The 144,179-nt window shown below is 35.2% G+C and overlaps 3 protein-coding genes across 4 annotated transcripts; 2 read left to right on the plus strand and 1 right to left on the minus strand.

Moving 5' to 3' along the window:
* The first annotated feature begins 1,241 nt into the window (after positions 1 to 1,241).
* Positions 1,242 to 7,338, plus strand: LOC116168999 (putative protein kinase C delta type homolog). Its single transcript, XM_031485031.1, has 5 exons — positions 1,242 to 1,337; positions 2,779 to 2,943; positions 2,990 to 3,178; positions 6,782 to 6,922; positions 6,977 to 7,338. Exons 1-5 carry the CDS (start codon positions 1,242 to 1,244, stop codon positions 7,124 to 7,126), a joined length of 741 nt encoding a protein of 246 aa, XP_031340891.1. The 3' UTR covers positions 7,127 to 7,338.
* LOC116169437 (sodium channel protein Nach-like) lies at positions 7,314 to 92,869 on the minus strand. The gene is made up of 10 exons (XM_031485521.1): positions 92,816 to 92,869; positions 63,927 to 64,106; positions 25,786 to 25,986; positions 18,037 to 18,187; positions 17,848 to 17,993; positions 17,690 to 17,798; positions 17,192 to 17,607; positions 17,020 to 17,129; positions 7,656 to 7,927; positions 7,314 to 7,611 (listed from the first exon to the last, which is right to left on the minus strand). Exons 2-10 carry the CDS (start codon positions 63,932 to 63,934, stop codon positions 7,528 to 7,530), a joined length of 1,497 nt encoding a protein of 498 aa, XP_031341381.1. The 5' UTR covers positions 63,935 to 64,106; positions 92,816 to 92,869; the 3' UTR covers positions 7,314 to 7,527.
* Positions 76,025 to 77,018, plus strand: LOC116169438 (alpha-soluble NSF attachment protein-like). 2 transcript variants are annotated; one of them, XM_031485524.1, is made up of 3 exons: positions 76,025 to 76,138; positions 76,184 to 76,380; positions 76,426 to 77,018. In XM_031485524.1, the coding sequence occupies exons 1-3, from the start codon at positions 76,038 to 76,040 to the stop codon at positions 77,016 to 77,018; spliced, it is 891 nt and encodes a 296-aa protein (XP_031341384.1). In that variant the 5' UTR covers positions 76,025 to 76,037. The 2 variants fall into 2 exon arrangements, with proteins under 2 accessions (XP_031341384.1, XP_031341383.1); XM_031485523.1 differs by having other exon boundaries at positions 76,038 to 76,380.
* Positions 92,870 to 144,179: the final 51,310 nt, after the last annotated feature.

Raw genomic sequence — 144,179 nt, forward strand, 5'->3', positions numbered from 1 at the left:
TTTACGAGATCCCCATACCCCAATATTACATAATGATCGTCCAAACATCAACATTTAGAAAAATGCGCAAAAAATTACCGCCCACAGAGAGAAGGAAGGGTATTCTAAAATGTGTCATTTTTCCTATAACGTAATTTAAAGTTTTAGGCGCTAGCACGATATTAGAGAGGAATTTTTCCGAAAACGGCGTCTAAAATTTAATTTTAATTATTTATGTGAAATTTGTTTTGTTTCGCTGTTGTATTTCTTTAATATGCTTAAATCATTGGAGGAACTTTGCACCCCTCCCTCTTATTGTTATATCTGATAAGCAAAAGTTGTGAAGTGGATTATTCATTTCAAGTATTAATTTGATGGCGGTTTAAAATGTTCAACAATAAAACAAAAATGACTCATCATAAAGCCAACGTTTTGAAGTTTTGATGATGACAAATTGAGAACGCAGTTGAATGTTTTTAATTTATTGGATAAGGGCGCAGTCAATTGTTTCAACTAATCAACAAGCGATCATGATGGGTATCTAGAGTGCCATGTCGAAATAAACCTGGCAATGTTTTTCATAAGATCTTATGCAAAGTATTGCATTGCTGAAATGAAATTCATGGCGCGCAAAATAATCCTGTACAACTCTTGGGACCCTGTATATCAAAATTCTAAGATTTGTAATTTGAGTCACCGCGAATTGAAAGGTTAATTATTCGTCCCGTTAATTAGACCAAATCAAATAGTTGTCGGTTTACAAGTAAACAAGCAAAGTAGTACTAAGTTTAATGAAAAAACTCACCCTTGGTGTTTTTTTAGTACGCATACCAAAATCTATGATCAAAACGCACCACCCGATTTGAACGCGAAACACAAACTACCTTTAAGAAACAGGTAAAATGTAATCTTTTGCGAGTGACGACACCGTTTCTCCGATAACACTGATGACCCCGGCCAATGGAAACTTGTTTTATTCGATTTTGTATTACATTTTTGGAAACCTACGTTCGCGATAACATATTTCAAGCAAAGTGAATCATTTTAATCTACTAAATGAAGCACTCGTCAAGTTGTTAAAATTACAACATTTTTGAAAATATCCCAATCCTTACCATAATACTGAATCAGCTAAAAAATATTTTATTTTATTTCTACATTTTTAAGTTCTCCTATTCCTGAACCCAAATTTGAACCAGCAATTCACTGATGTACGAAATTTAGTTGATTTTTGATATTTGTATTTTGTAAGTTTCTAGATTATGCCATTAGAAAGATGTTCGGCGAAAGTATTTGATCCCAACAGCAAATATGACGTTCAAAAAATTGAGAGTAAAATATCAAAAGATCTCAGTATAGTCAGTACAACACTATACAGGGTCAGGGACAATATTAGCATTGTAGGAAAGTAGAAAAGATACGTTTAAAAAATGTACACACAAAGGTTCTCGACCACAAACTACTCTTTTTTTTAAAATAATGACAGTTTTCTAATACTTCCAACCGGAAGTAGGTATCCAGTTCCTTATATTAATTGGAAACCCTCAGCATTCCCTCAGTTTTTATTTCACATTTAGATTCTTGTTTGAAAATTAATGTCAGTTTACCAGACAATATCTATGACCATCTCTGTTTTAGAGATATTTATTTGTATTTGAAGAAAAAAATTGACAGTTAAAGCGGGGGCTTTGAAGCTTTGTATATCTTAGTGACTATTAGACGTAAAACAATAACATTTTGGGTAAATAAAAATGCTGGTTATTCGAATGATTTTTCACGGATATTCACAATGTTTTTAGTTTTTTTTAAAAGATCAACTGGTTTTTTTCAATTGGAATGTCCCTTTTTTTAATTTCAGGTAGTAATTCTAGAGAAAATTTCGATTCGATTGATATGACATTGTCCTATCCCTAAAATTGGTGGTTTTCAAGTTATTTACATTGTTCTTCATAAAGTAATTTTTAAAACAAATCATGGTCTGTAACTACAAATCACTGGCAGATAGAATTTTTACGTTTGTGTGGACTTAAGTGTCCCTGGTGGTATGGTGAGTAAAAAAACAGAATCATAAATTGGAAGATCATTTGATATTAGAAAGGTTAATAATATGATGAGCATCAACAGTGAAGTTTAGCAGCTCAACTTGAGCATTAAGACGAAAAGTGCGCATAAAAATTCGTTTCCATCATAATAAGGCTCGACCATACGTTGACAATTATACACATAGGTAATCATCAGTCATCTACCTACTGATCAGTGTCAAAAAGTGGATGCTTTCTAAAAGCAGCGATTCCTTTGCTTAAGGAATCGATCGAGGGTGATTTAAAACATGCCTCTTGTTCTTTTTACTTCATAAAAAATTGGTTCGAAAATTGCGAATAATTATGAGTCGTAGGTACCTCTACACTTGTAAAGAAATCTGTCAGACCTATAATTACGCATCTAGACGTTACTTTCGTATGCAAAAAATCCTAATTAGGTACAATTCAATAAATGCATTGAACTGAAACCGCCAATCTTTATTAATTATTAGCAAAGCTAGAAATCAATGACATAAAGCTTGTGAAAATCGTACAAACTCTTATAATTAGGTTTTCATCGCAGTTTCGTTTGGGGAAAACATTTCTTTATGTTTAAGCTATAATTCCTCAGAACTGAGAAATTCATGTTGTTTTGCATGTAAAAGCGCTTTGAAAATTAAAATAGTGGGAGTGTTTTACCCTTTTTCACCCAAGTCAAGTGCGCGCATTTCAAATTTACCCCACAATCGCAGAATAGTAAATTCGGTCGCTTTTTAAGAGTCCTCAAATACGAATTTGTTACAGAGACCTAAAGCTCGACAACATTCTACTCGATTTTGACGGGCATGTTCGAATAGCCGATTTTGGAATGTGCAAATTGCAAATATTCTTGGACAGGATGGCAGACACTTTCTGTGGCACACCGGATTACATGGCCCCCGAAGTAAGTTTTCTATATTCTTTAATCGATAATAATTAATTATTCGTAGATTATTAAAGGGCAGCATTACAATCAGTGCGTGGACTGGTGGTCGTACGGCGTACTTTTATACGAGATGCTAATTGGACAGTCGCCCTTCAGCGGATGTGATGAGGATGAACTATTTTGGTCGATTTGCAACGAGAAACCGCTAATTCCTAGATACTTGAGTACTGAAGCAAATTCTATAATTTTATTGGTAAGTATAATTTGGAAAGTTCAGGAATAGCGTTTAACTTATCTGTTTATCTGTCTATATGCCGGACACTTCATCCGAATTGGATTTAAATTTACTTCTCAGCTTCGGCATAGTTGGGTGGCCATAATTAATAAATCGCAAGTCTAACGGCATTTAATGAGCCATTTTGGAAACGTGCGTTTATAAGGGTAAAAATGTCTGCTGAACCCGAATTCGGATGTTGCCAAGCTGATTTTTGGCTGATTTCAAAATGGCGGCCAATATGGCGGCCAAATATATAAATTTTTATGCCAGACGCATTTTACATAGTTTTTCGGATTGAGGTGTTAAAAAAACATACCTACAGGAGGCACAGAAAATTGCAAAACTTATATATTGGGTACATTGTACAGACAACACGGTAACAATATAGAGATAATTCTGACGGTAAATGTATTACCTATATTTCGTTCAAAAATTTTAACGGAACTTAAATTTCTTCATGATTCTGCTCATTTTTTTTACGATTGAAGCAGTCGCCAAGACACTTGTAGATATTTGTGCACTTTTAGTTCATAGCATATTTTATTTAAAGCCAAGTTTTTAGGAGGACTAGTCTGATCATTCGATTCTTCAGTGTCCCTTATCGCATTTGCGAAACAATATGTATGGTACAAAATGTCCCCGGCTACAGCATCATGAGAAGATGCAACTCTACGCCCTTCGGTACCTACTGCACCCACTGGAAATGTAAATTTCCATAAGAGCGCCCGCCTAAAAAACTCAAGTTGTTTTTGAAAAATAAAATTTTATATTAATAATATATAAATGTTATATTTTATAAATTTAGACCTTTATCTACAAAATGTTCGGAATATTTTTTTAAAAAAGTTTATAGCAACTGAATACCGGCTGTTTAAAGATTAGATATTTTGCACCGATTATTGCGCTAACCTGTTTTATTGTTTTGCTCTCAATCAAGACGATTTATGGAAAAAGTAAACCGACAGTTTTCTAAATAAGTTACTTCTGAACATTACTCCCAAAAATGTAATCATATTTTTTGTATATAAAGTCTGTATCTTGGCGGGCGGTAAATAAACAATTCGAGTGTAGCAAGTGGCGCCGCTGCACTGTGTCGGTGGGAACCGAGGGGTAAACCACCTAGTTAATTCGGTGTACAAATAGTACTTAATGAATCAAAATTAACTTTTAATGTAGTTAATATATTCTGTAAATGCAGTTAATTTCAAGTTAATTCAGTTAATGTAATTTAATGTGGTTAATGCTATCTTAATGTAATTAATTTACATTTAATGCCATTTAATACCACAGACAACATATACTAGTCTGTGTTAATACTACTTGAAATACTACTATAGGTAGTGGCTACAGCATGTGAAAAACCAAATTTTGAACCTGGTGTTAGATTTGCTTTTATTCCAAGTGCCTATGTATCAAGTTTTATTTAAATACTTTCATAAATAAAAAAGTTTGCAATTCAAAAAGGGCACTGTGAATGTAAAATTGATTAGGTCCAACTTTTGGCGTTGCGTATTATATGGCTAAAACTATGCCCTCGACTATGCCCATATTGAATTTCATGCAATTCGGTTTATAACTAACGGAGATGTCAAAAGGGCCATCTTTATTTTTTTACGTACATTGCCAATTCACGAACTCCGATCTATAACTCTAATAAAGAATCCAAATGCAAAATTTCATCATAATCGGCGGTCTATTCGTTTTCGAGGAATCGTGCTAATGAACAGATCTCGGGACAGATGGATAGGCACCGCAAAATTATAAACTCTCTAGGTCCTAGGAGATCGTCAATAATTTGAAAACGTTGGGTATTTAAAATATTTTTGCTATATGGTTTTATAAAGAATTTAATAACCTGTCATATTATGTAATAATACACAGGGTGTTCCATATCAAAGTCACATTTTTGTTATCATCTGAAAAATGCGATATGGTTTTGTTTTTTTAATTGCAGATTTGAATTCATTGGAAAAAATACGCAATTTTTATTTATATATATAGTTGGAAAAAACTTAAATATTTACCAACGGTTATTAAAAAGCACTAAATTTAATAACAAACAAAATTTGCCGAGGAAAATGTAAAACCCTAATTTAAATTAATTCACAGCTTTTTTGGGACACTCTGTATATCACCACAGGATATATTTTCCTACATTTTCCGAACTAGCTATGAAGTTAATTAACCAACTCTTACGTATATATAAGTAATAAATTATGGAAAACAATTTAATACTAAATAGTACACAATACAATAGTACAAATATATATAGTTGGAAAAAACTTAAATAGGTTATTAAAAAGCACTAAATTTAATAACAAACAAAATTTGCCGAGGAAAATGTAAAACCCTAATTTAAATTAATTCACAGCTTTTTTGGGACACTCTGTATATCACCACAGGATATATTTTCCTACATTTTCCGAACTAGCTATGAAGTTAATTAACCAACTCTTACGTATATATAAGTAATAAATTATGGAAAACAATTTAATACTAAATAGTACACAATACAATAGATAGTGGCGCCATCGTGCTGTATTTGTGAACTAGTGCAAAATTCGGCCTGGCAACATCCAGAATCGGATTCAGCACATTTTTTTACATCTAAAAAACCATGTGGCCAAAATGGCTCATAAAATGCCGTTAGAACTAAGAAACAGAGTCGTTTTTCGATTTGGCCACTTAACTAGCACCTTTATTCTGATCAGTCAAATCATGCTTTCATTTCTGTCTATAATTCAAAAAAGTATTTCTACTTCTTCTTGTCTAAATGATATCAGAAATCAAAAAGTTGAGTACTTTCATTGTGATTAAAAAGACAGAATAGCAATTTTCCATGCGTTTTGGGACGCTACATTATAGTTTGAATTTGTCACAAAAAATGGCAGTTATGGATCCTACCCAAACAAAATTATGATATTGCCCGCCGGACAGACAGACAAACAAAGCGCCTATAATAGTGGCTTACATATAGGATATAGGATGCGTTAAAATACTTTCGAATATCAAGTGTCAATTGTCAACAGTATCGCGGAACCATTGTTTTTAACATTGGAAATGTTTATGATTTCATAATATGGGTACAAAGTTACAAGTTTCGTTCAGTAGGAAAAGATAACTGTGATTGTATCGTACCCAGCCGTGATCGGTTGTTAAGGAAAAGTCGCGGATACGAGACTTAATAAATCTCTGCAAACGCCCTTCCTTCACGTTCCCTTCACTAGTCGAACGAATGAGGTATTTGAAAACATCAAACACTCCACCCTTCAATCACTCGGGAATGAATCCGAGATGCATTTGTTTAGTCGCCTCTTACGACACGCAGTGCCCTCTGCGGTAGGGTTATTCTTTCCCGCCCCTACACGGGTAACGGGGGTAGGGAGATAGGGAAAGCTTGAGTGGTAAATGTAGGTAGATACCTAACCTACTGTCTGTAGTTGACGATAGTAACTATAAGTATTAGGATTGCGATTTGCCATTAACGAAGTTTCAACTACTTAGTTTATTGAAACCAATGTGTAACATTTACATGTGACAGTTTAGTATGTACTAATAAACCACCTATTTTTCTTGCAGCTGTTAGAAAAAGATGCGAACAAGAGACTAGGTAACAAAATGTGTCCATCCGGCGACATCCAAGACCAACCATTCTTCAAACCAATCAGTTGGGAACGACTTGAAGCGCGATTGCTCGATCCGCCCTTCAAACCGAAACTGGTAAGTGTATCCCATCGCTCAACTCGAACACGTCCCCTCATCCTTCTGTTCCAGCTTCATCCACTCGACACGCAGTACTTCGACAAAAACTTCACCGTCGAAAAGGCCAAACTAACGCCGATCGATAAGAACATCCTGCAGTCCATGGATCAAAGCCAATTTCAAGGTTTCAGCTACACTAATCCTAACGCTACCGATAAGTAAAATGAGGAATCTCTGACAGCGGTGCCAAGTATTTTCCTGAAGTTGGTATACTTACCGATGATAGGTTGAAACCCTGTTTCGTGGAATCTCAAGATGTGCGTGGTTTGCGAAAAATCTAATAATTACCCGTGCAATTTCTATTTAAACAAACGACGCTAGACTTCCTAATAATATTAATTTTGCCTAGTTTTATATTACTTATACTGAATGAAGTACTGTCCAAGTACAATGAACTGATTATGCCGTACCTACAAGAAGTGAGAGGGATCTATGTTCTTTAGACAGCTTGATAGTTAATTAGCTCCTTCTGTTTCTAGATTGTAAATAGCGAAGAAGTATGAATTACACACACAATTTAACAACTTGTACTTAAACTTTTGTCAATAAATTCATTTAGAAGTTTACGGTAGAAATTCAATGCCGAAAGGCGCCTGGATACCTTTTCCCGGTTTCTTAATGCTTTCCCTCTTGATAGGCTGAACCTTCTGGAAAAGATTTAATTTCTTTGCCAATATTAAGATTATCCTACCTGCTTTGTGTACAGCTTCAAATTATTGCCATAGTGGTTTCCGGCCACAATGCCGATTCCGCTACTAGGCGATGGCGGTTTTACAAAGTAAGGGATTAAGCTTAAATCATAATTAGGCTTGGGTTTAACTATCTCTTGTCTCTGAAGTCTTTCTAATTCTCTCGGCTCACGGTAAATCATGCAGCAAGCTCGCATGGTGAAGTAGTAAATAAGTTCAACGCCGGATAATAAACTGAAGCCCAAGAAGAGCCCCGCGATGCCGCCGAAAGACACTGAAACGTTTATTAATTATATTATAATTAAATCACACTCGACTAGGTAAAACAGCTTGTGCGAACTTTCTACTATTAATAACAATTATTTATGTTTTTGTACGGCACGTGCGTAAAATTGCGTTTCTAGTTAACACAGAATGTGGTTTAATAAAGAAGAAAATTTGTGCTCGCATAAGGCGCCGAAAACATCAACTTTCTTTGGATCCATAAATACTATTCTTTAACGGAAATAACAAACGTTTCCTAAACTGTTTCTCGTGACTCTTTGTGATTTAAACTAATTACTTCTGCCATTTCACATCCGAGTGTAACCTGAATATACCTAGAAAGACTTGTAACGCGAGGCTAATAAGTCAAATACAGCTTTCATTAATTTAATGAAACGTGGAACAAGGAATGAGCTAATAAGTGATAATTTGGTTAATTATCGGTCTCTTGGTGAAAATCCCTTTTCTGCGAATTTCTGGCTGCGATTTTTCTTACGCAACATGTTTTAGGATTGTATGCATATAAACCAATATGCGGTGAAGCATCAATCTACTTCACAGTATACTAAACCCCACTGTATAGGTAAGTATTAGCGGCTCAACAAGTTTGAAAATGTGGAAAATACATTTTTCGGGAGAGGCTTGTTCCAGTTCGTTATTGAAACATGGTTATTTACATAAAAGTCACGAAAGTGACACATTACTAGCGAGGAAATATTGAAGTACGAGGCTGCTCTGGGGCCGAGTACTTTAATTTACGAGTATTCACGTTGCAAATTGCAACAAAGAGGATGTTAGTTTATCAAAGAATGTGAAATGTTCAAATAAATTTCTCTTTATGTTATTAAATTTAATTGGAATTTATTCTCACGTGGGAATTAATTTAAAAGTTCATGCTCCAAATATAAAAAAATAAAAAGGTTAAAAGACTCTCCGGACATGAAGTTTTGTCATTAATATATTTGAGATTAGTATAATGACAGATAACTGGGGAATATAAGTAATGAGATTAAGAAAAAGGACTTTTAAAGTTAAGTATAGTAAAAAATGGCAGTGGCGAAGGTATTAATGGTTTGTTACAATATTGTTATGTAGAGGTCAGTGCATATATTTATTTTGAGAACGGAAAACGTATTATATTAAATAGATTTTTGCTTTTTAAGGAAAGAAATACTCCTTGTACACCCTTCTATCTCGATAATAAGTATATATCTTATTAGGTAGTGGCGAATTATTATTGGTGCATCCTTAAGAGTGTTGAAGTAATTTTGAAGTCAGCACCTTATGGGAGACCTACAGCACAAACAGCGTCGATGGGTCATTTATGTTAATTTTTCTTTGAATCCCCGTAATGAATCAATTTGTGTTCTTCGAGATTACACCAATGTTAATTTTCTTTGAGTTTTGAAGGCCATTAATGAGTACTGAATTGATTTCGGATTGCAACACGTTAATTAACGCAGTCGATCGTGGATCGGAAGACAAATATGTTTTGGCTCCTCAAGCCATCGTCATTTCAAACCGAGTGTTTTTTTCTTTGTTTTATAGTGAATTGCTGGAAGCTCTATTCCTATGCTGGCAATTTCTTCATTAAAGGTAAGATGGAAATTGGTTTCTAGTCTATAACTTTTTATTGAGAAGTCTGATCGAAAAAGTACGAATTGTTTTGGATTCTAGGCACCAAAATTAATAAGAAAAAGTGTTTTCCCGAGAAATTTTGGTGCAGTCGATTTTTGGTAAAAAAGGAAGGTTATACACTGCCTTTTTTTGAGCCCCGAAAAAAAATTGTCTCAGATCGACCCGGAAAAAAATTTTCTTATAGAATGTGGCCTGTAGAATTCATAATTTCAAACAGTTCCAAGATTGGGCTACTAGTTCAAAAGTTACAGCCCTTTGAATTTTCTTTCGAAATTGGTTTCTAGTCTATAACTTTTGATCGAGAAGTCTGATCGAAAAAGTACGAATTGTTTTGGATTCTACGCACCAAAATTAATAAGAAAAAGTGTTTTTCCGAGAAATTTTGGTGCAGTCGATTTTTGGTAAAAAAGGAAGGTTATACACTGCCTTTTTTTGAGGCCCTCAAAAAAATTGTCTCAGATCGACCCGGAAAAAATTTTTCTTATAGAATGTGGCCTGTAGAATCCATAATTTCAAACAGTTCCAAGATTGGGCTACTAGTTCAAAAGTTACAGCCCTTTGAATTTTCTTTCGAAATTGGTTTCTAGTCTATAACTTTTGATCGAGAAGTCTGATCGAAAAAGTAGGAATTGTTTTGGATTCTACGCACCAAAATTAATAAGAAAAAGTGTTTTCCCGAGAAATTTTGGTGCAGTCGATTTTTGGTAAAAAAGGAAGGTTACACTGCCTTCTTTTGAGGCCCTCAAAAAAAATTGTCTCAGTTCGACACGGAAAAAAACTTTTCTTATAGAATGTGGCCTGTAGAATTCATAATTTCAAACTGTTCCAAGATTGGGCTACTAGTTCAAAAGTTACAGCCCTTTGAATTTTCTTTCGAAATTGGTTTCTAGTAGGGAATGCAATCCCGCAGCAAAATCTCAATCCCGGTATTTGCGGGATTGTTAGATGTTAATCCCGCGGGATCCCGGAATTTGTGGGATCTCGCAAAACTTTAAATAAATTGGCAAATAAGCAATTCTGTGCGGTTAACTTCTGTATTAAAATAAATCGCTAATTATCACAATATTTAACAAAAAAGTACCTTCAGCCTAACTTAGAACTCAAAAAAACCTTATCTGTAAAGCACAAAAAGTCTTCTAAAGTGCCTCAAAAATCATCGCCGTTATCAGTTTCATTAACAAAGTAAACAGAGTCGTCCCCTTGGTCGACAAATTCCTCATTCCCGCAAATCCCGCGGGATCCCGCTCCATTTATGTGAGGGATTAATCCCGCAAAAATGCTGTGGGATCCCGCAATCCCGGTTTTGCATTCCCTAGTGCGGACAGTAAAATCGTGACGGAGACCTCTTTTGGCCGCTCTATTGAATATTATACTATGCTCTAAAGTATTTATTGAGACATTACAATGCTGAAAGGAAAGTTAACAATATCTACGGCACTAAAATTATTGAGCCCTATCTTGAGAACACTCGCCTCTGCAGTAGCACATATCGGTGCAGGTCACATCGGACTTGACAACGCTGCACCTTTGTGTGCAACCTTTCTTACATCCACATTTTACTAAGATTACAAAAGCTTCTGGAACTGGAGGTTTTAAAGTCCAGACAGGCTCCCATTCTTGATCTTCACTCAGTTTCTCCAACCCTAATCACATGGATCCGGAAGTTGCTGTTGCGCCAGGAGGCAATGTCCCCATACATGTCCTGCGAATGTATGTAGATTAAGTTTGTTTGTTGAATATGGATTCAATTGTAAATTCATCTATTCGCCTACTTACCGCCTTTCTTAAGAAAGGTTGCACACAAATATGCAGCTGTGCCAAGTCCGACATGCCCTGCACCGAATTGTGCGCCTGCGGAGGCGAGTGTTCTCAAGATAGGGTTCAATAATTTTAGTGTCATAGTTATCGTTAACTTTCCTTTCAGCATTTTAATGTCTCAATAAATACTTTAGAGCATAGTTAACTATATAATATTCAATAGAGCAACCAAAAGAGGTCTCCGTCACGATTTTACTGCCCGCACTGTTAAAAGCGCCTTAAAAATAGGTAAACCACGTAAAATACCCTACATAAATTCTCCCTGGGTATTTGACAATTCCCTTCAACCTTCCTAGATGTAAGAAAGTACAGTGTGAGCAACAATGATTGAAGCGTGCGTCATCACCGCTTGTTCCGATTAATATCAAAACTACCTTCTTTGTATGGAGTTGTATACGAAAATGACGTTCTGCGCTGTCACAGTGACGTGCGTCTATTCGTATTTCGTATCTTGTATCAAATCAGCATATGCTATGAGCGGCACATTGCCAATTTAGCTGAAGCGGCACGCTTCAATCTTTGTTGCTCACTCTGTACAAAACAAACCCTGGATATACATTTTTGACCCATTTAATAATAATAATAATATTTATTCGTCATGCTATACCATCTGGTTTACGACACGTCCAGTTCTACATACAAACATAATATAAAATACACAATAAAATTACCGATGGACCAAACAATATAATATGTGACTAACTAAACGTAAAACATCTAACATCTAGGAACAAACAGTCATCTTAGTGTTTAAATATTCGCGCACGGAGGAGAAACAATGTTCAAGCATGTGCTTCTTAACATTCTTTTTAAAATTAATGTAGTTAAGCGCTTTTGTAGATTCGGGAAGAATATTGTAAAACTCTACACGTAGACTATTTTTTTTTGATATCTCTAATCTGCAATATGGTGTCCTAATATTTTTTGCTCCACGGGTATTGTAAGAGTGAGCAAGGTCGTTTGTAACAAATTTAGCTTTATTTTTATGAATTTCCAATAGTGTCACGAAAATGAATATGGATGGTAATGGCATAATGCGCAATTGCTTAAAGTTTTTATGGGCGGGTATTGAAATGCTACCTTGCACTTAAGAAACCCGCTATAGCAAGTGCCGTCCGGGGTTGCGGGGGTGGCGGCATAGCTGAAATTGAACCTTAGGGTGTCTAGAATATCCTCTGAAAGTTTTATAAAGTTATCACAAAATGCAAGGTTGAAACCTATAACCCCCGCACTATATAGAAGATTTGATATGAAATCTAAAAACATGTAAAAGAGGTCTGAAGCGATTCTAGATTACACAGATAGTCAAAGATTATATGAGAATTTTAAAATCCTACGATGATACTAAGGATCTGAGAAGAATTCAATACGACTCCAAAAAGATTGTAAGATTGTATGGCCATTATAAGGATTTTATAATAATAATAGTTATTAAGTCATGGTGTGGGCATACTTATTCTAGTCAAGCTTATAGGCGAGTCTAATATTTCTGAAGATTATAAAAGTTCCAAAGATTCTGAGAAATGTTTGTGGAAATTCAATCAAGATTCCGTCGAGATCCTAATGACATTCTAAAAATTCCAAATATCTGAAAGTTCTAAAGATTGTAAGGAAAGTTCTAAAAATATTTTACCATGTTAAGATGTTATGAGGATTTTTCGAGGGATTTTTATACGTTTCTACTAATATTTTAAGGATTATAATGGTTCAAAAGGATGTAGAGGTTTTGAGGATTCTAAAAACGTAACAAAGGATTCTGAAAAGACATATAGTGAGAAGATTTTAGCTGTTTATTCATTTAATTCAAGTAGTATGTCTCTATTGTATAAATTGGCTAGTCGAGGCGAGGCGGCTGCCGAAGCCGAAGTTGCGTCCCCTATTGTACGAGTATTAAAAGAAATACAATAAGGGACATGGCTGTTTTAAAATTATGGGAAGATTCTACCAAGACTCTGAAGATTACAAAGTGATTCCAAGAAGCGATCTTCACCTATATCGGCCATTCTTTTAGATTTTGACCTGTAGAATCCAAATCGGCCAGAAAATTGAAAATCGTACTTGTGCGTATAGCGATTTTTGCGTTTTTTTTTCATTGCAATACGGTTTGTTACTTATACTTCAACAAGACGATAAGAAAGTTCTATAACGATTTTTAGGATTTTGTAGTATATGCAAGAAGAGTGTGATTGAAAAAAAATGTATGATGTTCTGAAACCTTGAAGATTGCCAAAATTTTTAACGAACTTTTCAATTAATAGTAAATACTAAATTCATGTGAGAAATTGCAGGATCTCAGCAGTTTTTTGTAAGTGCGAAGGAGATTATTCCTGCGATTTTCACTTATAATTGCACAAGAGGTTTGTATGTTACAGAGTAAATTTGGGTTGTTAAGGTAATGAAAATCTGTTGCCTAGCAATTAGACGAGAAAAACTGTCAACGAATAGAAATGCGACACTTTCTTCTCAAGTTTTACACATAATTTTTTTCTGAAACTACAATCAAAATTGAAAAATTATCGTATACAATAAGGAAGTTTGACACATACCAAGCTAGATACGGGTATGTTGCAATTTTAAATGTCATATTAACATTAACGCAGCAATTGTTTTTCACTTTCCTCACTAGAGAGGAAAATCATATTTTCTTCGACCTTTTTAGAGACGAAAGTAGTTTATACAGTGTGTCCCAGATCGCGTGGGATTGCATGGGTAACTTTGTTATTATTAAAGATAGAGAATTGGTTAAATGGGCAATGTTTTGCAGTTTTGGATGCTTATTTAAAATTTCCTTATGGAAATTCAAAATGTCGCATAGGTTCGACGTAAATTAAAAAAAACTAAAATTGGTCATTTCCTTGAATGTCTTATATCATCGAAAGTATGAGAGATATAAAAAAAATTTTATATAAAAGTGACTGTCTTTGATACGCTTAATTTAGAATTGATGTCAACAAAAAAATTCAAGATGGCCACTTTTGAGGAACATTTACCAACTTCCTAAAGTTGAATGGGCGCCATATTGGATTTTTAGATTACTTGATAGATTATTTAATTCTCTTTTCAACGAGCTATTATAACATAAGATTGAAAATAAGATACCAGTTATATTAACGGTTTTTGTATTTTAATTAAGTAATCTGTGACGAATAAAAAAAACAAAACAAAATCTATTCGAGGCAACAAAACAATGAAAATAATTACACCAGATGTTTAAAATACTGGCCATTATTAGTGAAACACACTTCAAGACAGTTTAGTTTAGGCATAACGTGTTGCCATTGATGATTATTATTATTATTGTAGTGGTAGCTAGTTCCACTTTACTTTTATTTTTTAATTAAGTACTTACTTTTATAATTTAATGTACTGTACATAATTCGTGAATTGTGACCTGAGCAGCCAGCTTGTTGGTAGGTAGCATAAACCAACCCTATCTTCGAAACATACGTTGTCGAGAAAAATCCTTTAAGGAAGTTTATTGGAGAATTGCCATAAAATACATTAATTTAAACAAATATTATTTGATTTCGGCGTGAAACTACAACATGTAGGTTTTCCTGTGACGAGTACTTGTTCATTATGTCGATTTGAACACTCCGCAGTTAGAAAAATAAGATTCATCTGTCCATATACTCGGACTGGTAAAACTGTTAGTTTCGATATTCTTGCGGATAAACCGCCCTACTCACCTACAAAATGTGACCTGGGACAATGCATCAATGGTAATACATTGTGTAAAATAAAGCAAAGTGTCTTGAAATGTGTTAAACTGGATAATGGCATGACACTTTTTCGAGGGGATAGTTTGTAGTTATACCACCATTTTTAGGTATGTAAGTATGGATAATAAGATAGTCAATAAGTGATGTTATTAAAATCAAAATTTTTCTAGGACTACTAGATATAAAATTTTGGAGGGAGTTTTAATGCCCAAACCCCCTTCTCATGAGTGCGCCCCTGTTTTTTTAAACATCTGATGTAATAATTATTTACATTGTTTTGTTGGCTCGAATAGATTTTGTTTTGTTTTTTTTAATTCATCACAGCCTACTTGATTAAAATATAAAAACCGTTGATATATCTGGTATCTTATTTTCAATCTTATGTTATGATGGCTTGTTGAAAAGAGAATCAAAAAATCTATCATGTAATCTAAAAATCCGATATAGCGCCTATTTAACTTTAGGAAGTTGGTAAATGTTCCTCAAAGGTAGCCATCTTGAATTTTTTTTTGACATCAATTCTAAATGAAGCGTATCAAAGACAGTCACTTTTATATAAGCTTTTTTTATATCTCTTATACTTTCAATGATATAAGACATTAAAGGAAATGACCAATTTTAGTTTGTTTGAATTTACGTCGAACCTATGCGACATTTTGAATTTCCAAAAGGAAATTTTAAATAAGTATCTAAAACTGCAAAACATTGCCCATTTAACCAATTCTGTATCTTTAATAATAACAAAGTTACCCATGCAATCCCACGCGATCTGGGACACACTGTATAACTAGAGCGCAGTGTAATTTCGTGCATTGAGACTGAAGCTATTTTGATAAGGCGATGCCGAGTTAAAACATCAGTGAAATGCGCGAAATATATCTTCGCGCTAGTGTTTTATATACATTTTTTCTACAACTGAACTAATTATGCATCAAATTTGCTGTTTAGATACAACTTTGTCCGTGCGCGAAATACTTTTTTTCACTGTTTTCACGTTTTCGGTCACGTTTCTAGGATCAACAATACTTATTAATTAATCGTTTAGTTTAGACATTTAGTACTTCGTGCTATAAAATTCGTCAGAAAATGACAGGTTTTTTTGACAGTTGCAGAAAAACCTTATTTTCAAGTCTGCAGAATCTAAACAAAAAAGGAAACAGTATCAAATGGGTGAATTAACGGCGTTTTCAACTTGACGTTTCTTACCTTTAAATTATCAAAATCAAAATGTTTGTCAGCTAAAAAGTTGTCATAAAGTTATTTATCAAATGAAAATGTTGTAAAATTATTGGACATTACCTACCATTGAATAAGCATTTGTTCAATGGTAATACTATAATATATTAGAAAACTATATATTTTCTATGTAATTAGAAACCGAAAAAAACGAATGATTCGATTTAAAGAAAACTCAGAGCTACTTGGTGCGCCTTGCTATTTGAAATTTTAATAGTTTTTTAAAGACACTTAACCTAAGGGTTTTTGTGCATTGCTTTAGCGAATTCTTTCAATGTAAAATTATTGCTTGACAAAGACACTGACCCTAGGGTAGTAGTTATCACGAATTAACACATGAAAGATTTAAATCCTCAATGCAGAATACATATAAATTGTCTATACCTAATTTAAAGTTTGAGAAAAGTAAAGTGATGCGATTTTCTGATAATCAAAATCTTGACGGAGACATATAACCGATACAAACAGTTATATCTTATTGGCATATTATAGTATTCGTATGTGAGGCACAATACCACCAACTCTGTGCAAAAAGGCACATTTTGAAATAATGTCATTTTAGTGTTCAATGTGCCTATGAAACAAACAACGTGCGGTGCAAAGCGGGTTTCTAACAAAAGAATGAAAAATCTCAACTAAAAAGCGAAATAAGCAAAGGATTAGCCATAAAAAGTGATTCGGTCATTACCAAGTAAATCGACCCATCCGAAAAGAACTTCCCGTTTGTAACGAACCATTGGCCAAGAGACAAATTCAACTTCCAACTCTCTCCTCCTATTGTCTTCGCCGTCCTCGGTGCTGTAAACCGAACGTTATCCTAAGTGCCTATAGGTATTGATAAACAATAGTAAATCCCTTACTTATGCACAATAAACTTTTCTACGTCATATACCGTGTTGTAGCACCCCAACTTGCACGGGCATCTCTCGGTGGATTTTATATCGTTAATATTATCGGCGATACAAGCAAGTTCATTGATTTTACAATGCCTGAACTGGCCCATTTCTGCATAAAAGTGCGGCACGCACCCGCAAAACTTTTTTGCATTCTCCATTCGGCACTGTCGCGTGCAGGCAGTGTAAGTGTACATGTGATCGATCTTTAATTTAACCTCATCCGAAAATATACAGTGTCGTTGTCTGATTGACAATTGTCGCGTGTCGTCGGTGGTGTAAGTCTGTTTCATCGAGAACGCGACTTTGTCAACCTTGAAATTCCAAATGATCTGTGGTTGCATGTCTAAGCCAGGAATTTCGTTAGAGTCGTGTATATATACCTAAAAATGATTATTTGCACCCTGCACAACACATGCGTTACTCGTGTCTAATTTTATAAACACAAAAATAAAGGCGACTTACGGGGAACTTTATGTCCTCCTCGGTCTGCAAGACTTCGAATTTGAGCGACCACTTCATGTCGGTTTCTAGAATTTTTCGCAAATTCAATGGTGGCAATTCCTCATTGCTCCTAAAACACACTCACTTTTCTTCTTTTGTTAGTTTCCGCAGACTTTTACCATGGAACCTTCCGCTCGTAGTGTCTCGAGTTGAAAGTGTAGCACACTCCGTTTTCGGTGAAAATGGGAAAGAAACCCTCACAACAATCGTAGTATGCCGTCTTAAACTGGCATCGTTCGAATATTTTTTGACATGGAGTGATTAGCTACAACACTAATTAGATATGTCGGCGCATTACTTTAATTCACCTGAAATATTAGCTGCTTAATACTGGTAGTATTTGAAATGTAACCTTTGTTGGCAATTGATTTGAAGTTTACCATGGAGTCGGCCGACAATAAGGTTAATTGTCTTAAACTATTCGTCAATTCTTCCGCATTGCTCGCATTTGCAAAGTGTCTACAAAATGTCTCAAATAATTAGAAAGCAAGGACGCACAAATGGAGTATAATTTCTATAAAAATTATAGGCAGACTCCCTTGATGAATTTTTCTATTTAAAATCGAGAACGTGTGTGCGTAATTGAGTATTTCATCCCTTGGGGCATCACAAATTATTAAAATTGAAAAGTAACATATCACCGGAATGATAAAATCAATTAATAAACTGAAAGAAAGAGAAGCGCAAAAGACTTATAAACAGGTACCACGCACAAGAGATCGATTGAACAATTTTATCAACAGTTTATTGTCCACCACCCAACCAGGCACGATTCACGTCTTCCTCTGCTTACTTAAAACAACCGCCCCTCTCTCAGTTTCCACCTCTCCTCTACTTCGAAATTAAACACCTGTGTTATCTTATCGGTAAAATCAAGTTATCTTCAAAGTAATCAGCTTACGCAGCGATAACAAATTTCTTATCGCAACGACCGAATTTAAATGAGATAACTTTAACAAAACATTATTTCCAAATGTACCTTATCTTTCTAAATAAACAATAAAACCACTACGTGATTGTTTAAACAAAATTAAGCAATAAAAATGGTTCTTAAATTAAAGCACATTTGTTTCAAATTCAAATACCATGATCGAAACTGTGATCAATCTCACATTTACGCTCTAGCAATCGCGCCTATGAGAATTCACGTTCGGGATGTTTGCCAAAACAAAAATTACGCCAGGTAAATTCCGTTCGCCTCCTGGTGAGAATGTAGGGCAGTATTTTTTACATCTACATTAAGTTTAGTTCTGAGTCGCAATGGATAAGACTTCTCATACAGGGTCAAACTGTTCAAAAGTTACATTATTCTTGTCTGGCGAGTGAATAATCCGGCGAATCGTGGGGAATGTGTCGTAGAAATAGAAGGGAACTTATTTCGAGAGCAAGTTTCTTCTGAATCTACATTTTCCTTTTGTTGGAAGTTCTTGGCGAGCGCATGTACTAGCAGGGACGAATTTTCATTAAGAGGCAATCTGCCGACAGTTCCAGGTCGAGTATTTCGGGGGTAAATTTACCAAGTGCTTACGCGGGACGAATGTTCCGAAAGTGACTATTTCGGGGTGAATTTTTCGGAGATGATCCTTTTAAAGAATGTTTTACACTATCTTTGAGATATTTTTTCCTCCTACAGTGGCAGCGGCCCCATAGAAATTCCGGAGCCCGTGAGAGTCCGAGTCTTAAACCGTTACGACAAACTGACTCATTAATTAGGCCAGTAGGATTAAAATCCGAAATGGGATGTAATTCCTATTGTGACGAAGAAAATTTAGAAGGAAGGGAAGAATCTAGCATTACGGCTCCAGCTGCTCTCGGTGGTATGGGGGGGTTCGACGAAACTGAAAAAAACTGCTCGGAGAATGTAGGCACCACTAATTTTTGTTTAATTTGGCCGTACAGGAAAAACTAGAACCCTGCTCCTGGTGATCTGGAAATGCAAGACAAATAAGGAGGAGAAAATAGAGAAAAGTAGTGAAATAGGAATATTTTTATTGTAGGGCGAATGGTGGTGAATGAGAAATGGCAGTGGAACGATAACAGGGAATTAAAGCAAAAAAAATCACGGAACGAGATCTCGTCTCACAGTAAGACACAAAAGAGACTAAAATAATTAATTAAACGGATGGTAAGATGACTGAATTAATGAATTAATGGTTTTTTTAAAAATTAAACTTAACGGGCAATCATATGTGAATAACGGTGAATTGGAAGGTGCTTAGCTGTTTTCCTGGCTCCTGAAGTTGTCCAGCGGTTGTTCGGCAGACTCGGTGAGTAGACTAGTGGCTAAGTGTGGGGAAAATAAGGATACGGGAGAGGGTAGAAGGGATCAAATGGAAAAAAATTTGAGGGTATCGAGAGAAGACTGAAGACGGACGACGAACGACGGAAGACGAAGAGTTTGAAGCAGTACGGTACAGGTAGAATAAATAAGAAGGGGAAAAATACAAGGCCCTAAAACAAGACCTAAAATTACAAAGCAAAACTATCACGAAAAGGCTACTTACTAGATGGTGTGGGCCTTAAATGTAGAAACAATATAATATTTTGGGTGCTATAATTGGGTGGTAGTAAATTAAAGCTCGGATCCTAAAAAGGCAACAAAAAAATAGAAACGACACTGAACAACACGGATACTTACAAAAGGGGTTGAAATCCGGCGAGCAAGAGTTAAAATATTTATATTGATTGTACTCGGAAACACAAGTGCGCCTCTCCACTACTCTTGATCCCCAATATAGGGTTTAAAAGGACGGATACTAAATCCTTTTTGTTGAGTAGGGTGACTTTTAAGAGGGTAATATCCCAAAAATTTTTGGATAAAAGCGGCTATAAAAATTTCGCACCTCACAAGCACACTACAGAAAAATTACAATTATCGAAAACGGAAAACGAAACGTAGAAGATTTTGAAAAAAACGAACAGTAATACCAATAATTAAGGAACATAAAAAGTTAGCGGGAAAAGAAGAATAGATTTTTGAAAAGAGCGGGAAAGAATAGCGTAGTTTAGACGAAATACCAACAGATAGCCCTGAAACGAATCAGAGGCGTAACATTGAATAAAAGAGTACACATAAGCTTCGAAAATTAGAAAAGTGAAACCAGTAAGGAAAGAAGAAGCGTTTAAAGCGTGAAAAGGTAAATACAATAAAATTGTAAGAAGAGGGCAAGAATCGAAAGAAGCGAAGAAATCAAAAGAAGAAATTTAAGAAAATTGGTACGCCTATGAGATGAAATTCAAAACAAAATAAACAAATTCCTAACCTAAAAACCAAAATAAATAACGCAAAACTAAATTAAAAATGGACCTGTAACACTATAAAAGGTTTTGTTGTTTTAATAGCTTCATTTGTTGCCCAATATGACTACCCTAGTACCCTTCTTCCCGGTGGAGCTGTGTTTAAGAGGTGGGGGGCGAGAAAGGGCTAAAAATGTGCCTACACAAAGGGCTTAGATCTTGTAAAAGACTCATAATACGCAAAACATAGTCCCATTAAAAGTTTTAGAGTATTAAATTCTGCAATGAATGAGACCAGACGCATATTTTGGGACCACTCGTTCCCATATATCGAAGTTGTACAAATAGTTTGCTTTTAACCCCGTTCCTACGTCCAAGGTACCAGCTCCACAGTCCCTTCTTTCCACAATTTTCTGCAAATGCAACAAAAGGGGTGTGCAGGTGGTTGGTCGGAAAGCTGGGATTAAGTGCCCAATTGTTTATGTTTACTGCAAGGAAAACTCCTGCACTAACTTCCTGTAACCAGCCGCAATTGACAAACCAGCTGTCGAACAAGATCTGGACTGCATATATGGAGCTTTGAGGTGCCGAGCGCTCCAAAGAGAATTAAACGCCTGTAAATTTTTCTTCCCTTTTCTCTATACTTTTACGTATAAATGTTGTTATTTGGAAATATAATTAATAGACCGGGAGGCAGCGTACATAGTAACTAAACCATAAGCGACAAAAAATTCGACAATACAGGCTGAAAGTACGTTGAAAACTAATAATAAAATCACTCGTCTGCCAGTCGTAAGTGGCAGCATTAACTTGGGGCGGCGCTGAATAGGTGACTTCTTTAGGTGATCAACTAAATTACCAAACTATAAGGGTCACGGAAAAGATTTGTATCAAGAAATCCCATTTTTTCCATAGTTTTCAAATATGCTATGGCAGACGATTTCAAGTGCAGCGTTGGTAGCGAAAGACGCCCTCCAATGTAGGGAAAAACACCCCTGAACTAAACCATGAGGACCGTATAAAAATTATACATAAAAAATTCCTCTTTTTGTCACTACTTTAAAATATATCCTGGCAGACGATATTAAGTGTAGCTTTAATAGTGGCAGACGTCTTAGAAGTTAAAAAATTTAGGTATAGTAAATCCCAGCGAGTGCGAGCGTGTGAGAGATAAGCGCGCGAGAGCACAACGAACAGAGATAGCTATAGATTTACGCACCGCTTGGAGTTACCAAACGAATTAAATTAGGGAAAATAATAAATTGTTTATTTCGCGATAAGATTGTCGGTATTTCTTGAATTCTTCTCAGACTGAGAAACAGAAAACTTGAAGAGAAAAGAAGATAGATCTTCAGCTCGTTCTAAACTATCCTCTGACTCCAGTTCCGTTGTCTCTACGCAACATTGATGGGTCGATGATTAAAATCGACAAGTTTGTTTTGCTGAAACTTTTTCGGAAGTATGATTTCTTCAAGTGCTCCTAGTCCATCGCCAGTTGTAAATGTTGTTTTAATCGACGGATTATTTTTTTTGCATCTTTTAAAAGATCTCCGGTAAACCTTTGAGCGATTTTCTGAACACATCCTCGGCAAGATTTGTGCTGTGTCAGCGAGAGAAGTACATCTTACTTTTGACAGACAGTTACTCCTTTCATGAAGGACGCAGAACATGATCGTTGGGATCAAAATAAGGAAAGATTACAATCCTACTCAATTTCTCTTTCCACTCAGAAGCAGCCTGCAAATTTCATAAAACTACTTCGCAATGATAGCTCAAAGCGTCTCTTATAGATTTTTATACCGTTCATAGGCAAAAAAGACCTGTTGCGCTTTACTTGAAAGGAAAGTTGTGTTTGCCACATATGAAGATAAGTGCTATAAATTTGTGACAAGGGAAGATGATGTGGTAAAAATTGAATTGTGCTGCAGCCACTAAGAGGTAGATTCTCGAATAATTTACCATCTTGGTAAACTACCAACAAGTAGCGAATTCATTATTAGCGCTTGCGATATGGATATTGCTGTTATTGCTTTGGGAAATGTAAAATTGACGCTACCATCAAGGTATAGATGGAAGTAGGTCTCTTTTCCAATAACACACAGAAATTCATAAATCTTCGAGAGATGTTCGTGAATTTGGGTGTTGATGTGTGTAACGTGCAGGGTAATGCGTTACCGGGTTCCCACGCATTTACCGGATGTATGACTTGTGTAAGGTCCTCATGGTTTAGTTGATCGCAATTTGGGCGAATGCCACCGAATAATGTCTGAGTTTCTACAATCCGTTTGATTGAAGTGGATGGAACTATGTGAATCAGAAGTTTAGAATCAAATGGTTTGAAAGATCTCAGTAGTCAGTATCCTATCGCTATCTCTCGCGCGCTTATCTCTCACACGCTCGCACTCGCTGGGATTTACTATACCTAAATTTCTTAACTTCTAAGACGTCTGCCACTATTAAAGCTACACTTAATATCGCCAGGATATATTTTAAAGTAGTGACAAAAAGAGGAATTTTTTATGTATAATTTTTATACGGTCCTCATGGTTTACTTCAGGGGTGCTTTTCCCTACATTGGAGGGCGTCTTTCGCTACCAACGCTGCACTTGAAATCGTCTGCCATAGCATATTTGAAAACTATGGAAAAAATGGGATTTCTTGATACAAATCTTTTCCGTGACCCTTATAGTTTGGTAATTTAGTTGATCACCTAAAGAAGTCACCTATTCAGCGCCGCCCCAAGTTAATGCTGCCACTTACGACTGGCAGACGAGTGATTTTATTATTAGTTTTCAACGTACTTTCAGCCTGTATTGTCGAATTTTTTGTCGCTTATGGTTTAGTTACTATGTACGCTGCCTCCCGGTCTATAATCATCCCTTATTGTTGAAGAATGGTGTTTCAATATTAGTACAAATGAGCGGTATGGTACCATGTTTAAAATAGTGTAAACACGTCCTTCACATATATGCAAAATTTATTCAACTTCTGGCGGTCCATGCAGAATTTAATGCCCTAAAACTTTTAATGGGACAATGTATTCGATATTGTGAGTATTTTACAAGATATAACCGTAAAACCGCAAAAATATCCTTTTCGTATGTACATCCGCCCATAAGCACAACTCCGCCGGGAGGGGGATTCGAAAAAAATTAAAGTACAAAGCGAGCTTTAAAGTTGGATATCAGTCAGAAGTTCATTAATGTCAAACATTTAATTACACACTACTAAATTACAATTTCAACCAAACCTTAGCAAAAAAAACCCACAATAAAATTATTCTTTGTCTGAAACCCATCTCATCTCTGCACTAAAGCAAAAAATTAGTTAAATAAAAAGTTAATTAACCCCAATTTGATTAATTTGCTTTAGTTGCAACTAAACGACGAGACATCTGGGTTTTAATATTTCCGAAAAAATTCAACCTTGCAAATGTGATTACGCTTCTTCGTCCTTTCAGTAAATTACTGTGTGAATATTTTCTTTTGTTTATAACATTTACAGAAATTCTACGTCATTAATAGAGAAACAGAATTTATTTATTTTATTTATTTATTTTGCCTTTATTTTTGAGTGGGCGGGGTTTCAGCCAAGGCTGCTCTACCAACCCAACCCACTATACATTTACAAAATATCCATGCCCGAACCCGGATTCGAACCAGGGACCCTAGCACCACAGTCCAGCTTCAACTGAACTGCGCCACACGTTTAACCAAATATAAGCCCACTGAAATCCCTTTACTTTAAAAAGATATCAGCAGCTGGATAACTGCGTAATAGACAAGTAGGTACCTATATTCAAAATTATTAAAAATGGTTGGTTCCCAAAGTAATCAGAAAACGACATAATTAGTTGTGGAAAATGTATTATACCCTAAATCTCTACAAGAGCTTGAAATAAATCGCATTTAATGATGATAAATAATAAAGTTAGATAGGCCTATTTTCAGTAATTACAACGTTTTTCCACCCCTTTGATTCAGAATGACGTTGAAACCCCTAAACAAATTGTGATATTAAGGTACTAAAGTGTAATTCCATTTTCGCAACGACAATAATTATTTAATCTTTTTAAGTCTTAATAAATACCTAAGTTAATTACCAATGGGCCCGTACTGAAAATCCTAAGTGGATCGTAAACTGGGTTCTATCGTTTTAAAAGGCCATTAAAGTCGATTTAATATCAAACACCGTGCCAAACAAGCTGTCGAATAAAAAGTTGATTTTCACGCTTAAACTTTCATATTATCCTTTTCGATTAATTTAAAAATAAACCTCTCTCTCGCTTCCATTTTTCACGTAATCTGGAAAAAATTGAAAAGGAATTTAGGAACGATCGATGGATTCCCAACCTTTCACTCGAATTTTATTTGTGAATGAACACGTTTTGTTTTCGGAAAGGTAACAAAATCTGAACGTGCGTATAAAGTAATAAAACGCTTTTATCGGGGGTGTAAATATGCCGTATACATCATTGAACTATAAAAATAAAACAAACCTCTTTGATGTTCCCATAATACGTATACGCGCGTCAATATTTGCAAATATTGTGAAAAGCGCAAAAATGGAAAGAAAACGTAAACGGAAATCTCGAGATAAAGTACCTTTAGATGATGTTTAACGACATTTTCGAATACAATTTTATTACGTTGTGTCGCATGTTTACACATGAATCGTTTTGTGAAAACGGACACATTTGTAATGAAAGCTTGCAGCTTTACAAAAGCTTATCTATTGCATTTGGCCTGCAGCGAAATTACCTACCGAAAATATGCATTTTAAAATTGTGTTTCCAGTTACAAAATTTTATTGGTGCTTACCTTTTTATGTAATTTTGGATGTTTTCCTTACTACTGGGCACACTTTGACATAACGTAACTGCTGGGAACGCCAAATCCCAGTTGTGAAAATCGGTATCCAAACCCGTTATTGTTGGGTTCGTTTGGAATTTCTCCCACAAGCTTACTATTATAACCATAGTTGTAACAGCCCCAATCGACACGCAGCAGAACCACATAACTCTGCAAAAAACGTTTTTATTTATGATTGTTTTTATTTTTTTGAATTTGTTGTCAGAATTATAGCATAATTCAGAATAGGGCAAAGATATAAGTGTTTCATTTGATTTCGGTACCATCCTAACCGAAGAGAGCGCCCTGCAGAGCATTTTTAGTGTAGGATTTCATTGACGAACCAAAAAGCAACGTGTGGTAACAAAACCTGTGAAATTTTAGAAAGATCCTAAATTAAAGGAAATTTCCTGCTTTCGTTATGAAGGCAACGAAACAAGTCGAAATTATTACGCTGTATGTACCTCTGACACATAATATCTATTTCTCAAGCACTTTCTTTGCTTTATGATCCACTTCAAAATGTCAGCAGGCTATGCAATAAAATTATCGTTAGTGAACGTTAAAGGGAAATTTATATAAATTCCTTGCAATTCTAAAAATACCCCCGGAATAGTCTCATAGCGATTTTAATAGAAGGTACGAATTTAGTTAATTCTCAGAATATATTAGGTTTCGTGGTGATATTTCAGGAATAACATAAGAAGAAGCTATCTGTTCAAGGCAATCTGTGTATAAGTTGGTACTGTATATTGCCCAAAAAACGACCATATGATTTCCTTTGAAAGAAAAAGAAACTGCACTGTCGTTTATTAGTGTTTCATAAACCACAAAAAAATATAGTCTAGTGGTTTCTAACACTAACTTCTTCCTAGATTTACTAGTGATACGTTAGTGTTCAATAAAAGAGCTTTATTAATCTACCATTTTACTACTAACGATAAATATGCTACACGTTTGCAGTATACGGTCTCTTCTACAAAAAGGACCCAAGGCTATATCGACTTTTATTATAATTTAATCATTAACAAACCCCATACATTATTAAATAGGGCACCTTGGCAAAAGACAAATTTTTTTATTTACATGTTCTGAAGCCACTGACATTTTTTTAAATTGCTTTTACGAAATTTTTGTAAAAATGTAAAAAATAAGACGGTGCTCCTGCCCATAACGCCAATATATTAGTACAAGTTGTTTGAACGAAATGTTTGAGCAGAACTAGATAGGTACTCATTCAATTGTACCCTCGTTCTTCGGATTGAACGCCGCTCGATTTCCTCCTGTGAGTCAATTAAAAGACAAGGTTTAACAGCATTGCTTCAAACCGCAGATGAGGTAAAAGACCGAATTGGAGAAGCTATTCCAGACATTCGCGATGGTTTATGCAATGAGATTATAGATCTTCAGAGATTTGTTGCCATTTGGAGTCTCCATCGAAAGATTATGTTGATTTTTGAGATTATATAATGAATTTTGGTCGATAGAATTGATCGGCGGATTTATTCACGTAATTTGATTTGTAGATTATTTAAATGAATCTAATTATTTCTTTGAGATTTTGATTAATTTCGTCCAACTAATAAAATTGGTTAACTTATTTGCGATTTTTAATTCGATTTGCGTTTTTGAAAGTTCCAAAAAAAATGGTTGACTTCTAAAAAAGCCCTGTCAATAGTTGAAGTTACCCTTAACGAAATAGTCGCCACCACCAACGATATGTGACAGAGTTAGGTCCTACGCAACTCACGAAGAAGAGTGTAGATCTAATAAATAACGAAATCACCACGAGGACTGGTGTGCCATTAGCCGTTTTATCGGTTTTTGAGAAGGACGAGCCAGGTCTTCTGTCCATCCGGATTCCTGAACTGCAATTGGTGTCATGCGATTTTTTTATAAAGTTAGAATTTTGGAAATTTTTTTAGGGGCGTGCATTGTTGTAGGTTGGCTGTAAAGAGTACACAGGGTGAGTATTTAAATTCTACAGCTTAATGACTTCATAATCTGTTCCGGAAGCCTCGGCGTCATGATGTCGAAGTAAGCTAAATTAGTATTATCTGTTCCAAACCGCAAAGTAAGGATTAGATCGTCGTATACATTGTTAGTAAAGAAGTAATTCAGTCGAATTCCAGTGGGTGGATTTCTTAAGGAACAGTTTTTCCGTACGCAGGGTACAGCGATTTCATTAATATAGATCTTGAGCAAAACACAGTTCACTTGCTCGCTGGATGCCATCTTGAAAAAAGCGTTAGTTAACTCACAAAGAATAGGTAGGGATTAGTCTGGAATAGTTTTAGAAATATTCTGCGCGACCAGGTAGTGGTGCAAAAGAAAATTCTCTGAGCCTTCGACCTTGCGTTACGGGAGCACTAGTTGTATTGCTCAAAATTTGTTTTCTGGTTCTGAACAAAGAAGAGTATCAATTTCGGTTGTCGAGATTACCAGACCGAAGGTTGCCATTTTTTCTGGCATTGGTTTGAAACATTAATTTAACGCGAATTTTTCAAAATGTTTACAATAAAAAAAAGGTAAACAACCGGAAGCAGAAGAAATTTCTCCGGCCAAGTTTCCCGTACTTAAAGGTGTCATTTGAGCTTACGCCTACAGAAATTATTTGTGCCAGTAAAAAAAGAAAAAAAGTTTAAGCCAAACTTGTGTGTTTAGTCGTGGAAATAAGCATAGACAACTGGCGGTGTAGTGTTTTACGCTATAAAGAACTATAATTATAACATCCCATACCCATTTCTTATGTATTACCTATAATCGGAAAACAGAGATTGTATACAATAAAATTTGAAGGGAGCACAGTCTCTTACATAAATGGCGAGATGCAATTATAGTGTCCATCAGTAAACCCGCGGAAAAAAACAAGCTAACAACAAGTTATAGCCCATCGAAACACACATACACACAAGAATAAGCCACTAACATCTATAAAAAAAGAGGCTTTTTGCCAACTTTTAGCTAATTTTGTGAAGTATAGAGCGGGTATAATGGATAAGGGTGGTGAGAGTTACTGAAGAGAGCATAGGAACTAGGGTAGTGCAATATGAAATTAGATAATTAGAGAATAATCAGAAATTAAACGAAATGGGGATCGAAAATAAAGAAAAATTTCAAAAATTCAACTGTAAACTGACACCAACTTAAAACTTAAAATAAATTTACAACTTTACATCATTGCTTGTTTTCTCGTTCTCTATAAAATTATCCCAAAAAGGGATGCATTGTAATTTCGGTTTATGATGTACAGAACAAATCCGAATAAATTTTATTTAAGACATTTTTCGATAGAGGCAATATTTATAGAAAGTAAAATAATTAATTTTTACGATGTGTCACTAAATTAATCCTAGACGCCACAAAAATGATTTTTGTATTATTTTCTTTTAATGATGCTGTATGGCTAACAATAAAACAAAAAGGCTACATTTTTCCGTTTGTAGGTACTCAATAATTGGTGTTCAAAAATCTTTTGAAAACATTTTTGTTTCGCACCAACCCATTCCAATTCAGCGAACAGTCCATCAACTGTGCTCTAATTATTCAATCTCTGGTGGTTGAAAGGGTTCAATTTTGTAATAGGTAAAATAGGCATAAAATAGAATCTAATGTATCTTTTACAGTGACATGGTTCCAGCGCCCAAGGCACTCTTCATACCTTCGTACCTCTTCAACGAACTTGATGGTAAAATGACGATTACAAATTACAGGCACCAGATTATAAATTAGGTGTTCCAACGCTCTATAGTATTAATTATCGTTTAATCAATCAAAGTGAGAAAACCACTGAGTATTATAGCGAATGTATTTGAAAAAGTTTTAAACTTTTATTACCTCCCAATGCTTTAAATCAAAGCCAAAGTTCCGCAACGTTATTAAGGATCTCAAAAAAAAAACTAGGTGGGAAGTTGCTTTCATAAAGCATATTTTAAATCAAAAATCTGTTTGATGTTGGAAAAAGGAATCCGAATATAAAATTAAAATAATAACACAACAAAAGTTATATCTACTTCAAAAAATTTCAACGAAATCGATTTTACATGTAGATTTTATTATGCCCTTTATGCGATTCGAAATATACGTTTGGATGCCTATAAATTACCTTATTTAATGCAGTAAACAAGCTTATTTTATATATTATTTCGTTTTTTTTCAAGATTTCTAACGTGAATAAGAAATTATAATGCGAAATTTACATACTTTTCAACGAGAGGCCGTCCTTCTTCCGCGATGTATCGGACGCCATGTAAAGTGGAATGCTCGAAGAATAATTTTGCTTGTACACTCCAGCTTGTGCGTAACAACTGATATTTTGGTTTAGCATTTTTGCTTCTTTGGCGAATCCTATGATTTATAAACATAGCCTGTCGCCGGCAACTTATTGAACCGCCAGCTTTCAGTATAATAATGTACTGTACGTTATACCGTAAATAATAAATGTTGTATTATGGAACTAACAATGGAACACAATGGGTGTTTGCTATTGATATCCAGTATCGTGTTAGATTGAAAATGTGATACAATTGTATTACGCGATGCGACAAAGGAAAGTACTGCCCCAATCGACTTTTCCATTTTGCGTTGTTACACCTTAAAACGTGTGCGGCTTCAATTCGGAAAGTGTAATAAACATACGTGATTGATAACTTACAAAAGTCTCGAAAGTTTACAGCGTTTGAAATAACCCATTCATCAAACAAATCAAAGAATGGTAAGCCTAAAAATAATTCTCCGATGAAAATCTACATTTCGAAATGTAGGTACCGACGCTGGAATTCCGCGACAAAACAATATATCCAAGTGGAGCGCGGAAACCGTAATAATATAATAGCAGAAATTTGGAGGTACCAAATTACTTTAATGGAAAGCGTGGTAATTAAACAAATGTTAAATGGGGGTAATAAATATTTTTACGAGATTTGTTAAAGTTTTTCTAGATTATATTAGCTATATATATATACGGAGTTAAAGTGATGTTAACTATTAATATTGTAGACGCCTTTCGCTGTCGCCCTTAAAGGGGAAACATTTATTGGGGGATTTTTCTTTACAACACATAACTCAACTTGATGAATTAACAGACGGGAACCTTTTAAACCATATTAAAGGTAAACCGCAATAAATCAATTGAGAAATAGTTGGAACAGGAGCGGGACACGCAGTTTGCATTTCCTGGTTTTACTATATTGAAAGTGATGATTTGTGAAGGATTATATAACATTTTTATGGCCACTTTGGAGGCCATTTTGTGTAAAATTATTGCCAATGAACAAAATCTGTTTAGGGACCATAGTGATGTTAAGTTCTTTTAAAGCCCACTTTGTAGGTCTACTATAGTACTTCTTATTCATTATCATAAAAATTTGTTGTACATTATAACGTGCCCTTTAAAAAAAAGGTTTATAATTGATCCTTAACTTTTCAAATTTCTCAGCCGCAAGATTCAACTTTCCAGAATCACGTTTGAAGATTCAACGACCGGACTTAAACCATAAGCTTCAAGGTAAGGTCTTAAGTATTGAGCTTCTGAATTTAAGCATCCATACCTTTAATATTCAAGATAAAAGCTTCAAGTTGTATTCAAGCGAGTTGTCAAATTCAAACTGCAAAAGAAGCCCAAAAATCAAGAAACGTGGTACAAGATTTAAGACTTTCAAATTCCAGTTTCAAGTTTTAAAGGTTAAACTTCAAGCTCCCGTTTTAAGACGTGAATTGCAAGGATCAAGTTTCAAGAATCACGTTTCAATATCAACGCTTCGCTCTCAAACGCTTCAAAATATAAAAACTCTAAATACTAAATAACAAGTTGAAAATTCCAATTATATGGTTTATCCCGGCTTTGTGGTTCAATGGTAGAGCGTTGGGCTATAAATCCAGAGGTCGGGTGTTCGAACCTGGGTTGAGGTGAATTCTTCATCAATGACAGAGATGGGAATTACCTTAGGCCAGTTTTGAACATTCTGCCGACTACTCCGAATTAGGTTTTCCTAATTCGTAAAGTAAATACCGGAGTATTATAAAACAACTTAAGACCTTCTGCAGAGGCCCCTCTAAAAAGCATCGTGCCGGCCACTCTGTAATTGGGCGCAAGCCTGTTGAGGGCCCAGGACAAGAGAAGGATAATAAATAAATAAATAAATAAATCCCGAAGTTCAAACTTTTCAAGTTTCCCGATTCAAGCTTAAAGATTCCAGGTTCATGATCAAAGCTCCAAGAAAAAGGGTTCCAGCTTCAAAACACAAATTTCAGTCTCAAGACAACTTCAAAATTCAGGATTTTCGAAGGTTCACGGTTTAAGGATAAAAGCTACTAACTGTTTAAGCTTCTTCAGTCAGCATTCAAAATGCAAGGTTCAAGGTACTTGAGAACGAACATTTAAAGGACAAAGGGACAATTTTACATTTTGCCAAAGAAAGAAAGATGATAATGAGAATCAGATGCTTTTAAATGAAAGAAATAAGTAAAGAACATAGAAAGCTACTAATAGCGAGCTGGAAAAAAATGTATAAAAAATATAAGAACATACAGACGACCAGATGCGTTCTTGAATCATTTTATGGTAGGAATCAAAGTGGTGCAACTAATTTCGAAAAACAAAAGAACAAGAAACAGAAGGGCGAATGGAATAATAAGACTAAGAAGAATAAAAAAGATAAACAAACCCGTGAAAGAGAAACGAAAAAAGGACAAATAGACTGAGAAAAAATTAAACAACTGTTAAACAAAGCAACAAAGGAATGTAATAAAATAGTAAAAAAAGGAAGATAGGAATCGTTTGATAGCGAAAGCCAAAGGGAGAAAGAAGTAAACTAAGATAAGACATGCTTACAAAAGAAATAACAGAAGCAAGACACATATGCATGATTAAAGCGCATTTTTGGTAATACAGGTCAGTATTTTATTAGCGAAGTTTAAAATTATCGATCTCACGAATAATTTTGGCTGCGTTAAATGATTAATTTTATTTAATTTCAATTCAGGGTTTCATTTTGTAAAACAAACCACAAAGTAAATAATTAAGTTTTTATACTGGTAGCGCTATCTAACGGTAAAATTATAGCACCTCCGAAAACCATATCGAAATTATTTTCTTAAATTATCGATCTCACAAATAATGTAACACAAAATAGACTATCTACACTATAGGAGAAAACGTTTAGTGAAATTTTGAAGTCTCTAGTTATTGTAGTTGTTGAGATCTCACCCGGGCAGCCGGCCGGCCAGCCATAACGAATATAATAGCGTATTTTTTTCAAAAGATATACAGAAGAACTACCGAAACAAAGAAACCTTTATCAAGGAGTACGATACGAAAGAAGACAATACCAGCAAAAGACTATTTTTATGTTTTTACGACTAAGATGGCAGGTATTCGTGGAAAGAATGTCGCACACAAACCCTACAAAAAGAATACTTAACACTAAAATTAAAGCAAAGAGAAGAAGGGGGTGACCAAGAAGTAGATGAAAGCAAGAGCTTGAACAAGATCTCAAGAAACTAGGGATAAGTAGATGGAAAGAAGAAATGACCAACAAGATCTAATTGAGGACGATAACCCATAAAGCAATGGGCCTTTTAGGCATGGAGTGCTAATATATACACGGTGTTCATTTTTCGAGTGCCACTATGGGGATTTCGGTTATCTTAAGAGATAGAAATTTCGTTAAATGAGGGCAAACTTGCTAATTTTCGTGTTGAATAATAATCTGAAAAGACATTTAAAATATTATATTAAAATATCGCAAAAAAGACAAACATTTCTGATTTTCTTTTATAATTTTTTCATGGTAAACTAATCGTACTAGACATTTATAATTATCGCATTATAGACATTTTTTATTGAAGATTTCGAATATGGCATCCCGTTTTTAATATCTTTTAATATGACGGAGAAACATGTGGCAACTTTAATTTTTCTTATGCGCGCCATTTTGGATTTTGATATTTTGCGATTACAACGATATATCACACAATGGTGGTTCAGTATCACATTTTTCCTAAAATTACAATTTTCATTTTCTGCGAAGAGTGGTTTGCAAAAACAAAACGTTCTTTTGTTGTGAACAAAAGGTTGACTTATTTCAAGTAGTGTCATTTACGTTTGTGCTAGTTTTATTGCGAAAATATTATTTATTCTTATGTATTTTGTTCTAATTTGAATTATAATTTCCTTGCAAAACGAAGGTTCAATTCTGTTCAGATGACAATTCAACTCATGTATAAAAAATCACATAAGCCGCAGTGTAATTGTCACTTTGACAGCGGCAAAAGTTACCTGCAACTTTTCCAGCGACAAATGCACTAGTGGTTTTTTCACTTATTCATTTTCGAACCAATAATCGCATTATCCTTACCCATATGACTAGTTTGACGTCTGTCAATAATTGATAAGTTTGGTGAATTTCTTGTTCGTTAAATTGTCCTGCCGAATTACACTCGAGGTTTGTATTTAAACCGAATAAATTTGGGTTGTGGCAATTCAAATCTGTTTCCTTTTAGCAATTGGACTCGAAAAACTGTCAACCTAAAAATGCTCCACCTGCGGTTAAAAATGCTCCACCTGCGGTGTCGCATTTTTATTAGTTGACAGTTTTTCTCGTCTAATTGCTAGGCAACAGATTTTCATTACCTATACAACCCAAATTTACTCGGTAAAATACAAACCTCTTGTGCAATTATAAGTGAAAATCAATTTTTCTCAACACTAGTTCCCTATCAACGCTGCAACCAGACAGATGTTTTGTTTTTCCAAGGCACTCTTCCGAAAAAGGTAAAAATTGTATTTTTAGGAAAAATGTGATAATGAACCACTACCTATGTGTGATACATCGTTGTAAAGAGAAAAAAAGACGTAATCCCAAAATGTCGAAATTTCAAACGGCCCCATAAGAAAAACTAAAGTTGCTACGTGTTTCTCCGTCATCTTAAAAGTTTTTAAAATGGGATGCCATATTCGAAATCTCCATTAAAGTGTCTGAATAATGTGTTAATTAGAAATGTCTAGTACGATTACTTTACCATGAAAAAATTAAGAAGTTTTTTTGCGATATTTTTAAAACTACTGAAGATATTTTTAATTTCTTTTCAGATTAATATTCAGCATGACAATTCGCAACTTTGCCCCCTTAACCAACTCTCTATCTCTTAAGGTAAGCGAGATCCTCATAGTGGCACTCGAAAAATGGACACCGAGTATAGTTAAAATCTCTTAATTCACTAAGTTCACGAAGTTCTTCAATACACTTATAATTACACAAACTGTCATTAGCCATCCGAAAACCGAGAAGCCACACACAGCTCTAACACATGACATGAAAACTATCTAGGTCGCACTCAATACGATTACTTAACTTCTTCTGCACCACTCCACCATAAAATACTCTCCTTTAAGAATTTTCCAATAAACCGCTAATCGTAATTAGACTAGAGTAACGGCAGCGTGTCCCGCGTCCCCACTTGCGCACATATTTTTAAAACATCTGCAACTTCACGTTTCGACTAACAATAAAACTTCTTATCACAACGACCAGATATAACCTTTCGTAAATTTCGCAAATTCGATCAGATGTGTCTTACTTCTAGCACCTTGTCTAAATTGAGTAAATGTACAAAACGATCGAATTAAAACGAAAAATTACGCATCTAACAAATTTCTAAAAGGAAAATAACTATATAAAATACTGAAATACAAATTCAAACGGAACAATCACACTTTGGGTATATTCGTGGAAACCGACCAGATTTTCACATGAAAATTGAAATTATTTTACATACAGGGTGGCCCAACCTTATTGAAGGTGCTGGCACCAAAATAACATCTACGTGACATAGTTTAAGCACGACAGTATGAAATTATTTTCGATAATTGTAATGGGGAGAAGCCCAGTTCTCTAGTAAGACTCCCCACATCTACTATACTACTTAATCCTTGTGGTGTATGGCTATTAGTAATCTTCGTTTTCAAATCAATTCAAATTTATTATAGACAAGGGATGTACCATACATGAAACACAGAGACCGCGCCTTAAACTAATTCATAAAACACTGTCTGGGGTGCAAATGTTATATACAGGGTGTTACACGACCGTTCGAAAAAAAAAATCGGGTTGTAGAGGGCATCAAAACAAGCAATTTTTCCAAATAAACCGAGGGTCCAACGTGTTTCGTTTGGGAGCCACCCCCCAAAGAGTGTTGAAATCTGCATTTCTTCTTTAATTTTTTTCTCAGCAACCATAAGAGTTACAAAGTCGGGTGGCATGTCTTTGAATAGGTTTTTGGGTATGCTCTTTCCGATTTTGCAATTTTTTTTTTCAAAATTCCTACCCCTAAAGGGCGCACCCCTAAACTAGGGTGCAAAAAAAAATTCTGATTTCGACGAAATTTGGTATCTGGGGTTTTTTTAACATGAAAATCACGAATCAGAAATTAGTTTTTGAAAATTCGAAAAAAAAAGTTCCACTGCAATTCTTGGCGGGACAACGAAAATAGAGATAATTCCACGAAATTTGTTGTGTACATACTAAACGAGTTAAGGAACAAAACTGTCGAACAGTTTTTTTAAAATAACTTTTCAAACAAAAGTTATACTCATTTGAATGTTGGTCCTTCGGGTCGCGAAGTGTCCCAAGCCTACTAGTAAGCCATAATTTCGCATGTGTTGGTTGACAATGTCGCAAAAACAAAAGATTAACGGTTTGAGTCGATATTTTGTTATTTGGAATTAATTCGGTCATTAAATGATTAAAAAATTCGATGTATCGATTAAAACACCTACCAAGGTATCTTAAAGCGCTGATCGATTATTTATTATCTAAATAAGGTAGGGGAAAAAGTCAAATCACTTTCCGTATGATACTTTTTCACTATGATCAAAAATTTTCATAATCTTAGGTTGAAAAATAACTTCCAAAAGAACACGCTCCTTTTAAGGACAAATTTCCCAATTTTACAACGTATCGTAGGTGGTCGTACATAACCACGATGTCGTACTTGTCAGCCAAAATGTGAAAGCTAGTACCGTTACTCAGTTGCAGTCGCCGCGGCTGAATATTATACTCGCTGTAGAGTAATTCCAAAACTTCCCTTTTTGGGATCATTCCATAATACGGTGTAGCAGAAGAGAGGCTTTCGCCCTTACTGGCCAAAGGGTCAGGGTCTATAACATACAAAAGGCATTTTTGAAAGTTTCTTAAATCGTTCAAAAGTTGTACTTCAGTTTCATTTCCGCATTTGGTTACACGTATAACATTTGCGTTCTTTCCGCATTGATTTCCATTGTCCTGAGGATTACAGGTGTGGTAACTAACAGAATTATTACCGAATGTAACCACAATAACAATAACATCATAAATCCAAAGGTCCAAAAAAATGCCAGAAACGTCCCTTGTAGGTGTTACCAGCACGAATTTGCCTCGGGATGAGCTGCTTCTATTCCAAGCGTTGCTGGAATTTAACTTGTGCATAACATTTCTTAGGTGTTCGCGAGATTTGGCCTGAATCAACCAGTTGGTGGCGCCGAAACTTAGTTCTGTTTGAGTCACGTTTCCAAGCAAATTCAGCATAACATAGGGGTTACGCAGTGAACATCCAAGGAAGCTGCTACCCTCAGTGTCATCTAATACCATGTAAATCGCTTCTCCTTCAGGAAAGATACGTTCAATTATTCGAGAGATGCAATTTGCTATGAAGACATCACTATTTTCAATTAAAAACGAATGCGCATGAAGAAAATTGAAAATTAATGCTGTCAAGCAGAACGGATACGTCTTAACCATTTCGAAAACTATAACGGAAAGTGGATAATTGGAAAAATTTCCCAATGTATCTCCAGTACATATGCATAAATCGCATTAAAATTGCTTAGTAAAGTGTGGAAATTGCTTTTTAATGGTGATACGTTTTTAATTGCGTTTGTCTCTACTGTAGTGTTAAGGGTGAAGATATGTTATTATCCCTAGATGTAATTATTGCTCTCTGTGACAAAAATATACCCAATTTTCCTTCATTCCAAAACAGCTACGTATATTATTGCTTTTATTTATTACATTTATTGCACTTTTTTAGATTCAGCACCAAAAAATTTTTTCTGGTTTGTCTATTATCCTATTTGTAATTCTTTACTTGAAATGTTCTACAGGTAATAAAAGAAATTGTGAGGATCTGTTTTATCTCCTTTTTCATGTATAATGGAAGAATGTCCAATCTTCAAGGATATTTGCATTTTGCCAAATTTCAGAAAATAGATTTTCCGATTGCCCAATTAGTTTTGCTTTTGGGGAATTGCGTTTCAGTATTTCCGCAGTTATATTATTGTTTTTTAGAGATTGAATTATCAAAAGCTTCTTGTGTATTCCCAATACTTTTAGAGTCTTTCTTAGTTTGAAGTAGTTTTAGGAGAATTGTCCTAAGAGCCCTGGGATTTTTTGTCTTAAGGGGGGCACCGCATCAATTGTTTCCCGATATTCTGTTTCTGAAAGTATAAAACATGCGACGTCTAATTTGTCTCAGATTTATGGAGGGGGAGGGGGTGATCCTTCATGGTATTCTTTTTTTGTTTCTACAAACTATACCTGTTTTCTGCGATTCATGTTCAGGATCTTTGATTGTTTTAAGGGGGGATGTTAGAAGTTGATTTTATCTTTCACAGTATTCTAATTACTACCGCTTCTTACCCTTAACAAAACTGGGAGGTTAGCGAGGCAGGGGGAAAGTCCTTTATGGTACTCGGAGGAGGATACATACAAAAGATGATCGGCACGTCTGGAACCATTGGTAATGTCAAAACTTAAAGAGCGAAAATCTCGAAAACGTCATGTCGGAGGAGGGTACTCACAAACGCAAAATGTGTTGAAGATGTTGGTACTCGTATGTCGTTTTTGAATAGATACCGAGATTTGAAATATAAAAGTTGTTAACAATTCGGTCACAAGTGCAAGTTTGTTGTTAAAAGTGTTTAATTGGTGGTCACTTTGGTACAACCATCGACTCCTAAATAGGTAAATAAATAAGAAATACAAAATTATTTCTGAGTCATCTAAACGAGGCATATCTATATTGGTGAGGTCGAAAACTCAAAAACAAAGCATCGGAAGAGGTACTCACAACGGGTAAGTGGAACTTCTGGACGAGAAACATCTTTTAGTGGTCAGTGCAAATACGCTCAAAGGGCGGTTGGAACGTTTGGACGAGACATATATCTATTGCCGATGGGAACACTTAAGTGTAAATAAGATGAAAGTTGAGGGAAGTACCTACCTAGCAAAGGGAAATGCAATATTGCGGAGAAAGGGCTTCATTCTTTTTGAAGTATCAAGCGTAGATTTTGAATGAATGTGTGTTTCGAGTAAAGGTGTGTTTTTCATTATAGTTGCTGGATTTCCATTCAAAATGCTAAACTGTTCATAATGTAACGGGTTTCCATCGGTAAAGTACAAGTTTCTATATTAAATTTAGTGAAATGTTTATGAAGAGCTTGCAAATGTTCATAATTTAAGCGTGGCGTTTACATGAATGGTCCCTAGAGAATATTTCCTTTTAAAACTGCACCGATTCAGTTTTAGAAATACATCCAGTCCCCCAAAATCCGTGACTGGGTGCAGGGAGATTTAGGTTTCTCTGAAGGATTTGCATTGTGCTAACCTCCTGGGGTAGTTTCCGTCATTCCAACAACAGATTCTTTAGAGGGTTTTCTGTTAGCATTATCTCACTTAGCCAACGTGGCAGTTATTAGGGCGCCTTTCACCTTCCACAATCAACGTTACTCGGGACACGTGACCGGGCGCTTGTGCTAGGATTTGCTGGTAGAGCTTTCTTGAGACGGCCAGGCACTTCTCAAAATTTTCAGAGGCATTGGTGTTGACACTATCTGCCCCTCTAATGATTAACGTGTGCTTGAAAATTATTTGGAATTGCTGTTAGGTAAGTCATTCTGGATTACCTTTAGCATCTTTGAGAAATCATTCAAAATTTATAAGATAAATAAACCTGTTTTTGAAATCTTTGGAGGTCTTCGAGATTATTGCTAGTGTGTCCTTCTTGAACTCTAAATCTTAAAAAACATTGTACTTTCTTAATCTGTGCTACTGCTTTGATGTCCATTATCGAGCGATTCAAAAAATTCAGCATCATAGTTGGCAATGGAAGTTTAATTGTGAACCGACCAAGTAATTGACAATTCACTTAATAGACATTTGAATTTAATCGGAAATACGATTCTACCAAGAAAATCTTCTGTTCTTGAGACAAAACCATTTCATCGATTACACTAAGCTAGAATTCACAAATTGACAGATTCGTCTGACAAGTGTCTTGGGGTTCGTTCACGATAAACACCTTATCACCGACAACTATCTATGACGCTGAATTTTTTGAATTGCTATTTATACACTGTGTCCTAGATAAGGATGTCTATCACGGGGATTTCCGAAACTATAGAAGACACGACGATGGTCAACTTAAAGAAAAAGATGTGAAAGGCAATACTTTAAACAAAACCAGAAAAGTTCCATTACTTTCAAAGATATGCCAGAAAAACCGAAATTTATTTATGTTATTTGAACAGACTATCGGATTCCATTTTCCAGGAAATGTATGCGATTCTCGTACGATTAGGGCCTTGTGCGCGGGTGCACCGTCCTGTTGAAACCAACAGTTTCCAACTTTTGTTTGTTTGTGTCTTTGGGTTTAAATTAAATAATAAAATTATTTCAACAAATTCAAAATTATAAGATCGAACAAATTTTAATCCAAAACAAACATCCACATTACATTTAGCTTTACACAAAATAATCGACGCATCGACCACACTTAATCTAAACTAAAATTGGAATTCACATACAGGGTGATCCATCATGCTATAGCTGCTAAAACCAAATAAAAACGTTCGCATAACGTTATGAGTGATTTAGCATTAAATTTGTTCGACAAAAATGTACCCAATTTTAAAAGGATCTAAATTTCAAATTTTTCACTTTTATTAGCTTTCTTTAAGCATCTAAAAAACGCTTATTCATTGACGTTCAGTATGCAACAATAAAAAGCTCGATTTGTGCCAACATATTAGTAAGGTATAGCGGCATAAGGATCAGTATGCTAATAGCTATAGTTACTAGTCTGTGTTCTGAAATCGATTAAAATTTATTTGAGTAAAATAAACAGGATACATAAAACTAAGCACCAAACCTTAAAGATAATCTATAAGAGTAGTGTTGAAAATGATTACTATAAGTAGCATAGGATAAACATCTTGTACACACAATAAGTAGGTACCATGAGCAAGCTATTGAATAATAGTTTTTTGTACCTAAACAGAACCCTACAATACCTACTTATCTTAAATAATTAAGAAAAGCGAAGCATTGCTTATGGGTTGAATGAACGTTTTACCTATTCCAAGGGTTCATTCCTTTTTCAATATATTCTTTGTGGAAGGTTTCATTGAAAGCTGTTAATGTGGTACAAAATATCGAAGTATATTAAAACTCCAAGGAACAAAAATGTGCGGCGTCAAATTAGCCCCCCACTTTTTGAATTTTCAAAATATTTTTATTGCAATCGTTTGTTGGTCGTTTGTTGGTGTTGGTTAATTATATTTTCACGTTTGTTGGTCGATCGTTATTTAATTTTTTAAAATTCAAAAATATGGGCGTATAGTTAATCCCCCACTTTATAAATTTTCAAAATATTTTTATTGCAATCTTTTGTTGGTGCTTGTTAGTTACATTTTCACGTTTGTTGGTCGATCGTTATTTAATTTTTTAGAATTCAAAAATTTGGGCGTATAGTTAGCCTCGCCACAAACGTGAAAATGTAACTAACAATCACCAACAAATAGGGTTTCTAGTCTATAACTTTTGATTAAATTAATACGAAAAAGTGTTTTCCCGAGAAATTTTGGTGTGGTCGAGTTTTGGTAAAAAAGGAAGGTTATAATACACTACCTTTTTTTGAACCCCGAAAAAAAATTGTCTCAGATCGACCCGGAAAAAACATTTTCTTATAGAATGTGGCCTGCAGAATCCATAATTTCAAACAGTTCCAAGATTGCGCTACTAGTTAAAAAATTACAGCCCTTTGAATTTTCTTTAGAAATTGGTTTCTAGCCTGCCAACAAACGATTGCAATAAAAATATTTTGAAAATTAAAAAAGTGGGAGACTAACCATACGCCCAAATTTTTGAATTCTGAAAAATTAAATAACGATCAACCAACAAACGTGAAAATATAATTAACCAACACCAACAAACGATTGCAATAAAAATATTTTGAAAATTCGAAAAGTGGGGGGAGTACTTGACGCCGATACAAAAATGTTCTCATACTCTCTTGGTGCTGAATGTTAAAGTGGGCCTAGATTCATTCGAAAGATTTTGGTAGTTCCCGTGTAAATCACTCTGTTAAAATACAGAATATGTATGTAAAGCATGGTTCTGGGAACCAAAGCTACGTAACGTGCAAACGAGGATTGTGTGCGGTACTAAATAATCACCCCTTCACTAACGAAACACGTTGTGCGTAACTAACTCAAGACAGAACACGGCAAAAGCACAGAAACAACCCATACTGTAAATAAGAAAACAAAAATAGGTGTGCTCCAAACTCAGACTATAAACTATGTGCTCGTTGTTATTACTATTACGAGCGATCTTCCGTTCAAACATACTATACCACGTCTTCAAATTCCATTCATACATCCCGGATTCCAAAAAAATTGTAGCCAATTTGTTTAACGTGCGCATCAAATAATGCCCTTTTCGGAGCTGCAGTACATACACATGTTGCTTGATTATTGAGTCATCGCGTACCTGGTGTATTTTCACCTTATGCGTAAGTTGCCAATACTTTAAGACCCATTTAGGAATCAAAGTTGCGCATTCGCGGCCGAAAATTGTGTCGGCCAAGGACATTCTGAACTCTTCATCCTTGTAAATTATCTTCCTCTTCATTTTTGAGTAGATAGTATCCTCGCGTTCCTGATAACGGAAGTAGTGCTTGTTCTCATCGGTAACACAAATCGAAACGTTGGATCCTGCCAAATCTTCAACGCTCGCAATTACTTGGTCGTATTTCGGAATTGTAAGTACATTAAAGAAGTTACACGTAAATGCAGTTTGAAGGTGAATGAAGTAAAATAGGTAAACGACAAGAAGCCATTTCATTGTTTCTGATGTTGGGTTTCTTTTATTTCCGATTCCAAATAGAAGAGCGACGACATTAATGAACGCCTTAGAAAGCTTCGCTAATTTGTCCTTTTCACTGGCACGAAGAAGGAAAATCCAGCAAGCGCCAATTTTTAATACGAAACAAATGGCGATCAGAATCCACGTTTCCAATTTAAAAATAAGACCAAGCAGTTCAATTGGTGGAATTCTTCTAGGTGCCGGTACCATCCAGTAAACGTCGTCGCTGAAGACCGGCAGAGTGGTATCGAGATAGTGCTCATAATCAACGTATCGTAGGTGATCGTACATCACCACGATGTCGTATTTGTCAGCCAAGGTGTGAAAGTTGGTACCATTACTGAAATTCAGTGGCCGTATCGTAAAGTTATACTTCCTGTAGAGTAAATCCAAAACGTCCCTTTTTGGGATCGTTCCATAATACGGTTTGGCAGAAGTGAGATTCCAACCCATCTGGCTCATACAATCAGGGTCTACTACATACAGAAAGCATCCTCCGAAGTTTCTTAAATCATTTAAAAGTTGTACCTGAGATTCGTTCCCGCTTTTGATTACACGTACCACATTTGCGTTCTTTCCGCAATTATTTCCATTCTCGTGAGGATTGCAAGTGTGGTAACTAACAGAATTATTCCCGAACGAAAGCACAACGCTATTAAGAACATCATAACCCCAAAGGTCCAAAAAAATGTCCGAAATATCACTTGTAGGTGTCACAAGCACAAATTTGCCTCGTGGCGAGGTGCTTCTGTTCCAAGCGGTGCTAGAATTTAATTTGTGCATAACATTTCGTAGGTGTTCGCGAGATTTGGCCTGAATCAACCAGTTGGTGGCGCCGAAACTTAGCTCTGTTTGAGTCACGTTTCCAAGCAAATTCAGCATAACGTAGGGGTTGCGCAGTGAACATCCAAGGAAGCTGCTGCCCCCAATGTCATCCAGTACCGTGTAAATCGTTTCCCCCTCAGGAAAGACACGTCCAATTATTCGAGAGATGCAATTTGCTATTAAAACATCACTATTTCCAATTAAAAAGGAATGCGCGTGAAGAAAATTGAAAATGAATGCTGTCAAGCAGAACGGAAACGTCTTAACCATCTGCATAACTAGAACGGAAGTGAATAATTGGAAAAATTTTCCAATGTACTTCCAGTAAATATGCATAAATCGCTTTAAAATTGGTTAGTAAAGTGTGAAAATTGCTATTTAATGGTGATACGTTTTTAATTGTCCTTTTCTTTACTGAAGTGTTAAGGGTAAAAATATTTTATCATGTGTAGAAATAAGCTGTTTATGAGACAAATGCAATTTTTTCAGTAATTAACTTGTAATGTTTAATTTTACAATCGGATTTTATTGGTTGAAAATGAATTAGTAGAGGAAGTAGCTAACAAAAGCAAATCTGGATATTTTAGGCATTACCGAAACGGACAAAAAGTGCGGGGGTTGCATTATTTTGAATAATGATCATGTATACTAATATAGCGGTGTAATTGTAAATAATAAAGCGAATTTTTACTCGGGGCAACCAACAAACACACCTACCTATGTGGCGTAATTAATCTAAATAAAAATTTAATACAAACATACGTTAATAGTATATTAAGAAAATGTATAATTAAGTTTTTAAAGCACGCGCAGCGAGTTGCAAGTGCTTTATGGTCCAATTATACACGCGTTTCTTTTAGTATTTTTTATTATATTTGAAATATAATTTAAAAATCATGGAAATGAATTAAAAATCATATAGTTATACCGAATACAATGTGTCTTATTCATAATTTCACGATTGCCATAAAATGTCACTTGTTTAAAAAGATAATAAACGGTCCATTCAGGGGTTTGTTGCAGGACCAGAAGAAAAATCGGTTCTTACAAAACTTTTGTGCAAGGCCAAAATGAAACTGATTATTAAAAAACAGCAGACGTGCAGAAAAACCCATTGGAAATTCGAGCGCAACATAGGAATACGTGAAAAAGCAAGGATAACAGGATGTGTAAGAAACGTGAACATTGCGGGACCCAGGCATAAAATCTCGTTTTAAGATCAAGTAGTCGATTTAATCAATCATTCTTGATTGGAGATTTGTTAAACTGTAAAATTTCCAATTGTAAAGTCAAGTGGTACTTGATGAATATACACCCCCCCCCTCCCTGTATCTTCTCAATTTCATACGGGGGGAGTTCAGTTAGAAATTGAGTGGCGCTCAATCCTTGATAAGTGCAACGAAGAGAACGCGAGATGAGAAATCCTTACACACATGCCCCATTCTGGTGCGAAGATAATATCATAAGCTAATTCCTTCTTCCCGGCATATTATAATTAAGCAACTTCTAAAATGAAAATAAACAACCCCGTAACATCTGAAAACAATATCACAAACATATGGCAAAGAGAATTAATCGAGTATCGAACATTTTTCCCACATCATAAATGACGAAACAAAACTTCTAAGGCCAACGCATTCAAGACGGAATAAAAGATTGAAAACGCTACTTCTCTAGAGATCAAAAAACTTTAATTTGGTGTTGGTGGAATTAGTGCAACGACATTAATTACCTCAGCGAACTGGCGACAAAAACAGTTCTCTTGAGTTATATTTGGAACCATATAATAATCTCGCGTCTTTATTTTTCATCATTACGCCTCCCACAATAGAAAATAGTTAAACTAATTTCCAACGAGACGCAACGTTTTTTTTTTTAAAAAAAGCAAATCATTATCTAACGTTGAAGGAGGATCTCTACTAAAATTATCCAGGTCGATCACTTTTGCAACCTACACACGCCATATAATCTTATGTTCATCAAGAACTCATGCGAAAAATTGCACTTGAGTTTCCCGGAGCTGAGAAAAAGTGTAATCAATAATCAATGAGGTATATAATGATATCTTAATTTGTTTTCTTAGGTCATTCTTTTTCATTTCTCCGTTGGCTGAACATGTACTAACTGCGCTGGCAGAAGTGAATTACGCGCAAACCGCTGTTGGCATGTTGCGATCTTTGATGTAATTTAAATAAGAACAAAATTTATTTTAGAAGTTTAAATCTTAACAATCTCCGACATTGACTGCATTTGTACCGAAGTTTTTTTTAATAATCCTAAAATTAGGTGTCCTTTGTTGAAAGGATTAGCACGCTGAAACAATAATGATGTCAGGAATAGACGTAATTAGTCTGCTAGTTTTAGTGGGCGCAGATTACATGTTAACTAATTTTTTTATTATACCTGAATCACAATCTCCGTTTTAAACACTCAAATGCGTGCGAAAAAGGGCCTTTAAAACACACGTGCTTTAAAGTTGCTAAGTAACGATACTTCAAGTATGACTTTTGGAACTGTCATCTGGATGAAATAAAAAATCCTCTTAGGTCGCTTTCTGTAAATGCAGAACATTTCTTTGGCTTTTGTACCTATCCTTTGGTTGAAGCTTTCACAAACGCGCGTCATTTAGGGTATGCTTCCAAATCTGTTCCACTTTTTAATCGCAGCATTGTTTTAAAGTTTTGAATGAATGCACCAAAATATAGAAGATTTAAATACCTTTGACATTTCCTTCATATATGCCAGCATTATGGATGCATTTAAGACTGTATTCGTAAGTAACTTCCTATTCCATCCATGGAAACAACTTTTCCTATTCTTTATAATAGGCTTTACTGGATTTGGATTTTACACCTACCAACGTTTGTATAGATTTTACAACAATCGATTTAATGGACGGTGTATTATCTTTTTCAACGGAAATCGTTTAATTCACAAAGACGATGATTTTTATAAGCAAACGTCAAGTGACATTTCCATGGCAATCGTAAAATTACGAACACCCAGCCCACTTAATTAGACATGTATGATGTATTCGAGTATAACGTCAATATGACTTCATTGTATTTCCTATTTTTAAATTATACTGCAGGTATAATAAAAAATACTATAAGATACACGTGTATAATTGGTCTTTAAAGCACTTGCAGCGTTAAAGGCACTCCGCTTTGCGTCGTGCCCTTAAACTCGTTGCGCGTGCTTTAATGACTTGATTATTCACTTGTATCTTAATATACTATTATTACTACCATATAATATAATTCGTAAGAGCGTAAATCTTGTAAGGTACACGCGTCGCAAACTGTATGAAACAATAGTGTACTTCGCAATGATAAAAAAAGTGGAATACCGTAATTTGGAATACTTTATAAGGGCGCACTATTGCCTGTGAACGTTCGGTAAACGTTTCCCTTCAAAATGATTTCCTTGCGAGGTTCAAATACTGTTTACACCATTTCCACAAGAAGTTTTCAAATTCTCTACAGGGCTATGTGAGTATAGAAGCCTATGGAATGGGGTTAGAAAGCTTCTAAAAGAACCCATAAACCTATGGAACACTTAAAAGACTTTGCCTACCGGATTTAGGCCTTTTTCACAGGTTTCCATGTCTTTTTCACAACATTTAGCACCTTCAGAAGAGTGTGGGGAGGTTATAAAAAAATTCCGGGAAGCTTCTGTAATTCAGAAGACCTTTTACGCACGTTCTAGATTTTTGAGAACCTTATAGAACAAGAAGAGCCTATAAAGACCTAAGAAATGTATAAAAATCATTTTCATTTAGGGTAAAAAAAGCGAAGGAACCAATGCAGTATCCCTTTTCAGTATCCGATATGTGTTTCCCCGGGAGTTTTAGGCACTTTTCAAAGTTTGCTTGAACATCTCCAGAGGTGGATGAGCCTAGAAAGACCTGGAATGTTCTTGAGAGTGCCCACGAGAAACGGAAACGCTTTTCAAACAGGCAATATAAGAAAAAAATACGTAAAAATCTACTTACTAGTAAAAATGTTGGCTTCCATTTCGGATTTGAATCATTTTAAGTTAAAATTGGGTTTGGTAACGTTCAGACTCGTATTCCAAAAAGCTTTTTACGAAAATGTCTTAAGAAATGCAAAGAGTTCAAGTTAAGAAAGTACTAAATCGTCCAAACGGATTACTAATGAAGAGTTAGTTCGTTGGGCCAAGCCAACTTTTCTAATGATAAACTTGCCCGTGTCTCACAGATCATAGAAAAATTTAATGACAGCAATACTTGGACATGAACTTCCTCGCAAAATTTCTGTAAAGTTTCGGGTAGATCAAAGAATGAGTTACAATTTACAAAGTTTTTCTATTTATGGTTATCATTGTATTTCAGCACTTTCATACTACGACAAAAAATGGTAAATTCATTGTAAAACACTTCAATTAAAACAGAATTTTTTAATTGTTTAACAACCTAACATCAACCCCAATTAGAGAAACGTGTTAATAATTTATTAATAGTGTAAGAAACTAAATACAGCACATACTTATAAATTTCCAACGGGCCATTATGACGTACAGGCCAGGTGGCAATCGCCACCCGCCCCCACCCCGGGCCACTCCGCCCCTGCTGAAAACAGTCAATGCTAATTTTGCCCAGTTAACCACAGTTTTGCCAGAAACGCTCGAACACGTCAATTTTGAGGGGGACACCTAAATTAAGTAATACTACTTACATAAGTTTAACCCTGAGAAGGGGGTGAATTGCACCCCAAAAATTTTAAATGGGGTCGAAAGGAATGTTCATTATGTTTTCATAACTGTTTTTCAAATTCGATCAGCAGTTCCAGAGAAAACTTGATTTAAATGTATTTGCAGAGAAGTTTTAAAATGTTTATTAAGTAGGCGTTGAAGTTGAAATAATTGAGAGCTTGTGTCAGAAAATAACATCTGACATAAGAGCAATAAGTGCACAAGCAATGAAGCGAATTTGTGATTAACTTGTTTAATTTTGTGGTTAATTCAAAAACAATGACGGTTTACACTATAGCGCAAAGGATGGAAATTGTTTCGATTTTTTTTAAATGGCGATTCTGCCTTCACCAATTCGCTTCCTTGCTTGTGCACTTATTGCACTTATGTCAGAGGTTTTTTTCTGACACAAGCTCTCAATTATTTCAACTTCAACGCCTACTTAATAAACATTTAAAACGGCTCTGCAAATCCATTTAAATCGAGTTTTCTCTGGAACTACTGATCGGATTTAAAAAATAAAAACAGTTCTGAAAACATAATGAACATTCCTTTCGACCTATCTAACATTTATTACCCCTTCCCATTTAAAATTGTTGGGGTGCAATTCACCCCCTTCCCAGAATTAAAGCTATGTAAGTAGTATTACTCAACTTAGGTGTCCCCCTCAAAACTGAAATTGACGTGTTCGAGCGTTTCTGGCAAAACTGTCGTTAAGTGGGCAAAATTGGCATTGACTGTTTTCAGTGGACGACCCTGTATACAAGTTACCTTATAAATAGTCATAATGAACCCATGAGATTGGAAATTTTCTTGCTTGAATGTTGAACAAACTAACTTTAAACCAGAAATACATGCAATACAAAGGGCTTTAAATTGATTACTTTAAGAAAACACAGATCCAATTTGCCTTGATAATTGTTCAACTTCAAACACCGAAAATAATGATGCCAAAATGAAGGAGTATGTCAAAATCCAGCTTGATCGGATTTTTTTAGAGGTTAAATCCTACAGTGACTGGACTATTACACTCGTCAACAAAATTCAAAAATTTTCTCTAAGTTTGGTAAAATTAAAGTTTTTCCGCTTACTTTGGATCATTGTTTGGACTGAGCGTCATTTTACTTAAATAAGCATTTGAGACTCAAGAAAAAATGATGCTTCACTTTAAAAACGCGCTACGATTTAAAAACCATCTAAGCTAAGGAACGACTTATTAAAAAAAAAAATTAGCTAATTTGATCGAAGTTTGTTTGTTTTGGCGTTTTTGATAAGGGCGCCTGAGTATCGCAAATCTTATGCGACCAGATAATTTGGGTTATTAAAAAACAAACTGTAATCTAAAATTTTTTATTTTTAATTATTGACCACCTGCGTGCGCGGTATTATGTCCAAAAGAGCATTGTAGACTTCCTTTCTTTCAGGGATTTTGTTTTAATTTTGTTTCATTGTCTTATGGAATAATTTCATTGCCAATCGATTAATTGTGTGTTTATTCGAACCGTTGTGCAACCCAGAAATAGGTAATGTGTAAACTGTTCAAACTTATAAAAAAATCCCAACTTTACCTATTTCTATAAAATTCGAACAAATAAATCCAAATTTGGATCTACCCTTACAAACGCAAAATGTTATATACAGATGTGAATGGTCAAATATAAGTCTAAAACTTGTTTGCTGTGGTGTTCTACTTACGAAAAAAACATAATTTGTCTAACGTGGCTACTTCCGGTCGTCCCAAACCCTTGAAAGGAATACCTAAGTGAGTAAAAGCCGGTATATATTGGAAATAATCGGATTTTGTGAGATGAGTTTGAATTTTTTAACAAGATAAATTGATTCATTTACCCCTAGTTATCTGTGCGCATAGCTACTTTTTACCACCCGCACGTTAGTAAGGGAGGCATTGAGTTTGGGTAAAAAATGACCCTCCCCCCCACTTTTTACGGAAACACACGGTTTGAAGCACCAGGAATCCGAATCAAACAAAATGCCGATGATGTCGACCTATCGTTCTGTCTGTCGGTCCGTATTTCCGGCTAAACAGCTGAACCGATGGGAACATATTTTTAGACATAAAATGAATAATTCAAAAGCTTTTGCGCAAGTGCGTCAAACTCATTTCCGGCTAAGCGGTTGATAGGGACCAAATTTGGTACTCATATTTTTAGACAGAATGTGTTAATGTTCTCACTTAATTTAAATCTGGAGGATTTTATTACGAATGAGCGCGGAATTGGTTTATTTCATCGGAATTTGTAATTTAAGCGGCTAGTTGTCCTTTGCCTTCGGTTTTAATTACTTAATTTTTCGTTTAAATTTTATCATTTATGCAAATTTGTTTATTTAAATTATAAAATGTAAATATTACGTTATTTAGAATTAAGGAACATTTGGTCGAATGCATTTAAGTGTGATCTGGTGGTTTTGCGATAAGAAATTTTAGCGGACATCATTTCATTATTGCACGTGTTCTTCAAGCGCTCATTGTAGAGTAAGGGATTGTTGTTTGAAAAACTGTAAACAATTTTAAGATTTTCTTTGTTTATTTGTGTCGACCGACTGTGCGTGGAGTGAATGTAATGGGATAATTCTTACGTCATTGTGTGTTTATCTTAATCCAATTTACGATCCAGATAGTTTCATATCCAGGTTTTTTAAATTATATATTTGTGCCCAAGATTTATCTTAGGCGTTAAACAAAATTTGTGTAATTGATTTATTTGGGATTGAGTGAAGTTGGTTGCCGAGTACCCTAAATTATTAATTTTGAGTCATAATTAACGCGCTCCTAGCGAGTTTATAATTTTGCGGTGTCTGTCCGTCATCCGTTAGCACATCTCGAAAACGAATGGACCGATTTCGATGAAATTTTGCAGGTGGATTCTTTACTAAATCTGTAAATCGGAGTTCGTGGATTGGCAATGGAGCCCAAAAAATAAAGAAGGCCCTTTTGACAACTCCGAAACCGAATTGCATGGCATGGGCATAGCTTTAGGCATATAATACGCAATGTCAAAAATTGAACCTAATCGATCCACATTCACAGTGCTTACCAGGTACAAAATTTGGTTTTGCATTTGCTAGAGTCATACTCAGGAGCTCGTTTGCTAAATTTGTATACACGTTTATTAAGATTTTGTTTTGTATTAAATGCCGGAGATGTATGAGAAGAGATAATAAGAGTTTCAATTTTTTAGATTTATTCGAGCTGGCTGGTCAGGTGTATATTACCAGTGGAGCCAGTCCTGCTTCGCAGGGAACATATCATATTCCGGATAAACAAAATGGACCAAAAGGTTCTCAGTCTGAAGTTTTAAATAATTAGTCTACCTTTACAATTCACATCTACCTCTCCTCTAGATGATTATTTTCAATACATTTCCAACACCTGTATTTTTAAGCTTCACATAGGGAATAAACAAGCAAAATGTGAAAAAGTGGAAAACTCTCTCAGACTTAATGCACCAAATAAATGTCTTACAGTGATACCTATACCAGGATCTTATTTGGTAAATTCTTTGCCTTTCTCGTCTTAGACGCATAACTAAACTCAAATTCAACTTTTTGTTGTTTCTATGTCTCCACGAGTAAGAAAAATGTTGAATGATGAAAACGTTTTTGAGATGAATCAAAACCAGTCATTACCACTAAATTAGTTAAGGTTTCAGAGGGACAACGAAAATGATTGACATTTACGTTGAGATCAGAATCACTTTCAGATTCAAACTCCAAGAATTTTACGCGTTTACCTTTTCTGGTAATTATATACGGCGTTGTGTTTACGTATCTACTCTCGTTTTATATAGGTACACAATGCTCGGGTCGAGTTCACTTTACCTAGCACTACTAATACTAAAACGCAATTTATGTTAACATTTACGGCCCTTAGGATAGACTGGTTACACGTCGAGATTTATGGTCCACTCGCCCGTACCAAATTTTACACCGAGCCAGACAATTTGCTGCTTGGATATGAATTTGAAGTGAGAAAGAAAGCTCGATTTGTATTGTGCTTTTATCTTCCAAACGCAATCCAATATTTCCTTTAGCTTTATTATAGAAAAGTTATGAAAATCATCTTAAAGGTACTCTGTATATTCACTTCTATGCAGAGCAAGCGTTAACGGAATACATAATGACCTGCTGAAAATTCCTGTATGAGGACAACTTTAATCAAGATTCGCCTTTATGACCCGGAACGCATGCATTATGATGGAAATTGGAGGTTTTCCGGTTTTTATTTTTTTTCCGATTGGTTCTTGAGGATATGCTGAGATCTCACGAGAAAACCAAGGCGATAATTGGGAATGTGTCAAAACTGCATAATGTTATCGATTTCTATACTGTATAGAGTATACACCGAGATTATCTTGGTGTTTTAATGGCAAAACTAAATGTTCTGATTTAGAATTCTGAACTATCTCGTTCATCAATCATTACACATTTACCTAACTGTACTACATCCCACCGCAATCGATCAAACAAAATAGTTGGAGATCTAGCAAATGAACAAGTCGGTTTTCAAAGAGGCGTTGCAAAGGCATTTAATTACAAGGGTACGAGTACCTACTAGGAAATATTGGGTCTGTTTATTTTCTATTATTGTTAGTAGCTATGGCAACTAACCACCGGCATTTGAGCACAGCACAGTTGTTTCACTTAACTTTTGGTTTGAATTTGTCTATTGATTTAATTGCGAAGCAATTCTATTAGGTACCTGCAAAGTTTACCTTTCGTACATACGCAAACAGATTACGGAATAAATTATTCCACAATTTAATTCTTATTTTGAGCTTTTCTTGTACTCGATGAATTTCTCTTATTGTAAAAACAACTAGTAAGTTACATTCTTATATTACGTACCGCCGCATTTTAAGGAACAAGTCAATTAGACAGTGTTCCATTCATTATGAACACGTCACCGTGTATTTAATCGTAGACACTCAGCGGAAAGCAAAAAGCACTTAGTAGCATTTAGTTTTCTAATGGGTAAAACCTTATTTGATTGGTGAACTCGTTTAAGAATTTCATAAGAGAACGGTACCTAATAGATAAGGAGTGATCAGGTCTCTTTAGACGAAAGATACATTCAAAAACTACAATGCCAAAATTAAACCTAATTCCAATTAATTAAAACTTACGTACCTTATTAAAATTAAATTTAAAATATATGACATAACCTTACAAAAAAAAACGTGCGAACAAAGAGAACTTCTATGAAAATAACTGTACCTAAACACCCGTCCACTCGCGTAAAGACGCTTAGATAATTAATTTAAACAATTGTAGCGTGATGACTTTGGAATTTACCTATTCCAATCAACATTTTTCGAAAAGACCGACCTGTCATTTCAAAGAAAAAATCAAAAGGGATATGAAGTGTATTCAGTCAAATCAATTTCACTATCAGTTCAGTTGAATGGATAGGAAAGAATGATTTTAAAAAAATTTCCTATACGTCCAAATAATAATTTCCACCTTGTTAGTAAAAAATCGCCATAACCTGTTACAAATAACTACCGAAACATTTTTTAATAATTTGTGAGTGGAGGTCGTTGATGTAATGGGTATCCAACCCATAATGTAGCACTGCCTGTATGGCTGCCTACATACGTATTCTTTTGCATTTAGTGCATGACGCTATGTAAACATACTTAGTGATGACGTCATAATAAAGTGAAACAAATCATTGTGGATTCCAATTATATCTATCATTCTTATTAATATGGGACGTGACACACGAAATAAAATGAAATTCAGAACATAATACAATATTGTTTCCATGGAATCGACGGGATTATCTGACCTTGCTATTTTGGACGTCAAAATTAAATGCCTACAGTAATCAGTAATGAGAAGAACAGTATCAACGATGAAAATAATGGAACCAATGGAATATCACAGAATCCACATTCAAAGACGTTAATTTGATTATAATTTAAGAGTTCTATACACTAAGTTTTCATTATTCCACATTCACCGGCCTTGATATCACTGTGCACATTATTTTGTACGCAAATTTCAAGGAAAAGCGCGATTCTCATAATTCAGGACGTAAAGACCAGACTAATGTAATTTATTGTGTCCTCTTGAAAGATCCAAATTTTGTTCTATTTGTTGAATATGTTCTTCAAAAATGAAATTGATTGATTTTATTTGTTTTTCAATCTTATAATGAAATATTAATTCAAAAAATTGTCATAGGGGGAGGTTTCTCGCCGGGACATATCTCCATAGTCAGTCAGCGGTCAACCCACCGTTGATTAGTCGCCTCTTACGACATGCAGTGTCTCTGCAGTAGGATTATTCTTTCCCGACCCTACACGGGATAAAAAGCAATAAAATCGGAGAAAAAAGTATTCTATAAATTCTATAAAACTTTTTACTTTGTAAGAAGTTGGCGCTTTAGGTTTAGAAAATTTAGCATGAGAACTCTTATATAGGTCGTAATTTGGGCTCGATTAAACACAAAATTAACCCTTTTCAGATGCAACAAAATTATTCGACATAAATCAATCAAATAAGCTGAAAGAAAAATAAACGCTCAGGGCCAGAATACACATAGGTACCACGCAAGTGATCGATTGAACAAATGAATTAAAGAAATCTTAGGTTTTATCAAATAGAACGCGCAAACAAACACAAAAACTACTTGCACTTAAATTTTGTTTGATTTATACGATACGGACTTTGATTGAATTACAGACGCAAAGTTTATTTATTTATTTATTTATTCAAAAAACTTTGCAGAACAACAGGCAATGCCCAATAACTGTTCTGCAGACCAATTTACAGTTAACAGAAAAGATAATAATAAAAATTAAAATAAAATAAAATTAAAATAAAAATAAAATAAAATTCACCTACGCTAACTTACTGATTTGTAATATTATGTTGACAATTTCTAGATGTTATTTAAAAGTTGTTTCAATTGTGATAAGGACACACCAAATAGTCGCAGCTCAGGAGTTAGATCGTTGCATAATCTCATCATGCGATTAACAGGAGAGTTACGGAAAGTATTAGTTCTGCATATGGGAACTTTAAATAGAATTGATTTTGGCCTAGTTCTATGATCTGAAGTATAAAAATTAATTAATGACAACAAATATGGAGACTCTATTTGCCCATTAACCAATTTATAAAGAAATATTATTGCCGAATTTCGTCGACGAATTTCTAAATCATAATAGTTGTATGAACTTAAAAGATCAACGTAGTGATGAAAGCGAGGATATACTGACGTGATTCTGTAGTGTAAGCAGCGAATAAATTTATTTTGTATTCGTTCTATAGCATGTTGGCATAAGTTGGCTCTTTGATGGTGGAAAAAGCTCCGTTTACACGGTAACTTAGACTACCATATAACAAGGCTTTCACTTAAGAGATAAACGCACGAACGACATAACACACAAATTTTTCTTTGAATACGTGATGCACCACTGAACTCGAAACAGACTATTCACATTTATCACGACGACCCTACTTCAGAGCAAACTACTGATTAAATGCATAAGAAAATTAGCACGTTTCTATTACAAAAGCTAAAGCTTTTAGGTTCCTTTGAAAGGAAGAGAAAGCGTCTTGTAAAAAACGTTCCAATGTAGTCTACTTTGCATATTTTGTTGTTATCCGGCGCATACAAAGGACGTAACACTTAGCCCGAAGCGACGCACTGTAAGTTATCTCTTTGATTACTTGTTTCTTGCAGTTTTATGTAGATAATGCACGCGAAACTTTATTCAAAAGCTCGGCGAGCTTACATTGAACTCTCAGGTTATCTGACACTTGACGCATTAATTTTTTGACGGTTTATCATTCATCTTTATACTCGGAAAAGTACGATACGCTGTCGAGCAGAGCTTTGAAATTGGTATTTTACATTTGCTTCCTTCACGTGTACCTAAGTTCACGTTTGGGTCGGGCAATTTTGTTTGGATTAAGTTTCACGTTTTATTATTTGTGACAGGAGGGGAAAGTTAATTGAAATTACGTCTTGAGATATACATTTTTTTTTGGTTTGAAGTACTACCTTCAACCAAAGCGAGATTGATTTATGAATGCAATTTTTCATAACTTGATTCGGTAAATTCTATCAAGTTGATGGTGGTATTTTCTGAGCAAAAATATGAGTTATCGACAACAAGATTTGGCTTATTATATTGAATTGTGAATTGTAAATGTACAGGACATTCTTGATATCAAAGTTCGTTTCCCTCAGGATAACTAAACTTAAAATATTCGTCTATAAAATTTACCCTTGAAACAGAAGCGAAAGTATGCCATTTTTCGACATGAAAGTTGAAAGATTCATAAAAACAAACAGTTCCTAAAGAATGATGATAAGGAGGGCTCATCGTGAACTCGTAAACTTTCATTTTCACTTCAAATTAGTATAAGTAGAATAACGTTTGAAGTTTTCCCGTAGTTGCAGAATTATTCCCAAGTTAATAACAGTACCTAATTTACTATACAGGGTGAGTTTCTACTTCATTTTCACTATAGGGATCGCATAAACCGTAAGAGATTCAAAATTTCTTAAATGGACAGAGTTATAAAAGCTTTATTTTAGTAGTATCAACAAACTGAGAAAAATCACCAAGGGTTTGTTAATAGTATATTAAGAAACAAGGGTATAATTAAGTCTTAAGGGCGTGATCTCCGCTACGCGTCGTGCCTTTAAACGTTGCAAGTGCTTTAAAGACCAATTATACAGGTGTTTCTTATAGTATTTTTTATTATACCTGCAATATACTCGTAATTTAAAAATCAGTGAAATAAAATGAAATCATATTGAGGTTATAGGTACTTGAATACCTTTCTAATTAAGTGGACCAATTTCAAGAAAATGTCACTTGACGTTCGTTTGTAAAATCATCGTCCTTGTAAATAAAATGTCTTCGGTTGAAGAAGATAATACACTGTCCATTCGGTGGCTTGTTGCAAAAACAGAAAGGGATGGTACCTGCAAAATTCAAATGCAAAAGGCTATTATAAAGAATATGAAAGGTAGCTGAATAAGAAGCATCTTCCAAAGTCTAAAACTTCAATCAATACTGCGATGAAAAAGTGGAACATACTTAACAGCATACCTACTCTAAACCATTTTGGCCATAACTTCGCTATTTGTAGCGCTGCAAGAAACATTGAAAGGGAAAATTAATTCAGTATACAATTCTGCACAACATTACCCATTTAAGGGAGTTTGTAGTTCTTAGGTTTACGTGGTCCCATACTGAAAATGAACACTCACTCTGTATATGGACCATATGCACTGAAAAAAACCAATAACAGTAATCATTATTTGGAAGAAAATATCCATCTGCACCGCTGCATAGGTAAAAATCAATACAAAAATTTGACCCTTCTCCCTGACTGTGGTATCTTTCCAAACCTTTAAAAACACTTTTCAGATACCGAACGGCGATTTTATTTACATTTTAGTATTATGTTTCGAAGGCAATTTTGTGGTTTTTTCGAAATTTCATTGAAATTGAAATTTAGAGAATTTAAAATTTCAAGGACCACAGAGTATCTACATTTAGCAGGTTGAAATGGTTTTCCAAATAAATAGTCATCTTGATGGAAATTCAAAGAATAAATTTGTTAACCGCTTTGTAAATGTTTTTTGCGTTGTTTAATTCCTATGGAGCATTGTTTCTTAATTCGTTTTCAAAAGCTCTCAGATGACTGGGATTTAGATCATATTTCGTTTTCCGTTGGGTTACAATTACTAGCTCAGCATTAGATCACTTTCTTGATCAAGAGGAGGTTAGTTGTCCCCCTTCTCTTTCGTGAACGTAACGATTCCAATTGGCGGAATTAAAAATCGCGAACACGTGACATTAAAGTAAAAATAATCGTGGGAATTAGTTTTGGGGAATATTTGTTAATTAATTCGCATCTTGACCACAGTAGTCAATAGTATCGCGTGATTCCTGGTAGAATGTGGACAAGATTCCCGTTAGGAAAGCCTTTGCTACCACCCTTAATAAAATTAGAACCAGATTCGATATTTGAACACCTATTACGACCAGTATTCCCTTTTGGAACGTAAAATATAACATGAGTTCCGGTAGTTATCGTTAAAAAAAAAGTTTGTAGGAAATAAATTCTACCCAACACGGCTTTATACACTCAGCAAAAATATGGATCTTTAACAACAAACGCCCTGCAAATTCAAATTTGTAATAACAAGCATCAATTAAATCAACAAAGGCTACTTATTTAATGGAACAATTACAAAGAAAAAAAATTGAAGAATTTATATAGATTGACAACGATTATACACACACACACACACACACACACACCCCTCACTTAAAACCAAAATCTTCTCTCTTTCACACCTATAAGCGATACCAAAGTCTTTTTACGAACCTCCATGCCCTTGCCACTTAGTTTCATTGCAACGTACGGTTTTTAATAGTGCAGTTTTAACGCGGCACACATTACTACATTAAATTGCTTTGTATTCGAATATGTAGTAGTTTGTATACACGCACAAAAGAATTACAAGGTTATGGTCATTTATATAATTTCACAAAACAATGCGTCCCTAAAAGTTAGCGTAGGTAGGTACTTCATCATGTTTACACGCATCCCTTCAAACGTTCTCTTTGTGGGCGAACCGCTAGTGATTCTATTGTGCGAAAATTTAAATTTCGTGGTTTCAAAGTGAAAACCACAAAATCTCGAGGACAACAATGTAAGCTCTATTTTCACAAATAAAGCTCATCCTCCTACTTCAAAAATACTGTTCAAACTCCTACCCCATCTGTTATAGTAATATAAGTAAAAAGGATCGTGGAAACTTTTTGCCACTTAAATTTCCATTAAACGTCGACAATCTTTGTCATTTGCTAACAAAACGCGTCACATAAGTTAGGTTCGCCTATCTAAACAACGATAAATGTTATAACTTAAAGATGTCAACGGAGGTAAGCTTTTCTGCTTTCCGAATCGAAATCCCCTTCGAATCAAATATCTACTGGTCCCTACAAAGAAAGCCGATAATATCCATCTAAGCAACGTTATAAATTATGTATGCAAGAGAAAAATAATGGCGCAGAAGGTTTTTGTTTTTTTGTACAACATTTTCGGTCTTTTTTATAATTCTGAAATTATAATAAGGAAGCTTTTATTATGCGGTAAAGTAAATATGATTTGTGCCTCGAATTTCCCGACAGACGACTTAAGTTTTCATTTTGTGCGATCTTTTTCTAATTACACCACTCTAATTAAAGCTTTTATAAAAGAAGGGGATTAATTTCTAATAATTATTCAACTCTATTTCTCTATAAAACATTCAGTTCGATGCAAATTATTTAATTAAAAGATAAACGGAAAGTTCCATTCTCATTTTGAAAAATGTGCAGTACTTTGCATACAATACATCAACGTAGCCTTTTATATGTATACATATCTACAATAACAGAAAGCTGCAAAGCTTGAGGCGATTTGTGTATTTGTCGCCCGTTTCAATCTTATTGTGCGAATATCTCTCCCCCATTCAATTTGTTTGAATATTTCATTTACTTTAATGGCATTTAGTTGGACTTTTTAGCGCCTACGTCTCTAGCCCGGCCATTTACATCCATATCAACTTTTTTGCGGTCTGTAGCAATGGGTAGCTTCGACGAGCCCGGATTTAAAATGGAGGGTGGCGCTTTACGAAAATTAAAATCGCTCAGCTCGAGCGTAATTAAATTGATTTTATAAAACGTGACAGCCGCAAGATGGGCGAATTAAAAAATCTCACGAGTTATTTGAATTGATTTAGAAGAAAGAGCGCAAATTACAGCGGATTGTGAAACACAGACGCTCAGTTAAACAAAATTGAGAGCTGGCGCTCCGTACCTTCACACATGCCTATAGGGATAAAATCAAAAGGGTTGTTTGTAATTCCCCCGTTCATGAAGTTAGCAAGACAAAAGACTAATGGGTTCAACAATCGTGGATTTCTAAGTTGTATTGTAGATGTGATTTCGGTCAAACACCAAAAATAATGAAGGGACACCCTGTATATTAGAATATTTCCATTTATTAAGTTTAAATCTGGGATTATTTACGTATAAGCATAAGGTTGGTATATTTTACTTAAATGTGTCATCTCAGTGTCTGTTTTTACTTTTAGAATTAGTGATCAAGCGAATTTACCTTAAGTGAAGTTCAACCATAATTATACAGAGTCGCTGATAAGTCTGGAAAAGATCGATTATCGAGGAAAATATACAAGGTATCGAACAACTTTATACAAAAGATTTGAGGTTCTTTAATGTCTACTAGGCACTATCAATAATTAATCATATTACGAATTTCTTTTGAAACCATTCTATGGTCCTGAAAAGAACCATTTGTGAAGTTTGTTATGATTGTTTGAAATCATTAATTATTGTTTTTTGTTCAATTATGTATTAATAAAATAATGAGCGTTTATTTTCAAAACTCGATAACCCGGAAACGATTAAATTTAGGGCTCATTACAAAATTGGATTGGATTGGACACTTCATATAATTATGATCGAACTTCACTTAAAGTAAGTTCGATTGATCACTAATAATTATATACCTATCAGTGTACAATCCCCAATATTGTAGTTGTTTAGAGATCAGGTACAGTTCGGCACAAGTAATCTGGCAACTCCTGTTGTATTATAAAGAAACCTTTATGAAAAGAGACGATTAATTAAATGAAAAAAAGAAACTTAAGGGTTTTCTTGCAGTAGCAGTAAGGGAATATGCGATCGCGTATCCCTGTGATTCCCTGTGAATCCTAAACATGGCGTAAGTTGCACTCTTCCTGTTGATTTTATTGGCGTATGACCTTAGCAAAATCAGTCGGCCGATTATACCTCGCAGTGCGTGTCGATTTTCAGTTTCTTTTTTTCGTGGGCCTTAACACAATTACACCTCGTTTAAACAAACAGCTGAAACGTAAAAGTTAGAACGCATGGAAATTTAATTGCCATCGTCACCGGGCGGAACATCGCAAACGAGCAGATATTTTAAAAAACGTGTAAACAATTTAAGATTTTTTTGTCGACCGCCTGCATGCGGGGTATTATGTCCAATCAAGCTTTATAATCTATTTTTTCTTTCAGGGTTTTTGATTCATGTGTTTCGGGATACGTTTTTGTCATTGTCAATCAATTAATTGTATGCTTATTCGAATCCATTGTGCGACTCGGATAGAGCTTTCGTATCAGATTTTTCTGTGTGTCCAAGAATTATCTCAGGTGTTAATGAACAGTTGTGTAGTTAATTCTTTGGAATTTGTCGAGGCTACTGAGTCTCCCAAATTATTAATTTAAAGTCAACATTGCGACTGTTCATTGTGACGTCTACGTAGAAAATAATTACAATTCTAAATTTAAAGGTTGTTTTGTTTTGAGCTAGTTGAACAGATGTTTTGTGGATGGCGTATAACTGCATGCCATTAGGCACACACAGCCTTTTTAAACTCTGTAAAACAACTCGAAAAGTTTCATTCAAACTTTCTATTTTTATATCACTATTAGCAAAATATTTTACCAAACATTATCGCTAGTGTATAAATCGGAAAGACTATTTTGTACAAAAGAAATCTAACTTGCGGGTCGCGAATTTTGGTTTGTCGCACGCAATTTTATTTTAAAGGAGAAGGTCTACGCCTCTTCAAGCGAATGGAGATAACTTCCTTTCTCTATCTCAAGTAGATTGGTCTTTCTAGATTTGAGTTGTATAAAATGTGTATGGGAATTGAAATGCGTCTCTTTTGGCATCTTTCACAATGACAACTTTTCTTCGAGCGTGTAGGCGCAATTAACAAAGTGGAATTCGAATGGATCCCATGTCATGATTACGTTAGCTACACTGAATTGAATCCAAGCATTACAAAAGCTACTTCAAATCCCATGTTTTTATAATGAAAGCACGATTTACAGGCTTGTTCATTTCTGAAAAGGAGGGCGTTACTCTCAGTGTGAATATTTTGTTACCTACAACAGATAGCAACTGTGGGAAACGAACAATACAAACATACAAAGTTTTTACTACTCCCACAACTGGATTAGGTACCTATGGTTTAATGGCATTATTCTCAGATAATGCTATCGAGAAAGGTAACAATGATATTGAGTTAGAGTTCGGAAATTTGGAGACTGAGTCAATACCGTCTGTAAGTAACAAAATGGAGGAATCGTCTGCATGATATTTAAAACAACTAGTTCTCTAGTAAAATCTTATTCTGGTGATTCAGATAACCTAAATGCATTTTTACGACAGAAAATTGAAATTTATTTGCACAATTTATCAACACCAGGTTAGAAGGAAAAGCTTTGGAAGCCATTCCTACAAATGCGGATACCTATAAGAAATTTCGAAATGCATTAAAGGCAAACATTAAATCAGATTTTTCTGAGGTGAGTAATAGAAGGTAGGCTTTTAGTATTAAGAACGGATAAGAAAAGTTTGTAAACATTCACTAAGGAGGCAGATGTATTAACCGAATGCTTAAAACGTTCATTAATGGAAGGAACCTCGGATTCAAAAGCTGAATTAATGGTGGTAAGGAAAATGGTTGAAACTTGTTGAAAGTTTGCTAGATCAGATCTAGTAAAATCAGTTCTTGCTAGTGGAAATTTCAACAACCACAAGGAAGTACTTGCAAAATTTGTAGTTGAAATTTGTGATGAGGTAGCGGATAGACAAATTTTAGCGTATAATAGAAATAGGTTCCAGGGCGGCACATCAAGAACTCATTCTAGAGGAAATTACTTTAGCTGTGGTACAACAGGAAATTATTTTAGGGGTAATACATCAACAAATCATTTTGGAGGAAATCAGTTTAAGGGAAATGACCGCACAAACTTTAACCGTGACAGCAACAGTAATAGAAGAAATTTTAACTTTAACGCAAATAGGACGAAACATTTTTACCAGAATAATAGTAAGGGTAGAGGGATCTCCCAAAATCCCTGGGAGACAATTAAACCATTACAGATCTGTTAATATTTTTCACATGAATTTATCTTATTCTGATTAGGTATGTCATTATTTACTCTTCGCAATCTCATTCGAATTTAAGTTTTGTAGTAGATACTCAGGTAGATATATCAGTTATTAAAAGTGGAACTATAACGGATAATAATTCAGTTGATAAGGAAGAGTACGTACCTAAATATAAAAGGAATAACAGAGAACACTATTATATCAATTGGGCCAATAATCTCACCACTTTCAGTTAATTCTCACTCTTTCGAACATATACGTTTCAGGTAGTAGAGGAAACTTTCCCAATTCCAGCGGACGGAATTTTGGGTACAGATTTTTTAAAGAAATATCATTGAAACCTTGATTATGAAACAATGATTTTTGCAATAAAATTTCCATATTATGAAGTTAGCTTACCGATACATGAAGGTCCAGATCAGGATGCAATAGTATTCCACCCAGATGTGAAGTATTTAGACCTTTTAAACTTAAAGGTACTGATGGAGAATCAGAAGAATTACCTCCAGGTGTTTTTACTGCGAGAACAATGACTTCAGGTTAAATGGAAAAGCAGCCGTAGATTGAACTGCGCCTTTTCTGAAATAAAGACATTATTATTATTAACTAAAAATCCAATTTTGAGAGTTGTAAAGATCACTGATAAACCCGTAATTTTAAATAATAATATAAAGTTAATTACAGAAGATATATCAAAATGTGATATTTATTATTTTGGCAAAGAAACATCCAATAGAAAACAGAAAGTTTAGCCGAAATTATCACAAGCAAATAACACTTCTAATTTGGGTAAAATTAAAGGTTTATGTGATGAACTTGCATATATATGTATTTGCATTAGAGGAGCAACATACACAGCTTCAGTCAAACATTTTTATGAATAAAAACTACGCCTTAGTGATAATTCCCCATTGTTGATTAAAAATTATAGATTATACTTTAATTTCATAAAAAAGCGATTAACAAACAGGTAGATAAAATGTTAAAATCAGGTATAATAGAGCATAGTATATCTGCCCAGTGATTTTAGTACCTAAGAAATCCCCAAATGGTGAGAGGATTTTAGATTAATTAATAAAAAAAATGATGATATTTTAGATAATCTGGGTACACCAAAATAATTTTCAGTCTAAGACTTATTTTCAGGATTTCAAGTCAAGTTACACCCAGATTCTCGAAATATTATACTGCATTCATTTCAGAGAGTCAATTGCTTTTTCTGGTTAATCACCATCATCTTGTTTTTTATACTCAAATGATTTAATAGTGCTAGGATCTTCTGAAAATCATCATTTGGAAAATCTTAAAGAAGTTTTTGAAACTTGTCGGAAATTTAAACGTAAATTAAATCAATTTTAAAAAAATAAAGTTTATTTAGGGCACAAATGTACTGATAAAGGAATATTACCATTTATTATAACACTTGATGCAGCAAAATATGGAACAGGTGCTATACTTTCGCAGAAAATTAATGGCGAATATTTTATGCGTCAAAAAGTTTTACAAAAGGAGAACTTAACAAATCTACTATAGAAAAAATTCCCTAACAGCTATTCATTGGGCTATAAAGTTCTTGAATCCATACATTTTTGGTTCAAGATTCACAGTTCGATCAGAACACAAGCCTTTATCTTATTTATTTTCTTTAAAAGAGCCTACGTCTAAATTAGCTAGAATGCGTATGGATATTTCAGAATATGATTTCGAAATTGAATACATTATTCCTGGAAAGAACAATTGTAGGAGCGGACGCATTGTCTAAAATTGGTGTCAGAAATTAAGAAAATTCAAGACAACGTTAACATATTAACAATGACAAACCGATTTATGGCTACCAAACCTAATTATTCAGAGAACAGACAAGATGTGAATAAAAAGGTAACCATATGTACCAATGACAGTATATGAAACTATTAATAATTATGAAGTCAGTCCTTATATTCAATTTAACATAATCAGAAATGTTGATAATAATACAATAAATCTGTAAATATTATACATATAAAAGACGGCAAAGAATAAATCAATTTAGTTGAACTATATACAGGGTGAGTTTTGATCTGGGAAACCGTAAGACAGAGATTCGGTTAAATGAGGAAAGAGTTGTCGTTTTGAGAGCTTATTTAAGATATGCTTTTGTTTTTTGAAAAAAATCCACAGTTTACTATAGATATGAGCGAAAAACAAAATGTTGTAGAATCGTTATTATTAGAAATACAGCAAAATGGCACGAATAAAAGTTTTAGGTATTTTAATGCTTAACATTATGAACATACTAATTTCCTTCTATATTTTACAATGTTTGAGTTATAATACAAACTTTAATTTTTTTAAATGATAGTCGTAGTTGGCTTTGCATGTTTAAAAAAGAAATTTTTCTCTTTATAACGATATAAGGCTTGCTAAATGTACAACAAATTGTCAAATAAATAAACCTAAACATAAAGTAAGAGAACCTTTAGCACTCACACCTACACCCTTCAAACCATTCAATATTGTAATCTTAGATACAATTGGTCCATTTCATAAATCAGATAGAGGAAATAAATATGTCATAACCTCATAACTCTCATTTGTGACTAAATACCTTGTGACTATTCCCCTACCCAATAAAGAAGCTTCTACAGTCGCAAGAGCAATTTATAATAATTTTATTTTGATTTTTGAAACAATGAAAGAAGTTAGAACAGATTTAGGATCAGAATTTAAAAACGAAGTCCTTTCTGAGTTATGTAAATTACTTGAAACAGATCATAAAACATCTACAGCTTATAGACATGAAACAGTAGGGACAATTGAACGAAATAATCGTGTTCTTAACGAATATTTGTGACCTCATTCAGATGAAATGCTGTATCAATGGGATGAATACTTATGATATATTACCTCACCTAGTACAGCAGTTGATAACTACACTCCATTTGAACTAATTTTTGGTCAACAATATCATTATTTGATTATCTTAAAGGTGAACCTATTTACAATATAAACACATTTGCGAAAGAAGTCAAATACAGATTACAATTAGCTCATAAGAGAGTTTAAGATTATTTGAATTTCAATAAATTAAAAACCAAAATTTTATTATGACAAGAAGATTCACAAAATTTGTTTAAACATCGATGATAAAGTACTGCTAGTAAATAGCAGCAGGAAACCCGAAGCAGTATAATAAAGGTTAAAGAATTCACGACCATAACGTTTTAATTTTTAATCCAATAACAATCGTTTAGTTCATAAGATTAGTTCATAAGATTAGGATTAGGAAATATTTTGTATAGGAATCTATTATTAATTATTATGACTTTAGTAGTAATATTAGGAAGATAGGCTAGAAATATAAAGGAGGGGGTGAAAATGAAAAAAAATTATTAATTATCTTTAAATATTTAAGTTTAAGCTACGTTTATCTTTTTTAGTAGGTATCAATCCCATAGTGTGAGTTACCGTGCGTGTTAAAGTTTGGCTTTTGCCCAAAAAGTCTTTATTGGGGAACTAGAAATAAAGATAGGGTGAAGGCCCGGGGATTCCTTTTGAAAAACTACCCCAAAACCACCCCCAAAGGTGCATTTTTTTTAGTTTTTCTCAATTTTCTCAGAAAATATTATTTTGTCGGAAAAATATCAAGAGCCCTAATTTAAAGAAAATAAAATTTCCTTTCGATTGGTATATAACATGTTTATCTTCAACAAAAAATAAATTGTAAAATAACCCTACAAATATTGCAAAAATACATTGGCTCTTAATTCCCGACACTTTAATCAATTTTTAACAGGTGAAACATTGTTAGTTCCCTAATACCTATGTACTCTGGTACACTCTTGAATATAAGAAATATCAAAAACGCAAACTTAAAATACATAATATAAAAAAAACAACACAGATAAAAAATATACCAAAGAATTTACTGTGTAGATATATCAAGATTTTAAACAAACGCATTTACATAACAAAGTACAGGGAAGATTCTTTTTTTACATCTGCATGCTTTAAGGGAACCCTTCTTACAGTTACATTTGATAAGTTCTTCGCACGCTTTACTAACTTGTGGGATTGATATCCACTTTGGGCTAAGTTTGCCCTCGGGAGATTTCACCCAGCCAAAATCAGAAGGGTCTGGATCATGAATCAAAGGATTTCCCGCAGAAGCCCATATGCTCGCTTGATACACAGCCCTTTTGCAGTGTAGCAGTAAAGCATCCTGCGTGGGAGGTATGGTCTTTGGGTTATGGTTCCGGTGGCAAAATACCTCCTTTCTAAACTGTTTCCCCGCCGTAAATTTTAACAAAAAAGTTTCTAGTTCACTGAACAAGGGAGAGTTTATTTCAATACTTATACCATTGGTTTAGCTAAAATCTCACACATTGCGGATATTAATGAGTCTCCTCTTCTTTGCATTGCAAGAAAAGCGGTCTTTTTTTATCTTCCTCTTATCGACGATGTGGAATCACATTTTGTTAAGGTGGTAAATAGGGGAAGAGCGCGGCTAAGTTTCGGCCCCAAAGCGTGGTAAAGGTTTCCAATGTTTAATTTCCTTCTGTTTTTTCCCGTTCCATAATATAGGTATATTGAAGATTCAGGTCTAAGCTGTTGGAAATATTCAAAATGATTTATTAGGATAACAATTATATCGGAATCTACGTTTTTCACGAGAACTGTTTTTGAATGTGTCTTTAGAGCATGAATTATATGTAGGATAATTTTAGTCTCTGCTTCTTCGTGATCACAGTTTTGAAACATCTCTGCTCCCGGGCCAACATGTCGAACAGTGTTTTCTTGGGTAATGTAGAAATCACACTGGAGTCTTAATTCTTAATTTAACCTTTGAACAAGCAACAGTTGTTAGATACAGAAAAAGATCAATTTTATTATCTGAATTCGAAGAAATCTTAAAAAAAAAGAAAAAATAACTGAAATAACTCAAAATAGTTACTTTTCTTCAAAATAGATAGATCATTAGGAGTTTAATTTCTATTTTTATTAAATATGTCACATTTTTTATTTTTACCTTAACTTTATTACCTTGTTTTCGATTAGTTATTAAGTGATTATAAACATTGCATACCAATCGATAGGAAATTTTCTTATCTTTAAATTAGGTCTCTAGACATTTTTCGAAAAAATCAATAGTTTCCGAGAAAATTGCACAAACATAAGAAAATGTACCTTTGGGGGTGGTTTTGGGCCGGTTTTTCTGGGAGGATCTCTGAGCCTTCATCCTATCTTTTTTCCTAACCCCCCAATATACCTATTTCCAGTGAAGGCCAAACTTTAACACGCATAGTAACTCACAACGCATTTTTATATGGGATTTAATACCTACTATTTAATGAAGGACGCATTGTTATAATCTATCAGTTTATCCAAACACACCGTATAGTAGAATGTCTAATAAAATTGGGTTGTAGATATTGCATTAATTAACCATCATTGCTCAAATTGTCATGCAACCTACTTAGGTAACTAAGGTACACGACTTTAATTGTAATGAGGAGAGATGACTACGAACCTTCAAGCGAGATACACGTCTAATTAAATAATTATAAGAAGACATGGCTTTTATTTGAAGTAGTAATAACCAGGGCATGGTAAACCTTTCCGAACATAACACTCCGGACTAAGGCAAGAACGGTAACGATAAAGAGGTTGAAAGGGAAAACTACATACATATTTAAAATAAAATGTCAAGAAACTGAGAAATGAACTGAACAATACTAAAACAATGAAGTGGAAAACAATGAGGAAATTGAATCTACTCAAAATGAAAGAAAACTTAATTATGACAAGGAAGTTTAAGTTAATTTTGGGAAAATTTTGCTCTTGCAGGATAATAAAATGGCAATACATGATGTGTTGTGTTCGAAATTGATAGGGGTATTTGTTAGGCATTAGACATTACTGAAACGCATTTCGTACTAAGAAGCGATTTAAACTTTTCACGAACAACGGTGACAATAGAGCAACACTTTTCCACTTCTCCACAAATTGCAAAATACTTTTGTCACTTTATTGAAACCTTTCGAAACCAAAAAGACAAAGAAGCATTTTCAAAATACATTGCCTCTGCCGTGACAAATGCCGGAATAACTCTAGACAGTGAAACGTTAAAAACATGTACGTTTCCGCAACCTCTTCTGTTCTGATTTCATTTTCCATTTTTGGAAAAATTAGGGAGAAGAATGTATGAAAATATTCATGCAATGCTCGAAACCTCACTTTGTGCGTACTTGGTTAAAATTAAATTCTTTTTCCTTCTGCAAATAGCAGTGCGTAATCTATCAAGCAGTTAGTGAATAAATTTATTGGGAATACATTTTTTTTACATTCAACGAGTTCGCGAAGTTTGCAAGTTGTACACAAAAGAATGAACTGTAATAAATCAGAGGTTTTCCGAAGTAGCTAACGCGAAATTGATTAGCCTATGACGTGTTATCAATCTTTTGCCGGTCTTTTGCGCGTAAAAGCAAACAAAAAATTTATTTGCATAATCGCCAAAATTTTTAACCGCCAAATTTAAAAAGCGATAAAAACGAATGTTATAAGCATTCAGATTTCGGGATATAGGTAGTTTTTGTAAAACACGGCTTTGTGCAAAAGAGCTTTGGGAGCTTTCCGTTTTAAAAAAGTACAGAATACGATGCATATTTACCTTACATTTGGCATTCTAACAAATGTATTCAACGTGAAAATTATAAATTTGCGGCTAAGCTTTATGGACATAGTTATTTCTTGCATGAAATTGCCTCCATTAATACCGAACATTGTTATGCAAAGGCTGAAATGCGTACATTTCTCCGCTCAAACAAAATCTGACGTTAATTTGAAATCGATCCGTGGAAAACACGTGAACGGTTTAGAAAGAAATTGTCAATTTAAGCACGGTTTTTGTATTCCGCATGTGTAGGTTGAGACTAAAAAATAACTAAATAAAATTTAAATTTCAAATCGAGGTCAAAAAGCTTTGTGTATATAATCAGACTTTCAAATTAAATTCGATTTGTCTTTTTTTCTTCCTTGGAGCGCCACAATTTTCGTACGACATGCGAAAATCGAATTCAGCTTTGTAGCGAAATAATAGAAAGTGGACCGCGCGGACTCTTGGGGGTAACCTATCGTTGAGCGAGTGGCGTACATGGGAATAGAAAGGAATTTGAAAAGTAGTAGGAGTGAAAAGCTTTTTAGCATAATCTTATCTAAACTTGTCACCCCAAGAGCTACACATGGTGTCTCAGTGCAGTTTTCGCTATGTCTTCTCGTTTGCCTCCCTCTGAAGTAGAGCCACTTCAGTTAAAGTGTGCGAGTTCACGTGTGAACAACTCCCGCTCCAATTTCAGGATCGCAATAATTAACGCTCGCGAAAATTATTTTTCAGTTTAGGTTATCTGCGAACTTTAATTAGAGTAACATTTTCGTCCGGTTTTTTTCGACTCAACTCTTAGAAATAGGGTGCGTTCGCCCCGTTCTCGGTCATTTGTAACAATTTGCGGTCCACTAATTAGTACCTACCTACGTAAAATTGACAGATTGCTACACGGATTGGCGAAATGAGCGGTTTTAAATTTTGATGCGCACAGAAGTTTGAAAAAATATTTCGGTTACTGGAGTGACTCTTGTTGTTATTCGAAATAACCATAAAGTGATGAACTTAAGTGCCGTTTAAAATTAACTCCGCTATAAAAGAGGGTTAAAATGAAACTGTGGAAGGTGTTGGCAAGAAATAGTCATGTTTATACGAGTCATACAAGGCAGAACAATGGGCTTGAACTTTATGGTAAGTTCTAAATTTAAAATAGATTTAATCATCGAAGCTATTAAAAACTTCCCAAATGTACTCGCACCTCTACATGCGTTGCATAATTTAAAACTTTTTCGTGAAATTTACCAACAAAGGAAGTCTAAAAATAATGAGGCCTCTTCGTAATTAAATATTGGATTAATCCGAACTCTGCAAAGAAAACCATTTTTAGCATCTTTTGTTGTGCGTTCCCAGCGCGTTTTTACGCGGCAATATGAAACATATTATACTCGCTCACTCACGCACCCGGTTTGGGGTCGAAAAAAAAGTTGGAAAAATTCATAACTTTCCCTCATCTCTCCTTACATGCACCCTTTAATTAATATTTCACGATAAATTTAATTTATTAGGTCGAAACTCGGCGATCATAAAGGGAGCCTATTTATTTTAATTCACTCATTTTGTCAGGATTTTTCATAATCCCCATCGACAAAACTTCGCTGATCATATACTGTGTCCACTTTACCTCGCGCAAATTTATCACAAATCGGCCGAGTCGATGTGATTTTGGTGTTAACGTTAACTCTGGAACCTTTTTTCATTTTCTTATAGGGAATTAAGCCGAGATTCTATTTTACGACATGAGCTCTTCGATATAATCACCGAGGTGGGTGGTTCATATGAAACAAATGCTTTAATTAGGTAATTTATAAAGGATATTTAAACAACGATAATTACATAAAATACACACATTTGTTTTGCAATTGATATGATTACTGTTTGATTGAATGTGCTTTCGATCTGCTGCGGTTGTAGGATATGTGTATTTGCATTTTCAAAATTAAATAATCACATTATGAAAATATCCAATTAGACCTACTGGATTTTTTATGCGACAATGTACTTGTGCTTTTGCGATAGCGTCCATCATTTGCAGTTAATAAAATGAGTAATGCAGTTTCCTTTTTTGATGATATTTGGTAGAACCATTGTTTATTAATTAAAATGGTAGATCTTTCTGAAAGCTTCATTTGATGCAGAAATTAAAACTGCAGGTTTGAAATGTTCGATCGGCACATAAATGGTAGCATAAATAAATTTACAAATAAATACAGAAACGTGGAAATATGTGGACATACGGAAATATGTCATGAAAATATACAACATAGAAAACTCTACCTTTTTGAATAGGATTATCTGTACGCACTAAAATTTTGTGGTAGTTAAAAAAGTTGCACTAGGTATCGAAAGTTTCCTGGTCATTAACAAACCCAAAGTTTTGTTATCTTTAAAATTTTACCCGGAGTCTACAATTTCCAAGTGATTTTAAGACAGTAACCATTTAAACACAAGCAGTTTACCATTGTACACCAAACCCATCCGGCAGACGGTAGACGTAAATTTCAAAACATTGCAACTAGAAAAGGGAATTGTGTGCGTACCTATTGTGTAAACTACAGGGGGGTGCCGTTTCTCTAGGTTGAAATGTCGAAGATGAGCGCGAGCCACCCTCTAGTGAAAAATTTACATGTTGTTAACCTAATTTCTGATTTACGCATTGGAAATAGTAGTCGGAAGATCCTGTATGTAAAATCTTTTAATTTATTTGATAGGACCTGGCGGAATTTCATTCAAAAACATACGGAATTGGAAAATTTGTTAAATTAATAGGACGCTCTGCTCTCTATTCATCGTGAGCAAAACGGGTATTGTCGATTGGTCACTATGCCTTAGGTTGCTATAAAAATTACTGAAAGAAAGTCATAGCGCTTTTTAAAAATAACTATTATCGTAACTTAAACATTATATCTGCCCATATTTTTTGTAAAGGCATTATCGAACAAATTAATTGACTTTATTTAATAACAACGCCACGTGCAAGATAACGAAGTCAAGTGTTTTATCAATACACTCGCCGAAGCGGTGTTTCGAGAATCGTCGGAGAACAACGATATGGAGCGGATGAGTGGAGATGGCTTCCACCACTTTCCACTTTTAAATACAAAGAATGGGAAATAAACGAAGCTGGTTAGCCTAAAGCGGATGTCTCGCCGTGATCTTTTTGTGGGTCGATTAAAAAAGCGCTAAATGATTACGGGAAAGCTTGCGCCGTTCAAAGAAGTTTAAGTTTTTTTACGTTTAAAATTGTATACGAGGTTCGGCAGTTAAAAGGCTGTGATTATTATTATGTATTAATTAAAAATCTTATCACCCGAGCATCCATGATAATTATTGGTTACCCTCATCCAACAAGTTATTGGATTACTCAAGTTATGTGTTTAACAAGAATGAGAAAAGAGGAGGAAATATGTAAGGAGGAAAACTTATTGAGTTTGATTTTATCATAATTGTTGTGTAAAACTGTAAACAATACATTGTAGACATTATTTCGGTTTTAACACCAAAAATAATGATGGGAAACCCTGTATATGCGAAGTTTATTCAATTTAGTGAAGGAAAATCAGAGTGAGAGAGGCAGGGGGGGGGGGGGTTACGAAAAAAAAAAAAATTGGTTTTTTTCATTTGAGTTTGTATTTCTGTAGTATTATTTTGTATTGTATTGTTTGTAATGGTGTATTGTTTTTTTAAGATTTGTTTATTTAATTGTAAAACGTAAAATTGCGTGTTAAAATGTGAGAACCTCTGGTTGAAGGTTTATTTAAGTGTTTGCGATAAAACTTTTGATAACAAGCGAAATTAATTAATTTCAACGAAAAATACACATCTGGCGCAGATAAAATAATCCAAATGTGTTACGAACACTATTTTTATTCGGGTAGTTTACCCTACAGTAATTTATAAGGACAATGGCGATAACCTATCATAATCCGCCATATTGGAGCTAAACAATTTATTGTAGGATTCATATACCTTGTCATGTCAAATTGTGACCGTAGAAGAATAAATGTCAAGTAAAGATTCTCGTTTTTAACTAACAGCGCAAAAATGATCGTTTAAAGCTTTACAGAACAACCTATGGGAGAACCACTGCCTCCCAAATTCAAAAAGATATATGGAAAACGGTATAATAAGTATAAAATATGGTGCAATATCCAAAATGTACATATAAAGGTAAGCATTAATCATTAAATTGTGTTTGACATTTCAGTGTGTTCTGTCACTTCTTGTCCCTTGTCGCATGTTTCTCCTTCCGAGATAAAAAGTATTACTTTAGTCCCTTAAATGGAAGACAAAACACATTGATTTAGTCCACGGAGTACAAGAGATCAATATTCCTTGTGCTTCAGCAATCATCAATGTTAAACATTAAACCAATCCAAGCGTATTTATGATCACAATTGCGTTATTCATAACCATAATTGAATTTGCTGCTAAATCTCTAACCAATTTTCTATCTAAACTCATTAGGTATTTAGAGCCTCTGAAAAAATTTGTCACCGCATGCGTGCGGGGAAATTTGTAATTATTAACCAGGAAGGTGTAATCAAACCAAAATTATAGCTTCAATTGAAAAGTGAAAGAAGTTGTTTCTCCATTAGTTTTCTTGCAATAATTATAGTTTTATTGACATATAAGTCAGGAAAATTGAGCCGAGTACTTTAATTTCCGAGTCAAGCATTGTCATTTTAGTCACGAGTTTTGTATTAAATTTTACCCGAAATCAAATCAATTTAATTTTTCATATAGAACAGTTAATTAATATCAATCTGTCAGTGATGACAGGAGTCATTATAGACATTTAGCAACGTGACAGATGCCGCCGGAAAAGTTTCAGGTGCGGCCTGTAAAATGACAGGTGCAGCCAGTAAAGTGACAGGCGGTAGGAAAAGTAATGTGGTCTGCCTCTGTCATGGAAACTAAAATTTCCTGAGATAAAGAAGGCATGACAATGAAGGTTTCATGACGATTTCAGGTAAAAGTAATTGTATCTCATGCTAGCCGGGATTTTTCTATTTACTTATATCCGAAAAAAATACTATTAAATAAGAAGGAGAGGTAAGTAAAAACCACGACACAATAGGAGTTTCAAGCCTATGAAATATAGAAAAGTCTATTTCAACAGTTCAGAAAAGACTCATTTTGTAAATATTTTAATGCCAGAACAGGGAATAAAGGAAAATAAGTGGGAAGACGAACATGGGAGGAATAGAGAGGTCGGTATTCATTACATACCACTAACCGAAGGAATAAGGAATAAGGAAGGATAAGTCTAAAATGGAAGATACAAAGTACAATAAAGTTAAAAATACACAGACGAAAGGAGAGACACTGGCGGACAAGAGACATTATGGAGAAGGAGCCTAGAGAAACCACAAAAAGAAAAAACAAAAAGTAACGTCCACCACCAAAAAAGCAAGCAGCAAGTAACGCCATCATTTACTATTTAAAGTTATTGCCATAATCCTTATTCTTCGTTATTTAACAAATTAAATCGTCGTCCATGGACCACAGATATACAGGGCCGGACTGACCCGCGCTAGCGAGGACCCTGGACGGGGCCCTCGTGGAACCGCGCAGCGGAGCCTCCGAGCCCCGCTAAGCGTTAACCTAGCTAACCCGAGGCTCCGCCATGTGGGGGCCTTTTGGTCATGGAGCGTCCGGGGCCCTTACCCACCCAGTCCGGCCCTGCAGATATACACATGTGCCAGAACTAATACCTCTTTCCCTCCTTAACTACAAACCAATAACATGAGATATGATGAGATATTTGCTCAATATGCGGTGTTTCCACCTATAAGCATGTATTGTACTGTACCATGTACTGTACTATATGGTCAAAGAATGTACCTATCTGTCACTTTGGCGTTTCGCGAATGATGGACGAATTTAACGAAAATAAAGCGCGACAACTAATTTCCGAGGCGGAAAAATCCTTGTCGTCACCTAAAAATTTTTTGGTTGCTCTTTTTTCCAGGTGGGTATTGTTACAGCTACAACTGATAGCGAAGTTAACCCATAGGGGCTGTGGAAAAGTGGATGCTGCCGTTGAGCATTACCGAGGAGCCGCTAATTTGTTCAAAATGTGCAAGAATTGGGAGGAAGCCGGCAAAGCATTTTGTAAGGCTGCAAATTTACACGCGACAACTTGCTCTCGTCATGAGGCGGCTTCCAACTACGTTGACGCTGCCGGCTGTTACAGGAAAACGAATGTCAGCGGTAAGGGCGAACTTCTCCACGCAATCATTTCAATGTAATTTGTAGAAGCGGTCAACTGTTTATTGGAAGCGATAGTGATATTCACGGACCTTGGCCGCTTCACACTGGCCGCTAAGCTGCACAAAACTATCGCGGAGATATACGAGTCGGATGCCACAGACTTGACTCGATCGGTCCAGCACTACGAGCAAGCCTCCGACTACTTTAGGGGGGAAGAAAATAACTCGATGGCGAACAAATGTCTGCTAAAGGTGGCCCAGTACGCCGCACAATTTGAAAATTACCAAAAAGCTATAGAGATTTACGAACAGATAGCCGCGTCCTCATTGGGAAGCTCCATTTTAAAGTACCGTGCTAACGAGTACTTTTTTCGCGCCGCATTGTGCCATTTATGCGTCGACTTACTTAACGCCCACTACGCCATCGAACGATACCTTAATCTGCATCCGGCATTTGAAGATACCCGCGAGTATAAATTGGTACGAGCGTTACTTGAGCACTGTGAACAGCAAAATGTCGATGCGTTTACGGAGTCCGTAAGACAATACGATTCCATCTCACGTTTGGATCAGTGGTACACTGCGATATTGTTACAAATTAAGAGACGTTACATCGTTCAGTTTCCAGACTTACGTTAGAAAATAAATACAGTAAATCGGGTCTTAATTTTGTAAATTATCGAATGTAGAAGCGGTGCGTAAGTTTAGAAGAGTAATAGGGAAACCCTTTTTCTAAATGACACGTCAATTTGTCAAATAGATCTGTCAATTAGGCAGAATTGACACTAAGGCAATTAGTATGAACTGAGTACGATATTTGACAGATTTATGTCTCTAATTGACTGCGAGTAGTTTTAATTTACAGATGTACATGTCAATAGAACTAATTGACAGATAGATGTGTCAATTAAGCTTGCATATGCGCTTTCGTCCAAGAACAATCGAAGAAGATGTCGTCGTACAATCTTTGATAATGAGCGTGACTGTTAAAAAGCAGCATGGCTTTTCGTCAAACATCTCCCTTATACAAAAGCGTAGCAAGTTACATTACTACAGTCCACAATCACTCCTTAAATAAGGTTGAGCCAGCATGCATATAATAATATTTCAAAATTTGAGTAAATTTAAAATTATTGTAGTTCCCATTTTAAAGTTATATTCGTGCGTGAAGTTAGTGGCGCGTACGAAGTAATTTTGTGGTTTGACAATGTGAATGCAGCAAATATTCATGCTACTTATTTTACGGATCCGTCAATAGTACATTGAAATACAAGTGCAGAAACGGTATTATTGAAAAACGAGTATAAATGTAGGAACACGAGCGCCAGCGAGTGTTCCTATTATACGAGTTTTTCAATGACCGTTTCGGCATGCGTGTTTCATACTATTTTTTCTACGAAAGTGAAAAATTCTTCTCTAGAAATTAGAAATTTCAACTAGCCAAATAACTACAAAAAATCGTATAGTCTGATCGTAGTTGGATGTTTCAATTGTAAATGATCCAGTAAGCCGGTTGCCATGACAAAACATAATTGTTTGAAAAATCGTAAATTTAAGTCAAACAATTTGTGGCGTAGTGAAGAAGTGTTAAGATAGATTTTGACGAAACTGAAGATGAAGAAGCTAGGTATGTGCACCCCGCCGGACGTTGCGGAAATGGCTAATGCGGTTTCGCATGAATTGCTACCCCAAAAGTCTAAGCAGCGTTTCGGAAAGGAGCGTTTTCATAAGAGAACAAATCGCTAAGTTTTTGAGAGAAGCGCCTGATGAAACATTTGTAATGATGAAGGTTTGTGAATTTCTTATTGTATTTTTAAATCATAAATAAGCATAATTTAATTACAGGTTGCTCTCGTCCTTGGAGTGGCTGGAGCTTGCCGTCGGAGCGAACGTTGTAAAATGACTGTAACGGATTTCACAGAACAAGTCACAAGATGCAATTTTATTGATACTTAACGATTCCTGACTCCAAGAATCATGTCCCAAGAACGTTTTCTGTAGCAGAAGGCAAAGAAAATTCTACCATTGTCTGTCTTATATAACGAAACTGTGAATAAAGCAATACAATTACAAAGAGTTACTTCGCATATGTTTATTAGCGTGTAGAAAATGCGTGCAGAAAATATTTTTTTCTATTTCGATGTGGAAACAATACCGAAACCGTACTTGATTGGCCCAGTTTGCGTGCGTTTCTAGACAGAAATGATGCTGAAAGAAATAGAAACGTATTATTTTTTTTATTTTGTTGGATTGGTACCCCTCGCTTTTTTGCCGTCAACGGTATCCGTCAAATCAAAACTAAACATAACCTGTAAAGTGTAAATAACGTACGAGGAACTTGACCGATTGTATTAATTCCGATTAATTTTGAATATATACTCCAAAGGGTAGAACTTTTTTATTTTTACTTAGCGTAGTAAAATATACCAGCAGTACATTCTTGCTTACTTTTTGAACTCCCTTCTCGGCCAGCCAGTTTTCAAAAATTTTGTACTCCTCGTACTTTACTTTCGATTTTACAGGCAGTAAATTTAACGTCATTTCATTGGCAATCTCTTGGATCTCTGGTGAGGTACAAGAGACGTGTTTGTCATCCGTATTCATCATAACTGCCGCAAAATGGAATTATGACCAAATAATTAAAAGTTTGAAGTTTGAAAATACAAGAATCAGGTTAGCCAACGTAAAAATAAATGAACTGTGTCTATTACCAACATACACTGAATGATAGTTTAAAATTACCTAACAACGCCTAAAGGCAATATTTATAATTTGTATAATTTATTATTTAAAATAAAAGTCGAAATAGAAAAAATAGTATAAAGCACACGTGTCATTTGTCTACTTGTCGCACTCGGCTTTTGCCGCATTCGCCGCTACGCGGCTTATGCGGCAAACTACCTCGTGCGACAATCTTCGTCAAATGACACTTGTACTTTAATATACTATTGCCGCACTAGTGTTTCAAAGACCTGTTTTCACAATCAATTTACCTACAAAAACAATCGTGTTTCTACACTTTCGTAGAAAAATTGACTTTCTTTTTATGGCAATGAAAACGTTATTGCGAATACAACTACCCTTTCCTTGTTTATGTACGAGCATAATATGTTATGTCGGTTATCGCGGTATCCTGATTTGGATCTTTTTTCTGCCTCCATAAAACACTGTTCATAGGCGGATCAAAAAAAAGGCGCACAGAAACTATTCAATTTTGTTATTGACGTGGCGGTAGCTTTTGTAAAACCCCTGACGTTTAACAGAGAAGTTGCATGTAATATTTACATATTTACACCGTCGTTTCCAATTAGTATAATGAACTGTGGAAAAAGTAAGTTTATAGGTTTAAATTAGTAAGGCTGAAATTAAAACAGGAACGACGTGGTAAAATGTTAACAATATTTTTCAGCGGTTTACTTCGAATGAGCAATTTAGACTAAATTATTGGTAGCGTCAGTGAAATTTTCCTCTTGTTTTTTTTCGTTTTACGCATCGAGTAATTACGGATACAGCATTATACATGTTTATAATCCCTAAATAATGAGCGTAACTTTTCATCCGAATGAAATATGCATGTTGAATATTACAATTTGTGTTTCTTCTTTTACACACATTTCACCTCAATTACCTCATTTCAGTTCAGTAGGTATAGCTATTAGTATATTAAAAGACAAGTGTATAATCAAGTCTTAAAAGCACCCGTAACGAGTTTAATAATAATATAATAACATATAATATATATATAATAAACCCTGTGGGTTCGGGGATAGAATAGGCCCACTCTCGCCCTAGAGATCGTAAAAGGCGATCAATGGGCACTAAAGGTGACCAGTCCAACCACCTTTAGTACTTACCTACCCACTTTACTTTCCAACTCCCACGCCCATGTTCCCTACTTTCCTACATTATACACAACACGCAGGTGGATATTTGCTTACGCGAATATCTTGAAGAGTGACGCCTTCACGTGTTCCTAGTCACCCCATATTCTTATGAAAATGGAGTTTAAACAAAGCCTCGGAAAAATGCCGCTACCTGAGGAGCGTCAGGGCACGTCTGGAGCTATCGCTGGGCGTTGCAGTATGCGAGCCGATAGTGACGAGTTGGTGAACAGGCGGCCGCTCGTCGGGATACCCGAAACCTCTACAGCCGAAAGAAGACTACGAAGAGGACAACGACCACCTGAAGAGGACCGCCATGAAGAGACCTTTGTGCCTGCTTCTCAACCGCTTGTGGATGGGACCAGCGCAAAGGATACCTCCAAAAGACGTATGAAATGGGACGAAGGGATGAATCGCTTCATTTTCGGTACGTATCTGGAGATCACGAAGATGGAAACGGACAGGACAGCATACAGAGGTAAACTATATCACGCGTTCATTACACAATACCCACATTTAGCACACTTGACAGAACAACGCATTGCAGACCAACGTAGAGTTATCATTAAAAATACACTCCTTACATTAGACACACAGGAACAAATCAGGCACGAAATTGAAGCACTACTCAACACAAACAACACACTCATCGTACAAGATAATACACCCGTTCTAAACAACACTGAAATACAGATATTTGCGACACCCCAGCAATCGATAGATACAAATAATCACATAAACCAAACACTCACATCCCTTCAAAAAGAATTTGACAATGCATTGTTAGAATTCTCAAACACTGACCCAACACAAAGAGCACGAATACCTAAACAAAGTCACACTACAAAATTACGCACACTCTCAAAAACACTAAATGATCACATTTTACCAAATTACATTAACGATAACACAAGCTTACATCAACTACACTTTGTTGTGTATTGCGGTGCGGTTGCAGTTTCTAGATGTAACGGTTCAAGAATAACAACAAACAAAGAACACCACACAACAAAAAAGCGCTCACCCCCGGCTTGGGAAAAACGCCTGATTAATCNCAATTCGTACTTTTTCGATCAGACTTCTCAATCAAAAGTTATAGACTAGAAACCAATTTCGAAAGAAAATTCAAAGGGCTGTAACTTTTTAACTAGTAGCCCAATCTTGGAACTGTTTGAAATTATGGATTCTACAGGCCACATTCTATAAGAAAATTTTTCCGGGTCGATCTGAGACAATTTTTTTTTCAGAGCTCAAAAAAAGGCAGTGTGTAACCTTCCTTTTTACCAAAAATCGACTGCACCAAAATTTCTCGGGAAAACACTTTTTCTTATTAATTTTGGTGCGTAGAATCCAAAACAATTCGTACTTTTTCGATAAGACTTCTCAATCAAAAGTTATAGAGTAGCTAAACCAATTTCGAAAAAACATTCAAAGGGCTGTAACTTTTGAACTAGTAGCCCAATCTTGGAACTGTTTGAAATTATGGATTCTACAGGCCACATTCTATAAGAAAATTTTTATTCCGGGTCGATCTGAGACAATTTTTTTTTCGGGGCTCAAAAAAAGGCAGTGTATAACCTTCCTTTTTTACCAAAAATCGACTGCACCAAAATTTCTCGGGAAAAAAGCCATTCATCATGGCCACGTTTCCGTTTCAATTGGTCCCAATAACCTGTTCAGGTGGCGCAATTTGCTGTATTCTTCGCATTTAACGTTAAAAGTGAAACTTTTTAAATGAGCACACTGTAGAGCGAGCGAAAGAGTAAAATTTAAATGTTGAATCATGTAGATTTTAAAAATTGTAAGTAAGATCGCCTTAGGCGAACGAAGCCGTCTTGCAATTTGCTTTCTTTTGCGAATTACGGAATTACAACATTGTTTGAAAAACTTCTTCGAGCCCGCTCGTAAATCGACGTTTTTAATCATTTAATTTAAATAAGAAAATTTATTACGAATTTTAAGGAGAAGACATTTCTAGATTAGAAACAAAAAGAGTTCAAACAGAAAACAGTTTAAAACTTTTTTCACTCTAACTTTTTCATACTTATTTAAGTTTTTGGCATAAATTTATGACGTTAACATTTATTTCCGCCATTTCGTTTCGCTTTCGCTGATTTATTTAGAAAAAAAAACAAGATATACTACAACTTATATGTATTGGATATGCATATGTATCGACAGGCGCCTTTCATTGCTGGATATGAAAAAAAGATTTAGCTCTGCGTCCTTGCGATAGACAAATCTTGTCCTAGACACAAGGAAAGTTGTCAGCTTTTGTCCAATTTGTCAGTAATTTTAGATGCCTACTTGCGTAGGCCCGTGGTGAATAGATAATTTGAAGAGGGATTTATTTCAACTAGAAGGGTATGTAAGTAAACAGTTTGATTTAAATTCAGCGATACGTGGGTTGTTGCTAACCAAGAAACTTTGGAAAACAAACAGAAAACATCAGCATCAAATGTCAAATTCGTTTATGTTTACGAGAAATAAAGGTGAATTAATGATTTTCTTCTTAAAATAGGCACGTAGCTTATAATATAAGTATATTGTATGCGGTATTCAATAACATATTCAATATAATCATGTTGTTACCCGAATTTTACGTGGGTAGATATTACCAATCGCTCAATTTGAGAAAACTCAGCAGCCTTGATCAACTGCAATTATACAAATAGATGTACTACATACTACAATTTTTTCTTTAAACACCACACATAACACTGGGTACCAACAAACCAATTTAGGAAATCTAAAGTATCACCTAACTTCCGAGAAGTAGAGGAAGTGATTCTGATGACTCTGCCGTTACATTGACACCAAGAGACAGGATAATTAAAAAAACCGCCAGACCCTCCCTTGTCAACAAATTCAATTAATTAATGTTAATTGAAAAGAATTTACCTTGTAGTGAATTATCCGCTCTGAATATAATTAACAAAAGCACATCTTTCCCCTATAAACAGGTATGCTTGATTACTTCCCGAACGCTTTCGTTACAAGCTAAATATCCTTTAACAACATAAACACTCAGGTATGATAGAAACGTAAACTTTTCGCCTTTATTGCTTTAGTCTCATAACCGAATTCTGTTTATGCCCCACGTCATAAATATGTTTAAGATCGTAAGCTAGCGACTCTGTTTTGTTAGAAAAAACTAGTTTATTCGGGAAAAGGGCACGTTACCCATATTAGTCATAACGAGGGGCGTCATAAATAACTTTCGGGTTACAAAGCGCGTACACATTTGTTATTTCTATTTTCAAATTCCAGTTCCAGATTCTTACTGCTTAATTATTAATTAACAAGTATCTATAAAGTGGATCACTTCAATACCTAAGGGTCAATAATTCTTTAAACATAGAACGAGAACGTAAACTTTGACTATTGCCCAGTAGTTCAAATGCACAAACGACTGCGTACCATTACCTAATCATGTTTTCTCCTAAACAAACTAAACACTAACCACATTATAAATAATAAACGTAAATTTCATCACCTGCATTAAGCTGAAACAATAAGTACCGAGGACTAGTTTACGGTGAATGCTGTCCTTATTCCACCCTACTGGTTTATCAAATAAAATCCAATGAGTAATCATAATCCCATTTGGAGAGGTTTACCGTAAACTTAAATTCGCGCTTTTATTATTTGAGAGCAGTTTTATTCGGTGAAAGAAATCTATTTCAATCATCCAGCTGTAGTTCACTAACACGTTTGATTAGATATTGCCACCTTCAATATTGCGGAGCATCATCAAAAGTGGGATTTTCTGTAATCACGAATTCGCAATTATAGCAACAACAGGCGACATCGAATGATCAAAAAGCGACGTCGCTAATGAACGCGTGACCAAATTAATTTATTAGTAATATGAATTTCGAGAATTCAAATTATTTTCGTAATTTCCAATAGAGGCAATCACTACACAATAAATTTTCGATCAAAACTAACTTAAATAAATTCCATAATTTTATAGTTGTAACGTAAAAAACTCCTAAATAGTTTGATGAATAATTCGTAGTGGTGAGCTAAGTCTATGTGTTTCATGTGTCAGATTATATAAACAACGTCAAGTAGATGTTATCTCGATATAAATACCGAAAATAATGACGGGACATCCTGTATATGAGAAATATTTCAATTTATTAAGTCAATCTGGGCGATTACTTACGAAATAGGCATTTGAATTTGTATCTAAGTGTTATTTATCAGGCGAAAATTAATTAACGCAGGTGTTTTATCGGTCTTAGGAGGTAAGATGTTACGTTGAATCGCGCGTTTCACTTGGCGTGAGTGGGACGCCTTCCTTCGAGTTCCTTTAGTAAGTTATGAGGTGCTGGTTGCTCTTTCATTGAAAGTGGAAGAAGACCATTACTGCCAAGTTTCTAGTTTCTTCGTTTTTTATTCCATACGCTCTTTAGGTAAAGTTATTTTCATAGAATTCTTCTTTGTTAACACGTTTCTTTTTAGGTTAATTTAATTACCTATCTTTGTTTTACCTATATCGCAATCCGAAACGTATTTATTAATGGGGTACGTAAGTTAGAAATAATTGGAATTAGGTCTGATTTTGCATTGCAGTTTTCGTACGTTACGAGCATTTGGGTGATCGTATTGAAGAAGTAACGTGTTCTGGATGAAATGCAAACACTCGATTTCGATTAGCTGGAACTGATCTTACATTGTATGTAAGATCGAAGAATCGCTAAGCAAATGTTATCTCAACTACCAGAAATTGCAAACGTACTACGTGTTGGTAATTAATCACTTTTGTCATTATCTTTGCCTTTGTCGTTACTGTTAACGAGAGGTAATTCAGTTAGAGAATTTGCTGTTCTCAGGAACTAAATTTTTGGTTCGCTATCGATTTCGAAAGTTCATTTTCAAGTTATTTAAGCGAAGATGTTACACGTTTAAGTATTTCAAACTCCCACGTTTAGCCTGAAGGTAAACTTCGAAATAGAAATAGCTAAAGAAAAAATTTAAAGTTTCTTCTAAATTAACATTTTGGGAAAATTGACTAACAATATCAAGAGATTTATTATTTGGGGGATACCAACCTGACGAACTTCTTATATAGTGACTACTTCATAATTTTTGCTTAAAGAAAGGGTTGTTCCTGGAATTAAAAAAAGATTGAAAACCAATGTTGTTTATCTTAAGTGACTAGGTACAGCTTTAAAATTCACGTGCCTTATTCCGATGTTTAAAAGTATAGCTCTAAACCGATGTTCCGTACTTGGCCTGTGGGTCCTTAATATATAGCGAGTTCAACAGACTCGATCGAATTTCAAAAGCCACGCTGAACAGAAATTCCCTTTAACAGAGACCCTCTATTTCCATTTGAAACTATTCGAAAGGGTGCGATCCTGCTTGGAGACTTGACGATAAACGTGTCAAATTTACTAGAATATTAAACCTTTAGGTGCTTGTGGTAGGTACCTATATACAACAATATGTTGAATGTCACAATCAAAACGGACGTACATATACAATTTGTAGACAATTGAAAATATTGCATTCAGAGGGACAAAGGACTAATTTCGAAACAGTAATTAACGAGCACGTGCAGCTCGAAATTATAAACTGACAAAATCAATTATTAGCTAAAGAGGGACAGTTTTGAAAAATATTAAAACGGCTTCTATTGTTTGAGCACAGTAAACATACACTGCCGTATTGTTTCAATTTCGGTTACCTACCTCTAATGCACCTATCTCGATTTCAATTCAAATATTTATTGTGACTGTCCACTAAAACAATTTGGGAGCGGTAACAATGGTTTAACCCACCGCTTGATCTCGCATTTCTTTTTTATCGGAACGTTTCCTCGCCAGAAGGATGAATTTTTATGCCTGTCTACGCCTTATCGATGTCGTTCCACAAGCACTTCTGCCTTTACGTGCTCGTATCCTTAATTTTAAAAATATACTACCTGATCGAATTTATGTTCCCGTAAGGACCTCATATGTAAAATTTATTCGTATTCAATGTAAAATATTGGACCGACAGGACAATTTGAGAAAGAGAATGGGTTGCGCGGCCACGGCATAAGTGTAACCCAAATAACAATTTATGGCCCGTTTTGAAGAGCTTTCAATACGTAATAAAATGCCGTAATCGATCACAAATTCCTTAACGGAGGAAGAACGGAATTATAACGTGCGAGCGATTTGTAATCCCTATTCGGAAATCATCAACTTTTCTGTTGATGAATTATTATTTAGTTCGGTGATTCGAGATGAAATGAGAAAGTTACCATTGTACTAACTATTCTGTATAGAGAAACGGGGATAACTCTTTAGGCAGGTAATAACAATGTTCTCGTAATAATGTATCACCTCATTTAGATTTAGGAAACAGTGAAAGCGATACTTACACTGGAATTACTTTGGTATACATCTTTTGTTGGCGAAATACGAAACGATCCTACGCTCTAAATAAAATATGTCTGCAAAAGTAACGAGGAAACTTTTTTGTTATTTCCATATTTAAGTATAATTTTTATTCCCTTGACAAACACATGTAAATAAATTTTAATCCCTCGTTTTATGCTCTTGTAAAACGATTTTCCACCCATCCATTTACTCCATCAGTGATCCTCCGGGAAAATATAAAAGATCACCTTACGCTCAAATAAGTTCAGTGCTATAATATAAAACATCATGGAGATATTTTTGGGCAACAAACTAGTAAAGTAATCCGTGAGTAATTGGTGATGATTTTCCTGGTGCCAACAGCCCTGGGTAATATGCTTAATATAACCATTATTTTTGTTCTACTTGCATGCATAGATATGATTCACTTAGGTTTTCCTACAATGCTTTGAATATATTAAGAACTGTGACAATACGTTTACGTGAATAACAATGTTTCAATAATCGAAACGGTCTCTATGAAAATATGATCATGATCGTTTCATTTCCGATTTTACCGGATGCGGATAGCAATTTTTTTATTTTGAATATTTTCGAAATCTACATGAAAATCTACATCGTTTGATACCCCATTTCCCTATACCCAGCACCAAAGGTTTTAAAGTTATTCAAGATTTTTCAAAATTTTCAACACTGACTTGATGCTACATGAGAATTTTTTTCGACATTTGAAAGTGCAAAAAACTACAGCATGTTTTATTTGAAAAATCAAATTTTTAAGGTTTTAACATTCTCATGTACGATCAAGTCAGTATTGTTCAATTTGGAAGGCTTTTTGAAACTTAAGTCAACGGAGTCGTATGTACAGGGACTCAAAAGAAAAGCAGCCAAACGTAAAAAATTTTGAAAAATCTTGAAAGTTTTGATGCTGCGTATAGCGAAATGTAGATTTTTATGGCGATTTCGAAAATGCAATGAAAGCTGTTCTATTTAAAATAAGAAAATTGCTATCAACATCGGGAAAAACCGGAAGTGAAACGATCATGAAATTTTCTTCCGATAGATCATGAAAAGCTATGTTGGTATGAAAATTGTTAGATTTAAATTAGCAAATTATTATTTCGAAGAATTGCGCGTTTCATGTCGGCTGAAGTGGGGACGTTTTATTTTAAAATTCTTAAAGGGGTTTATTTTAATGTGGAAGTGCTGTTTCATTAAATACTGGACACAACGAGAAAACCAGGCTACTGCGAGTTTCGCGACGGTTGAAGAGCGCGTACGTTTACCCGGGGCAGTCGGCCTGTTTATGTGAAAACGTACTTCGTCGGTATCGAAATAAAGTATGCAGAAGCAAATCAATTAAAGTGGTGTAAGAAGCTTACCGCGTGTTATATGATTTCGGAAAGAGTTTCGTCGAGGAGTTGAAAAAGCGAGCAGTTGTAAAAAAGTTAAAGCTTCTACCGTCCGAACCGCTATAATTTGTTATCTTATTGATAAAGCCAGTAATTAAAAATTTCTTATTTTAATTGTCGACTGCCTGAGTGCGGGGTAATATATGTCCAAACAAGCTTTGTAAGCTTTTTTTATCGCGTATGTGTTTCGGCATAATTTTGTTATGTCATTTTCAATCAATTAATTGTGTGTTTATTCGAATCCCTTGTGCGACTCGGACAAGATTTTTTATTGTGACAGAAGCCGGACGTCTACAAGCAAAATAATTACAATTCCAAATGTAAAGTTGTTTTGTTTTTAACTAGATGTTTTGTGGATGGCATGGCGACCATAGCACACAGCAAATATTGGCTGCCTATCGAAAGTTGAGTAGGTCTTGGTACCGTTTCAGCCCATTTTAGGCAAATTTTTTGAATTGTATACCGGAAGTTGAGTACAAATTCGCTAATGTTTATTTTTTTTAATTCACGCATTTTGCACTAAATTTGTTTTTTTAATTAAAACCCCCCTTTTTGCCCTGTATTGAAAATTAGGGTAGTAGCGAAAACTAGCTTTTTCACCTGTTCGATTTTATGACAGAATAGCATTTGTTGTGATTGTCCTACTAATTCAAAGCCAACAAATGAATACCTAATCGTAGTTGCACAAAATTTTTGTTTCGATTCATTCTCTACAAAAACTGTTCATTTTAGATATAGGTAAGTAAACTACCCTTTACCATTTAAAAAAATAAAATTATGGCATTTTCAAATTTGCGAAATGTGGTATGAATTTCGGAACACTTTGTATCAATTTTTTGACAGATTTTACATGTTAGATAAGGTCTATGCTTCAGTTAAGCAGACCCTAAAAATAATGAATCTTATCTCGATTGGCAATTTATTTTGTAAAAGACTTAAGTACTAATTCAAAAACTCTTCAATTTGGGCTTAAATCACGTATGATACAGTGCGTTCGAGATAAGAGGGCTACCTCAATATCTCAATGGCAATCCGAGATACGATTTCGAACGATTAGGGCGTTGTGCGCAGAAGCACCATCCTGCTGAAACCAACAGAGTTGCCAACTTTTTGTTTTTTTTGTGTGGTACATCGTTGTATTCCTAAAAACAAATGCTACTTAATACAGTATGTAATATTTTTGCAGGTCACATAAAAAACTAAAGTTGATGATGATTTCTCCGAAACGAAATCTCTCAACGGTGTCTCGTAGAGCTCAAAAAGTGCATCTGTGCTTTCATGTGACCGTCGTCGCATGTTGTATGGTTTCTGACATCTCCGTGATAGCATCCTTATCTTGGACATAGTCTATTTACGATCTATCCAATCGCATATTGAAACTTCCCGCTTAAATCGGAAATGGATGGAACTTTCTTTCAAATACAATGACTATGATTTTTAAGATATTTGAAAAGAGCAATAAATTTGCTGTACAACATAAAATATGCATTCGATTACATCTTACAATTCAAATAAACAAACTTACTGAATCATAAAATTTAAGCAAGACATTAAACCCTTAAAAACAACTCTAAAATGGTAAAATAGACACTAAAATGACAAATTCGGATGAAATAAACCAATGCTGTTTTTTGTAAAAAAAAATCCTCCAGATTAAGATTAAATGAAAACATTCGCACAAACAGGGTGGCCCGTTCCATTATAACATTATAATTAACCATTGTAATGATTTTACTCTTGACTTTGTTGAAGAAGGTAACGTTCTTGTCGCATTTATTACTATGGGCATGCGTTTTTTTTGCTATGTGCAATAGCAAACGGTCACTAAGACACTCACAAAACAGCCGGCCAGGTAGCCCAATCAAAACAACCTTTAAATTTAGAATTGAAATTATTTTCCGTAGACGTCCGGCTCCTCTCATAATGGAAAATCTCAACGTAATCTTGAGACTCAGTAGCCTCGATCAACTTCCGAAAATACCAAAGAATTAACTACACAAATTCTCATTAACCCCTCTGGCATAATTCTTGAGCACGAATAGAAAAATCTGACATGAAAACTTATCTGGGTCGCACTTTGGGTTTGATTAAACAGTTTAAATGACACACACACAAGAATTTATTCCGCAAAACATGAGAAACAAAACTAAACAAAACGTTGAAAAAAGATAGGCATTTAGAGCATGTTTTTACAGATACCCCTCACGCAGGCGTTCGGTAACAGTGAAAAAACACGTGCGTGAATTAAATTTCGCCTGACAATAAAACTCATTATCGCAACGACCAAATAAAACCTTTTATAAAACACCCAAATTTCACCGCATCTGTCTTACTTCGAACACCTTATTGAACAATTACAAAGCGATAAAATTTAAACAAAAATTACGCATTTACAAACATTTCTAAAAGACAAACCAAACAATAAGGTACAAATTCAAGTAAAATAAACGAATTTTGTGTTTATTCGTAAATAACTCACCAGATTTGCATTTAAAAATTGAAATTGTAGTACACAGAGTGCCCCATTATTACTGCTGGTAGTGACTTTCATATTCAAAGATTACTTGATACCAATTTCTTGAGATCAAAATTGTTTGGCGGGCCCATTTCGCTGTATAAATTTTAGAAAAAAAATTATAATATCGAAACGGGCATCTGGTGAACATTGGTCAAACTGTTGGTTCCACACATTATACGCATAGGTGTTGCGTTGAGACTTGAACAAGTACCTTTAAATCAAACTCGACCATTAAATTGAGTTCAAAATCGTAATTCCAATGGCGAATCGTTTTTTACGTGAATTTTTCCTGGGATTTTTCCCAGTCGCAGAGGCAAAAATTTCCCGGGCCAGTTTTCGTAAGCTTTTTCTGGCGTGAGTTAGTGACTATCATTGGAGTACCAACATTCAGGGAAAGAATGCCTCTCAAATGAATACCACGTAGAAATTATTATTCCTAACGGCGAATATGTCGGATGCGAATTTAGCTGGTTCTATTTAAGGGGAGGGGGAATTCATATACAATAATCGACGCGTATACTGACAAATGCTACGTTTTCATCTCACAGGTGGTGGCTACAAGAGGTTGAAAATTAATCCACTCCTCTAGTTTCAAAGATATTGGCTTACAGTTTCCTTCACTCGAAGTCCCAGTCTCTCAATCAAGATACCATCCCTATGATATAGAGAAATATAGTGCGTGGGGGGTGGGGGAGAGGAATTTATCGGTAAAATTCTTTTCAATTCTCTAAAAAGGACATTAACTAATCCATTTACGTAGTGTAAGGAAAGTATAATATAGTTAACACAAATTCTCTAACTCAACTTTTTACTAAACGAAAGTGGAAACGGGGGAACGCAAAGCTGAGAATAAACACCTGCACGTTACTCCCATTGGGAAAATTTGTATAATCAAATTGCCCCAAAATAGAACATAGTGCAGAAACGAAACAAAAAAAATCGCTATTGTTCCCTAGCAATTCAATTAGGCAACACTACTAAACATTACGCTCTTTCTACGGACGCACTTTAATGGTGATTTAATCAATCTATTCCGTGGAGAGTTTCAAAGACAAATAATCTGTTTAAGTCCGTTTAGGATCACAAATCAACATAAATTTAATAGAGGAACTTCTTTTAGATACTTATTTGTACCCAATAAATTCAAAAGTTTCCAACTAAGACAAACAGTGCAATTTTCAATCTAAAAGTTTTGACATAGAACAGGATGTTATTAACTCTCCGATCCTCCATATTAAACCTTTTCGTTCGTATAAATCGAAATTTTACGCTCTTGGAGATATTTCCCGTTTAATAAAAAGCGCGGGATTAAAACTCTTTACTTTACGTTAAGAGGCTGCAAATATGATTTTTTGATTATGAGCTTATTTGTTTAGACTAGGCGTGCGCGCGAATATTGTCAACGTAATTAACTAGATCGGCCCTTTAATTCCGTTTACCGTTCCGGTTCTGAAAGTAAAACTAGATTTAGGCCATAGTGGAAAATTGATTTGTCCCAAAAGGTTGGTCCGGTTTCCAAGATTGTATAGTGTATTATGCTTTGGGATTAAATTAATAATCGGCACAGATCCTAATCCAAAAACTTTCAGATGTTTGCCATAAGGGTGGCATAACTCTATTACACCACATACATTAATAATTAATTTAAAATTTAGTTTGCGAACTCCGTAAATATCATTAGGCGAATTGACAATTTCTGCTATTTAACTATGTAGATTAGGATTAATGTGTAATTCAAATTTGTTGGTTTAATTGTGTATGTATAAGTGATAGGTCGATGGAGAATTAAATTCTGATCATCTCTAAAATCAATAGATACCTACACCCTTAACGATACTATAGGCAAACCGTTTCTTTGAACGCTAATTTCCTTCAATATTCAAACATTTACCTAGCTTTATTGGTTGGAACGCGAAGGTTGTCCATAAGTAGACTTGAAATGAATTTATTTGCGAATTTGCGAACTTTGAATTTACGTGGTATCCGTTTTACCTTCCTCGTACTTGTTAAAGCGAATGTTAAATCACTTATGTTGAGACAAAAAACACAAAAGTCTCAGAATTGGAAAGACAAACCTTTTTTCTCGTATTTTGCGTTTCTTATATTTTGGATAATTTTATATATCAATTGATAATTGAAATAGTTCTTCGCGGGATACAGAGTGTTACACTTTCTTTGTCACCCTGTATAACGAAAACGACGCACCGTGCATCTATTTGAATTTTTTTAAATTTTGACAAGTACTTACCATGGCATTAAATACATAAACAAAAACGATCTCCTTCGAGGGCGCTTTGGCAGTTTCTGAAACAAAATAAAATGCAAATTAGAAAAATAGAAATTGGGCATCAGGGAATAGAGTTTAATCAATACATATTCCAAACAAAATGGATGCATAAATAACGATTTTGACTGCGTTTGGGCAAAAACGTGATGGATGCCAAGATGCCAAAGTTAATTTTTGATTGTTGCACATCTAGAACACATAAACTTTGAAAATCCGAAGTCGATACGAGGTATAGGGAGTGAGCTATAGCGTGGAACGACAGACAGACGGTCAGACGGACGGAAAAGTAAGCACTTCCCTTTCGTGGGTTGCGGTAAAAAGAGAATAATTCTCTTTTTTAATCAGTCACACGCACACACTTCGCACTTTACGTTTAGGATTTGAATCGGTTCCTAATCAGAGCAAAGTCGTCGTCAAACATGAAAAATTTTTGTTTATGTCACGATTATTGATCCTTTCCTCTTGAGATATTCAAATATTGTTTTCGCATCCTTAAAAATTGGAATAAAAGATGCGGAAGATAGAGAAAAGGAGAGGTGGAAAGAAGAAACTAGAAAATGCAGATTATGTGGAGAGCAAGAGGAAAATATTGACCATTTGATATGGGAATGTAGCTAGAAAGCAGGAAAGAACTACTGGGCAAGGGGGGAGGATGAAAAAAATGGAACAAAGGGAAGAAGTTAAAAAAATATGATGTCTATTTAGTGTAGAGTGCAGTGAGATATTTCTCCGAATTTTCGGAAACTGACTTGATTCACTATTTTCATGTTGAAAACCTTCAGATGCCACATTTAGTTTTTTTACGCCATGTGGAATGGTTTCTGAGAAAAAAATTAAAGGAGAGATGCAAACTTCGAGACATTTTTGATTTTAGGAAAAATTGTTACTTTGGTTCCCTCTACCAAGCATTTTTTGACGTCCTTGTTACACCGTGCAAAATAAAAAACCGATACAACTGAATACTGAACGATCCTCGAGATCGTTTTTGGACTGTAACTGTTTTGGCCCACGTCTGGCAGTCTACGTAGCTAAAAAACAATAGCGACCTTTCTTATATTCTTAACAACATGTGTATCCTTGCCAACATTCTGGGTTGCTGTGAATCAAAGGATACAATACAAATTTGAATATGAAAAAGAGCAAACGAATTCATTATATAAATGATTTCTTAAAATGTAAATGGAATTTTTATGGTAGTTATTGCTATTAATTTTAACAATTTTGATGGTAATCCAAAAGGGTGGGAAAATTCTTTAAAAAAAAGCGGTAATTGTTCCGCGAGCACCAACAAGTAGTCCAATAATATCGACTTTTTTTAATCCATAAGATTCTTTGAAGAAGGTTGTTGTTGGACCTTAAACAATGTCAGTTGGGACGTTGTAGTTTGTGTTGAGACATTTGGAATGAATTTTGATGTCTAATTGTTTTATTATGTTCATTAAATTTTTTTACGTTTTAACACAAAACAATTTTGCGAATCGAGTGTGTAGTCAAGGTCTTATCTGTTTATTTTCTTTACAAATGATTTCTTGGAACTGTTAGATTTCGTCCTCAATTTTATTTGTTATTAAGGTGTTCATTAATGCAAATGTGACAGTTTCGATGTAATTTATTAAGCTTTTCGTTTATTTAAGAAAGATAAAGGCAATTGTTTGAGATCACGTGACAATTTTAACCATTAAAAAAATTGTATTCTTAGGTAGAAGTATTGATTTACATAAGGATATGACGATTTGAGTTTCGTTGTATTGGTTATTGTCCTTTCTATGCAGCTCTTATTGGTTGATAAAATTTTAATAAATTTAAGTGAGATTTCCATTTAAATACGGGAAGACGAGGAAAGAATACGCTTTTTGTTGGTTACCGAGGCCGAACTACTGTCCGTAGAAGCAGTTTTTTTTGTATAAAATTTGTTGAAACTGAGTAGCGGTCTGTTTTGAAGTGCCGTTCTTAGAAGAGAAAAAGGAGTTTAATTTTGCCCAGTTTAACATTTAATTTAACCGTCCAAACTTACAGAAATAGGAAATGATATTTTGCAAATCCTGTTCGTCTTAAAATTGTATTAATCCAATGATGAGAATGACTGCAACATCGTGGTGTACATCATTACAAAGATACAAATAAAATGCAATGCTTGGAGAATGGAGAGAGCTAATGAAGTGGACCAACTTTGAGACGCGTAATTGGATTAAGTAGATACATAGAACACAAAAATTCACTTATCTTTCGTTAATAAAAAAAGTTCTGTATATTTTTACTGTTTTAAATAAGATTATACCGAACACTTAAAAAAATTATTGCTTTTCGCCACAAAACCGACACGTCGGCGACCTCATCATGTCGGCGGTTTTGGTCACATCATCCCAAAGCAGTTAAGAAAATAATAAACCCGACTTTGTTTACGTTACGAACTAAAACTTAAGTTTACTTATACATGAACGTTAATGAGTTTTTATATAAGCGTAACATCTGAACGGCTCGTTACATTTTAATGAGGAAACCAGAGACGAATGGGGCTTGGGAATTATCGTTATCTTATAATCCATTTTTTATTCCTTTTAATGGCCATAAAGTAAATTAAAATCTTCGGCGTTCATTTTTTTCTTGCTAAAAATAGACAATTTGCTAATTAGTGCCGTGCGGCAAGCTTCGCTTTGTATAATTAAGAAAGATCGACGGATGCTGTAATTAATTTAGCCATCGAACTACGAACAGTAAATGTTTGATCCACTCTGCCCTCCGTTACAAATTGTGGAGTACTTGAAACGGATTCAACGCACATGGCAGTTCGAATTAATCTTACTGCCTACTTTTGTAATTTTGCGCTTGGGACGGTGTAATTAGTACGTTTCTTTAATGAGTTTTTGCCGGTTTTTGACGGATATAAATCCGTGTAACTGTGCACACGCATTTCTGGATTTCACTTTGAGACGCAGTGAAAACTTCGTCAAATTGAAGGTGGAGGTTTAAATGGGAACGTTATATTTTGTTGTGACAGCCAGTTGGGTATTCATTGAAGTAAATGCCAACTTTTTGCATTCGATAATGCTCCATTTCCTTTTGAACATACATTCGAACTGAAATCTTTATGTATACGCCATTAACTTGAGATTTTTTAACAAAGTTTCTGGAAACTATTTCATCGCCTTGAGCAATTAAAAGTAGATAAAACGTGACAGAGAAGAATTGTGACATTTATGTGTATACAAAAAAATTATGGCACAATGCGAGAGCTTATTTTGATCCTAATAAAACTCGCAGAAGTGTTAAGGTGATAAACGGATACAGAAACAGAAACATTAATTGTCAGTTTATTCCCTCATTTGATTTTTACAGCCCATGGCTCCGGATGTGGGAGACAATACGTTGAAAATTTGATTGCAGAACCCTAGAAAATAAGGGAAAAACAGGTCGACCACGTGATGACCAAAAAGAAATTACTATTATCTCGATTTCCATGTAAAATATTTGGCATGAGGGTTGTTGTGAGGAGGGGTGGCTGACAAGTGGTTAATTTTCACGTAGCAATGTCTCAATATTCAGTATTCAGAGTGGCTCGTTAACGGAACAATAAAATAAATAATAAATAAGACAGAGAAAAAAATTTAGTTAAAGGAAATTGAATGAAAGAGAAAAGCAAGATTGCCCAAAAAAAAATTAAATTGAAAGAAATAACATTGTCAGACAGTAGCTACAAGTAATTCCAATGTATAACATGAGGAAATTAAAACGTTAATTCTGGTGTCTTCAGAATTAGCATCTGATACGATGAGGAAACAAGTTGTTCCTCCAAAATATACGCTGAAAAACAAAAGCAAGAAAATTGATTCATTTTTGCAACAATATCGGCAATCAAAGTACATATTTTATTCCTGAAGATAAGATATCCGTGGTGTTTTGAAAAAAAGGGCAAAGTCGCAATTCAGATATACTGAAATAAAACAAAAAAGTGAGAAAATGCACTAATGTGTTTTTTTCGTATGAGCACTTCTTCCGCAAATTTACTGCTGGTTGCATGTGTCTGACTGACAACATAGCATGCTTGTGGTCGAAGAAACAACTTTTCAACACCTAGGCGTCATAGGTATAGGTACAATAGGTAGATCTTTAAAACGTTTTCAGGTAACGAAAGCAGTTATTAAGTCAATAATCATTGCCAATAGCAGTAATAATTTTTTTTACTTAAATCTTGTTTCTTCGACTTCCTTTTGTAGATATGTACTCTATTGAGATTCTACTGACACGTTTCGTTTCGTTTCGATATACAAAAATCAAGTCTTTAAAGCACGCACAACGAGTTTAATGGCACGACGCGAAGTTGAGTGCCTTTTAGTAGGAGAGCTGGTACTCTTACCCTTACCCAACCCTTATATTTTTAAAGATGGGAATTTTTTTTCTCAAAAAATGCTCTTGGGGAATTTCGAAATTTTTACACCTTTAAATTTAATATTTACAGTTGTCCTCAAATTTTCATCAGAAGTTATTGATTTTTTCGCTCTTTAAATATTAAATTTAAAGGGGTAAAAACTTCGAAATGCCTCCAAAAAATTTTTTGAAACAAAAATTCCTATCTTAGAAATATAAGGGTTGATTTAGCCCCCCTACTCCTCAGCCAGGTCTGCAATTCTGTGTTTGGGTATTATTGGAGATGTTTTGGACAAGTGCCTCAAATACTTACCCAAATTTCGACCAGTTCTCGAACTTAAACGTTGCAAGTGCTTTAAAAGACCAATATACATGTGCTTCTTATAGTATTTTTAGCGTATTTTTTAAGAATTAAAAAAATGTGCTATTGTTTGCGTTTTGTCCCACTTCTGCCGTTTCGGACTACTAGGGGAATGGTCCTAGAGACCTTTTTTTTGCAGTAGGTAGTCTATACCTTGAAGGTGTGCCAGACGGACATCAAATTTCGCTGTCTGAAAGGGGGACCGCCCCACGAATTATTTGCTGAGTTGCTGGTTTTGAAAGTAAGACGAGCATAAATTTTACATATATATACGACAACCAATTGGTCTCAGATTTTGCATCTAGTTTTATCCTACATGGTACTCTAATGAAAGGTCTCAACGAAAGGAATTAATTTCTACCAACCATAGCCCTCCTCCTCGACTTCTTATAGTGATCGGGTATATTCCCTTATACCTCAAGAACGGATCGTCGCAAGAGGGTACTGACAAAGGGATTGAGACGTCCGCAAGAAATATATCCATTGGTGATGTCAAAACAAAAGTTATTTCCGTTAAAAAAATGTGCTTTATCTGCAAAACAGTTGTGCACAATTTATACTTGTTTATAAATGCTTTCATTCGTTTTGTTATACCTGCAATATAATTTAAAAATAGAGCGAATACAATAAAATCATATTGACGTTATACAATGCGATCAAAAAAGAATTGCTGCTGAGTCACCTTTGAAATTTTTGTTTACAAGGGAAATCATGCTATTTATTTAATTCTATTTATTTAATTATTTCAATGTTATACATATGTATTGTGTTATCTTCTACTGACTTGCGAAAATACGTAGCTACGTATATATCACCAATAAACATTATTATTATTATCATTATCATATTTAACTTAAACTCCCAAAGGCGACTCGACGTTAATCATTTTTCGATGGCACATACTAGCCGATGCTAACTGGCTGCAATGGCCTGTTTATGTCATAAAATAATAACTCAAAAAAGTCCAAAATATTTATATAAAAAAAAGAATTCCGGACTGTTGTACATAATCTAAATTTACGATTTAGGAGTTTAATTACGCTCCCAAAGCACAGAACAGCATTGTTTGAATGGTCATTCAGCTACACAGTCCACCATATTTATAACAACATACCGCTAGCATTAAAAGCTCTGCCCCTTTCAATATTTATGAAGCTCAGAACACTCTTATTACAAAATCAATAATTCAAATTTCATTATGTATAAATATGTCTTCATAATGCCTTAGTTTGTTATTCACACATTTTAGTTTGTTTTAAATTTGCTCCTTATCACGAATTATGATTTGTTTTGATGATTTCAAGGGTTAGGTGCAAGAGCAGTTTGTACTGAATCTCCCCTTGTGGTTTGGTTTCAGAAAATGTTTTTTAAACCTTTTCTTTTGTAACTTTATCCTTTTAATGGAAACCAAATAAAGACTATTATTAATATTAGAAGAAAAGTTGGTATATTTGCAAAATCCAAATCTGGTAAAGCCTATAAATAAATAATATGAAAAGTACCAATACTTAGTAATCTTTAAAGCTAGAGTCCAAGAGTTCGTGAACCCCCCGAGTAACGGTTTTCCTGTAGGGCTAGAAATTTTGTTACTTAGCCAGGTCGTGGTTTCTGTGCTTAGCATGCTATGACATCGCTAAAAAAATTTCTGGCCCTAGAAGAAAACCGTTACTCGGAGGGTTCACAAGCTCTCAGTCTAGCTCGTGTTTCAAAAGTACGATTCCGCACGCATTTGAGTGTTGAAAACATTCAGGTATAATAAAAAATTTATTAGACAAGAGGATAAATATGTAGCATACATGAAACGTAGAGACCACACTCTAAACTAATACATAAAATAGTGTCTGAGGTGCACATGTTCATGTATAGGTAGATGTGCTTATTTCTTAACTATATAATATCCTATACCTAGAAGGAAAGTGCCCTAGGTGTTCGCATGAACCTAAAACATTGTGAATATCTGTCGACTGCCTTTGCTACCAAAGGGATAGCTAACTCGATAGTTATACTAATTTATAATTTCTGCACAACATGTCTACTAATTCAAGTGTGTCTAATCGTGTGCGGTACTATATATCCCTCCGTCACTGACGAACTCTGATTAAAATTTGGTGCATAAGTAACTCAAGACAAAACACAGTAAATGCACATAAACAACCCATACCGTAGAGCAGAAAACAAAAATAGGTATGCTCCAAACTCAGAGGAGTGTCTCTGTGCTCGTTGTTATTATTACGGGCGATCTTCTTTTCAAACATACTATACCACGTTTTCAATTTAGACTCGTAGATCCCAGATTCCAAAAGAATTGTTGCCAATTTATTTAAAGTGTGCATCAAATAATGCCCTTTTCGAAGCTGTAGCACATACACATGTTGCTTGATTATTGCGTCATCGCGCACTTCGTGTATTTTCACCTTATGCGTAATTTGCCATTGCCTTGACACCCATTTAGGAATCAAAGTTGCGCAGTCACGGCCCAAAATTGTGTGGGCCAAGGACATTCGGAATTCTTCATCCTTGTAAATTAACTTTCGCTTGATTTTTGAGTACAGTGTATCCTCGCGTTCTTCATAACGGAAATAGGACTTGTTCTCGTCTGTAATACAAATCGAAAGGTTAGATTCTGCCAAATCTTCAACGCTTGTAATTACTTGGTCGTATTTTGGAATTGTAAGTAAATTGAAGAAGTTAGACGTAAATGCAGTTTGAAGGTGAATGAAGTAAAATAAGTAAACGACAAGAAGCCATTTCATTATTTCTGATGTTGGGTTTCTTTTATTTCCGATTCCAAATAGGAGGGCGACGACATTAATGAACGCCTTAGAAAGATTCGCCAATTTGTCCTTTCCATTCGCACGAAGAAGGAAGATCCAGAACGCGCTAATTTTTAGCAGGAAGCAAATTGCGACCAGTATCCACGTTTCCAATTTAAAAATAAGACCAAGCAATTCAATTGGTGGAATTCTTCTAGGCGCCGGAACTATCCAGTAAACGTCGTCGCTGAAGACTGGCAGAGTGGTATCGAGAAAGTGCTCGTAATCAACGTATCGTAAGTGATCGTACATCACCACGATGTCGTATTTATGGGCCAAGATGTGAAAGTTGGTAACGTTATTCAGTTGCAACGGCCGTAGCTTAAATTTGTACTCTTTGATGAGTAATTCCAAAATTTCCCTTTTTGGTATCATTCCATAATACAGTTTAGCAGACAAGAGGCTTTCTCCAATATTGGCGTATTGGTCAGGGTCTATTACATACAAAATGCATTTTTGAAAGTTTCTTAAATCGTTCAAAAGTTGTACCTCAGATTCATTTCCGCATTTGGTTACACGTATAACATTTGCGTTCTTTCCGCAATAATTTCCATTGTCCTGAGGATTACAAGTGTGGTAACTAACAGTATTGTTAGCGAACGTAAGCACAACGCTATTAAGAATATCATAAACCCAAAGGTCCAAAAAAATGCCCGAAACATCACTTGTAGGTGTCACAAGCACAAATTTCCCTCGCGGCGAGGTGCTTCTGTTCCAAGCGTTGCTAGAATTTAATTTGTGCATAACATTTCTTAGGTGTTCGCGAGATTTGGCCTGTATCAACCAGTTGGTGGCGCCGAAACTTAGCTCTGTTTGAGTCACGGTTCCAAGCAAATTCAGCATTACATAGGGGTTACGCAGTGAACAACCAAGGAAACTGCTACCCTCAATGTCATCCAATACCATGTAAATCGCTTCTCCCTCAGGAAAGATACGTTCAATTATTCGAGAGATGCATTTTGCTATGAAGACATCACTATTTTCAATTAAAAAGGAATACCCATGAAGAAAATTGAAAATGAATGCTGTAAAGCAGAACCGAAACGTCTTAACCAAATGCATACCTAGAACGGAAGGAAGAATTGGAGAAATTTTCCAATGTACCTCCAGTAAGTATGTATAAATTGCATTATAATTGCTTACCGAAGTGTGGAAATTGCAACTTAATGGTGATACGTTTTTAATTGCGCTTGTCTCTATACTGACATGTCACGGGTAAAAGGTACGTTATCATACTTAGAACTACGAATAATTATTGCTATTTGTGACAAAAATAAATCTAATTTTCGTCACATTACATTTCGGCCATATTCAGCAAAAGCAAAATTTTGAGTTTGAGTTCTTCACACGCAAAATTAAAATTTTAATCCTCGTGCACATGCGAAATAAAGACAGAAAGGTCAAATTTAATGCAGGATTGTAGTCCATCTTGTAACTTGGTGCAAGACTGAATGATGCTGAACGAAATAGTCAAAAAAATATGCAAATATCTTTTATGATAAAAAAAGACAACGATCTTTTAAATGATTTTTTTCTGTTTTGTGAAATTAGCAGAAATTCGGAGATACCAAATTACTTTAATGGAAAGTGCGTTAATTAAACAAATGTTAAATGGGAGTAATAAATATTTTTACAAGATTGGTTACAGTTTTTCTAGATTATATTAGCTATATGTACTGGGTTAAAGTGATTTTACCTTTTAATATTGTAGACGCATTTCGCTGCCTTCCTTTAAAGGGGATTTTTCTACACACATAACCCACTTGATGAATTAAGAGACGTGAACCTTTTAAACCATATTAAAGGTAAACCGCAATAAATCAATTGAGAAATAGTTGGAACAGGAGTAGGAGACGCAGTTTGCATTTCCTGGATTGACTGCATTGAAAGTGACGATTTTTGGAGGATATATAAAATGTTTATCTAAAATCTGTTTAAGAACAATATTAATGCTAAAGACAATTGTATTTGTACCTGTCTTTTCCCATATTTTCATTTGGTGTCACTAATTTGTAACATAAATTTGACCACACCATTGTACTCATGTTCTTTTTAAAAGTATTGTATTGTATTGTAGGTATATTACCTATATGTACCTGTACCTGATCATTCTCTTTTGGATCCATCTTGGGGACTCATGACATCCATGTTTCGTTGGATGACAGCTCTTTTACAATGCGTTTTAAAGTCATTTGAAATACATATCATCGAAATAGGGGTTGGCAATTAGTCGAACTATAGACAATTCCAACTAAACGATTTCATTCAACATAATATCCACGCGATGTAATATTCGCAGGACTGAAATAAACCCGCCAAGTGCAGTAAATAAATCGCAGAAATTCTGCAAAACCTCCAAGGAATTGAACCCCATTCCACGACGGCAAGCTTGTAAACCAGTAAGGCCAAATGAGAACATCGTGTTAGCCGCGCATCCTATTCGATAGGGCCTCCGTTCCCCTTTTGCATATTCGTTTTTATAAGAGACCGCTCTTACTGTCCTCGGAGCTTTGCGTTGGAGACCTACGGCTTTAATGTTGTCGGTTGAATTTAAAGTCGAAATGGAAATGCACGGTTCATGTGGTTCACACTTAAAAAACGGTTCGTTATGTCAATAGCAATATATCAAATTTCTTTCTTTGAGACTTTTATTGTACGAAACTAATTTCGCAAATTCTTAATTTGAGAGATAAAAGACGGTGTTGATCAGATCGTGTTTAATTGAAACGCGTGCGACCCTCTTCGGCCAGGACCCACTTTTGAATAATAATCGGTCACGTTACGTGTAAATTTGGTAGAAAATTGGACAATGTTTCCCTTTCTATACTTGACAGCTCAATTACGTTTAGTGTATGAATTTTCAATTTTCCAAGAAAGCAATAAGCTTTTCAGGTAGAGTAATTGAAAGGGTATTAGATTTTTGTGGTGAATACTTGCAGGCGTTGCAAAGCTTTAATCATTAATTTAAAACGACCGAGGAATTCGTGTTTTACACCGACTACTAGGTAATTATGTGCTTCGGTAGGTCAATTGACAGAGTTTTTTTTAATTGATTATTGAAACTTGCAGCGGAGTTCGCGTATCATTATGAAATTAATAACTAATATCCGCAACGAAAATGGTCCACCGTTTGCGACAATGATTCGGGGTACCTAATTTTAATTAAGCAAAGTAAAACTTCGGAAAAGAAAATTTTGGACCCGACTTAATTTCAAAGCGAAAATCAAATTTAGTATTTTGTAATCTTTTCATTAGAAGATCTCAAACGAGAATATACTGTGACGATAATAAAGTATTCACCTCTACGATTCCGATATCGTGAGCGACATCTATAACATTGAAATTTGCTGCATTTCATAAAACTTTGCAAAAGATTTCTTCCAGATTCAGCCACACAGCATCAGTTTGCAATATTTTTCATAAACGCGCACAGTTATACGAGAAATATATTAAAAGTACAGAACTAATGGGTAAAAGGGTAATAAAATTATCTAAACATTCATATCATCAAAATATTACAAATTTACTTTCGGACTATTTATTACTTGCTCTGGTAATCTCGAAAAAATAATAATTATTCTCTCTTTAATATCACTATCTATTCTTTTAAATCCATTAACTCCTACAAAATGTCTTCTTATTAACGAAAGCGGCTATCTTTAATCGCTGATTCAGTTGTGACGTTCCTATTCTACGAATTAAATTAAAAGTAAGGGGATAACTCAACATCCCTTACATGGTTAAATATGCCACATTGCATTTCCCCAATTAAGATAACTCCTGTTACCCCAACATTCTGCCGCCAGACTTCCTAAAGCTATTTTGAAAACAATACTCGATAGATCTTAAATACGCAGAACAAAAATGTGATTGCCAGCTAACGAATATGGAAACTGCGAATTTTCCCTCAAATCTAAATTTACTCAAATTTTGGCAATAAGAACTTTGAATATCCTGCTCTCTTTTCGCACCCATAAATAATCTCAGAAATGACTACTTTCTAAAAAAGAATCGAAAAAATTAAATGTAATTTGGGAGCTAGCGTTACAACACGCCACTATTTCAATATTCAGACATCTGTTCGCTTTAGTTTTCAGTTTCACTTTCTATTAAGTCGGCTCGCTTGGCATAGTGGAGTCCGAATTTTTGTATCGGGTGAGACTGGTAAGCAACTTGGTTGAAATACCGTCCACTTAAAAATAAGGAAACTCAAATAAGTAGGTTTGGAAAGCCGATTTTATGTGGTGACATAGTTCCAATGAAAGCATACCTAACACAAACTATACAGGCTGATTTAAATTCGAAGGCCACTACCATAGATAGGTAGTTTAAATTTGGCAAAGTTGCGTATTTTGATCCTTAACAAAATGCAGTTTTGAAACTGAAAAAATTTCGATTACTTTCGGAGATATCCGGCAAAAACCGAAATTTTGCAAATAACTGAAGTTATTTTTAAAAAAATTTCAAAATAAATAACATTAATATGAACACTTTTTTCTCTCTACAAGATGCTATAAGTGTTCAATTTTAAATCCGACGTTTCATCTCCGGTTAACCATCATCAATTTTGTTTTTTCTTATGGAAGTCATTGTTAATTTTTTAGTCATTTGATAGAGAATTTTTTTCTAATTTTTTTTAATATTGTTAGAATAAATTATTTTTCGCCTAGAAAACTTTACCTTGGGTAGTGTACGTACGTAGTTTCTTGAGTTTTTACGAATTAAAAGCGCTATTTCTTACTAATAGTGATGTTTACATTTTTGAAATCAGACAAAAATTCTCTTTCAAATGACACAAAAAGTAAAAATTACTTCCTTTTTTTTCGTTTTTTTCCGGATATCTCCGAAAATGTTCGGAATTTTCAGTTTTCAGTTTCAAAACTGCATTTTGATAAGCATCAAATTACGCAACTCCATCGTATCGTCAACTTTGCCAAATTTCAACTACCTACCTATCTCTTACATTTCCCGAGATCCACATGGTGGCCCTCGAATTTAAATCAACCTGTATTAATGAGTTATCCAATGCTACCTTTCTAGTGCATTCTCTGACATGTTTAGTTGCTTTTCTATCGAAATTGTTGCACGAATAAATTTTTCTCGCAAATTCAAATTTAGGTACCGGACAAGCCTTCGTTTATACCTACTGAGTAGATGATTATTCAGTTGTTCAACCCAATTGAAGTGAATTGAGCGAAAAATAATTTAAATAATTTTCAATTTCGCGTTTTCATAGCGAACAAGGGTGATATAGTAATAAGTTATTTTACTCTATGCAAGGGCACATTGCGATAGCACGGTACCACTGAATCCATGTGAGGGTATGTATTTTTCAGAATCAACTCTTGTTTGATGCATATGGGAGACAATTTTAGCCTAGATTTTAGCAACGATATGGATCTAGATGATCTACCTATAGATAGTTATACATTAAGTAAGTGGAAGTTGCCATTGAACATCCATTCAAACAAGTCGTTATCTTCAGAATATTGTAGCGAATATAGAGCAACATCGCGGCGCCATCAAGTTGATAAAGGTAGTCACCGGCGATAAGGAATGAAGGCGGATGTAACGCATTATTTCCGGGAAATATGACGTGTTTGCTCGAGAACTATCTAGAAGATTTTTGTATGCTATAAGTATAAGCGGATTAAATTGTGTTCGGTTTAACTTCCAACATCGACGCCGAATTGGGGAATAGTGATTTTGGTCTCCTATCTTATAAACCTTATAAATTTGTTTACAAGGGAATGATAAATAATAATTAATAATTATGATTTATTTAAAGACCTTGATCTTGTGGCTGTGATTACATATTAAATTCGCCTGACTGAACTTTGAATTGATTCAGATTTATCCTTTCTAGTATCTGAATTTGCATTCTACCCTCAAAATGAAGATACGTTAGAAAATAATGGGATCTGTTATAAAAAGACATTTCACAATAAAGTAGATGAATGAAGAACAAGAGGAAATGCAAATTTAAGGTAAGCTATATAGGGTGAGTCAAAGCTAAACGGTCAAACGTAAGCAAACTCGTGGATAACCTATACACAGGGCAATAAAGAATAACTTTCACTTAAGGAAAGGAGGAAGACCGACGATAAACGATAAACATGCGACAACATTTGTCATAAAAACGGTAAAAAATTACACAAACAAAATGCAACTATTCGCATACTCAGACGCATGTGTTACACAGATCGCAAAAACATTCATCCTACATCAATTAAGTAATTAAATTAACATTCCCAGATTTTCCTTTCAGTCACAATGCAACGATTTATTAATTATGATTCCCATAAATTAAGTACGTTTAGGAATTTCGTTCGGGAGCTCCCGTATATTTTTAGTACAAAACTTTTTAATGATCGCTCACGTCCATCGTATACGAAATTAGTCAACATAACGAAAAACATGTGCACGCATGGCGTCCATTAATAACGAAAAAGAAAAAAGTTGGAGCGTCATTTTTTTGGAAATGAAGACATGACGTGTACGTGTTATTTTACATAAGTTACAGCAAACGCGACAAAATGGAAGTCGGAAAGGTTATAAAGCGAATCGTAAACATTTTCATTTTTTTTTGTTTTCCTGTTTTACTAACAAAGAAATGTTGTGCAACGTATAATAAACTATCATTTAATCCGTCCAGGGATAAGCTTCCGTGTGTTTTGTTCGGTAACTCTAATTTCCTTTAGATGACAGTTTGAAATTGTCGGAGGTAGGCAGCGGCATGCCGGTGACGTTTCATAAATTTTTTAGAAACGTTAGCAAATCCCTATTGCACCTCATAGTATTAAGGGTGAAAGTCGGTATATCACGTAACGGTCTTGTGCGGTCGCAATAAAAACGAAATTTATTAGAACTCAGTCTCTATTTTTTTAGTTAACCAGATTTTGCGACTAAAGTTTATCAGTCTGCTTAAGAGATATATTGGCGGCAATGAGAAAAAACTGGTAAGAGAGGGCAAATCAAACTGGAAAGCGTCGTAGATAATAACAGTCGAGCGAGCTTCAATGAGCTTCTGCCACCTTATCAGCACTTCTTGAAATTGCCTCTTCACAAAAGTTACAAAATTTCAACTTTTAAATGTGAAAGTCATCAGCAATTTGACGAGTTTTCCCCCTGCACAATAGTTCATAGATTTAATTTGACAAAACATTTAGTATCGGATGCATATATAGAAAGAAAACTGTAGCGGATGCTTATTCGAAACTATTGACACAATGCGAAACTTTTTATATGTATACACAAAGCGAGTTTTGCTTTGCTCCAAATAGAGCTCGATCAATTGGATTATGGAAAGAGTCCTCGCTCGGTGTTGCTCCAGTATGATAATAATATGGTAACAAATTTCACCATCCATTTGTTTTTGTGGTCCTTTCTAAGTTCCTGTCAATATAAATATAATTATCGCTCTTTGTTACCGGTGTAGTATGTGATTTTTGTTCCTTAATTCGATCGGATGGAAATTACTGGAGGATAATATGCAATTATAGTTCGATTATAATTTCGCCTTGAATGTAAGAAATGAAAACACTCTGAAATTGGATGAAATAAAAAAATAATGAGAGGAGAATTCGGGAAACATTTATTATACCAAAACCGACAGGAATAAATGAAACATCTTTCAATGAGGCGAATTTCTACGTCAAAGTTCTCATGCCAGTACTCTTGAGACTTCATTTGAAGTTGCGTTAGCAAGAGTTCGTCGAGAAAATATCACCCTTAGCGAACTGTAACCTATCAGAACTTTATACAGTCTACCGTGCGTATAGTACGGCACGCAAAGTACACTCTTTGAAAGAACCGGCGGCGCGGCGGTCGGCAAACAAACTTTTGAGTGTTCTTTTTCATTATTTTTTTCCGAAAACATCATATTCCCTTAGATATTAGGAATATAAGAAATGTATCGCTCCCGTGCGACCGCATCGAAAATTCTTTCTCTCCGCATGATTTGGATCCTTGTGCTTCTCTTTTAAATAGACAGGGGTGGCGCTGACACCTAAGTCAAAGTGTTACCCTCTTCAGTTAATAGACCTGCATATTTGAGTTGACAATTTTCTCGTTTATGCTCTGAGGAGATAAAATGGCCTACTGAAATCTGCCACCAACTCCCGGTCTATAATGCAAATTTCACTTTTGTCAGGGATCCCTTAACTTAGCATTTAGCGTTTTAGCTAACTAGCTCCACTTTCACATTTCTAGCGCTATTATAGAACCGTCGGCAGAAAGTAAAACTCTATAGGTGTCCCGATAATGTTGAATTTAACGAGGCATAAATGCTACGTGATGAAAATGTAAAGCGACCAGTTCGCCAGAATGCCATATTCTGATTTAAATAAGGGCGAAATTGAAGAGGATGTAATAATACATTTACATGATGATAGGACCTTTTGCAAGTTAAAAAGTGTTGATTAAATCAAAGGTTAATAACGATGAAGATATCGTAATGAACATAGTTTAGCTATAACACTATTTAGTTTTGTTCAAAAAAACTGCATTTAGGTAGATTGAGACAAAACAAACAAATTGGTAAAGTTACATTTTTTTGAGATTTTAAGAGTAAAAGTAGTTTAGACATTACATATCATAGAAAGTATACTGAGTGTAAAAAATTTAGAGGAGCAAATGTTTCAGTAAATAGCACGATTGGTAGAATTGTAAGAATAATTCTGTAAGCAATTGGTGGAATTAACGATTGTTATTTGAATTCTATGGGGCATTGTATTTTTATGGGTTCCGCAAACCGGGGTGACATTAGGTAACAGATAACAGGGTAAATACTAGCTTAATTGGGGCTCTCGAAACCAAAGGTGCTGACGAAAAATTATGCAGCGTTGAAATTAACGTCCACATTGTTACATGACAAATGAAGAATAATTCTCATGTCATCTAATTTCACCGCCCAGTTTTGGTTGCAGGGGCGGGGGGGGGGGGACGTGATCGTTGTGTAATCTTGTGTCTGTTTCTGGAAGGTTATAACACTGCATTTTTTTGAGCCCCGAAAAAAAAATTGTCTCAGATCGACCCGGAAAAAACGTTTTCTTATAGAATGTCGCTTGTAGAATCCATAATTTCAAACAGTTCCAAGATTGGGCTACTAATTCAAAAGTTACAGCCCTTTGAAGTTTCTTTCGAAATTGGTTTCCAGTGTATAACTTTTGAGAAGTGTGATCGAAAAAGTACGAATTGATTTGGATTCTACGCACCCAAATTAATAAGAAAAAAGTGTTTTCCTGAGAAATTTTGGTGTAGTCGATGTTTGGTAAAAAAGGAAGGTTATACACTGCCTTTTTTTGAGCCCCGAAAAAAAAATTGTCTCAGATCGACCCGGAAAAAACATTTTCTTATAGAATGTGGCCTGTAGAATCCATAATTTCAAACAGTTCCAAGATTGGGCTACTAATTCAAAAGTTACAGCCTTTTGAATTTTCTTTCGAAATTGGTTTCTAGTCTATAACTTTTGATTAAGAAGTCTGATCGAAAAAGTACGAATTGATAATAAAGAAGAGCCGTAGTCGCAATCAAGGACGATCTAATTCAGCGCGCCACTATATTTTCGTTACCTTATTGCTTCTAAATAACCAGAAAAAGATATAGTAGATAATATACATTTGGAAAAATAGTGTCACAATGGGCAGCGTTAAAATGCCATTGTTTTATTCTTGTATATTTTGAATTTTTATTGAAGTCTGCATTTTTATTGTATATACACCCCCCTCACTCAAAGCCTCTGACTACGGCCCTGCTTCTTCCATCAATTCCATCAATGTGCGGCCTGGATACACCGGTACCAACTTATGATCTGTCAGGAATAAGTCTCTTATAATCTGTCTTACCCATATCTCTTCATTCAAGAGTGGATTGGGTCGGCGACTCTTCAATTTCTTGCTCACGATTTTGTACGGTAGCCCCCAAAGTCGTTATCGACTTCTCCTGGCAAATCTTGCCACTTTCTCAATTGCGCTCTTTGTAAATCCTCTTAAAATTTTTCCCGCGTGTCGTTTGATGAGAAGTAGCAGCGGAACAGTTTCCTACGTTCACGGCCACAAAGCCGCCGCCCTGCCGTTGTAGTCCTGATACCACTCTATCAACTACTCTTCCCCGCGGTACTATTCAGAGAGTAGGAGTACATCCGCGCTCTCTACTACGGCCCTTTGCATACAGAGTCTTTGGGCCAAGCCTCCCCTTCACAAGATTGATCTCTATCAAAGGTGTTCCCTCATCTGCCTCGACGTTCCCTCGGGTGCCTTTCTTCGCACGTACTTTGCTAGTGATCCTTTCCACACCTCCTCTGTCTTCATTTGCGGGCCTTTGCAGTTAACTTGGAGGTGCCCAAAGCCCAGACATGAGAAGGCTAACTCAGTAGTAGAGCAATCGGGGTCCTTTATTTCTACTTTTGCGTTTGGCTCTAAGGCACGGATACCAGCGCTTTCTCCTAAGATATTCTTCAGATTCTCTCTGAGGGACGCACTATTTTTACTCTCCGAGCCAAGCTCAAAAAGTATGGTCCCTTCTTCTGCGGACTATTTTAATGCTTGTCCCGGGAAAGCTCTGGTTTTATTGAAGCTCATATCTTCTTCGGGGCGGCTGAATAGGACACGCCTTGCATTGGCTTGACCGTATGACCTCCGGCTTCGACTTGACTGGAGGTCGTTGGCTCTTTCTTCGTACCTTGCGAGATTTCACTACCTTAAAAACCTCTCTCTGTCTCTGAAGCCGGTACATCAATGTCTTCTTGCTTCTCACCAATGGCTTTCCTCTTCGGCTCGGGTGCACTCGATGCCATTCTGTTCTTTCCGTCGAAGCCAGGCGTTATCTTAGATACGATCTTCGGATTCCCCTCCAACGGGCTGTTCCATTACCACCAAGCTGCTCTCTGCCCTGTAGTTGAAACCTGCCATTGCCTTTCTACCTTTGTTTTGGCAGATCTCCACATAGCGATCTGTTCAATTGCGAACTACATCCATGCTGATGTTTTTTTTGTTTCGAGGTTGCCAGCTTCATGGATGTCAATGCCTTCTTGATGGCGTCCAACGGTTCCTCTGTGTTGGCGTCGATCTTCTCCATGATCGTTTAGATATCCGTCGCCTCCAAAGGCGTTGTTGGTTATGTTACGGCTGATAAAGTGCAAGGGCGTTGCCTCCAGCTCTTCCTTTCCCGAGGGACCCGTTGTTTGATCGATCGTCGTCAGGTGCTTTACCTGCTAATCCAGCCTTCTCCGGCTTAGTTTGCTCCCGCGTCTTACGACTATCTTCTGGATAACCAATTAGAAGCAACTTGGCAACTCGAGAGACCTCAGAATCTTTGAACTCCCCGCGAAGGGGGTCACGGTACTTTCTTGAGCAAGCTTCTTCAGTCGGGGAGTTGCCTCCGCTTCTTTACCCATCTGCAGCTTACTTCTGCCATGGTCTGTAGCTTCTATTGGACGGCTGTCAATAGCCGTAACGCTACTCGTACCGGCAGCTGTCATCGGCACCCGTTACCGAGAAAAAAGGATAGACCCCCCCCCCCCCCCCCCCGGAATCCTTAAGGAACCCCGGCATACCGGGGTGGGAGTTAGGGCCAAAGTCACTACCCACCTGGGGCACGAAATCTATATTAATTGTGCCTTCATCGCAGGGTCCACACGCCTTCTTAGTTGAGGTAACCGGCGGGCGGCGTTAGTGATTCACTCAAGCAGAACCCTGCAACCCCTCGGCACGCCCACACCTAAGGATTTCGTGAGAGAGAGAAACATACTAGCGAGGAGTGGAGCTGCGACGGTAGGATGAGGAACGGGAAACTGGGAGCGAAAGAGAGGCGGTTGGACTCGATACCTCTCCTACCCATTGATCGCATTCTACGATCTCCAGGGTGGGAGTGGACCAATTCTATCCCCGAACCCACAGGGGATGTGTGTCATATATTGTTATTCTTATTATATTCGATATTAAGTTCAGGTTAGTTCAAACAACCGTGGCTACGAAAATAAATTCAGTTAATATGAAATTTATAGAGAACATTATAAATAGCAAAATCTGTAAAGGGAAACGTAACGTGAAACTTTTTGAAATTTTTTTGTCAATATACGAAATTTGATAACTAATCTCGTGTTTAATTTTGAGACCAAACAAGTTTTCCTGCAGTTTTCCTAATTCGTAAGGTAGGTAAATACCGGAGTAGTATAGATTTCGATCATATGATTTGAATTTGAGGTCATTTTTGGTTTTATCTACAATTGTTTATTTAATTTTGAAGTTTTTGGGGTATCAAAAGTTATGCTTGATCTCAGGAGCAGTAGGTACAAACTCATATTACTAGTCTTCAAGAATATCTTAAGGTTTTAGAATGATTTCCAGCTTTCTCCAGGTGATTTTGTGGTACCCCGCCCTTCAGGTCTCATTTTACTGGACTATTATAAGTAGGTACAATTATTCAACGCCCGTTATCTTTACGCATTTTACTTAAACTATCTTCACCCCGGAACGAAATCACTATTTTTTAGTCAAACGTTAATATTAGTCGCTATGTGTCTTTTAATATTTTTCGACGTGGACCGATTTTAGCGCGGTGAAAAATCTTATGGCGCGAATGCGTTTCAGGTCATCCTTCCTCCTTGTAAAATGGAATACCTTCAGCAGTAGTGACGTGTATTATAGGAACCTCAAAAAATCGCAATGATGTTCAATTGAAGCAACAGACCCATAAATGCAACGGCTTTAAATAATGAATATTCCAAAATTTCCTAAAGGGGAATGTAACGATGTAGATGTCGATTGGTGTACTATAATATTATATCAGGACAAACCAAATTTCGCGCAGAATCCCAAAAAGCAATCATCTCCAATTTTAAACTTGTTATTTATAGACTGTGCCGACCAATACCCTAAGTAAAATTTCATCCCTTGTCTTTGCATTTATTTGCTAGGAAGATAGTAGCGGTGTAGGGATATTATACGAAAGGTTTGTTTGTTTAGGCTTATAGGAAACTGATGGTGGTCACAAAAGGTTTTTGCTAACGTGCTCGCTGCATTCGCCCATACCAATCTCTTAGCAGATTTTGTATAATTCGATTTCCACCACATACCGTGTATAGATTACGAGTTTTATGATAAATCGACACCGCGTGCAAATCCTTCGTATGAAATATTGTTTTTTTTGTCTACATATGACAACAGCTGCATGTAAATTGGAGAGGGAATAAAATTGTCATTTCTAAAATGCATACATGACTACAAGAGCCATATTTCATACTCCCTGCACTTTATGGCTTTAAACGTGACGTGCTATCAGCCACAAAACCCTCAACTTTACAGGCACCACCTTATAATAATGCATGTATATGAAATGCCACCCTTAGTTGACGCATGGCTTAGGCGCACAACCTCGATCCCAATTCGATAATTATTACCTACTGCTGCATATTTCTGACATAAAAACTTTATATATTAAAGAGAAGGGTTTTATTTATATTCGCAACGTTCGAAATTTTACTTCGAACATCTTTCCAGAGTACAAGCTAAATGTTAATGCAGAAAACTTGTCGGTGCGCAAAAACTTACAGAAGTCACATTTCTCATAATGCTTTTAAACAAATTGCCTCTTTGTCGGATATTTATTTCTCCCAATCGCAAAAACCGCACTCACATCCCTCGGCATTTAAAAGTTTCGATCGAATGTAATTAAATCTCCACTTCCTCTCGGTGTAAGGTTTGCTTAACCCGGACTAAGGCATTTCCCTATAGGGAACCCGTATTGATTTAATATGGCTCAATGCAATTGTAATACCCAATTAAAACAGAAAAAAATACGCCGTAGTACTTGGACTGTGCTCCAACGATACCGTACTGGAGCACGTTTCAAAATCCCTTTATAAATGAGAAATTCCATTTGGTTAACTCAACATTCAATTAGCTCGCGGTTGGAACGCATTGAGCAGTTTCTATGGGTAATGGTTTAATATTAATTTTAGTAGAGGAATTTTTCCCATGTTAAAATATAGGTTTTCTATAATTGCGTGTGTGAAGAGGGAAGAAACATCAAGTGCCGTTAGCAATGCCATTTATTCCAACAGTTATCCACAAATATGATTATTTCCAAGGCATTTCGGTAATATTTAATTATAAGGGTCGTCCCTGTAAATTAAACGGGCGAAAATGACAAAGAACCCCGTCTGTTCAGGGTCGCTATCTTCTTTGCTTTACAATTTCTGTATTTACATTTGTAAGCGGAATCAGTGCGGAGTCTCGTTGGGTTTTATTTTAATTTTAAATTTTCACCGCCACTCAAAGGGTGTGAGCGGTATTTGTCAACGTACTAACGCTATTAAAGGTCAGGAAGTTTATATGTTTTAAATGGACAATTTCAATAGAGCCCAAAAAATCGTAGACACTTCGAGAGAGCAATTTTGTTCGAGCTATAACGAGACATCGATGTCCATTTCTAATTTGCATATTTATTAGAAACGATTTTAATGCTAGACTTGCGCATATTTTAACATACCACAATTTAATTAGAAATCTCTGTTATTTACTTAAACGAGCTTTTTCTTGTTAACATTTAACAATTTGCAAAATTAGGACAACGCTCTTTAATTTTCCACGGCTACATTCATTATTTTCACAAGACACAATTTTTTATTTTATTAAATTTATCCAACAATCTTAATTACACATATTTTAATTTCTTCTAAATAAATCAACTGGAAGCACTAAAGGAGATATGATGTGATATATGTGTCGTACTATCCCTAACGGTCAACTACCCCCTACCGCGAGATTTTTATATTATATCGTTGAGTAAAGGATTTCACTCAACCATTGTTTATTTAATCTATACCTCAACCATTATAGAGGGATATCCTTTTAAAAGAATACAGACGTACAATTTCCCTATGTATCCTTTTAAATGGACCACATCAAAGCATTAGAGAATTTAGGCAACTAAAATAGTAGGTAGCTGTTAACAATTAATTTATTAATCAATTGTATGAAAGAACGATACCGGCACCACCCCACAGCTTATGAAAATGGGATGGATAATTGACATAAAGTGATGAATATTTAATTTTTCGTGTTTGTGTCAATTATTATACGTTTGGACGAACTTTAATTAACGCAAGTGTTCTTATTGTTGTTAGAACAGATAACGGAAATGCAACCGTTACAATGTGCGCGTGAGTCGGGACGTTTTTCGCGGCCTTTCGAAGGTGGCGTTATAAAGTCTAATTTTAATGGGTGGTTTCATTTGAAAGTCCTGGAGAAGGAGATTTTTTTATAGTGGAAAAGGTGTTTCATTAAATACTGGAATCAACGGTGAACGAGGCTGGTTCGCGACGGTTGGAAAGCGTGTACGTTTCTTTCCGCTACTTTTATGCGAGCAGTCCGCCCGATTTGATTAGTTGAAGACGTAGTTTGTGCTTATTACAATAATTTGTTCAGAAAGTCTGTCAAGTTGCAAAAGCAAGCAGTATGTAAGGTAACAATGTGGACATTATTTCATTTACAGTGTGTGAACGTTGCCTTAAAATCAATTAAATTGACAATCGCAAGATGTCACTATCTAACAATAACAAAGTAATACCATTTCCACTTCACATCCTTATCAAAAATCATTTTTGTATAAAAGAAAGATCCCTTTTCTGCACACAACACTTCTTCCTACCACTTATTGACTTTAGAACCTGATTTCCGTTTATTCATTTCATACTCAAGTCTCGTATCGCCCTGGTTCAGTCTCGTCTCGTCTCGTCTGATCTAGTCTCGTTTGGTCTCGCGTGGTTTCACCATACTATCCAAAAATGGTGTAGAGCATATAAAAGGCACTACGAAGGCATGACATGTAAATAATAATGACCTTCCTTATCTATCTGCTAATCACGAAACATAATTATGCGTATTTTAAGGATTTTCTTTACCATTGTGCAGCTAAAAATATTAGTTTTCATAAACTGTATCTGGTAATGTAACTAGGTAGGAAAGTCTCACTTTTCTTTGTTACTTAAATATTTAAAGATAATCTGTCCAAGATATTTTGTAAAATCTTACTTTTATGGTCTTAACTACGCGGTAAGTACCTATACCTACAGTAACTGTATTTGGATATGCCATATGTCCACAATATACATTTTACCTTAAGCAGCACCTTTATTCACAGAATTTCGCAAGAACACGAAGAAAAGTGTAAACTCTTACTAAAGTACCTATAGCATTTTAGCCCCAATATGGCGGCCAGAATGAACTACCAATCAAGAACGAGATACGCGGTTGTATTCACTGTTCTAAATTGAGTCACTGTACCTATTACCTAGAAACGATTGGATTTAATATTTAATATTCAAATTAATTCACGTTAATTCAAATAAATTCACGTTAATTCAAATTAATTCGCGTTAATTCAAATTAATTCACGTTAATTCAAATTAATTCACGTTAATTCAAATTAATTCACATTAATTCACGTTAATTCAAATAAATTCAAATAAATTCACGTTAATTCAAATTAATTCACATTAATTCACGTTAATTCACATTAATTCATGTTCATTCAAATTAATTCGCGTATATATAAATGACATATTCGAATAAAATAAGTTTCAGTGTTATAAAAAATCTTGAAGATAACAAATGGTGTTTTATATTTTAAAGAACTTTGTCGATTAAAACCGCGCTCCCTTCGGTCGCTCGGATATAAAATGGGCGTCGTCCTTTAAAGTACCTATAAAACACCTAGTTATCTCAATAACTATATTATCATTCTCGCGTAGAACCTTAAATTTTGTAACTTTTGCGAATATAGACTCGAGACATCACGGTTTGGACTACTGATTTATTTCACTGAATCGTACTAACGAAATGTTACGTTAACAATATACATCCATATTAGTGTGAATAAATAAACGGCCTGCTGTTCGTTTCAGTAAAGTAGTAGTTTAACGACAATAAAAATCAAAATATAATTTTTATGGAAAGAGAATTATTTATATACTGATAATAAAAACTGTCAAACTCTTTAGTCTACATATACATTCGAAGCCGTTATGGAAAAGACACGCTCAGCGATTTGCTTAATGAGAATCGTATCTTCGAACAAACCCTATCTTTTTTTCTATTCCATTCTAAACCTGTTTAAATTGGAATAAATCAATCTTTTTTGATCATTCATAACTTTTAATATTATAAACCGATCAATATTATTTTTGAACATTCTCTCTCAATTTACCTGATCATCTTTACCACTAATATGCGAGAAAATGATGCGCGTTAAGATAAAAAGCGAGTGTAAAACCAGTCGAAACGCCACAGTATTGCCGATTCTAAAGACCGTCCCTACGGACGCACTTTTTGCTATACCTTCACATGTATAAAAGACATAGTCGAAGCTTGGTGCTCGTTGGGTCCGTTTCGGTTTTTTAATTCGGCGAGTACTTAAGTAAAAATTAGGTGGGAGGGGGGAAACTATGTGAGTTGAGCGCGGAATTTTCAGATCGCAAATTTTCAATTAAAGGAGACAAAACCATATAACCGAAGCATAAGAAAGAATCGTCAGCCGCGTAATCGTACGTGATAAAGTTCATTACCGAATTTTAAGGGAAAACTGTGCCACCATCTCGACGAAATTAATGTCGTAGGTGTTTTTACAATCCAATGTGAGTTGCCATTACGAACAAAACCAAACGGACGGTTGATTTATGTTCAGACAGCGCGAATACGAAGCGAATATTTTTGTTTCGTTGGAGGATAAGAATTGCGTGAGCGCGTTTAAATAAATTGTTACCACGAAAGCGTTGTGGTTAAAGTACAATATGTTTCATTGCGCCATATGTAATAATACGATAAAAAAACAAGTTTATTAATCAAAATTGTGCACCTCTCTTGTATGTACGAGGTGATTCGGAATAAAACGGTATCCGGTAAAAAGTTTAAAGATAAGTAATTCGCGCATTTACTGGCTGTTAAAACCCTAAGTGATAAAGGCAATTTTGACATTTCTCTACTGCAGAACATTGCGCACTGTTTGAGTAACATTGACCTAAGCTTTTTGTTTTACAAATTAAACTTACCTTACTCGACTTCGTATAATTCCATTTCGTATTAGGGGCATACCTGCAAAAGAAAACGACATTAGAAATGGCTCAAATTGACGCGTGAATCTTTTTTGGTTCGTTTTTGTAATTCAATCTTAGTAGGTATATTGAAAGTGTGAGCGAAAGCTCTATTTTGTACTCCGACAGGGATCCATAACACTCCAGGAACATAGAAACAGTTTGACGAGATGAATTCTTAAAAATCTTATGGATTTAAGAGACAATCTAGAACATTTCGTTGCACATTCTTTCATACACCCATCAATAAATAAAGGTGGTTTATTTACACACTCGGTGCCCATTAGAGACGTATCAAAAGATCGACAGTGACATGTTACGAAGTTTGTTAAATGAGCAGAAAGGAAACTCCCTGGCACACATTTCCTTTTCAGAGCAGGAATTTAATTGCGGCACCAAGATGGAAAAACTATGCGTTTGAATCACTGATGCCACAAGTGGAAGTATTTTAATCAAACTTTAAAGAATTTCCGCTAGTCGTATCGATTCTCGATTTACACACGTCCTTCCTTCCCTGTTCCGCTGTGCTTCGCGTTAAATGACATGGCGGTAACCCAGTCATATTCATCTAATAAGTTTAAACATATTACGGTTCAATTCAACACGTTATGAAAAACAATTACCGTCCAGGGAAATTTAATTCTATTCCATTAAAACCCACGAGGAATCTCCCAAAATTTATATGATTTACAATTTTTGGTATTCAACTTTTAATTGAAGGCTTCATATAACTCATTAAAACCCTTTTACTGCGAATTTTATACCTATGCGTAATTTGATAATCCATTTCATATAATTTTACCTAGATATAATGGGGCGCTGTAATGAGCGGTCTCGAGAATTGTAAGCACATAGAAGCATTATAATGCTTTTTCAACTTTGTATAAATAAAATATTAGTCGGTTACAAAACCATAAAGAACTACTTTTAGAGTTGTACGAGAAATAAATTTTGCTTTATCCTTGTGAACAATGCAATTTTATCAAAGAACGTACCATTCTAGTATCACATACTATTTGAATGTAATTTAACGAGAAGGGTCGCTATGGAGATCTACTTAGATCTTTTGAGTGAACATGGATATTGGAAATTAAACTACGTTGTACGGCTACACGTTAAAGCTCTACTATAGCACCCACATCAAATGGTATCAAATACCTATTTGACATTTTCAAACAAGTCATTCAGAAATGGATAGCAACTAATTGAACGTATATAGTGTTACGAAAATTCGCACCCACGTACAATATGGGAACCGAGATCCTATTACGGCTGCTAGGAGTTCTAGTCTGGGTATGGTTCCTTTCTTCCAAGGAGCAATTCTTCGTCTTCCAACTAGCGTTAAAAATCCGAAGAAATCTCTTCTATTACTTGCTCATCCCAAGACAATTTCTGTTTCCACGTCTTCCTCAGCAGTAGCTTGGGCAATAGAGTAAAACCCACGGGAACGAAGGTCTTCTGCGCAATGGATAGCATGGTTCTTTTTTACACTGGGCGAGAATGAACCAGCTAACAATTCTTAATGACATAACTTACTACACCCAGAGTGCCATCAGACTTATCCCAAACGAGGCCTAAAATAGGAGTAATTTGGCTTCCTTCTTGCCCAGTATACTCCCACCCCCCAACTCAAATTTTCCGAGGTTCATCACCGCCGTGTGGACTCCGATATAAAACCTTTAAACTTTACCTACTGTCAAAAACGGTATATCTTAAAACTGTTCCCCCCGGTGTTTTGCCGCTTTTCTTAAAATGGTTCTATTGGAATTGATTATTAAAATGTAAGTCGTTACGAAAATTTTGCTACCCCGCGCACCTGTGTATGATGAAAAAAAAATAGATTTTTCATCCCCTTGAAAGAGGTGGTTTTTTCAGAAATCGTGAGATCTTGGAAACAGTTCAACTTTACAGGCCCAACAAATGTTCTTCTTTTTTAACATAAAACAAGCTGTTTCCTCCAAATTTTAAACCCCTACGACATTTTTTCGCAAAAATAAGAATAACAAACGAAAAAAACCGTTTTTCCGGTTCTTCCAGGAAAATTGGAGGTTATGTGAAAATAGTGCAGATAGAAAAGTTTTTTAAATCTCTAACTTTTACAATTAACATTTTCGTCTAAAATTAATAGTTTTGCCACAATTTGCAAAACACCACTTTCCACCCCTTTCAACCCCCGGGATTTCACCCGCGGAAAAATTCAGCTGTTTTAATTATTTTTTCCCAATTTCTATTCATTTCACCTGCCTGAAAAACCCGGTTTCGCCCGGTAACTAATTTTTTTTTAATAAATTATTTTAGAGCTAGCTATTTAGCCTGGACTATACCTGAACGTTAGGCGACCTTTTCCTATTTAAACGTCCTTAAAAATCTTACTAATTGCGGTATCTACGCGAAATACGCTTGAGCCGATGTGGTTAATTTGCGTTGCCTTTGAAACTGTATAAAATTGAGCCGATCTTGATTACACAGGGGAAAACGGCAGAAATATCGGATATATAATCAAAAAGTAACTTAGAAGCGTCTCATCAACTCTTCTCAACGTAACTGGGACGTGCATACATTCCGATTTTCCTTCTCCGACGTATACCAAACTACGTCGTTAAATTCACAATGTTAACTAAGATGACAAATATCTGCAGTCTTAAAGAGCTTTCATTAAATATTAGCGAGTTCGTGTTTTACTTGGAAGAAAACCGACACTTCACAACTGACGGATTTATTTGAGTTGGCAATACTCTTGGCTTCCATTTCAAAAATGTGGATAAACAGAGCACAGAGTTATTTAATCAAGTACACAATTAAGCACTATTTATTTTCAGACAACGATGCGTTTGCATATAAATATACAGTGTCTGATCTGATGCGCTATTTACTTTTGATACGTAGCAGCTGCATGATCGCGAACCCTGTGGGACAATGCTCCCCGTACTTCAAATAAACTCAAGAATATTATCAGAACTACAGGAAATAAATAAAGAAGTCTTGCACGAATTGAACTTCCTGGGCATCTTCAATTTGGATCTGTCTCGGATTTTCCACTGTTGTTTTCCTCCACTTTCCTCGAATGAGTTCATATTGCTTAGTGTTTTGAACTCTGAAGTGGATCCTGGTATCAACAAGCTCGATCTCGATTCCACAGATTTGGCAATATCCAACAAACCCTGACCGTTCCTGACTCTTCTCAGACTTGGACTTCTTGGAATTCATACAGTCCCGCTTATAATGGCCTAACTCGCCACATTTATAACATTTTGGGTAAACTTTTTTGACTTGTCGCCACTCTCACCGCCCTACCGTGGCCATTCCGCTGCTTGGGTTTGTTGGGTTTATTTTTACTGGCAAAATATGCAGCATCCTGAGTAGAATTATTTGAGAAGCTGTTATCATTCAGCCTCTTCTCAACAACACACAACCTCTCTCTAAAATTATCCAACGTTCGAATTCCATTAGGTACTGACTCCCAAGAATTAATAAATTCATGTTCGGCAGGCATCGTGTTCAAAACCCGATTCAGGAACAGTGAATTTGGCAATTTTACCTTGTCCTCCTTCCAAGTCTAGTTTTAAATTTCTGTCAATAGCTTCTCGAGTTTTGCAATCGTGCCCGCAGGGTAATTTTCTCTTATACTAAAAAACTGATTGTCTCTGCTAATAAACGAATGCAATTTGTCCCACATTTCCTTGCTAGTATCACGAAACTTCCATGGCAAATTTCGATTACTTACGAAAAATCGAAATTTTCCGATATTGTTTTTAATTTTTTCTGTTATTAGAAAAGATACACAAAAATATTCAAAAAAACACTTTCTCATTGACACGTTTTGAGTTCTATAAGACACCGTTGGGAGATTTTCAATGCAACGTTTGGTTTCGGAGAATCATCATAATCTCTATTTTGTCATACGCCTCGTAGAAAAAGTACATTCTGTATTTAGTAGCATTTTTTATTACGAATACAACGTACCGCACATAAAAAACAACAAAAGTTGGAAATTGTTGGTTTCAACAGGATGGGGCACCTGCGGTACAACACCATAATCGTGCAAACTAGTTTTGAAAGTGATACTTCGCCCTCATTAATCAAACTGCAAATTCATGAAAAGAAGACAATTTCAACTCGTGTTGTACACGAAATATTTTTGCATAGTGATCCTTACTACCCACTACTCAACAATTTAGCTATTGGTCATAGACAGGACGAAACGCCATGGAAACGCATACTAAAAATCGTTAAAAAAAAGTACCAGTTTCCATACGATTTTGCGTCAAAAAAGTCCCGTAATTTGATAAAAATGCAAAAAATTAAATTTTTTTTTGTATCTAATTTCTACAGCCTCATAAAGGGTTAAATTTTTTGTGTTAAGTAATTGGTTTTATCTGATCCAAACCGCAGAGTAAGTTCTGCATTTTTAAAAAGCCGTTAATTATTAGCTATTGAGGGGCGCTAGGAAGAGGGAAATATATATATAAACTTAATTACTTAATAAAAAACAGAAAAAATGCACAAAAACTTATATGTAAAAAAATTATCAATTGAGTATATTGTTTTTTATTTTCTAAAACCTCGCCTCTCCTTTTATTACTTACATTTACAGTAGTGGCTAAATTACCGCCACCGCCACCCGAATTGCCTTCAATTTCGACACCTTTCAAGTTCATTTTGTATAGGCGAGATTTTCCTTCAAAGAAAGGAGGACGTTGGCCCTTGAAATGCAACCCCCCGTTGCGGTATATGAATCTGTGTACTTGTTATGCGGCTATATTGCAGAATTTATTATTTATGGTTTAAATTAGTACAGATTGTTTTATAAATCTAGGGGTTGTGGCCTTAATTTGAAACCCGCTGGTACAAATATGTGCTAAATGAGTACAAAGCCACGGGACTATAGACATCAGAAAAATTAAAAAAAATAATTTGGGCCATATCTACTAGTATACTCGTGAGCTTTTTCCAGAAACCAAACAGTGCAAAAAGTTCGACTCGTAAAACTACATTCTTTTCCCATTCTATCTTCGGTGGTCCACAACATCCCTATGCTTAACATTAGAAAAACCCTGTAGCTACTGTCCACCGACGATACTACACTATTCACAGAAAGCACTATGTAGAAAAATTAAGTTCTGGAAGGGATACATTTTTAAAACCAACCAAGAATCCAAAGTGTTTGAAAGCTGCGTCCCCAAATGTAAAAACTTTGATACCAATGATGTTGTCTATACGTTTTGGGGATGCTATTTTCATTTTGGCGCATCCCTAAACGGTGCCGCGGAAACAATTCCGGTCTCGAGGGAATTTGGTATGAGGTTCTTTAACCACGACAACATCGAATAAAAAAAGTTTTGCTGCAATTCTGCCACGTGTTTTTTACAACATTGGCGTAGCGTTTAGTCTTATGGCTTTTAGTTGCGCAAACTAAAATATTGGCCTTCCCTTGGGTTAATTAGGTATAATAAAATCTCATCTTTAAAGTCCGTGTATATTATTTCAACTATTAACGTGGAAATAACTAGAAAATTACAAATTTATAGTTTATAGTTAAATTGTGGGTTAAAGGATTTGATTGGCCAATTGTGTTTCTGAAATCTGTCAGTTAAACTAATCTTAAGTTTAAAATGACATGACTTTTGTCGTGGTAATGACAGGTCGGCCTTTGCAAAAAATATTGATCTGATTGGGAAAATCCAGAATCATCACGCTAAAATGTTTAAGTTACGTATCTAAGCGTCTTTACGCGAATGGAACGGTGGCTGTATCCTCTTTAGGTACAGTTATTTTCAGAATTCCTCTTAAGACGTTTCTTTTTAGGTTATGCCATATGTGTTAATTTAATTACCTTTCTTTGTTTTATCTATATCGTAATGTGAAACCCATTTATTAATGGGGTACGAATTAATTGGAATTAGGTCTGTTTTGTGACATTGGATTCTGGATAAAAGGCAAACACTCACTTTCGAATTGAAGAGTGCTACCTGTCGATTAGCTGAAACTGATCTATTAACAACAAAACAATCCTGCTGAATAACTTCTTGATGTCATGTGACCTTCAACAAGCAAATTTCGTTAAGAATCAACAGAACAAAATATTAGACCTAGCGATAGTTTCATCCGATCTCCGGTCAGAAGTTACGCAAATCAGCAGTCCACTCGTGCCTGAAGATATGTATCATCCGGCCTTAGCAACCAATTTGGCAATATCAGGAAACGCAATCCCCTTTAAAGTTTCGTTAGGGATTACATACAACTTCAAACGAACCAATTACATGCATTTATACTCTGAAATGATACACACGGATTGGTCCATGTTGTCCAAATTTAAGAATGTAGATGACGCATGTGATTATTTCTATGGCATAATCTATTCTATGTTTGATAAATATATTCCAAAAACTCGAATCTGCTCCACTTCAAAATATCCCGCTTGGTACAACAAGGACATAATTCAAAAGATTAAGATGAAAGAAAAATATAGACGCCTCTACCTAAAGCATCGAAGTAATTTCCATAAAGAATTATATATCCAATCACGGTCTCTCAACTAAAAGTAATGATAACTGCAGTACACAATGAATTCATTATAAAATCAGAAGCAAACATGACCAAACATTCTAGAAGTTTCTGGTCATATGTTAACACACTAAAATCAGTTTCCAGAATACCAGGTTTGATGAATTATCTTGGAGAAGAACTACACAATGCAGATGATACAGTGAATGCTTTTGCAATATACTTTAACAGCGTGTACGATAAAAATGACTCACTGCCAGTAAAACCATTGTACAACACTTTAGGAAACATATCTATTACCAAAGATATTGTTTCTCGGCACCTGGGGAAGCTTAAAGCCAAACAAACAAGAGGATTGGACTTAATACCGGCTTTTATAATTAAGGATTGTCGAAATGTGCTGGAGGGACCATTAAGGTATCTCTACAATCTAATCCTATCAACTGGCGAGTTTCCTACAATGTGGAAAAGCGTTAAAGTGGTCCCAGTCCATAAATCTGGCGACAAAAGCGATATAAGAAACTATCGACCTATGCAATTATATGCAATTTTTCCAAAATCCTCGAATCCATAATTAGTGAACACATTTTATCCATTGTCCGTAACGAAATATCTTCATGTCAACATGGGTTTATGCCACAGCGCTCAACAACGACAAATTTAATTGGTTTTACACAATTCATATCAGAAAATTTAGATCAAAGGCTTCAAACAGATGTCATTTACACTGACTTCAGTAAGGCGTTCGATCGATTGAATCACAACATTTTAATTCAAAAGTTAAAGAAATATAATATCCCTAACAACATATCGCAAGTTATCAGATCATATTTGTATCATAGACCTCAAATTGTGGCTTATAATGGTCACCAGTCCACATCGTATGTAGCAAGCAGTGGGGTACCCCAAGGGTCCAACCTAGGGCCAACACTATTCCTATTGTTTATTAATGACCTACAATCAGTTGTGAAGGGTCCATGTTTACTCTATGCCGACGACTTAAAACTATACAACACTATACATAGTGAGGAAGATTGCCTTACTCTCCAAAATAACTTGGATAACGTATCCCAATGGTGTGTTACTAATAAACTTCAATTAAACCTTAAAAAATACACAACCTCACTTTTATTACATTTAAACTATTAATCAACTACATTTGCAGCATTCCTGACATACCTACACATATTACATAACATTGTTTAAATATTATATGCACCCTTCACTTCACCATTATGACGCTCGGCCTGAAGATGACCTAATATAGGTTGAACTCGATAGCCGCATTAGAAAATATAAAAACGTGTCTAAAATAGTATATTAAGATACAATAAGTGCATAATCAAGTCTTTAAAGCACGCGCAACGAGTTTAAGGGCACGACGCAAAGCGGAGTGCCTTTAACGTTGCAAGTGCTTTAAAGACCAATTATACACGTGTATCTTATAGTATTTTTTATTATACCTGCAGTATAATTTAAAAATAGGAAATACAATGAAATCATATTGACGTTATACTCGAATACATGTTTAATTAAGTGGGCTGGGTGTTCGTAATTTCACGATTGCCATGGAAATGTCACTTGACGTTTGCTTATAATCATCATCATCTTTGTAAATAAAACGATTTCCGTTGAAAAAGATAATACATCGTCCATTAAATCGCTTGTAAAATCTAAACAAACGTTGGTAGGTGTAAAATCCAAATCCAGTAAAGCCTATTATAAAGAATATGAAAAGTTGTTTCCATGGATGAATAGGAAGTTACTTACGAATACAGTCTTAAATGCATCCATAATGCTGGCATATATGAAGGAAATGTCAAAGGTATTTAAATCTTCTATATTTTGGTGCATTCATTCAAAACTTTAAAACAATGCTGCGATTAAAAAGTGGAACAGATTTGGAAGCATACCCTAAATTACGCGCGTTTGTGAAAGCTTCAACCAAAGGATAGGTACAAAAGCCAAAGAAATGTTCTGCATTTACAGAAAGCGACCTAAGAGGATTTTTTATTTCATCCAGATGACAGTTTCAAAAGTCATACTTGAAGTATCGTTACTTAGCAACTTTAAAGCACGTGTGTTTTAAAGGCCCTTTTTCGCACGCATTTGAGTGTTTAAAACGGAGATTGTGATTCAGGTATAATAAAAATAGTATATTAAGATACAAGTGTATAATCAAGTCTTTAAAGCACGCGCAACGAGTTTAAGGGCACGACGCAAAGCGGAGTGCCTTTAACGTTGCAAGTGCTTTAAAGACCAATTATACACGTGTATCTTATAGTATTTTTTATTATACCTGCAGTATAATTTAAAAATAGGAAATACAATGAAATCATATTGACGTTATACACGAATACATATCTAATTAAGTGGGCTTGGTGTTCGTAATTTCACGATTGTCATGGAAATGTCACTTGACGTTTGCTTATAAAAATCATCGTCTTAGTGAATAAATATGAAGGAAATGTCAAAGGTATTTAAATCTTCTATCTTTTGGTGCATTCATTCAAAACTTCAAACATTGCTGCGACTAAAAAGTGGAACAGATTTGGAATCATACCCTAAATTGAGCGCGTTTGTGGAAGCTTCAACCAAAGGATAGGTACAAGCCAAAGCAATGTTCTGCATTTACAGAAAGCGACCTAAGAGGATTTTTTATTTCAACCCCAGATGACAGTTTCAAAAGTCATATCATACTTGAAGTATCATTACCTAGCAACTTTAAAGCACGTGTGTTTTAAAGGCCTTTTTTCGCACGCATTTGAGTGTTTTAAACGGAGATTGTGATTCAGGTATAATAAAAAAGATTTTTCTTTAATTCAAATCCTAATGTTTAATTACTCAATTAATGGTAATGCATTAAACCGGGTTTCGGTAGTGCGTGATCTTGGAATACAGTTTGATGAAATTTTGTCATTTAATAATCATGTATCGCAATTATCTTCTGAGTGTTCGAGAATAATGGGATTTATGTTGGAGAGAGTGCGGAGAAGATTTATAAGATATCTACTGTTTCGAGAATCGGGCGTTTATCCGAATAGAACTGTTAGCAATGCGGATCTGCTCAGTGCCTTCAATCTTATTTCAGTGGAAAATCGTCATAATATAGTATCTATAGTTTACTTGAGCAAACTTGTGAATTACCAGATTGATGACCAATATTTCCTGTCTTTGTTATAATTCAATGTACCTAGACTTGCTTCAAGAAGTAATATTACATTTACTTATAAGACATGTAATACAAATCATCATATGAACTCTCCCCTTATCAGACTATGGAGACTGTACAATTCCCTAAATAGCGACATTGATATCTTTAATGATAAAGTAAGCGTTATAAAAAAATTCCTGTATCAAATGTATTCCGCGAACAGTCAATGATAGCTACGTATGGATATAGCAGTGTAATATCTTTGTTACCCAAACACTGCAGATGTCATTTTAATAATGGTAGATAACTGGTAGCTATTATGGCTTTTTCTCAAATAATTATAATTTCTTTCTAGGTACTTGAAATAATATTTTTGTTATAATTGTGTCATTACATAACAGTATGAAGCTAAATTTCAGTGTGAATGGATGCTCTCCTATTTTATGTTACCTTTTTTTTGTTCTTACATGTTTTAAGTTTAGTATGCATGTGTTTACTAGCACGTGCCCACTAGGTAAGATTCATTGTGATGTTGCTCTGTAACTGACTTTGCTGTTGAGCAATAAATATATATTTATTTATTTATTTATTTATTACATTATAATGAAAGATCGAAGAATCGCTGAAGAATTACCGCAAATTGCAAGCGTGCAGCTAACCTTTTGTCGTTTACCTTTACTAATGTCTTGACGAATTGCTCTGCAATTGATATTTTGAATACAAAAGTTGCTAGTTGCAGATGTATGCTTAATTAAGCGTTTAAGGTGGAAATAACTGTAGAAAATTACAAATGGGCAATAGTCTTAAAAAACTCATTTTGTATTGTAGTACTTGTGGCAGAGGGAAAAGTATGCGATTAAAACCGTTAAATAAAATGCCTTCCGAGGCCTAAACGTGTCTCAATTGGGCAAACCTCGACTGTCTAGGTTCAGTGGTTTCGGCTTTATTTCACTTACTAACGTGCATTTGCCGTATATAAATTTTCTATAAAATACAACTACTTAGTTTCGCGAACAATGTTCCCCCGAGATGAGAAACGTCTCATCGCGTGACCATTAGAACATAACTTTTCGTCTCTGCCTTTCAGTTGAAAGGTTTGTCGCTATACGATAACTTATTTTGCCAAATTTTTCTTACTGATCACCTTGCCTCTTGTGAGTAATTCCAGGATCGTCCTTATTTTCATTCGCATTCTATTTTTATACCAATTTCAGTTCAGGGGAAAATACTAAAAGCATTGCAATCTGTATTGTTTTAAAAGAAACGATCTGAATTTTTGTGTTTGACATTGTTATATAAGCTCAATAAATTGATGATACGCCAGAATATACTCAGAGGCTGTAAACATAAGGGGTATTAGATCTCTATTTAAGCGTAGTTCGGTTTACAGTTAATTGCATTTCACCTCAACTACAAATAATATAGAGCCATGTAAAATTATTGTAGAGTGTTTGTCGTGTCTATACCACCACTGTTGATATTTTCCGTAAACAAATATACATTAAAAAATAAATACGAGGCACAGCACGATATAGCGTAAATGATTGATTTTAATTATAATTATTATTTCATTTAATAAACATCGCACATCAAACAGTTATGGGTAATGTGAGCGTTCAGAAGTTTCTATTTCAAACATGAATTTGTCAAGGTAAATCAAATTGGGTTATATGTTGACACGTACTTAAAAGGTAGGTACGTAAGATCATTTTATTAGTAGGGGATTAATGAGTCAATTAAATAGGAGGATTTTCCTTGGTTGAAACGCACGATAGCGGTTTATTATGATGTTATCACTAAGTATGTTTACATAGTATATGATACAATCAATTGAAGACAATACGTATGTAGGCAGTCAACGACTTCTAAAAAAATGTTTCGGTAGTTATTTGTAACAAGTAAGAGGAAATCTTTTACATCATTATTTAGATGCAGAAGAAATTTAAAAATCATTTTTTCGTAATGACAATACCCGTAGTACTTAGCAGCAGAAGTCGAGAAGCGACTGTAATCTTGACTTATCCCATACTCACGAGCAGAATCGCCGTTACTGTCATGTTATTTTTTTTAATTATAAAATAATGCTTGCACATTCTCAAATTAAAGCATATTGTCCTGTAATTGGATATGTATGTCTATTGGGCAATAAATTAATATTATTATGTCAAAACGTCGGACGTTTCGCGACACTTTTAAATCCGGGTGGAAGTCGACTTTAAACTGGCGGTTCTTTTTATACACACATTTGGAAAGGAAATTGAATAAAAACTCATAATTTTGTGCGTAAAGGACGAGAACATAATAAAATATATTGCCCCAGGCGATGTCAGGGAAAAATTCTTCCGAACAAAAACCCTGGCATTAAACTAACAAAGGCAATAAAAGCAAAAGAAGGTTCACAATACATTTCAGATTGTGTAAAAGCATTTAAATGAAATTTGATAGATAGCCATTGGGAATAAAACCACATTTAACACCAGTTTCAAAATATGGTTTTGCACATGCTATAGCCATACCCAGGAGCTCGTTTTCTATATTTGTTTACACGCACCATACATGTTTTATCTTTTATACACATTCCCTATACTACAGATCTAATTAAACAATCGCACAACTTCAAAGCACCACATTCCAACATCTTCATATTCATGATTCGGTTTTTTATTGTATTGTATGATGGACGAAGCTCGTCCGAAATCGATCGCGACCAATTAATTTATTAATAAAATTAATGAAATACAACTACGTTTACTTCTTTCGGGTACATTAAGCAAAGTACAGCAAAACTATTATTAATTGGAGAAAGAAGATTTGGCAATAATTTTTTGTGTCATAAATATATATTATGGTAGGTATTTAAACTAGTTTCCAATCATCAACCATTGAAAGATATTTCTAATGCAGAAAGAAATACCGGGTGATTCATTAGAAGTGATGATCGCTTGAATTTCGCGCGTAAGGTTTTAGTATTTTTTGCATTATTAGATTGACGGTTTGAATTTCGTTAGTAATTTTTTTTCTGACATGACTGTCATTTAAAAAACCAGTGTCGCCGTTAATTGTTTTGTGCCATTTGCGGTTTATTACATTTTCCATTTTGAACAATTTTTAGAGTTGATGCACTAAAATATGTAAGAAACGTGACTGTGTCTAGTGTTAGTTTATAATTTGTGGTAAAACAGAAGCAGTATTTGTAGATTATAAATAAGTAAACGATTTACTAAAAGCATGATGATACACCACTGCAATTAAATAAAAGATCATCAGTTAGTACCAACTTCATAATTTATTTGATTTGCGGGAAATTCAAATTGTCCTCACTTCTAATGAATCACCCGGTATATCTGTAACGTTAACTTCCAGAATAATTAGGTGGAATGTTATATTATCAGCTTGACTATTCGATCGAGTACAGAAAAGGATCCGGTCGAGTGATTGTTCCTGAAAGTATTCGTGGAAAAATTTTACAGTTTCTGCATGAAAATCATACCGGAATTGTAAAAACAGACATGTTAGCTCGTTCCCTGTTTTGGTGGCCTATATTGAGAAATCAGTAAGCAACTGTCACACGTGTCAATTGAATCAAAATAATTCAGAAAGACACTTGTTAGTTGCTTCCTTGAGCAAAACATGAAAATCCTTTCTAAGGTATGCATATAGATTTCTTTTATATGAATTGTTGTAACACTTTTTTACTAATCGTTGACAGTGAATCAAGACGGTTAGATGTGTATAGGTATAATAGATAAGGATGCGAACGCTGTTTAAATCGAGGTTTAAATGGTAGCTAAACTGAAATATAGTCCACGCTAAATAGCTCTAAAATAAGTTATTTTCAAAATCAGCATATGCATGATTAAAGCGCATTTTTGGTAATACAGGTCAGTATTTTATTAGCGAAGTTTAAAATTATGGATCTCATGGGTAATTTTGGGTGCGTTAAATAATTAATTTTATTTAATTTCAATTGAGGGTACGTACGTCTTTATTTTGTAAAACAAATCACAAAGTAAATAATTAAGTTTTTATACTGGTAGCCTTATCTAACGGTCAAATTATAGCACCTCCGAAAACCATATCGCAATTATTTTCTTACATTATCGATCTCACAAGTAATCTAACTCAAAATAGACTAGAGCCTGCACATCTACACTATAGCAGAAAGCTTTTAGTGAAACAATTTGTTTTTGTTCACTAACTCTTCTTCCTACCTGTTTTACAGCTGATGGAATTAAGCTGGGCCTGTTGATCGTTAATTTACAGGACTTATGAACAAAATCCTCATAAAGTTTATTCCAGGTTTTACATCTCAAATTATTTGCTTTGGCCGGTAAAACTAACGTTCTTATTGCAGATTTTGCAAGTCAACAGGCTCAACGCAATTGTATCAGCAATAAAACAGGCAGGAAGAAGAGTCAGCGAACAAAAACAAATTGTTCAGGAATCAGGAAGCAAGACAATCCGATTTTATTTCGAATTGCTTTTATTGCGGTAAAAATGCAGAAAAAAGAAATAATAAAGATGTTTTAACTAAAACAGTTGAGCATATAAGTAAACAAAAAAGAATATTTAAGCAAACATTAAAGAGAAACAGAAGACAGATTTCGAAAAAATCTTTATTAACATCCAACACGTTGATTTATCAGGTCAAAAATCGTGTATATCTTAAAACTGTTTTTCCAGTTTTTAGCGATTGTCTCGAATTTTTCCTATAGGAATAATATTTTTTATTTTTGTTTATTAAAATATAAGTCTTCCCGAACATTTTGCTACCCCACGCACCTCTGTATGATGAAAAAAAATATATTTTTCATCCCCTTGAAAAAGAGATGGTTTTTTTCAGAAATCGTGAGATCTTGGAAACGGTTCAACGTTACGGGCCCAAAAAATTACCTTCTTTTTTATCTAAAAACAAGCTGTTTCCTCCAAATTTCAAACTCCTACGACTTTTTTTCGCAAAAATAAGAATAAAAAACGAAAAAAACAGTTTTCCGGTTTTTCTAGGAAAATTGGAGGTTATGTGAAAATAGTGCAGATACAAAAGTTGCTCATTTTTTTAATAATCTCTATAACTTTTATATTGAACATTTTCGTCTAAAATTAATAGTTTTGCCACAATTTGCAAAACACCACTTTCCACCCCTTTTAATCCCCGTGATTTCACCCGCGGAAAAATTCAGCTGTTTTAATTATTTTTTCGCAATTTCTATTCATTTGACCTGCCTGAAAAATCCCGGTTTCGCCTGGTAACTAATTTTTTTTGTAAAAAAATATATAGCCTGTATTAAGACACTTTTTCTGCAGTTGGTCTCCCAGGAATGATTGTCAACGATAATGGGCCGCCATTCAACTCAAATGTTTTTCTCAATTTTTGTAATGGCAATGGAATTCGAATATCTAAAACTCCCCCATAGCATCCCCAATTGAAACGATTAGCTGAGAGGCATGTATAAAAGCTCATGCTAGCTTTAGAGAAGTTTTTAATACAAAATTCGTGATTATCTATATAGAAGAGCGAATCGAATCGTAAATTGTTTGTTTAGTTATCGTAACACCCCTTGTTACATGACTGGAGTGAGTCCTAACGATGATATTTTAAAACCGAGAACTCGTTTGGATTTATTGAAACCGAAATAAGGTACCCAAAATGTGCGTGAAACTCTAAATGTAGATAGTAACCCAGTTGCATTTGCTATGGGAGAAGTAATATTAGTAGGACCTCTTTATAAAGATAAATGGATTGTAGGCAAAATAATGGAGCAAGTTAGCCCGGTTACTTACTTGGTAAATGCAGATAATAAAATTATGTATAAACATTAAACAGTTTGAAATAGTTATTTACATAAAAGTCAGGAAAATGACACATTACCCTACTGGCGAGGAAATATTGAAGTGCGAAGCCCCTTGGGGCCGAGTCATTGATTATATACTACTATAATCAATGGCCGAATACTTTAATTTCCGAGTCAAGCAGAAACTTTAACACTATTTGCCAGATGTGTGACATACACGCTGATAACCTCAAATGTATTCTTGAAGTAATGTAACACTATGTTCTTTTTATGTGTTAATTGTTAGGATCTATTTTATTAGTTTACAACTATTTTTTTCTTTTTTTGTTTAAGTATAGATTAACGTACACTAGTATACTATTGTTACCTTGTCCTGTAATTGGGCGATAAGCCTGTAGGGCAATAAATAAATAAATAAACAATAAATAAATAAAGAAATAATAATGTCATTTTACTGACGAGTTTTGTATTAAATTTTACCCGAAATCGTATAATGTAACATTTCAATTTGTATATAAAACTTTTGATTAATGTCAATCTGTCAGTGATGACAGGGGTCATTATAGACATTAGAAATGTCACAAATGCGGCCAGTAAAGTGACAGTGTGGCAAGTAAAATGATGGTGCGGCCAGTAAAGTGACAAGCGGCAGGAAACGGAGTCTGCTCTGCCTCTGTTATGGAAACCAAAATTCCTTGAAAAAAATTAGGCATGAAAATGGAGGTTTCAGGACGATTTTGAGTCCTAGCACTTTACCAGCCTCATTTGTGATATTTCTAATGTCTATAATGACTCCTGTCATCACTAACAGATTGACATTAATCAAAAGTTTTATATACAAATTGAAATGTTATATTAAAATACGGATTTCGGGTAAAATTCGTTAGTAAAATGACATTACTTGACTCGGAAATTAAATTACTCGGTCCCAAAGGGCCTCGCACTTCAATATTTCCTCGCCAGTAACGTGTCATTTTCCTGACTTTTATGTAAATAACTATTACTGATTGATGTAGGGTAAACCCGAGGGTAAACCCATAGTTTTAACTGCTAAAATACTTTGTTTTGTTGATATCAATGATGAATAAATAACCACAATTTATATAAAGAAAAACGTTGCCAAGACAAAATATAATCCAAAGAATGATAATGTGTGATTCTACAGGAATAGAGGATGTCAAACTCCTTGAGGGTCCAAAATCTGCTTTACATTTCGAAATTCGTTAAATTTCCCTTAGCGTGTTAGGCGCACGAACCACCAAACATAATAAATTCTGATACCCGTCTTGCTTTGTCAGCATTCATAAAATGTGAATGTTAAATAACATTTTACATCTACAGTCATTAATGTTATACCCAAAAGAAGGTTCATTGCGATCGTGAACAGTACGAAAGGTTTTTTTATGACAAACTCATATCAAAATCCATATAAAAAGTTACATTAACGCGGATAATATACGATACGTGCTAGTGCGCATCCCCTTTTTTTGTACAAGAGAAGCTTCAAAAGAGCGCCAATAAAAATGTTACTGAAGGGGGGCAGTAGGAAATAAATGTACTTAGTGCACGTGACGATTACTTCAATAAAACAATTTCATCGTTAATGTTTTTAATGTGGTCGTGTTAGAAAAGTAAAACTACCTCTCCGTTCCCAGCCTAATCGAAATTGTTCACTGTTTGAACCCCTACCAATTTACAGGCTTGCGGTTTTTGTCGCATCATTGCTATTTCCAAGACGAGAAATTGTTAACGATAATTTGGGCAAAGAACGCGTGCGCTGGTTAATTTGGTTAGGGTGGTTGTATTAATGGTAACGAAGTAAGCTTTGGGTTTTTATTACATACACCTACACGAACGAATAGGATACGCAGTTGTGCGGGGATTCAACGAGGCAATGGAAGTTTAATTGCTCATATATGTATTACAAGTACCTGCAATTTATATTCATTAAAGGTAAGCGAGCAATTGAGCGCTGAAGTGAAGCTGCTGCTGGCGTCGAATTACTATTACGTAGGTACATGTTGAGAATTCTAGCAATTCTAAGGAGATATCCATTTACGCGAGCATAAAATGAAACGACTTTATTATAACGGTTTAAATTATCCGCTTTCCAGGTAAGTAATATACGGCATAGGGCTTTCAGAAGGTGTCCACGTTAAAACTTGATGTGTGGGCACTTCCCTGGAAAATATTAGCTACTTTCCTTTTCATAAGGAAATTTATTCACCTCGCATATTGCACTGAGAGGCATTAACCAACTTTCTGAGGTTGTATCTTAATTTTCTCGTTAATTATCGACCAGACCAGTTATTTTTTGATGATACAAGCGCAAAATGCAGTACAGTGCAGTTCATTTTGTTTTATGATCTCCCCAACAGCATCGTGCCGTGAATTGGTAATATTTTCATGTAATCCCATGAAATTCGATAGTCCCGCACAAATACAAAAGTTCCTGGGGGCTAAATATTGGCCTCAACCTTAATATTGCGGTTTGAAACAAGATTTCTCGCACGCTATTCATTTATAATACAAACCATTCAACCTGCCTGTAATAAACTACTGTGGTTTACTGAATATTTGTAATATTGTATTATGGAGAACGGTAATAACTGAGGAAAGCGTGAAGTGGAAACGACAATGGAATATGTTTGTAATTTCAGATACAGGTGAAGTTTCAAACCGCACATACGTTTCAATAGTATATTTGATGATAGTTGGAGTAGTACGCTGCTTTCAGTCATTCTGCTTCAGAAATCGAAACTAACAATCGACGAAAAACAAATAAGTCAAATAAAAACGATAAAAACGTATAAGGAGACGCCATTTGTTTAGTGCATAATATGGCAATTAATAACTAAAATAGTACTCAATACCAGAACCGGGCAGAATACTTTCAAAAAGTATTTGAATACTAAATAGTAAATACTTTACACAAATCAAAGGTATTATTGAATACTAAATACTTTTACGTCCAGCACAAGCGAATACTAGATACAGATACATTCAAGTATTCAAATACTTAAAAAAATAAGTATTCAAATACTTTAGAATGTATTCGAATACTTTCAAAAGTATTCTAATACTATCAAAGGTATTCGAATACAGTAAAAAGTATTCAAATACTTGTCACTCAAATACATTAAAAATTTAAAATAGTATACTAGATAAAAGGCTTAATACTACTTAAAAAATCAAGTTATACTTTGTATGGGGTTAGTTTTTTTTATATTTCTATTGATATATACAAATTTAAGGGGAGTAAAAGCGTATTATTATTATTATTATTATTATATTATTATATAGGAGGTGCCTACCAGGACCTTTCTTATAAGAATACGTGTACCAGTTTTCAAAGCGATCGTACGTCGTGCACATGATACGTACGCCCTTCTGAAATTAATCCTAGCGATTTTGGAACAGATCCATTTTTGACCATCCGTTTGTCCGTGTGCATGATAACTTGTTTAGAAACGTGCGATCGCTTTGAAAATGGTCTTAAGGATATAAGAAAGGTCCCTATTGTTTTTTAAGTTACGTAGACTATCGAGTTCGGTATTCAGATGTATCGGATTTTTATATTTGATTTTGTGACAATGGAAACTTTCCCTAAACATTTCCAAATTGTTCTCAAATATTTGAATAACTTAAAAGTGCTGCCTTTTTTGAGGCTGGAAAAAATTGAGATCGAGAAAAAAATTTTCTTATAGAATGTGGCCTGTAGAATCCATAATTTCAAACAGTTCCAAGATTGGGCTACTAGTTCAAAAGTTACAGCCCTTTGAATTTTCTTTCGAAATTGGTTTCTAGTCTATAACTTTTGATTGAGAAGTCTGATCGAAAAAGTACGAATTGTTTTGGATTCTACGCACCAAAATTAATAAGAAAAAGTGTTTTCCCGAGAAATTTTGGTGCAGTCGATTTTTGGTAAAAAAGGAAGGTTATACACTGCCTTTTTTTGAGCCCCGAAAAAAAAATTGTCTCAGATCGACCCGGAAAAAAATTTTCTTATAGAATGTGGCCTGTAGAATCCATAATTTCAAACAGTTCCAAGATTGGGCTACTAGTTCAAAAGTTACAGCCCTTTGAATTTTTTTCGAAATTGGTTTCTAGTCTATAACTTTTGATTGAGAAGTCTGATCGAAAAAGTACGAATTGTTTTGGATTCTACGCACCAAAATTAATAAGAAAAAGTGTTTTCCCGAGAAATGTTGGTGTAGTCGATTTTTGGTAAAAAAGGAAGGTTATACACTGCCTTTTTTTGAGCCCCAAAAAAATTGTCTCAGATCGACCCGGAAAAAAATTTTCTTATAGAATGTGGCCTGTAGAATCCATAATTTCAAACAGTTCCAATATTGGGCTACTAGTTCAAAAGTTACAGCCCTTTGAATTTTCTTTCGAAATTGGTTTTTTGTCCATAACTTTTGATTGAGAGGTCTAATCGAAAACGTACGAATTGTTTTGGATTCAACGCACCAAAATTAATAAGAAAAAGTGTTTTCCCGAGAAATTTTGGTGCAGTCGATTTTTGGTAAAAAAAGGGAGGTTATACACTGCCTTTTTTTGAGCCCCGAAACAAAAATTGTCTCAGATCGACCCGGAAAAAAATTTTTCTTATAGAATGTGGCCTGTAGAATCCATAATTTCAAANGACCCAGTGACCCAGTCCAACTCTGATTCGAATACTAAATATTTGTGAAAGTATTTTAGTTATAAAAACAAATACTGCATTCATAAAAGTATTTAATTACAAAGTATTGGAATACTTTAAAGGATTTGAATACTAAAAAGTATTTACAAAATCGAATACTGCCCAGCTCTGCTCAATACCCGTAATTTGTTTCTCGGCAGAATCATTTCTAAACAAATTGCATCTTGCGCCTTTTATGCTAATAAAATCACCGCAACATTTTGTCCGCTCATTAGTATATCAATTTAGAAGATTATCTGTTTAAAAAACCGTACTCTACCAAATAAGGTCATAGAAATTAGATACCCTTGGGGCAGATAACTCCTCCCAGTTCGCAAGAAACCCCCCGGCACTTATTTATACAAGCTCACGCCGCCCAAATTAACATACTACGCAAAAAAGTATCCATTGTAAATACATAATGAATTACAGTATGTGAATTTGACAGATGAATGATTATATTCAACGCAAACGGGGGCTTTATTGAATAAACAAGAGGCGGCAGTCTTACTAAAAAAAATATGGTCCTTCTTTTTACGATACAGATAAAATTTTAACAGGCCTCTCGCGATCATTAATAAACCATTCCGTTTCAATACACACCCTGTTAGCTGGCGATTTAAATTTTTTGCCGTAGACAGCCCGAATGATACAAATTAACAGTACGTAAAATTCGGCGGCGCTAGAATAATAAATTTTAATTGTTGGGGTTGTTTTCAGGTTCATTATTACAGTTCGTTTCGCAAATGTGGTTAGAGAGAGGGGTTATTTTTGTGTCACGGTTGCATATTAATACGTTTATTACTAAATAATCGGTTATTCCCAATGGGGGTTTACAAATTGTAACAGTCCCAGTTGCGAATCAATTAGAGAGCCCTTTGCAACATTACACTAACCATTTTTTACTTTCTACGTCAGGCAAGGAGGGAATTTCTTTCCGATCCATTCAGACGAAGGTTCGACGTTTGAAATTTTGCTCATACTTTGCTGACATATAATAATGTATGAATGGAATTGTCACACCTTTGCTCTGCAGGCTCAAAGACGTGAGTGGAGTTAGAGGTATATATCGTGCAACGGTGCAACATGTGTTAAGAATAAGGGAAAAGATAATGGTGTATGCAAGAGGGCAGAGGTAAAGTTGGTCGTCACCAAATTTGAAAGCACAATAAAATTGCGCGTGTGTTACACAAGTGACAGACAGACGGACGGGCGAAAAAAACTTAAACAATAGCGCATTTTTAGCGCATTTTTGAAAAAAATACGCTATTATATTCGTCATTGCTGGCAGGCCGGCTGTCCGCGTTAGATCTCCACAACTACAATAGCTAGAGACTTCGAATTTTCACTAAAAGCTTTCTGCTATAGTGTAGATGTGCAGGCACTACTCTATTTTGAGTTAGATTACTTGTGAAATCGATAATTGAAGAAAATAATTTAGATATGGGTTTCGGAGGTGCTATAATTTTACCGTTAGATAGCGCTACCAGTATAAAAACTTATTATTTACTTTGTGATTTGTTTTACAAAATGAAGACGTACCCTCAATTAAAATTAAATAAAATTAATTATTTAACGCAGCCAAAATTACTCGTGAAATCGATAATTTTAAACTTCGCTAATAAAATACTGACCTGCATTACCAAAAATGCGCTTTAATCATGCATATGCTGATTTACAACTTGTTATATTCNAAACGCGCACAACTCCTGCGTGGCGGAATTTTGTTTTTTGTCATAGGGGCGAAATTAACGACCTTTTGCGAGGCGGCGCGCGCGTCTTCGAGAAGTAGTCAGGCACCTTTTACCTTCCGTTGCGAACTCACGCGGTTTAACGTTTCGTGAATCTCGAATCGCTGTCTCTCTTTCTCGTGTCGCCAATAGAAGTGAATTGCGAGTGAACGGGACGTCGGAACTCGGAAGTGGGTACCGTAAAAGAGAATGTGGTAGCCCGCGACACGATCTCACTGATGGTGGAGTCAAATCTTCAAACGCGAATTGCGAGTGAACGGGACGTCGGAAGGGGGTACCGTCAACGGAAATGTGGTAGCCCCCGACACGATCTTCCTGATGGTGGAGTCAAATCTTCAAACGCGAATTGCGGGTGAACGGGACGTCGAAGGAGGTACCGTCAAAGGGAATGTGGTAGCCCCCGACACGATCTTCCTGATGGTGGAGTCAAATCTTCAAACGCGAATTGCGGGTGAACGGGACGTCGGAAGTGGGTACCGTAAAAAGGAATGTGGTAGCCCGCGACACGATCTCACTGATGGTGGAGTCAAATCTTCAATCGCGAATTGCGGGTGAACGGGACGCGAATTGCGGGTGAACGGGACGTCGGAAGTGGGTACCGTAAAAGGGAATGTGGTAGCCCGCGACACGATCTCACTGATGGTGGTGTCAAATCTTCAATCGCGAATTGCGGGCGAACGGGACGTCGGAAGGGGGTACCGTCAAAGGAAATGTGGTAGCCCCCGACACGATCTTCCTGATGGTGGAGTCAAATCTTCAAACGCGAATTGCGGGTGAACCGAACGTCGGAAGTGGGTACCGTCAAAGGGAATGTGGTAGCCCCGACACGATCTTCCTGATGGTGGAGTCAAATCTTTAAAAGCGAATTGCGGGTGCACGAGGAAAGTGGGAAGCGGTTAGTGAATGTAGTAGTCTTCGAGAAGATCTGTTATTGATGGTTGAATCGAAAGTGCTAATAGAATACTGATCTGCCACACAAAAATGCGCTGAAGTCCCTTCGATCTCAAACGAGGACTTTGATAATTTTTTTATTCCAGCACTCTACATAAAAAGGATACATATTGTTTAATACAAATAATTATTTCCCACCTCTGAAAAAGGCTGTTCTTGTGGCCTTCCGAAGATTGTCTCTTTATGCATTCATTGGCGCGAATAATAAGCATACGACCAAAATTATGATTAATACATTTCCGAAATTCTCTACGCAGTAGTGCAGGTATAATGTAATTTATAGTGGAAACGATGATAATAGCTTAAAATGATTTCCACAAAGTGGCAGGCTCATTTATTAAAGGTGTTCTAATTCGCCTAATTTTGGGAAAGGCATGAATTTGCATCAATATAATTTAGCATTTGTAGTGTTGAACAGACAAATCTAAACTACTTCCCCACATTTAACATTATAATGCAAACGCGCGTACTTCTGCAGGTTAATACGAGCTGAATACACAATGAAACGCAGGAAAATGTCTACTGTTAATTGTGACGCTTGGTACAGTCAACTCCGGGCCATATTTCAGCCTGTAGTAGACATTTTCGAGCTACGAAGTGGGAACTAACTTTGCTCTTACCTACTAATCAAAGTTTTTATTAAAGGCGCACGGTTGCGAGCTTTCGATAATATTCCGAAAGTCTGTTAAAGTGTAACGAGAAAATAACAACTTGCTTAGGCGGAGTACTTAGTGTCGTTGAGAATTACCTCTCTCTCTCTCTACGCCAGTCTAAGCCCTTACATAATTAAATTTTTCTAGTACCCACCCGTCAGGAAAACTCGGCGCTCGCACTTCAATAATATATCTGGCAAGTTACTCACCTCAAAGTTGTACGAAACTAACTTTACATTAAGAAATACCTTCGAGGAAATTGTTACGATGAAGTTTGTTATTCACAAGTTTTGTCCACGTCTCATCTCAAGTTACGTACAGAATCCTATAAGTTTGCCTAAACTTGTGCAAGTAGTACAATTAAGTAAACAATGATGCGTTTTCGGGGCACTTAACTTCACCTTTTCAAAACTTAATCGCATACTACTATCCTGAAATTACTATTTCTTCCAAGGAATCGTGTAAAGCGAGGGTAAAAACTGGAAGCAAAAACTAGACCCCTTAATTCTCTTGATATTTTAGCTTTCTGAAGCTGTCAACGAGTGTATTAAAAAAACTGTAAGTGATTTTTATGTTTTTCCTTATTAATCGGTGATCGAACACCTGCGCGTGGGGTAAAGGTAAGAACGGGCTTGTGCCTCTCTGTATTTCTTTTTCTTGACGATTTTCTACGAATGTGTTTCGGAATAAATTATTTTTATTGTCATTGTCAATAAATTAGTTGTGTGTTTATTTGAATGCATCTTAAATGATACATAGTTTACTGTAATTGTCACTTAGGGATCATTTTTTTGTTTTTGAGATATCTGTATAGGGAGGGATACAGGATAGATTGGCTGGACTATTTTGAAATATGTGATATCGAATTGGTGCGCTAATTTTCATGATCAAGTTGAACAGAGGCACATTCGCTTTACAATAACGAAAACAAAATTAGAAATGCGTGTTTCGGGCGCGCTACAGTTCATAAATTCTTATCAAATAATTAATTAATTATCAACCAAAAGCACCTCGACATCAGAAAGGCTGAAGCAGTTTTTTAATCCAGTAAGGAACTCTTTTCAATCTGGGCAGAACAAAAGTCAACTCGGTGCAACTCCAGGGGGAATCATTAGGTACGGATAGGTAATAAGGTAAGATACGAAGAATTCCCGTTAGTTTGAGCTACTCGGTGCAACCCATATTTTGATAAATTTTAAAGTAGTAAGTTCAAATTATCTACCCGCTACAATTGCCGCTCAAACGGGGGGGGGGGGTTAAAAAAGGAAATCGTTACAGAAGTTCCTTTAAATGTACCAAATATTAATACAGGCCATTTGTTCTCAAACGGGCATCTAGCGGGAAAGTTGTGGGGTAGTTTTGATTTCTTTGATTCTATATGTTTTTTGGGGTGCTGAATCCGAATCTGAGGTTTGCCAACAAAATTTCATGACGCAACATTGAAAAAAATACAAAAGAAGTTGAAAAAGATATTTTCTTGGCAGTTTTGTGCTTACAACTTGAAAACTATCAACTTTTCGAAATTAACCTTTCTATTCAAAATGAAAGTACTTAAAATTTCCTACAGACCCCACTATTTAGTTTTTTTTCTCGATGAACCGTTCGGGCTCGAGCGCCAGTTGAAAATTGGCGTATTTCGGCTGTATCCGCAAATACTCATCATTTATTATTATTTTATTATTATTCTGTGCAAATAATACAAATCCGTACTTTTCATTGTCTACCGGTCTCCTCAAAAGATTTTATAACTGTTCCGTCTGGTATAAAACTCTCCCACTCCTTCACAGATGAGCCAAGGCCCATTACGTCCCCGTGTACTTACGTTTGCAGTCTCGAGGCCCTCCTCCCATACACATACATACACAAGCGCACAAAGTTACACAGATGGACGGACGGACGGACAGTCCAAAATCATGAACTCGCTTTTTGTCGCTGGTTAACATGTAAACAGAAAAGAAATAAATCGGGTTCAGTTGTTAGCAGACAAATTTAAGATGGGGTAACCTGCGTTACCCCACTCCGAGGAGTACGTGATTCTTCAGAACACCGGAGCAAGAGGGATAATGCCGTTGAATAGGAAATCAATATACCCCTTTTGCCATTTGAATTTTTTGAATTAATAATTACCACAGCGCCACTTTCCCAAATTCAACAATAGTTATCCAAACATGCTACGGTAGGGTTTTGTGATTTCTTTATCTGG

This window comes from Photinus pyralis, unplaced genomic scaffold, assembly GCF_008802855.1.
Source record: "Photinus pyralis isolate 1611_PpyrPB1 unplaced genomic scaffold, Ppyr1.3 Ppyr1.4_LG4, whole genome shotgun sequence".
Lineage (NCBI taxonomy): Eukaryota > Metazoa > Arthropoda > Insecta > Coleoptera > Lampyridae > Photinus > Photinus pyralis.

Coding starts and splice junctions, on each gene's coding strand:
- LOC116169438 (XM_031485523.1), top strand. CDS start 76,038: ATGATGGACGAATTTAACGAAAATAAAGCGCGACAACTAATTTCCGAG. Junction 76,381..76,425: donor CAGGAAAACGAATGTCAGCG/GTAAGGGCGAAC, acceptor TGTAATTTGTAG/AAGCGGTCAACTGTTTATTG.
- LOC116169437 (XM_031485521.1), bottom strand. Junction 18,188..25,785: donor ATCCAAAATTACATAAAAAG/GTAAGCACCAAT, acceptor GACATTTTGTAG/ACACTTTGCAAATGCGAGCA. Junction 17,130..17,191: donor GAAAAGTTTATTGTGCATAA/GTAAGGGATTTA, acceptor TTCGGTTTACAG/CACCGAGGACGGCGAAGACA.
- LOC116168999 (XM_031485031.1), top strand. CDS start 1,242: ATGCCATTAGAAAGATGTTCGGCGAAAGTATTTGATCCCAACAGCAAA. Junction 2,944..2,989: donor CGGATTACATGGCCCCCGAA/GTAAGTTTTCTA, acceptor AATTATTCGTAG/ATTATTAAAGGGCAGCATTA. Junction 6,923..6,976: donor CGCCCTTCAAACCGAAACTG/GTAAGTGTATCC, acceptor CTTCTGTTCCAG/CTTCATCCACTCGACACGCA.